Raw genomic sequence first — 144179 nt, forward strand, 5'->3', positions numbered from 1 at the left:
TGGTTGGAAGCGGGGACTTGGCTTCTTGCAGTGGGTTACTTCAGCTTTGGCTGAGAGCTTATTCAAGGTGATACCTCCATGGAATGCAAGGAAACGGGCTGAGGTCTATACCAGGGTGGGGATGTGTGCACATTAGCCAATCTAGAGATTTCCATTGCTTCACTTAGGGTATTATTATACTGGTCAAAATACAGCCAACAGAGCAAGCTTCTAGAAAACTCCCTCTCTGCCCGCGGCCCCTTTTTTGTGTCCAATGAGAATGTAGTGGAGATGAAAGAAGTGGGCTTTCTGTTCAAGGTCACCCTCTAGCCAATGGAGCTTGCCGCCATTTGCTCACTTTTGAAGAATCTTCTCCAGAAGGGACATTCTTGGTGATGTGTTTTGAAAAATAGTCCATATGCTAATGGAATGTCCAAGTCTGCCAAGGAAGCTGGCTGCGATAGCAACAGAGCCAGGGCTGTTTTTAAAGGAAAAACTATTACAGAAATGAGGTATTCACAGAGGTGCACTAAACCAATCCTAACTACACTGACCTGAGGATGACCTAGGCCGCCTCATGTTACCAAAATGAAAAGGGAGTTAGAAAAGCTGAGGCCAATTAACTTTTTTCCCCCTTTTCTTCCTGGAGACATGATGAAATTTCCTGAAACAAAAACTTTGAGCAAATTCTATAAAATGCTTCAACTTTGGTGGAAAAATAAATGATTGCCCTTTTTATCTTCTCATTCCTGAGGTGCAGACCTGGCCCACTTCTGTTTATGCAGATGGGCTGGAGGGAAAACACCCACGGAAGAGCCAAACTGTGAGATTCTTGGCAGGGGCCATGACGAGGGAAGTGATTCTCAGGGCGGCCGCCTCTGGGTAACGGCTGTGGGAGCCCTGGCCATTATAGGGAAAGATGAGGTCTACGGAGGAGGCAGGACTAGGCATCCTGCAAAGTGTTGAGTGCGAAAGCCACTGTTGGTCACCGTCAGAGCGGGAGAGCTCCATGTCATCATGTAGAGGGGGAAAGGCTTTGGAAGAGGGAGGCTGGTAGGACACCAGTGGTGGAGCTTCTCTCCCTACAGAGATTTCCCAGCTGTCCTGTTAGGAACAACATCTTTCTGAGTGGCTCTCCTCATCAAGGCCTTGGTGAAAGTCGAGCACCCCCCGAGCCAGGATTCCGAGGGCTAGAGGGAACCTTAGGAGGTCAAGCTGTGGTTCTCCAGGCTCTCGGCCAAACCAGATGGAAACTCTCCCGAGCCCAGAGGGGTCTTGGTCCCAGTGAATTGTGGTTCTGAACAGAAATCAAAGGAACAGCCTGGCTAGTGTACCTGTAGTACCAAACCACTGTTATTTGAAGGTGGAGACACTTGTCAAGAGGGCAGCTAGGAGGGCTGATAGAGAGCCAGGCCCAGAGATGAGAGGTCCTGGGTTCAAGTCTGGCCTTAGACACTTCCTAGCTGTGTGACCCTGAGTGAGTCACTTAGCCCCCATGGCCTAGCCCTTATCACTCTTCTACTTTGGAATCAACACACAGTATTGATCCTATGACAGAAGGTAAGGGTTAAAAAAAGGGGGAGGGGGGGGCAGCTAGATAACACCATGAATAGAGGGCCAGGCCTGGAGTCAGGAGGTCCTGGGTTAAAATTTGGTCTCAGATACTTTTTAACTGGGTAACACTGGGCAAGTCACATAACTTTGATTGCCTAGCCTTTGCCATTCTGCTGTCTTAGAACTGATACTAAGACAGTAGGCAAGAGTTTGAAAAAGAAAGAAAATAATAACAGCTAGCAAAGCATTTTGCATAAAACCAATCAATTAATAAACATTTATTTAGCATCTCCCATGTGCCAGGCACTGTGCTAAGCTCCACAGAGGCAAAAGGAGGCAAAAAATTATAACTGCCCTCAAAGGTCTTACAGTCTCCTGGAGAAGACAACAAACAAATTCAATAAAAATCAATTCAAAAATTCAAAAGCCAGCTCTACGTAGGATAAATAGGAAATTATTAGCAGAGGGAAGGTGCTAGAAATGGGATATTCAGAAAGACTTCCACTAAAAGATTTTAGTTGGGACTTGGGCCAGGGAGGTCAAGGGCCCAAAGAAAAGCATTATAGCATAAGGGACAGCCAGAGTAATGCCCAAAGCATTTTTATATTAATTCATTTAAACCTCAGACAACCCTGTGAAGTAGACACTACTATTATCCTCATTTTTATGGATGAAGAAACTGAGGCCAACAGAGAAAGTGACTTGACTAGGGTCATATAGCTAGTGTCTGAGGTAGAACTTATACTCAGGTCTTTCTGATTCCAAGCCCAGTGACATCATCAGTCAGACAGTCAACCAATAACTGATATGTGCCAGGCATTGAGGATACAAAGAAAGATAAACAGTCCTTGATCTCAAGGAGCTGACACACACTGAGGCAATAAAAGAATACAGTTATGATCTTACAGACTATAAACAAAAAATATTTATAAATCATCTACTATGTACCAAGCAGAATACTAGGTGAGAAGAATATCCAAAGCCAATAGCCTACCTTGGTTACAGTAAGACGATGAATTTTTCAGTGACATTAGTTCATGAAAATCATTGGCCACACAGAGGCACCTAGATGGCTCAGTGGCTAGAGAGCCAGATCTAGAGACAGAGGGGCCTGGGTTAAAATCTTGCCTTGGATATTTCCTAGTTGTGTGACCATGGACAAGTCATTTAATCCCATTACCTAGCCCTTGCCACTTTTCTGCCTTTGAAATGATACTTGCATCAATTCTAAGACAGAAAGTAAGGGGGAGAAGATGAGACAGACAGACAGACAGACAGACAGACAGACAGACAGACAGACAGAGAGGGAAGGAAGGAAGGAAGGAAGGAAGGAAGGAAGGAAGGAAGGAAGGAAGGAAGGAAGGAAGGAAGGAAGGAAGGAAGGAAGGAAGGAAGGAAGGAAGGAAGGAAGGAAGGAAGGAAGGAAGGAAGGAAGGAAGGAAGGAAGGAAGGAAGGAAGGAAGGAAGGAAGGAAGGAAGGGAAGGAGGGAAGGAAACCACTGATCCAGTTGTGAAGAGGTCATTACAACATTAATAACTAGGATTCATGTCACACTTGGAAGTCTGCAAAGTGCTTTACATATCTTATTTCATTTGATCTTCAGAACAACAACTCTGGGAGGTTGGTGCTGGTATTATCCCCCTTTTATAGATGAGGAAACTGAGTCTGAGTGGTTAGTGACTTGCCCAGGGCCACACAGCTAGTTATGTGGCTAAGGCAGGATTTGGACTCAAATCTTCCCGACTCTGACAGGACTGTATCTGCTGCGCCACCTAGCTGTCATAATGTATCAGTAGAGGGAGAGCCCACAGTGATAAAATCATAGGTGCCTAAAATTTACTGTAGTGTACCTGTGTGAAGGGATTTGGGGCATTTCCCAAAAAACCCATTGGTATTTCAGTGTGACCCTATGCTATAGAGCAGAATTCAGTCTGGATGGATCAATGAGGTAACACAGTAGATTGTGCTGGGACTGGAGTCAGGAAAATCTGAACTCATAATGGTAGTAGTAGTAGTAGTAGTAGTAGTAGTAGTAGTAGTAGTAGTAGTAGTAGTAGTAGTAGTAGTAGTAGTTGACATTTATATAGCACTTACTATGGATCAGGCACTGCGTTAAGTGTTTTATAATTATCTCATTTGATTTTATATCCCATATCTTATTAATACAATATTATTTCAAAAAACCCAGGGAGATTGATACTCCATCTTACAGATGAAGAAACTGAGGCAAGTAGAGGTTAAGCAACTTGCCCAGGGTTACAACACAAAATAGGAAGTATCTGAATCTAGATTTGAACTCAGGTCTTTCTGCCTCTAGTCCAGCATTCTTTTTATTGCACCATTTAGCTGCCTCAGACAGGTAAGAGCCATGTGACCTTGGGCAAGTCACTTATCCTCTACTTTCCACAGTTTCCTCAGTAAAATGGGAATAATAACAGCATCAACCTCCCAAGGTTATTGTGAGGACAAATGTGATAACAAAGTACTTAACATAGGTCTGGCACATAGTACTATGTAGATGCTAGCTATTGTTATTGATGTTAATCCTGGACCAGTCAGCCAGGCAATATGAACATGAATTGATAGAGCACTATTTTATTCACAAGGTATCCCAAAAGTCTTAGTGTTGGTTTAAGTTTTAATAGTTTAAATAGATTTAAAAGCTTTAAACTTTCCAATGACTTTTAGGACCCTGCATGTAACCCCTCTATGAAATGCTACAAGTAGATCCAGAAGAAACTTGAAAAAGCTTATAGTTCAGTAATTAATAGGTCACACTTACCTTCACCTTCATTTTCCTCACCACAACCCTATCTCTGCATTCTTATGATCCCTTTACAGATAAAGAGACTGAGGCAGGGAGGTTAACCTACTTGAACTAATGAGGATCAGGGCTAACACTCAAATCCAGGGCTTTGGACTACAAGCCCTTTAAGAGAGAGAATGTTTACTAAGACACACAATGACTTAGGGACCCTGCGTCCACATACAAAAGGAAATCAGCCAAAGATTCAGACAGCCAGAAAAGAGAGAAGGTATCCATTTGGCAAGCTCCCAGCCTATAGAACAGCATTCATTCACTTTCTTCAGGTAAGCTCTAGCCACTCACTTGTGCCCATCCATGACTGCTACAAATGAATCCAAAATGGTCCCCTGGGTCCAAAACAGTCCCAAAGGACTCCTGATAATAAATGCCATCCTCTCCCAGAGAAATAACTGGAGTCTGAATCCAGGCCAAAGAAAATTTTTTTCACTTTCTTAATTTTTTTTGTTTCCTTCCATAAAAGGGTTACTATAGAACAAGGTTTTACATCGTATGTAAAATCTGTATCAGATTGCTTACCATTTCTTGGGGGCGAGGCAAGAAAATTCAAGACTCAAAATTTCTTTAAATGTTGGATATTATTTGTACATGTAATTGGGGGGGAGGAAATATTCAATGGTGGGAAGAAAAAAAAAGAAATGGTCATCTGTACTTTAGCATTACTAGACCTACACAGGCATTATTTCTGATACTTGGATTTTCAGAAGAAAAAGTGTTAGGATCTAAAGAAGACTTGAACAAGATCAAATCCAGCCACAGAAATTTAGAAACTGTGGCAAGATGCTTATTCTGTTAGCCTGGGTTTACTCATCTGTAAGGTGGGGGTAATAGTAGCACCTACCTCCCAGGGTTGTTGGGACGGTCAAATGAGATGACATATAACACTTGGCAAAACTGCTATGTATTATTATAAGAATTTATTTTTATTCTTTTTACTGGGGCATATGGGGTGTTCAGGGGGGATTAGTACCTCTGGTGTAAAGGTAGCTTTTCAAAGCTACTCATCTATCTTCTACATCTATCATTCTCCTAGTTTTTTACCTGTGGCTCCAAAGAAGCTGTAGCATGCACAGTGGCCATACACTGGTAAAACCATCTCTGCAGATGGGCTAAACCAGGGCCAGGGTAACTGAGGGGTCTCCAACTGACAACTCCAAAGTCATTGAGTTAGTGTGGTATCTAGCCCAGGCATGCGAAGCCTTCCCCCATAAGAATGATGAGAACAATTTGTTCTAGTGTCCATAAAGGCAGTTAAAACAGGTGTTGTGAAGTTCTTAGAGACTGGACATGGAAGATGCCATGAGCATCCACTGCATCTAGGGCCAATGTTTTGTATTGCCATTGATCACTCTGAAAGAGGGAGTGAAGATTAAGCTTTTGTGTAACCAACTGAAATTCATATCAAGCACAAATCAAGTCATCATCCACTCAGTCCTCTTGAAACAAAGGATGAACAATGATGACCAGCTTTGAAATCTTGAGCTAGTTATTTGACTTCTATAGCCATTCTGGCATCCATAAGGTGAGGATTAAAATAGAATCTACCTCACAAGATTGCTGTGAGGATCAAACCACAACCTAGGGGTGCAGCACTTTATAAACCTTAAAGTACCGAGAAACATTAGTTATTGCTGATATCAAGAGCAGCATCACCACCACGGCCATTGTCATCATGATGACAAGTACAATTTACACTTCAAAAAAACTCTTTTCTGTTCTAATACATTTAAAGGCCACAGCTAAAAAAAAGAACCTGCCCTCAGGGATTGTACAAGAACCTCTGAAAATTATGGCCCTCTTACAACATTGCTTCTCACCAGCAAATAATGTAGCTGACAGATAAAAAAGCAGGTAATTCAATCACAGGGACATAAACTGAAAATGAGTGATGGATTTTTCTGGTCTCCCCAGATGCCTTTTCCTTTTCAGATTCCCCTTCAAATAGAACATATCGACTATGTACAAGTTACTGACATGTTACCTTCCCCATTAGAATGGTTTAAAAACAAAAATTTTAAAGAATTCATGAAGGAAAATGTAATTGGATTAAAAAAATCTACAGTCTAAACTGGGATGTTCAAGGTAGATGCCCATTTCATTGAGTGAATGTGGGACAGGTACTACAAAATATATATTAAATTGGGCTCAAAATTAAATACGAGGAAAAGAACTGTTAGCACATTTGAAAATTGTTCAGTGCTTTTTATGATCCCATATTTCCTCCCAAAACAAATATTCTCCAGCAATTTTGTCGGGTGGGTAAATCTTAAACTTTAATCTTTAAAGAATTTAAATTGTAGGAAACCCAAAGAACAATGGAGAAATCCCTTATGCAAAGAGAATAGGTGGGATTCTTGGCTAGGTAATGCAGGATAGGAGACTAGACCTGGAGTCAGAAAGATGAGTTTAAATATGGCCTCAGAGATTGACTAGTTCTGTAATTTTCAACAAGTCATGTAACTTCTATTTGCCTCAGTTTTCCCATCTGTAACATAGAGATGATAGCACTTGACTTCCAGGGTTGTTGTAATGATCAGTCAGTCAATAAATATTTAGTAAGTGTTTACTATGTGCCAGGTAAAGTATTGGAAATACAATTTTTAAAAATATAGTTCCTGCCCTCAAGGAGCTTAAAATATATTGAGGGAGTTGGGGGAAGGTACTAAAGTCCAAAGGAATTCAGCCAAGTGAGAAACAAAGAGGCAGCTGGAGGGGGAGAGGGAGTTCTCTTTAAATGAAAATTTGAGGATGACCTCTCCATTCCACTCCATTAAGAGAGGTCACAGGATATTGATGAAGCATGAGTGCCAAAGACGCATATAATCCTGTTGGATGGTGAGGTTCCTAATGAAGACTGGAGAGGCATAGTTAAGAGATGAAAAAGTGACTAGCTTGGAGGCTCTGCTAAAACTAAGGCTACAGAAGATCAATATTTATCTCTCTCTCTCTCTCTCTCTCTCTCTCTCTCTCTCTCTCTCTCTCTCTCTCTCTCTCTCTCTCTCTCACACACACACACACACACACACACACACACACACACAGTAGGGCTATCTTCACTGATTTGGCACCAAGGGAAAAAAGTGGAAAATTTGGAAGAGTCCAGAAAATTTAAAAACAAAAACAAAACAGTTTACAAACTACCCACCAAGTGAGTATAGGTTACAAAATGGGGAAGTCCACCAGCCCAGCACATGACATCTCCCTTTAAGAGAGTTATTTGTCCTGAGTTCAAAGAGGATCAGTGACAGCACAACACAAAGTGACTTGACTTACATGTGAATTGGAATTGCGAGACTGAGTTGTACAAAGGTGGATGCCTCGCTGTCTCTTCCAGTCATCTAAGACAGGTGTCAAGAAGAGTCAGGCTGACTGGTGATGGCCCAGAATGCAGTAGATGACTTTGGCATCTTCAATGTCTGAACAAGCTAAGTGGTGGACAGCACCTGCTTCAGCCACTTTCATGGTCATTGGAACAAATCATCCACCCATTCCATGGGGAGAATTCACATAATTGAGCTGGACGTCTCCCTCACTGATGAGAGTATGTGGTCCTTTGGATACCAGTCAATCTGATTTAGCCCATCTGCCAAGATGGTTTTACTGGTGTGTGGCAAAAATTACAGCTTCTTAGAGCCATGGGTGAGAGTTGAGTGAGAGGTGGACACCAAAGGTGGATGACCAGCCCTGAAAATGGCGCAGAAAGCCCTCAGTCCTCCTTAAACACCCAAACACTGAGAGTATAGTACTGTATAATAATGTAGTGGACTGTATTTAATATTGAGAATAACTTAGTGTTTAATTTGTAATTTAAACTTTATTATATATATCTTCCTCTCTAACTGATCCTCTACAGGTACCAAAAGTACCTAAAGTACAGTAAACTTCACTGCTTGAGAAATTCTGAAAGCTCTTTTAACCTGATTAAAACTTTTAAAATTCAATTTGACAACTCTTTGAAAATCTGACTTGAGACTCCCTTTACAGTCTATTACTAACCTTTACATGCTTATGGGGGTCAGCTAAACTCTTGCTCGTTGTTTCCATCTCATTGCCTATGCAAAAGTCATCCCCCATACCTGGAATATATTCCCTTCTCACCGCCACATCCTAGGATTCCTGGTCCACTTCAGAGCTCAACTCCTATTACCTCCTACAGGAAGCCAATCTTGAATTCTCTAGTTGCCTATGCTCTGGCCCGAGAAATGATCTGTACACATTTAAATTTTTCTCTATACATCTCGTGTGCCTTCAATAGACTCCAAGCTCCTTAAGGGCAAGGAGTGTTGTCTTTGTATCTTGAGTTCCTGGAACATTGCCTGGCACATAGCATGCAACTTAATAAATGCTCCTAAGGTTGAAGTGGTAGAGAGACCAGCACCAGAACCCAGATCTGATTCCCAGTTCATTGTGCTTTCCTCTAAGTGGAGTCTTTGAGGCATTTTTTAAAGCTCTCACTTCATTTTCAATTCTGTAGAACTCTCATGTTTCTTTATATTTATGGCAGTCTAATTTTGATCTGGGATCTCTTATTAAAGGTCAGTTTATTGCTCTGAATTTAATATGACACTTCACTTATAAAAAATTCAGTTATTTGGCATCCACAGTTATTTAGATGAAAGCAAAGAATCAGAACCTGCCTCTGCCAAAGGAGTACTCTGTGCAATTGACATCTCAAAGTCCTTTGCATTAAAAATCATGCTTTACTCAAAGGAGAACCCTTTAGGTCCTCTCTAAGAGCTGATTTACTCTTATTTTCCACACCATTTTTTCAACTGGTTACAAGATATTAGAAGAGGGAAGAAGGGCTGCAACAGATAGATTCCCTGATAACAAAGGCATCAAAAGGAGAACTGGGCATCTGGGTGGCTCAGTGAATTGAGAGCCAAGTATAGAGATAGGAGGTCCTGGGTTGAAATTTGGCCTCAGACACTTCCCAGCTTTGTGACCCTGGGCAAGTCACTTAAGTCCCATTGCCTAGCCCTTACCACTCTTCTGCCTTAGAACCAATACCCAGTAATTGATTCTAAGAGTGAAGGTATCAGTTAAAAAACAGCAAAAAAGAAAAAGAACAACATTACAGAAAAGCCAGATTGTAGGAGGTAAAATTTGGGGGTTATTGACTGATTATACTAGTGGTCATCAGGAATTAATTCAATCCCAACAAATCACTCAAGTCAGTTTGGGATTTTTATGGTGCTTTTAATTACAATAGAAGGAAGAAATTAAGAAGAAGAGAGGAAGGGAAATTGTAACGCTCTGGCAAGCCAGATAGGAGTTGGAGGTCAAGGAAAGGAGGAATCAGTCACCTCACCAAGGACGCTCAGGGAAGATGCCTCACCTAACCCACGCTTCAGATCTGCTTCCAGTCACCTCACCGGCAAGCCACAAACACCAAATTGCCAAGACGCCAAGCACCCTGCCAGAAGCTCCCAACACGCAAAAACCCAAAGTCTCTGAGACACAGCAAGCCCAAGAGCCAGAGCGAGCCCGAGAGGCTGGAGAGAGGCCTGGTACACAGGTAAATAACCCATATATATACACATACATACACACACACATACTCTGATAGGCCCTGAAGTCATCACTGTATTCCAGTCCAGCAAAAATAAGAAATGTCCATGATGATACCTCAAAGAACCATTCAAAAGATGATATTGTTCAGACTGTACCAGTAAAAAAGGCAAGATATATTTCAGAAAGATTTTTGTTCATAATGATTACATTTTTTAAATTATCCAGCTCTCAGATACTTGAAAAATCTGGCTGCTCTTAACAATGCTTTCCAAATACGTAGGTGTCGATATACTAAACACACAGAAGTGACTAGTCAAGAAATTGAGAACTCCCATGGCTGAGGTCTACCTGTGTTCTTTTTGCCTTAGAGCAGGTATTTTTAACCTGGGATCCAAGTGGATAGTTTAACAGAGATCTGTGAACTTGGTTGGTAAAAAATATATCTTTATTTTCTCAAACCTCAAACTGAAATTTAACTCTTCCTTCCATTACTTAAAAAGCATGATTCTTCGAACACCAGATTGCCAGAGGGGGGCATGACAGAAAAATGGCTAAGAACCCCTGCCCGAGAGGATGATTCAAATAAACTCAGATGATTCATTACCATGAGTCATAAGATCTCATTCTTGATGCACAAAGCCGAATGGGCTCCAGCTGGCTGTTTCTGTACCTGCCTTCATGGAACTCTTTCATGGGGACGAGATCAAAAAGTTTAATTTTCATTGAAATAGAAATGACACAGAGAACACTTAAAGGTGCCTGTTTCATATTTCATCCCATAGCTAAAGCTCAATATTCTGGGGAGGCAATCTTGCATATGGCGGGAGGCAGCCTTGCCGAGGAAAGGTATGGGATAGCCTAACCCCACAACCCACAAGGTTCAAGTGAGCTTTTTAGCTAATACCTTTCAAGGCATGCAATCACATCAGCACAGAGAGTTCTCCTATGCTGAAAGCACTTGACCTTCAACCTCATTTTACAATGCAGATGTTTAAAAAAAATTCTAGAAGCTTCAGTTGCATGTCACTGAATTATTGATAACATATTACAGTCTTTTTTGGGAAACAAATTCCTTAACAGAGTAGTAGGGTATAGGAGGAATATTTTATTAAGACAATTAGCTTCAAATTAGTATCTGAAGTAACAATTGCATGAAGCCAGATTAGCCATAATGCATAATGCCTATACTTCGTTTGATATTAGTTAGCGATTTTCTGGACAAAGGTCAAACTTTTTTTTATTAAGCACATTCCACAGTACAAAGCTTTAGGTCATTAACAATATCTGTACAATTTAACAGTTTCAATAAGCTGTTCAGACACAAACTTATTTCAAACAGATAATTGGCAAACATAATTAATTACAAGTTAGAAGTAGACTATCCCAGTGCTTTGAAACATTAATGTAGCAGTAATGTACAATTGCTCAATTATGGTTAGCAAAACCAAAATCCAGAGTGCAGCCAGGAATTGCTACTATGAATCCCCGAAGTCAAATTCCTTGGGTGCCAAAGACAAAGTCCACTGTTATGGTTTAATAAGCACAATCCAAAAGTTGTGTGCACATTCAAACACCATGATCTCCCAAGGAAAATGAGGAATTTCCATTTTACACATGCATAAAAAAGGACATTGCTCTCTGAGAAACACTTTACCATTTTCTTCTGGGCTGCAAGAGCATCTTTTCTTAGCCAGTTTAATATTAAAGCTATAAGATGAAAAGGGTTAAAAGTAAGCCACTTTCACAAACTACCGTCAAGCTTACAAAACTGTGACCTTTACTTCTGCACTTTGAGGTTCTATCATCTCAAAGAAATCACTTGTAACATATAGGAGGAAGCTTTAACTGAAGGAGGAAAAAAAAAGAAAAACAAACTACACATTGATCCCAACACTTTTCTCAATGCAAAGGATAAAATATAGCAAAGCAATCTGCCCTTTGGTAATATCTGTGTGTGCTTTCACTGGGAAGAGGTTTGATCCACAAGAGGATGCCATTGCTAGCCATGCTTGTTCACTGCATTTTAATAGTAATTTATTGGTCCTTTAAATACCATGGACATTCCTGGATTAAAACAAATGTCAAAGGACAAATAAAACAGAACATTGTACATGGAAGAAAAAAAAAAGGAGCGCCAGCTGGCACTTCAGTGCCAATATGATCTCCACAGAGAAGTCAATGTGACACTGTCATTCACACCTACTTGAATTTTAGTGCATTTGGAAGCTAAGGGTAACAAAACAAAATCCTTTGTTGAAAGCTCTAGTCATATAAAGCAAATCAAGAGAAATCACATGTGAGTAATCCCTTCCCACAGAAGCATGCCACTAAATACATGGAACTCAAAAAAAGAAAGGCGAGGAAGCCTTGCAACCTAAGATGGAGGGAGGCCCCAAAAGAGACCTTCTGAAGGAAAAGATGTCCAAAAAGAAAACTACAAAGGAGCCGCGCATACCAGCACGGGCAGCATCAAGCACCAGCCTGGGGTGAGTGCCTGGAAACTAGAAGGAACCTAGACCCAGACTTAGACGTGGGAGTCAGAAGAGTCTCATCTCTTGACAAAGCTACTGCTTCACTTCAGATAAGAGTAAAATTAAAAATATAAATACATTTAAATTTGGACTTAGGACATTGTTCAATTGTGGAGCCAAGTAAAACACTACCAAAAAAAGCTAACTTGTATTTCAGAATATCATTAAGAAAACAAACCAAAAAAAAAAAGTTTAAAAGGTATGTCTAGTGTACATACTGCATAACAAAAAACAAAACATTTTAATTTTTTAAGCTTAGAAATTACATTTTTAAAACATAGTTCTCATAAAAAAATTCTTATGAATACTGCACGGAGGATTCTAGAAAATCCACGTGAACCCCTGGGTGCCAGTCATTGAGAATATCCCGTGGCTAAGTGCTAATACAGTATGCATTAGTGTCTCGGGATCAGGACACCCTGACTCCACACACCTTGAGGTTAAACTGTTATGTACATTCTATCTACATGCTGATACAGTATTTTAAATTAGGAGGCAAGCACTCATGTAAAGGTATGACTATATCAAATGTCGGCAAAACAGAGGAAAGGGCAGTTAATAAATGAAAAGCCAGTGCCATATTACCAGTTGGCAGATAAGATCATCCGGTTTACAGTTCTTTAAATTAAAAGAAAGAAGTGGAGCAGAAATAAAGTAAAATCCAAAAATATTATTAAACAATCCGGAAATGTTTCCAAACGTCCAACACACTCCTGATAAAACAAGTTCTCAATGCAGAATAACTTGTACAGTCAAAAGGAGAATGCTGACTTCTGAAAGGAACTCTGTACATTCTGGGCATGTGTTTGGCACCCAAATATCATCGGAGAGTGTAATGTTGTTCTTTAAAGTCAGACCAAAGTGCAAAGCAATATAAATTAGGCCAAGTCTTTTCTTGAATTTTCATTTACTTCTGTAAAACAGATTGTAAATTCAGTTTATATGAAAAATTTACAGTTGAAGCGTTAGGTTTTTTCATGGCAGGGAAGGACAGGCTTTTTCTTATCTACTTGAAGTCAACGTCACCGTCATAAATGCCTCCAAGTAAACAGTCAGGAGTCGAGAGATCGCAAGAAAAATGAGAATTTAGAGTTGTGCTGCTTTGCATCTACACAGCAACTAGAACCAATTCCAACTTCATACTCAGCTGTGAATGAACACCTGTGGGCATGTGAGAGCCGTGTAGCCAGTAGTTCAAGACTATGGAACCCTGAAAATAATGAAGAACAGATGTTAGATGTTGTTCACATTTACCTGCCAGTCAACTCCTCCCTTCATGAAAATACAAAAACTTCTCTTTTCCAAATGATCTGACTGATGAGATATTCTGAGAAAGAGGACTACTAGTACAGTAATAAGAGATGCTGGACGTGGAGTCAAGAAAGAAGACCTGAGTTCAAATTCTACCACTGCCACTTCCTAGCTATATGACTCTGGGTGGACCACTTAACCTGTTTCAGTTTCCTCAAAAGAATAAAAATGACACCTATCTTCCCAGTAAGGATCAATTCGGTAATAATTGTAAAGAATCTGATAAACATTCAAGTGCTATTGTTGGCTTTATTCTGCATGCAGACTAATGTGCAAAGACTATTAATATGAATTAAAAAATGTCTACCATTAGACCAATAGTATTTAATCTTTCTGAGATGATTCAGAAAGTATTTCAGGAGTACAAAATGTCTCAGGTCACACAGAACCACAGAGTCTTGAATTTAAAGGGAAACCTCAGAGGTCTTATCTTTCTAGTTCAACCTGAATCCAAACAGAAATCTGATCTACAACCTTCCTGAAAGAAACTGCCTATCCAGTCTCCACATGAAGACTGCCAGTGGTAGGAAAACCTCCATTTCCTAAAGAGGACAATGGCATTCTGGGACAGGTCTAATTGAGAGGAAGTTTTCATTGTAAAAAATGTTTATAAATATAAATTATCATTGACCTGCAGAAGAATAGAAATGACAACTGCTAGGGAATTTCTGCTAACAGAATAATGCAAGGTACCAAAAATTTATCGTATTTTCCAAAAATATTCCTTGGAAAAGGCATATGGTATGTGAGGAAAGCATTAGAACAGGAGAAAGAAAAGAGGTCTAGTTCTGGGCTTGACTCTGGCGTCAGTCCACTTGGTGACCTTGGACAATTTGTTGAGATTCAATTTCCCTGTATGAAAAAGGCGAGGGTTGTTCAAAGTAGATGATCTCTCAAGTTTCTTCCAGCTCTTAAATTCCCCAGTCAATTTTTTAATGTATTAGAATGATTTTTTAAAGCACAAGAGCCTCCTGAAAGACTAAATGTATATCTTCATTTCATAGGAAGTATTAATTCCTGAAATGTATTCAGAATGCCCTTTCCTTTAGGAGAAAAGAGTTTATGATAAATATTAAAAAATTTAAACTGAACTCAATTTAACAAATCTTTATTGATCACCTAGAGGTACAAAGGACTAAGAGGCACTTCGCAGGAAACAAAGAGTTAAGAAACAATGGCCCCTGGTCTCAAGGAGCTTCTAGTCTTGGTAAAGGAGATAATAATTGCAATATAAGTCAGAGTAGAAGAGTCATAAAGAGGGGTTCAGTAGAGGGAGACATTATAGTCATTTGTATGGAATGGGGAAAGGTTCATTTGAATAGTGCCTTGAAGGATTGAGAGGTAGAGATTCTTTCCCTATAGCAACACATTTGAACCAGCAAGGACCTGAGGAAAGAACTTGACTGGAATTGAGGACCTTGGGTCTAGACCTAGCTCTAGCACCAACATTGAGCTTTGGCTCATTTCATATGTGTAATCATCAAGTTCCTATGAAAAAATTTAGAGCATATGCTCTTCTAGGTAGCTCTCAGCTCTGACATTCTATACATGCTAATTCTTCCTAGTCTTGTATGTGCTTCATAGTGCTAGCTATAAATCCTATTCACATCTCCTTTGCAAAATGAACCTCAAAGACTGGCCCACATTGATCTCTCTAAAATGATAAAATACGTCTAGTCTACACTGTGTCATATAAGACCTTGTTCTGATGAGAGAGAGAGAGAGAGAGAGAGCGAGAGAGAGAGAGAGAGCGAGCGCAATGGTGGAACTGGAGAAAGATGCTATAGAGCAGCTTAGCATTGTGATCCAGGAGACCTGGGCTGGGATACTTCCTAGACTGCAAAATCTCAGCTAATTCACTTAAATTATTCTGAGGTTAAGTTTATTCTTTGGTGAAATACTACCTACTTCAGAGTTATGGTGATGGAAATGTTTTATAAACCCTACAGGGCTAGGAAAAGGTGTATGAATGGAATCATTATCTTAATAAAGACAATTTCTAGAACTGCAACATCGGTTTGGTTATTTTTGAGAACCCAAAACTACATTAAACTTAGATTTTTCCAGAATTCAAGCCTATCACAAAACTCAAGTAATCAAGACTCATTTTATTTTTACAATGATGATCAACTTTCATTACACTGACCTTGACATACCCCCTAAGATCTGAGAACCTTTAATTATAGTCTCTTTCTATCAAACTGATAATGCAACCTATGTTACCTGTCTCAGTAAGCCATTAAATAGACAAGTAACAAGGGCACGCAAATCCTCAGGTATCCTGGAAGAAAGGAAATTGTATGTATTCCTTTATTTGGTCAGTTAAATGCAAATGTAAAGTATATAGTACTTCAATATCATACAATTTATTTATTTTTAACCCTTACCTTCCATCTTAGAATCAATACTACATATTGATTCTGAGGCAAAAGAGTGGTAAGGGCTAGGCAATGGGGGTTAAGTGACTTGGCCAGGGTCACACAGCTAAGAAGTATCTATGGAGGCTAGATTTGAACCCAGGACCTCCTGTCTCAAGACCTGCTCTCAATCCACTGAGCTACCCAGCTGCCCCCATATCATACAATTTAAAGTAGGCAACAGAAACCATATCTGGTGATTAAACTTTCCTCCTTTATACGTTAGAGTCTAGTAAGCAGTTTTCAGAATGACCAAAAATAATTAATAAATGAAAGATTATTTAACATTTTAAAATAAAAAGCACAAAAATGGAGAAGTAAAAATAATCTAAGGGCATTTTCTCTTAAGAAATAAATAAGCATTAACAAAGAATCTGTGAATAAACCTAATCCCTACATTTCCTGAGCAAAGGTCCTGCCTTTTAGCTGGGAGGCTTTCACTTCTTTAACAATGAAAGTATCTTTAAGGGTGGTTTTCTTCTTGTAGTGCTTAGATCTTAGCATCTTAGCATATCATATGGTAACAATTTTTGTCATGTTACAATAAATGAAAAGAATTTTAAAAAAAGGCAATAAAATTCTTGTAGCTGACTGCCAGGGTTGTCAAAAGCAATTTGCTTTGAAGAAACAAACACATTTGGAACCTTGTAAAAGGGGTTCACTGCTTGTGTTAGGTCTTTGGGACCTACCACCTGAAAGAACAGATAACATTTTCCACTTATTTGCAGTTTATTGTAATAACAAAACACTGTAGAGAGTGGTTTTTACAGACTTGTTTTTCTCTTTGAATGGGGGGTAGAGGGGATCTCCTTCACTCCCTCTATCACTCACACACACACACTCACACACACACACACACACACACACACACACACACACACAGAGTTCAAAGCTCCTCCTACCTGAAATAATTAAATAAAAGATAGTCATTACCACACTTCAACTAAAGGAATCTTATTTGGGTTTTATCTTATAAACCAGAAAGCTATTCAAAAGTATGTTGAATGTGGCATTTTATTAGAGGAAGCTATTAAGGAGCAGCAAGAAAAATTTTTTCAAGTCTCAAATTTATTTAAACTCTGTTCTTTCCTATGGTGAGATCTTTATGAATATGAGTATATAGCAGAACCTGCAGAAGACATGTACTTTCCCCCTTTCTCAGGAACACTCTTAACATGTGCATATGCCTGTGTGACACACTATGGTTGGTGTCAAGGGTTACATGTTTCTACGGATTAGGTTTTTTATGTTTGTGGGGTTCACCTACCCCATTTGAAGGTAGGCTTCCTAATGTCAATGAAGGATCTTGTCTTCTTCCTGCATTACTGTCTTAAGTACACAGTTCTATTCAGTAAACATGAATACTAATGTGATGAAAACCTTTGGATTTTCAGTTACGTCTGGGATAAAGCATAACCAGTTTATCCAAGGAGAAGAGATTATAAAGAAACAATAATTCCCATTAAAGATGGCCAGCCTCCAAAGAGTTGGGTGTGTCATGAAGCTAGATTGAAAAGAAACCTGTCAGTAGTCATGCTGTCATTTTCCCAATTTCTCTTTGGTCTTGACTAGAGGTAGAGAAATCTAGAGTTATCTTTTAGGATTGGACCTTTTTTTTTTCTTTTTAAATGAGGTGTGAACAATAGCTGAGCTGCTCTTGCACTCTCCAAAGGGAACTGCAGAGATCATACCCAAAAGGATTTTTGGAATTCACAGGTTGTCTTGATTGGTGAACATTTTACTATATGTAGCCACCTGACACTATTTCTCCCCAACCACATTCCATCCCACACATCTTCCCCCCTTCCCACCATTCCTCTTCCCTCTGGGTTATATAATCAAGTTAACATCACCAATGCTTTGGGAAAGTGAGTGGCAATTTGAGTAGAATCATTCAAAATCCTTATGAATTTCCAGATAAAAACATCCTTTTTCACACACACACATATCTGAGAGAGAGAGAGAGAGAGAGAGAGAGAGAGAGAGAGAGTGAGAGAGAGAGAGAGAGAGAATGTGTGTATGTGTGCATTTGTACCAAGACTAGGATCAGGAACTCATCTTCCTGAACTTAAATCTAGCCTCAGTCACTTACTAGCTGTGTAACCTTGGCTAAGTCACTTAACCCTGTTGGCCTGTTTTCTCATGTATAAAATGAGCTAGGGGAGGAAATGGCAAACCACTTCAGTATCTTTGCCAAGAAAACCCTAAATGGGTTTATGAAGAATTAGATACAACTAAAGACTAACAAAATTAGAAAATAAACTCGTTGAGGTTAAGAGTTGACATGCTTTTCTGTTTTTAAACCTAACACTTATTTTCCTACTTTCCCCAAGTCTTTTAATAGTGATTGATTAGAAGCATTAATGAAGATGACCCAATAAAGATAACTCAATTTATAGAATAAAATGTTTGAAGTATCTGAATGACAATAATAGCAAATATAAAACACAAAACTGGGAATGGCAAGCAAAAAAAAAAGTATACCTGATGTGGGTAAAAGTGCAGACTGTTATCTGGAGATGTAAGTGTATGTTCTAGAGGGAGAACGAGTCTCATTCTGGGCACTGGGGGGGACATTTAGGAAATCCCAAATCAGTATAGTGTCATCATGGGAACTACTGATGATTTGAAATTCATCAAACTGCAGCCGAAATACACGTCCAGAATGTTCCTGTAAAATCAGAGAGGTTCATTAAAATCTGCCCTCCCCTTGCCCCTAATGCATGACCTAAGTTTACAAAATTCTTCATATTGTGTCTCTAGGAGACACTGCTATTGTTACTGAGTTCATGGCAAGTTTTCTAAAGCACATTATTCACAAATCAGAAAGGGCTGTCTTGGAGAGCAACGAATTCCTTGTCACTGGAACTCTTCAGCCTGGGGCTAACTAAGGATCCTGCAAGACAGGATTCATTAATTTGGTGATGACTGGGCTAGAAGATGATAAAAGTCTTTCTGGTTATGGGATTCTATAGTTAAGTCACTCCTCCCACCCCCCCTTTTTAGGACTAGGTTTTCTAATCTGTAAAATTAAAGTATCAAATCAGATGAGGGGTTCTTAACCTGGGATCTATGAAGGCCTAGAAAGAATTTACATCTTTATTTCAATATAATTGGTTTCCTTTATAATCTGAAGTGCTTTATTGTATTCATTTTAAAATACAATTCTGAGAAGGTATCCATAGGCACCACTTGACTGCCAAAGGACTGATGACACAAAATTGGGTAAGGACTTTTGTGCTCATTCTCTGAACTTTACTGCAGAAGCTATCAGTTGAGTATTTTGTTTTCCATTCCAAGAACACATTTCTTCAACTCATTCCACATCTTTATTATAATATTTGTGCCCTATATTTTTAGGTGTTTTGGAAATCTTCCTGTTTAGAAGTGGGCATTCCTACTTTTAAATGGCCAGAAGACTGTCCCAAGTTCAAAGATGCATTTACAGTTATTCAGTTCCAACTCCAAAGTCAATATACTTTTGGAAAAAGGCTTGCTAAAACAGAGATTTCAAGTTCCCCCTAATTTGGGTTAGCAAAACAAATTCATTTGAAAGTACTTTTTAAGGCATGAACAATTTAAGAGATTTGTGATGTAAGTTTACCTACAAATTGGCATGTTTCTGCATATGGCCTCAATACATATAAGTGGGAAAAATACATACCACCAATGTACGCAAACATAATGTGCTTGCTGGTGCCCGGGGGTCAAGAGCAGCTTGCAAATCCCAAACTTTAATTTTTCTGCAAAATGAAATAATGTGAATTAAGCTTTCCTGAGTAGAAAAGAAACACAATAAAGTGATAGAAAATATAAAACTGAATTCACTCTTTCTAACTAAAAAATGGAGCCTATCATGTTTACTTCCTAATTTTTAGGGTTGAAAGTGAACATGTATTTTGCATGCCATTCTGCATTATATGAAATTAATACATCTTACTTTAGATGCATGTCTTATTTCTCTATCCCACCCTTCCCCTTCCCCCCAAAATTAAACTTATTGAAGACAGGGATCATCCATATTCATTTTAGCATCAGAATGGTTGCTATATAAAGATTTATCTTCTGAACTTTACTGAAGAAAGTACCAGTCTTTTTCTCTTGGTCATCCTATATTTCCCCTGGAGAAGATGGACTATAGAGATGACATTTAGCAGCAATAGTTGCCTTCTAAGTCAATGGATAGATAGGTCTAATTTGGGCTTCACAGGCTCTAATGATGTTGTTTCGCCACTCACAGGCCTTCTGGACAGAGAAGTGTTATTGGACTATAAGGAAGATAAATTACTACTCAGGAACTTCCAGTTTCTGTATTTCTTATAGTTATAAGGTTGCCACTGATAAAATTGTACCGATACTGTCGTTTGTTTTAGACACTTACCCATCATAAGCTCCACTCACAATTCTCTTGTTATCAAATCTGATGCACCGGACCAATTCTTCATGTCCTTCTAAAACCCTTAAACAGGCACCACACTCAATATCCCATAGCCTTAAAGAGAAATAGAGCATTGTCATGCAAGTGATTCATGCTGTACCAGAATGCTTTGCCTCATCCTCATCAATACATAATTACAACATACAGCAGTCAGTACTAAATGGTTTGTGAAACAGATCTGTTTTAATTATGAGAACTAATTTGTATTATACTTGATTTCTAACCATGTTTATTCTTTCTCTCTTAATTGTTGGTAAAAAAAAAATGATCAAATATATTTATGGTAAATTCTGAGTAGGAAGGGGAAAGGCCTCTCCCAAGGGTAGATCATGGATCCCTAATGCTACCCACCCCATATACCTAAGCCACAAATTGCAAAGTGCTCTTGCTCCCTTTTCCTGCCACTTTGTGGGTTACATAACACTGCAATCTAGCTAGAAGGGGTACCCATTTCCCAAGGCTCCACAGTGGCTCAGTAAAAACTATAAGCAATAGGTTTCCACATTCCCAATAAGACCTATGAGCAAGGCTGAGATTATCATCTTTTTCTTGATCTGGATGAAGAAAGGAGTTTGTTTCCCAATCAATAAGAGATTTAAAAGCAATGGATGAATTCATACCCATATTTTAAATCTGATTTCAATAGCAAATATTGGTTTTAAGAGGAGCTCTATTATTTATTCTTCTAGATTATATTGTTCGCTGGTTTTCTATACCATTTGGAAAGAGAGGAAGAGGAAGAAAGGGGAAGGAGAAGAGAAAGACAGAAATAAACTCCAAATGACAAAACAAGAGCAAAAAGAATATGGAAGTTGGCTACAATGATCAACTCTAGTGTTACCTTGTCACCATGATAACAGAACTACCCTCTTAGTACATCTTTAAACAAAAGTTCTTAGCAATTCTTAATAGATCAAATGTAGCAATTCTCTGATCTATTCTGAACAAGCAGTAGCTCAGCACTGACTAATTATAATTAGAGTTCAATACTATTAACAAACTAAGTAGGGCAACTAGATTACTCAGTGGATTGAGAGCCAGGCCTAGAGGGAGGAAGTCCTGGTTCACATCTGGCCTCAGTCACTGCCTAGCTGTGTGACTCTGGGCAAGTCACTTAACCCCGATTGCCTAGCCCTTACTGCTGTTCTTCTGCCTTGGAACCAACACATAGTATTGATTCTAAGACGTAAGGATTTGAAAAACAAAAAACAAAAAAACGAAGGCAACCAAAATGGTATCTAACATTTATTTGGTGCCAACAAATAGCTATGAAAATAATTGTTCTAAGATTCAAGCTTTAAGTCAACGTCTATAGCATTTTAGAATCTGCTATAAATCCAAAATGTATGAGACTAAAAGCAGTCTTTGTAAAAGCCTTTATTTCCCCTGCAAATCTTTTAAGTGTTTGGGGTGTCTAAATCCCCAAGGGATCATTTATTCACATAAAGCTATGAACACAGTAGAGACATTCCACTTACCTAATGGTATTATCCGAGGATCCACTCACAACTAGTCGATCCCTATACTGAAGGCAGGCAATTCCTCGCTTGTGCCCATTCAGAGTACGAACAAATTCACAGGTACTTGTGCTCCAGACCTGTGGGATGAACACTCAGTTTTTAATAATTGAATATTTTTTAAAAATCCTTCTGCAGTGATTTCTTCTTTTTTTGTAAATTACAGGTTTGAAGAACATTTGGTTATAAAACACAATCCTCAAACCTAAAAAACTGGACAAGTTGGATGAAGAGAAAGCTTTTTTGCTCGACAGTGATAAAACACTGGCATCTAAAACAAAGGGAAGTTGTGGAATCTCCATCCACAGAGATCTTTAAAAGAACAAACAAGGACTCATCCAGGATGGTATAGACATTCACTTGCCTGAGGGCAAGGATCCCTTCCAGCCCCAGGATTCTTATATCTCTCCTTCAAAGGCTAACTGACCACAGCCCTACAAGGTTCTCCTTTTCTGTGTAGGCCCCACCCATTCTTGACTTCCTTACACTATTTCTGCCCTTTCTTCTCAATGACTCATAATCTTATTTATGTAGGATAACTTATAATGTATTAAATCATTTGCATAAGACATTCACACAGTAACATACTTAAGTTGAAGAGAGAGGGCTAGGGACACAAAGTAACCAAGCTGTCCAAAGCCACTTTACTTGTTTACACATTCCAGCTTTTAGTCAGCTAAGTGTTTACAGCCCTATTAGATTCTCCCACTTTCTTGTACAAACAAATCTATTGTTATATATGTCCGTGTGTGTGTGTGTGTGTGTGTGTGTGTGTACACTTACATTTTTTCAGCATGTGTACATGAATATGCATAAAATCTCTTCCATACACCCCTAACGGCCTATGGGCAGGATACAGTCTCAATAGACACTGAAAGGTAATTTATGGCACACTTTTCCACCCTTCTTGCCAGTGACTTTTAAGATCCCAGAGGACAAAATGACCAGAAGGGGGCATACTGAGGATACTGGAAGAGGTTTTATAGGTGTGCTGTCATTTCCACACTGGTGTAAAAGTCATGTTTCCCCCATGTCCTGAGTTCCTGAACAATCATGGTCTAAAGATAAATCAAGATTATGTTTCCCCCCAGGAAACTTACTTTAATGGTCCTGTCACCAGAAGCAGACACAATATACTTGTCATCAAAGTCAACCACGTTAACAGCTGCTCGGTGGCCAACCAACACCCGTCGCAGCGTGATATCTGTGGGTGACGCCATATCCCATACGGCAATGGACCTGTCCTTTGAACAGGTGACCATTAAGCCATTGCTGAAGCGCAGATGAAGGACTGCTTCATTGTGGTGGATCAATGTATTCAGGACTTCCCCTGTATTCACATCCCAGACTCTAAAGGGAGAGGAAAGCACTAAGGTAAGTTCATCTTGTGAAAACTAATTTCTCTCCACACCATAGACCTGTCCCCATGTTGGCAAATGAAGGTGATACAGAAGTAGTTCCTATTTTTCAAAGCTGTATTTGATATCTTTTTTTATATATCACAATCACTGTACCAAATCCTTGCCACCATCATTTCTTAATCTACTCTACCTCCCCATTAAGGGAAGGGCAAAAAGAGCTGAGCAAAATCAGCACTACAGTGACTGAATTAGACAGCATCTTACTAGTGGTTTGAGGATTTGTCTAGTCATCTCAATACTCAAATTTAAAACAAGTGCTGAAATATAACCAATGAAGAATTTGGGCTGTGTCCAAGGACCCCTTTTGGCTTTTCCTTAATTTGGGTTTTCTTTTCCAACATGTATTCATGGATGGGTGTTTCTATGCACATGCTTCTGATTACTTATGATAAAGGAAGAAGGGGGGCTAGTAATAATGAAAGAGAGATATATGGGAAGTAGACACTTGTTTCAGGTGTAAAATTCTTTAAACAATAAAGACTGAGTTTTTATAATTTACTTTTTGAAATACAGAGGTCCTTTGTAATTTTATTTCCAATATCTTATTCCCCCAACACTCAGTCCCTTTGCATTGATTCCCACTCCTCTTTCTTCCTACCTCAGCATTAAAATTAGGGAAGTGTTTGATTTTTTTTTAAGTTTTTTAAATCTGAAAGGGACCTAAAAACCACACAGCCATTTTAAAGATGAGGAAATTAAGCCCTTCAGATAGAAAACGTGTTTCCCAAGGTCACACAAATGTAAATGACAGACCCAAGGATCAAACCCAGGTTTTCTGATTCTAAATGCAATGTGTTCTTTCTAACCCAGTATGCTATCTCCCCAAGCCCTCTTTTCCTATAACTGCCTCCCCATCCTCAGGGGCCCAGGCCACAGGATTGAGAAGGGCACAAAACCCTAGTTTCACTGACTGGTAAGCAGTAAGAAAAGTTATCAGACACAGGCAAATATAGTTGAAGGCATGGGAAAGACAAGGGCAGATTCTTGGTAGAGTCAAGAGAAAGAAAATGCCCTACAAAGCTGCACAGAGAAAGTAGCAGACAACATGAAGACTAAAGGACCTGAGTAAGAGAGCTACCACAAGTCCAGTACCAAAAGGGAGGAGGAGGAATGTAGTCAGATATCTTTTCAGACATGCTGTTTGGCTCAGTTACATATGGAGCTTGTGCTCACCTCACTGTGGAGTCAGAGGAGCCAGTTACAATAACCCTCTCATCATACTGCAGACAAAGCACTGAACCCGTGTGTCCTGTTAGTATTTTCAAACATTCCAAACTGGTTTTATCCCAGATCTGTTGAGACATAAAGCCAATCACACAAAAATGTTAGTAAATCACTTTCTTGATTAATGCAATGGCTTCTTCACTTACTTGATTTTCTAAACCACAGGATAAATACTTGCACTTATACTCATTAAGAAATGGCAGAAGGTGAGGGCAGCGGGGTAGCTCAGTGATTGAGAGCCAGGCCTAGAGACAGGAGATCCTAGGTTCAAATTTGACCTCAGATACTTCCCTGCTGTGTGATCCTGGGCAAGTCACTTAACCCCCATTGCCTAGCCCTTACCACTCTTCTGCCTTCGAACCAATACCCAGTATTGATTCTAAGATGGAAGGTAAGGGTTTTTAAAAAAATGGCAGGAGGGAGAGGCATATATCAATAATTCCAAGAACACTGATTGACATTTTGCCAATTGATTAGCAATAAAGTCTTGCTCTTTAAAGTATCTGATCCTTTGTGCCACTGTGAATCTTGACTTTTTAACTTTTATGCCAAAACCAAAGTCAAGAGAGACAAGAGTGTATCTCTTCTTTTAAGGTGATATAGTCCTAAGTCAGAGATAACATCTTTGTAAGAAACTGACTGATGGATGAAGTCAAATATGTAATACAAAACAAAACAAAATGATTCTTCTGTAATTAGTATTAAAAAAGGATTGCAAAAATACAAGGTTCACATCGTAAACTCTGCATAGTCCTAGGTTGTAGGTTGCATATCCCTAAAGGGGGGGGGGGGGGGGTTATTCATCAAAATAAAGAAACTATTTCTTTAGACCAGGGGTCCCCAAACTATGGCCCATGGGCCACATTCAGCCCCTTGATGCCATATATCTGGCCCCCACCACACTTCCGGAAGGGACAACTCTTTCATTGGTGGTCAGTGAGAGGAGCACTGGATGTGGCGCCACCGCTCATGTACAGTACTACTTCTGGTGACATAATCCTTTCTGTGGGACCTTAGAACAAGGCACAAAGTATGGTGAGCTGTGATCTGGGAAAGAGGATTCCTCACTGTGTATATTGGTGCCGCAGTTAGGGTTAGGGTTAGGATTTTATAGTCCAGCTCTCCAATGGTCTGAGGGACAGTGAACAGGCCCCGTGCTTTAGACAGTCTACAATTCCAACTGGTCTCTCCTTAGATACTTTGAAATAAAAAAAAATTGTTCTACACTTGGCCTAGGTTAAATAACCCACAAGAAAGGGTTCAATATCCTGTTAAGCATGGAGAATGAAGCCTCCAAAAGTCAAAAACAACAACCTCTAGACTACTACTGAATACCAAATGAAATAGGAAGTAAGTCACATCCATACCAGAGAAATACTTGTCTTCAATACTTTGTATTAATCTCGAGGCAGAAGAGAGGTAAGGGTTAGGCATAGCTAGGAAGTGTCTCAGGCCAGATTTAAACCCAGGACCTTCTGTCTCTAGGCCTGGCTCTCAATCAACTGAGCTACCCAGCTGCCCCCCCAGAGAAATACATGTTAATGTCATAGTGGACATGAAAGTGAACCAAAATTCTCTAATAAGTTGACCATTCTTTGTCACATTTCTTGGGTACCTCTCACAAACTGCAAATACTAACAACAGTTAGGCAGAAAAGGCAATCCAGTGAATTATTCCAATACCAATCAATTTATCTTTGATGATGACTTGACTAAAAAGGGTTAAATCTGGTCTTTTCTTTATATCTCAAAATGAAGTTCTTGTGTGTGTGTGTGTGTGTGTGTGTGTGTGTGTGTGTGTGTGTGTGTGTGTTTGCCTGTCTGTGTGTATGTCCCCATCTGTTTTTTTTTTTTTATGTCTCTCTGTCTTTGGAGGTGAGGGAAAGGCAATGTAATACAAATGCTGGGATAAGCACCCGAGAAATGTCATTAAATGGCTCTGGCCTAGACAGATGAAAGGTAGCCACGAATGAGTAGGGTATATACATTAAGTCATCTGGACCAGACAGAAAAATTGTCATCACATATGATGGTAAATCAATAACTGCAATTTTTAAAAGATCAGATACACTCACCTTAATTGAGTTATCCCGTAAGCCACTGATAATCTTTTCGTCATCATACTGTAAACAGTAGACACCTTTACTATTTTCAGAGCGACACTGAATTCTCTGCAAGTTATGTCTCCCACACCTCCAATTAGATTCTATAGTCTAAGGGGGAAAAGAGGCATGTAATTTTTTGTGTATGAAAAATTATTCAGTTCAATCTCACAATATTACCCTACTTTCAGATATGCCATACTATAGGTTTCCAGGTTACATATATGAATAACTATCAGTGAGCAAATTCAAGCAGTTATTCTATATTTTTCACCTAGCTAGAATCTATCAAAGGATTTCTGATGAGTCTTCCATTTTCTAATTGAGGAAAAATGGCCCTAAGAGCGAAAAGAACCTTTGCACACATAATTTTTCCCCAATGAAATACATGTTTCTGATTATCTAATATTTAATAAAGTATGATAAAAGACTCATATATACCCAACATACCTTTTGAGTGTATGGAATTACTTTATGTGGGTGAGGATATGGTTTCAGCCTTGAGGAAACTGCACCTTACTTGAGGAAATAGAATATGTAGAAGATAAATTGGGATACCAAGACAGCTTGCTTGTGATAAGTGGAGTTTATTTTATAGGCATCTGGGAACCACAGGTTTTGGGAAAGAGTGGTGATATCTGCAAAACCATGTTTTAGGAAGATTAATCTATACTAGATGAAAGGGTATATAATATCGTGCTCCAAAGAAAATCTAAGTTTAGCCTAGTATACCTTGAAATTCAAGAACTATAAACAAGAACCAAAGTCAATTTCAGCTACTGTTAAAAGGTTACTTATTTTGTTAGTTATTATTTGTTAGAGTAGGGATGCACTGCACAGGCTGAGGTCTCTTCCAACTGAGGTTCTATGACACTTTCAATAGAGGGAGCTCTCATCATAGAAAGTACTGAATTAGTGGCATTGTTGATTATCTTATGGTCAGTCTGTAGCTACTCAGATTTTGCAAGCCATTGGAAAGTCTTTGTGAACATTTAAACCAATCCCGACACTTGAGAGAGGTCTTACCAGCAAAGGAGCAAATAAAAGGATGGAATGCAGTAAGAGACCAGGATGAGGAAATTAAGCAAATTCTTACACTCTCCAGAGTCAAAGCATCAAAGATCAAGTTCATTATTTAAAATTATATCCCAGAGTGCCCTATATATTCACATGCAAATCTAAGCATAAATATACTGTGAAAGCAGAGTGGAAACGATTTCTAAAGTACCTTCTGTTTGGGACCCTCTCCATCTCTGCTACCCTTCGCATAAATAAGTATAAATAATGCTTTATGTGCCTGGCATTCAGAGCAAAAGGGTTATTGCATTCTAACCCAAATGGCCTCCAAAAGTTTCCTAGTAAGGTCCCTAGAGTTCCCAGCACTATGAGGGCCTTGAGCCACCAACTGTGGATATGTAGGATATCCTCCACAGGTAAGTCAATCGTGGGGAGAGGGTGCAGTTTCTGTCACTAAACTATCTTTAAGACATAAATTTCTACAAGACCTTATGCACAATGAGCTCGAGTTTAAAAGGAAAAAAAAAAGGACCAAGTTTTAATGGGAAAGGAAAGGAATGGAAAGAAAATGAATTTTAAAGCATCTCAAAGTAGAAGGAGAGCCTACCTTGCCTATAAAGATGATATGGGGACTCAGTGCTTACAGTTTTCAAGAAGAGAACAGACAAGCAATTATCTGTCCTAGAGAGTTGACAGTCACTACCAGCACAGGGGATTAGAGAACAAATGAACTCTAAGAGGAGCCATGTCAACTCTGAACATCAGAAGATGGGTCTTTTTGGGGAAAAGTATCCATATTTTGGTTTTGTAAGAAGTACATTTCTGATAAATATTGAAGGATTAGATGATCATTTCAGAAAGTTCAAAAAGATGGCCATTCTTGGTTCTTGGATCCTGAGAGTATAGGTTGTTCCCTATAAGTATTATTATGAATTTTCAACCCATCAAAGAATGTGGCAATATAGAAAGGAGCTTAAAAAAAACGAATTTCCTAGATAGCTAGTGACAGACATCATTGCCAAATTAACTTTCTTTATTTTGTTTTTTAAACTCTTACCTTCTGACTTTGAATCAATACCATTTATTGGTTCCAAGGCAAAAGAGTGGTAAGGGCAAGCCAATGGAGGTTAAGTGACTTATCCAAGGTCACCTAGCTAGCTAGTATCTAAGGCCAAACTTGAATACAGGACCTCCTATTGCCTTGGCCTGGCTCTCAATCCATTGAGCCACTTCACTATCGCCCAAGTAACTTTCAATGATCATTAAGAACCCTGTTCTCACGGTCATTAACATGTTGTCAGTTAATCTTTCATTATAACAGTATATACTTACAATAGTGCTGAAAGAAAAGATATTAAATAGGCATATTCTTTTATTGACTAGCCCCATGACGGAGCATACACCAAAAATCTCACTTTTGGGTCCTCAAAGTCCTGTGCTGGCAAGATACATAGATTAGTTAGTATATAGAGCCTGAAAATCATTACTGACTGCTTCTCACTGGATGAACAAAATCTAAATGCAAAGAAGTAAACAGTTCAAAAAGTTCTTTGGCAACAATACTCTATATGCCTTTTAGTCCAGTGTTGGAACTGAAAAAGTTCCCTAGTGCTAGATGACCCCTTCTTTGTTGATGAGACAACTGGCCAAAAATAAGAAATCAAGGAAAAACTGTCCACACTTAATGAGATGCAATACTGTCAGTGCTAATACCAACCACAGAACATCGGGGCTTTTCCATAATAAGTATGGCCTTTAAATGGAAGTCATTTGCCATCTAAGCAGCAGAAGAATGAAATAACAGGTCATATATAGGGGTACATTGATTGTAATTCTAGGGACACCTGCCATTTTGCTTAGATATAATGTGGTGTGGCTACTGTGGGAGAATATTTCATATTTTTGAGAACTTGTAAAATCCCCTTACCCTGGGCAAATTTTGAAAATACTGGGAAATAAGCCATGATACACAGAATATACAGCAGCATTTAAATTGGCAACAGAGTGAAAACAGATGTGTGAGTATGGAGAAATAACATTATTTTTAGAAGCCTAAATACAGCTGAGTGGGTGGGCAACTCTCAGCATTTTCTAACTGGGACAATGTTAATACCAAATTTGCAAACCACAAAAAAGCTCCCCACTTTCACCATATAAAATGTGGTTTACTGAAAGGTGCAAAGCAATGCACTAATATTTCACCTGTGGTCTATTCTAAGAACAAAATTTTAAATGGTTAACTAATCTGGACAAAAAAGGTAGGGAGCAAAGACTAGAAAGGAGATTTTGAGTCCTGGGCCAAATGGGGGGGGGGGGGGGGCGGAGAGGGGGGATGTAATCAGGTTCAAGAGGTTGTTAACTTGTGATTAAGTTAAGAGTTAAAATCCACCCCACCCCACCAAATACTTTAAAGAATCTGGGCCCCAAGGGACAAAATGATTGCTACCTTCAGGGAAGGTCCTAAAGTTTTTTGAAAAATTCATTAGGATTCAGAGACCCTGAGAGCCATCATGAGTGACAGAAAATCTATCACTGATAAGCAGAAATGTTAAAATGTAGAAAGGCTAAGAATTAGTGCTTGTTATACATATTCTTTAATTCCTCACAACTTTGGTTTGAAGTAACCAATATTCAGTTCTGCCACAGGATCAGGGGTCATCTAATCAAACCCCATTCATTTCCCAAATAAATAACAGTTGGTCATGATGGAAAGCTCCAATCCTTTACTATATCCCTAAAGGTAAACTAGTTTCCCACCAGATCAATTTAGAGGAGGAATTCCAGAGCTGAATTACCCATTTCTGCTTTTCAGAAACCCAAACACAGACCCTTGTCCTTCCCTCCTCCACCCCCAATGAACTAAGGCTGACAAACATGAGAGAATGTTAAGAAAACTACCAACCTGAAATGCCAATATAAAGCAAATATGCAACCAAAATAAATATAAAACAGAATAAAAAAATCCAAAAGGAGACAAAAATGTTTCTACCTTTTTAAAGTATTTTCTTTTCTATTTGAACTAAATCTTGGTCAGTTCATTCAAATCCAAGTATTGAGGAAGGAAAATATTTGTATGGTTTAGAAAGGCAATATGGTCTTACTCTTTCCCTTTTCTTTTATTTTTATCTTTGATTTTAAAGAAAACAAGTAAGAACTCTTGGCAGTTGATTCTCAAACTCTTTTGGTCCATGGTCCTATCTTTCTGTCTCTCTCATGTACTTATCCCAATGCCACTTGTCTGTGCAAAAAAGCCTATCAAAAATAATAAGAACACTGTCTTTGATGTAATACCAATAAAAGGCATTACACGTGAAGGTCCATCTGAGAAACCAAAGCATAGAAATTATCACTAATACTATAAGAGAACCACCACTTGGCCAAAAATTGGAAAACGAGGGGATGCCCATCAATTGGGGAATGGCTAAGCAAATTGTGGTATAATGTTGGTGATGGAATACTACTGTGCTAAAAGGAATAATAAAGTGGAGGCATTCCATGGAGACTGGAACAACCTCCAGGAAGTGATGCAGAGCGAGAGGAGCAGAACCAGGAGAACATTGTACACAGAGACTAATACACTGTGGTATAATCGAATGTAATGGACTTCTCCATTAGGGGCAGTGTAATGTCCCTGAACAATCTGCTGGGATCTAGGAGAAAAAACACTATTCATAAGCAGAGGATAAACTGTGGGAGTAGAAAACACCGAGGAAAAGCAACTGCCTGACTGCAGCAGTTGAGGGGACATGACAGAGGAGAGACTCTAAACGAAACTCTAATGCAAATATTAACAACATGGCAATGGGTTCGAATCAAGAACACATGTGATACCCAGTGGAATCACGCGTCGGCTATGGGGTGTGGGGGGGGTGGGGAGGAAAGAAAATGATCTTTGTCTTTAACGAATAATGCTTGGAAATGGTCAAATAAAATATTATAAAATTTAAAAAAAAAAGAGAGAGAGAGAACCACCACTGAACCACCTGGAGTTGTAGACCACCAGTGGTTGTCCCCAGACTATACTCTTAAGAACCATTGGGCTGGACCACCATGCTGGTCTGGAGTTCTGTGCAAAGAGGAAATAAGTCAAATTGGGCTCTACCCATAGCTCTGTCTCTTCTCACATCTTGATACTGTTTCCTCTGGTAACTTTAAAATGTTATTTCAATCTTTGGAAAACTCTTGCAGCTAGGAGCTTCAGAGCCAATGACGTCTGTCGACCTTACTTACAAGTCAAAGTGGGTTGACCCTATATGTTGTACATTAGAGGGGATTGGGAGGAAGGGGTGGGGATTTAATAGAAGTCAAATATCCAAGCTAGTCTAAAGGTTTTCCAGAACATCTCTCTGAAAATTAGTTATAACAAGAGCAATGATAAAAACTAAGAATATGGTGATTTAAAAAAAAAATCTGGAAAAATCTCCATAACTACTGATTAAAGAAAGAACATTCTAAAAGAGCAAGAAATATTGTTCCTAATGTCTATACACATATGATAATTGTGCATGTTGCCTACAGGAAAAATGGCTATTGATTACAACAAAGGGGACCTACTGATCCAACCAAAGATGAAAAGTTATCCATATCTTGGCTAATAATATTGGTGGTGCATCTTCCTTAGGTTTGGCCCTGGAGCCAGATAAATTAATTCTTAAACTTTATTATTGGCATAATAGAGGTTTGTGAACATTTAACCCCCTTTAAAGATCACTTTATACTTGATTGCTAAAGTGGCAAAATATTCAAGACCAGGATTTGTATCTTAAATAATTTTATTCTAGGCACACTCATATTTACCATAACGGAATGATTCCATTAGTTCACATCTGCCTTAAAAACCTCAAAAACATATGTTACTCCATTAATGAATTTTGGCCCAATAACTTTTATGTCCATCACCTGGGGCAGAGGATTACTTCACATTTGGGAAACTGAGCATAACTTTATGGGTGATATTGCATTGCCTGACTAAGGCTAAGCTTTTCTGCCAGGGAGGAAATGCTGAAAGAACCCTGACCTGCCAAGAACACATGTGAACAAGTTAATGAGAAAAGGCTGTACACTTCTTTCCCAGTTCAAGGAAACGAGCTAAATAATAAAAACCTAGCTAATTAGAACACATGAGCAATATCAAACGTCTTCAATGTTTCATGTCAAGTTTACAGAGTCTTACCACTTTGGGTAAATTATGCTCAAATAACTGAAAGGTCTATGTGTTATAAGTGCTCTTTAAAACCCACTTTGCAATAGCCTGGAATCACATTTGAGTCATTTCCATGAAGAAAAAAAAAGAGAGAAATTTAAAGAAGCTGTGACTTATTCCTCTGGCTCATGAAAAACCACTCCATGACATGAATGGCTTGGAAATTTAAAATTATGTTCTTACCTAGAAAAGGCACACCCAGGAAAATCTGATTTTGTGGAATATTACCAACTAGGAAGAAAGATTCTGTAAGGCTTGTCAAAGCTTATAAAAAGCAAAATCAAAAATCACTTTACATTACAGAAATGCTAAATTATCTTTTACAAAAGGGATGCCACTCTGAGGAATGGTGACATACCACGTTACATGTTAAGATATACTTTATTGACAATCTTTAATAAGCTTGCTGCTATTTCCAGAATTGTAATGTAACATACAATAAAATACAAAGAAACAACTTGAAAATAGAATACAAAAAGCCCAGAAATCAAGAAAAAAATTATAAAATTACCTCTATATCCTGGATAATCTTTGGGTACAAGGACCTATAAAATGAATTGGGAGGGCCATCTGTGGGTCTGTTTTTAAACAGGTACTGATCCCTAGTAAATAAACAAAACAAGAATTACATTTTTTTGCACACAACAGCTATAAATTACCTAGAGTTTTATTCATATCATTATTAGTATTATCATAAAAACAGTATTATGATCCTATTTTAAAAATTCCAAAGTAGAATTTTTAAAATTTGTTGAAATGAATTTTTGTTTTTACCCAAAGAATCCTCTTTAAAAATCCTCTTCCTTTTTTCTGAGCGTACCTATCCTACACACACAAAGATCAAGATTTCTATCCTAATTACCTTTTTGAAAATTGAAGAGCTGTGTAAATTCTGTACCAAACTGATAAATTAGTAGTGATTTTACTTCAGGCTAGAGAAATGTGGAATTACCCCAAATAAATGCTTTGTTTTTGTATTTTAAACAGGCAAAGAATTTTAAATCCACTGATAACTCCAATGTCTCATGCAAACCAATAATTTCTCCTCTCCACTTGTTACCATAACAGGTCCCCCCTTTCTGGTCCAATTCTAAATTCATGGCCCATAAGTTACAGAATGTAGTGAGATTTGGCTTTTGCTTCTTTGCCCTAACTCTCAGGTGTTATTGATTTCTCTGCCCTAAAATAGTAAACAAAATGCAACATGTAGCATCAATAAAGAGCTCTTAGACGACCAAAAGTAGGCTCTTTCAAATTATACTAAATATTAAAGCTAAATTTTAAAAGATGAATTTTAAGAGTTATAAAAAAATTTTTGATGAAAGTATACCCCAAATTAGAAGGCAACCAAATGGCTCAGTGAATAGAATGCTGGGCCTAGAGTTGGAAAGACCTGAATTCAAATCCTGGCCTCTGACATTTGCTAGTTGTGTATACCCCTGGGCAAGTCGTTTAATTTCCAGACTGACAAAAGGATCCAGAAATGAATCCACAAATCCAGAAAACTACTCCAGTATCCATGCCAAGAAACATCATGGATATCTATGATCCAAGAGGTCAGACACAATGACTAAACAAGATACCTCGAAGTCAGCTCTCAACCTTTTCACAATTTTTACCTTTCTTAAACAAGTCATCTAATCTTACAGATTTTTTTCTTAGAGAATGATATGTAAGCAAAGTTTATTTGCTCGGGACCCCAATTAAATGGCCCTCCTTTGTTGCAGAAAAACTTACCATGCCCTTCTTTCTGAAAGTCCCTTCCAGAGTGGATCAGTCCGTACCATCCTTTCAATCAATTTCTTCCAAAGCATTCCTTCAGAGATCACACGTTGCCATTCTTTACACACCAGCTCTGCTGCACACAGAGATCTAGCATCCAGATAAGAAAGGATGTTTTCTGCTATGTGATCTAGGCCTTGCTCTACAAAAAAAGAGATGAAAAAACAAGAGGCATAAATGTGTCAATTTTGTCTGTTTTTTGGTAAAGATGACCAAAAACTTACATGTAAGTAATCTCTCATACTTAAAAGTAAGTAATGCTCTCATACTTAAAAAGGATAAATAAATCGGGTTTAAATTTTAATGGAGTAACAGTACCAGAAGTCTATGTATAGTTGAGGAAGGATGTTGGGGATGGAGAAAAGAGGGGAAACTGATTTCATACTGTATTTGAATATGAAGTGATGGTGACTGTTACATGGATGAGTGTAAGATTGTAGAATCACTGTGATCACTACCAAATTTTTAAAAAAATGTTTATTGATTACTTAAAGTGTGTTGGACACTATCAACCTTTAAGATGTTTACATCCAATTGGAGAGACATGGCATAGCAAAGGAAAAGTTAAAAAAATTATCCAAGAGTGACAAATTTATGCTTGCTGTTGTGTTGTTCAGTCAAGGTTTTCTCTCATTCTTTCATAAGAATTTTCTGGTTAGAATAGCCTTTATTCATGCCAAGACAGTACACTAAGGAAAGTAAGCTTGTTGGTATCAACTTTCAAATCAAGTTATTTCCCAAAGAGGGTAAGTATTTGACTATCCATCATTCACTCACTTCACTGTTGTGAGCATTTTATTATAGGACAATCACTTTCTCTCAAAGGTACTGCCCACTTTTCCACAATGCTGGCTCTAAGCAGAAATTCCCCCATTCTCTACTTCTACACTAACAGTTTTAAAAGTATGGTCTCTTTCCTTGAGGTCCACCAAAGTCTAAATTATTTTTAAAATAAGACTTTCATTTGATAAATATCAATAGTTATAGCCCATACAACCAAATGCTCTTGGGGGGGGGGGGGGAGGAGATAGTCTTAAATCATTTAAGAGTATTGAGGGGGGAGGTGGGGAGCTAGGTGGCTCAGTGCATAGAGCTAGGACTAGAGCCAGGAGGTCTTGGGTTCAAATTTGGCCTCAGAAGCTTCCTAGCTTTGAGACCCTGGGGGCAAGTCATTTAACTAACCCCCAATAAGGAGTATCATCTGGTATAATTATCCGATTTACTAACATAACCTAAGAACTCCCTGGGCCTTATCAGTATCTGCTGAACTTCTAAGTTTTCCCATCTGCCTGCAGCTAAACTTTTTCTTTTTCTGTTATCTCCCCCATTTAGTGTGAGTTTCTTGAGAGCAGGGACTTTCCAGCTTTTACTACTTGTATCCCCAGAACTTAGAACATAATAAGTACTTAACAAATGTTTTTTTCATTCATTCATTTACTCATTCTTTCACCTAAGGAGCAACAACAACAAAAAGCAAGCCAAGATGACCATGTAGTAGAAATCCCTCAAAGCTATTCCACCTTGCCTCAAATAGCAATTCTAATTTTATTAGTAAAAACATCATCCAAAAGCTCCCTCTAATTTGGGAGGTGTACTCTTAAAATATCATTCTTCTCCTCACTCTCCTTCTATCATCATGTTTTTTAACTGTGGCAAACCAGGAATCTGAAGGTGGAAACAAATGATGCCCTCTTAATACTAATAATAATATTTGGCTACTCGCCTGGCTTTGGTGCGTTTTTTCTATCAACTAAAATCCTTCCATTAGATTTGCACTGAGTCCTGTCCCTTCAGAGCTCAGTAATTATTCTAGTTTATATTTATCTTTTGAAAAATAGTATTTATCTTGCATTGAAATTAAGGACACTCTGTACCTACAAACTAAAAATATTCTTTAAATATCATTTCTGACCTTCTTGAGAATGACTAGACTTCTCTTCCACTCTGATGCATCTTCAATGTCACACATACAAACCATCCTTTTGCATTTAAGGCTTTAGTTACAGATTTTTTCCCTCTCCCTCAAATTTCACTTAAAAGACATCTTAAAACGAATGTTTCTTCAAATGTTTTTCTCAGACTGTTTCCTTACCCGGGAAGCCTATTGTGCTGTGACTAAAAGCTAACAATCCAGAAAACTAACACCTATCTTTTCACACTATGCATGCTGTCAGCTGTCTACTCCTCAGCTATTCTCATTTAAGTGCCTACTATTCGCCAGGCACTGTGCTAAGTGCTGGAGATACCAATAAAAAGGGCCAAAGAGAGTCCTTGCTTTCAAGGAGCTCACTCTAACAGGACATGCAATGTGCAAACAATTATGTATAAAAAGGCTAATACAATACAGTAGAAATTAGAAATAATCAACAGAGGAAAGGCACTACAATGAAGAGAGATCCAGAAAAACTTCCTATAGAAAAAGGAATTCAAGCTGGGACTTTAAAGGCAACAAGAAGGTAAAGATGAGGAGGGAGAGTTTTCCAGGCCTGGGGGCCAGCCAAAGAAAACAGCCAGAATCAGGAGACAAGAGTATTCCCTGTGAGGATAAGCAAGGAGACCAGTGTCACTGGATCACAGATCAGGTGGTGGGGAATAAGGTGTAAGAAGACAGGAAAGGTGGGGCAGGTTATAAATGGCTTCAAACACCAAAGGATTTTGTATTTGATCCTGGAGATGATGGGGGCCTATAGGAATTTATTGAGTAGGCAGGCCACATGGTCAGGCCTGTTCTTTTAGGAAAGTCACTTTGACAGTTGAATGGAGGAAAGACTTGTGGCAGGCAGACCCCCATCCCCCAGCAGGCTATTGGAATAATCCAGGTGATGAAGGTGTGCCCCATAAATTAGCAGTATCTTGAGGAGAGAAGGGATTTATGCAGAAATGGGAAGGTAAAGTAAAATCAGCTGTTACTCATTTTTATCTTTGTATTCTAATTACCTAGAATACAGTGCTTGGAACAGATGGGGCACTTAGTGTTTGTTGAATGAGTGAATGAATGGACTAGCCCAAAGAACAAGTATATAAGAAGTAGGATGAGTCCTGTTACTCTTCTTGTCTCTCATATCATGGTGGATATTGACTTCCACCCCTCTCCCTCCTCAACCCTTTGTAATCTGGATTCTAATCTTGCACTCAACTGAAATTGCTCTCTCCAAAGTTATCAAAGATCTCTTAACTGCCAAATCTCATCTTCTTTTCTTGGGTCTTCATTCTTCTTGACCTTTCTGTTTTACATTTGATCCTGTTGACCAACAAGTATGGTTTTCATTATTCATATTTGCATCTCTGGTGTCTAGCATCTGGAACATGGTAGGCATTTGCTGATTTATACTCCTAGCAAATCTAAACTTAGAGATCATTTCTATTCTAAGAGAGAGCGATGAGGGCACTCTTCAAAACAAAATCAGAGGGGCAGCTCAGAGGATTAAGAGTGAGGCCTAGAGATTGGGAGGTCAAATCTCACTTCAGATACTTCCTGGCTATCTAACCTTGGGCAAGTCACAACCCCAATTGCCTAGCCCTTGCTATTCTTCTGCTTTCAAACTTGGTATTGATTCTAAGACAGAAGGTAAGGTTTTTTGTTTGTTTTTTTAAACCAGACCATGTTTTTGAAAATACACAAATTGGTTACTGATTTATCTGGTGGCATTCAAATTAGTAAGCCTAGGTATCTAAGGGAACTTTAGTGATAATTTTTCCTGACAAATGTTTTCCCCTCCCAGCTTTTAAAAGCTAACTTGCAGACACCTAATGCCCAGAGCCTCCTCAAATGGTTTCTTTTTAAAATACATGAGACATAAAGGAACTTTATGAACCTGAACCATGAAATACATTGGAGAAAAGCCTATGTTTTATATGACGAGAAAAGAAAGAAAATAAGTGCTTGTATTTGTCTGTTCAGCTCCAATAAAGAATTTGTTCATGGAACTTTTACCACAGAAATGGCATTAAGTGCTCAGGGTACTGTACCCTGAAGCAACATGGTGGGTGGACAGATGAGAGGAAGCAGTGGATAAATAGATTAAATTCGTCCCATCTGAAAGGTTACATGTAGCAGACCCTCTGGGTTAAAAAGGTGACTTCCCATCCTAAGTGAAGAGATCTTTGTCACAATAATAAGGCATGTCACACAGCTCTGAATCCCCCCCCACTCCCCTTTCCAATTCTGGATTCAACAGAGCCATTATAACTGCTTCATATCTCTACTCAGAGTTCAAGTAGATGGATAGGACAGTGGCTAGGGGATCAGAAACTCTAAGAGCAGACGGGAGTTCCTGGGTGAGAAAGGATTATATTAGCAATAGTAGCAATCTCCTTTAGAGCAAAAGAATCAAATGAATGGTACAGTATCTTTTCACTGGCTTCTTGGTATGGAGCTTATAATGGCCCTCCCTTCATACCAGAAGTCTGAATTTTTCTTTTTCTTTTATGGGATATTTACAGTACCTTATATGCATACTAAACTTTTAAGATATATCTACATTTCTAGTCTTTTCAGTGTCTTCTGCTGGCTTTCACATTCTTTTCACAAACTTTAACTTTTCACTTATTTTAACCTTATAAAAATCATGTACATTTTTGGCATTAAAAGATAAAATGTTGACAGTATAGGCTATTATACATATATTTTATGCCATTTCAGAATTTCTAAACTTTTTCTGTATCTGCTGGCCTTTGTGTTTTGCCTGCAACTCCCCAAAATTTCCCATTTAGTTTCATAGGTCAATCCATGATACAGTGGAATGGCGATTGGAAAAGTCACAATGTGAAAGGGATTGCTACACTTATATTTGGGTATGGGCAGAAATCAAGTAGTCCCAAAATAGAATAGCTGCTCCACAAGACATTTTGGGAAACCTTCAATGCTCTCTCCTCATTGGTATAACCAAAGGGGCCCAAGAGCTACATAGCCATCATGTTCTCTTGGGTTCATTCTGTCATGTGGAGTGGGGTTGTGCCCCAGGTGGGCAGTGCCCAATTTGCCTATAATAAAAACCCTTTGAGGTGCTAAAATTAAGCACTTTCCTAAGTAACAACATCTGGCACTCATTACTGTGTCATTCTTTTTTTCCTTCCCCAAGGCAACAAGATGACAGCATCATGGCCTGGGAAAATGAGGCAGTAATACCATGTAAGATGCTGAAGAAGTGCTGCTGTTGTTGATTACTGGCACCAGATGAAGGTTTGGAAGAATTTCAATAATAAATTAAAACAATTAAAATGCATAGATTTCAAAGCTTAATATGTAAATAACACTGTGTCAAAATGAAACTCAAATGGGTAACGTCAGTTCAATGCCCTTGACTAAAGCTAGGTATAAAGCAACTGCTTAGATCATGCAATTACCAAAAAAAAAAAAATTTATTATTTTAGAAACACATTTCAAAGAACTTTGGTGGAGTGCTGCACTGCAGAAAGCTGCTTCAAAGACACCCTGCCCTCCCTGCCCTGTGCCTCAGTCCCCCCTCCCCCTTCTCCGACTTTTGAAAAGGCATCTTGGTGCAGTCATCTTGCTGTGAAATCCAAAATTGGGAACATAAGAAACTTAAGTGTGTTCAAATAGCAACATTCTATTGTTCAATTCATCTGAACCTGGAATAAATTAACCTGGGAATTAAGGCAAAGGCATAAAGGTACTCATGCCCCAAACCCCAGCATCTCTTTCTATCAAATAACAAGTACAAACGGTTGAGAGTCATCATCATCGAAAACACACCAACATACCTCTCTGAAGCTGCAATAAATCAGCATGGAAAATACTAGGCAAGCAATTACAAACAGACTAGCAATAAATCTCATTACCTTTGGAGAACCAGGTGTTTCTTTCCACCACTAACTGGCCTGGGCCCTAGCCCCTCACACTGCTCCAACTCCTCCATATCTCCCACCACTCCCCCTTGTTGCATCCTATCTTAACACCCCTCACCCCATTGTCTTCAACAGAGCCCTGACATCTGCTTTATATCCCTTCTCTGGATTCAGGCAGATGGATGAGACAATGGCTAGGTGGGTCAAGATTTCTAAGGTCCTTACTTTACTGATATGCCTTTTCCTGATAATCACAAATTGAGTGATTTGTGTGCAAAAGCTTATCATATCTATTTAAAGTATAATCTGCTTCTACTTCAAATGGCATCCATTTTTCTTTTAACAACAGTTCTTGCTAACCACAAACTTAGCCTGCAGAAATTGACATTGCAGACTAAACATTTACCATGATTTTAAGAAAAGCATACCATAATTATCACTTTTCCACCAAACCAAAGGGGAGCCAGCGACCACAAACATTTTCCATTTTCCCTTTACTGACAGGTATGATATTCAGACTGAGCATTTAACAAGCCAAAGCTATGAAGATAATTTATATAAATTAATAGTTTTCACAATAAAAAGTCTAGGTTTCATATCCATTTCAATAAACTTTAAATTCAAGTTTGAGATCGTCGGTAAAATCTAAAAATCACAGTGGGATAAAGATTAGCAAATCCCAACATGATGTTAAACATAAATATGAACATACACATGGACATATTTTTCCCCTAATATTTTTAAGGCATGGTCTTGTACCAAGGCCAAAACTGTACTAAAGAAATAATGCCAGTTTTAATCCAAGTCTACTAGACTCTAACTCGATCGACTTGGCCAGCTTGTCCTCCACAATTAGATACATATGTGCTCTATATATTGGGATATATACATACATATATCTTCAGATCAAATCCTATTAAAACAAATACCATTACAACAAAAACATCTGCATAATGAAAAGATTTCCAAGCCTTATCCAAAGGCCCATTTATTTCCAATATTCAATACCACAAAATTCCTGTACAACAACAATAAAAAAATTTGGATAGTGCCTAGGAGTTCTAATGGAACTTGACCTGTGTACAATGACATTTACTATATTTGTAGGCATGACCACAGGTTCATAGGTCCTGTATCTCTCTTAGAGAGAAACAATCCCTGAGAGAAGGGACCACCTCTACTCTCCACACTAGACTAACCCCAACACTGCCACCTCGTGGTTGCTTCATAAAAGCAACTCAGCTTTAACTTAAAAGTTACTCAGCTGCCATTCTAAAAGGCTGGCTTAGATTTTAACCCAGACCTGGAAAAGTAAAACAATGTAAATCTGACCAACTTGGAAAGAAACAGGATCTTAAACAACAGCAGGTCCTTCTGGCATCAAGAAGAGGCGGCAAATTCAACCAAATTCCACCTTCTACTCATGAGACAAGGCTGGGGCAGGGTTGGGGTGCTATTACAATTTGCTTTTCCAGAGAAGGAAGAAATGTGGCAGGGGCAGGGAGCATTGCATTTTAAACAAAACGAATAGCAAAGAGCATTTTTGTTTTTAAGCCCCTCAGCAGCTTAAATATCTCATATTGAAATCTTTAAGAAGCATCAAGGGTTTGGAAATCCAAGAACCAGCTTATTGTGAGGCAGACCAGAATTAGTTAGGGCCTATGAGCCCAGGAGCCTACTGAAGAAAGTCTAGCTCTGACACCTGTGCTTAAGTTGCCTGGGAGCTAGTGACCACACAAAGATACTCAATGCCTAGAGTTAGACTATCCACAAATTCAGGTGGATTCTACATACAATAGCATTGCAGCTCTGGTGTGAAAGCAAGAGAATCTAGAGGTAATAACACTGTCTTGGCCACAGGAAACTGGTTGCTAGATTACCCCCTCTCTTGGGCTGGATGCTGCAGGCCTACTTCAGCACTGTCCAGAATCTTTCAGTCTAGCATCCACCTCTGAAGGGACAAAAGATGTTCAAAGAAACTGGCCTACAAAGCCATAACCAAATCTGAAGAAGAGGGGTCCTAATCAAAGTAAATAATTCAATAAAGAAAAAAAAACTGCCAGCAGTATATACATTCACTGGTTTATCAAAGTCAAAGAACTTTTTGAACTTTCACATAGATATATGCACTCCAAACTTAAGAACCACTGTGATCAGTCCAAAGAAGTGACTGAAAGAAACTTGACACTAAACCCCCAATTGATCAGCCCAAATTCTGATGTAGTTCATGTGGAGACATCAACATTTGTGTGTGTACGGGTATATGTATGAGCATTTTTTTTCTTTGGTGCTAGGAAGTCATGGTGTGAAAAATACCTCCCAAAACAAATTTACAACTAGCCTGTGCTTTGTCTTACAGAGCTGTCTGGGGCCTTGGGAGATTGAATAATTTGCTCATCATTAAGCTGCCAATGTTTCACAGGCAAGGTGGTACAAGGCATAGAATGCCAGGCCTGGGGTCAGGAGGACTCCTTGGGTTCAACTATGGTCTCAGACAATTACTGAGTGATCCTGGGCAAGTCACTTAACCCAGTTTGCTTAGCCCTCATCCTTCTGTCTTAAGAATCATTTCTGACACTAAGAGTGTTTTTTAAAAAAGAAAAGGAGGCAGCTGGGTACCTCAGTGTATTGAGAGCCAAGCCTAGAAGACCGGAGGTCCTGGGTTCAAATATGGCCTCAGACACTTCCCAGTTGTGTGACCCTGGGCAAGTCACTTAACCCCCATTGCCTAGCCCTTATCACTCTTCTGCCTTGGAACCAGTACATAATATTGATTCCAAGACAGAAGGTGCGAGTTTAAAAAATAAATAAAAAAGAAAAGAATCAGATAAGATGATATTTGTAAAATGCACTTAGCACATTGCCAACACATAATAGAACTACATAGATAGGTGCTAGACTCAAGGTCAGGAAAACCTGAATTCATGACTGCACATGACTGAACTACAAAGAACAACTGAATGTTTCAGAACCAGGAATGCTGGCATTCAGTGACCAATATGGTTCACAGATAAAATTAGCTAAAACATACTATGATGCTTGATTTAACTTTCTCCCATTTTTCACATTAAAAGATAAAGCAAATAGTGTAAAAATTGTGTACAACCAGAAAGTTTTACACTGACTCATATTACAGTATATAGAATTATACTACCTGGTTCAAGAGACAAACATATTTACCTGGTAAAGCAGTGATGAAGTCCCGCTGCAACATGGGCTTCAAGTAAGAGTTAATATGTCCATGCTGATAATGACACATTCGGGAAATCAGATGCTCCACAAATTCAACCTGATCTGATTCAGACCACTGGTCAAAATACTTAATACACAAGTCCTTTTCTTTTTGGTAATTTCCTTCAGATGGTCGCTTCCTGGAGACTATCACAGATGATGTTCCATTACTTATCTAGGTTGAAAAAACAAAAATCAAAGTGCTGGTTATGTTTAAAGCAACTTAGCTAATATGATCTATTTTTTTTCAAAGGACATGCAAACACACATACACTACCCCACCTCAATTTACTAAAATGAATTATCAAAAATTTAGTGAGGAGAATCTATAAATCCAGAACTAAAAAACCATGTCTTCAAGTGACTGAATAAAAAGCATTTTAAGGGGCAGCCAGGTAGCTTACAGAATAGAGAGCCAGGTCTGAGGGGTACCGAGTTCTACTGAGTTCAATTCTGAACTCAGATGCTTCTTAGCTGTGTGATTGAGGGCAAGTCACTTAATCCCAATTGCCTAGCCCTTCCCACTCCTTTGTCTTGGGGGTGGAGGGGGGGGGGGGTTGGAGTGGGAGGCATTTTAAGTGCTTACTAAAGAATCAAGAAGGTCCTAAGACCTGAAGATACAAATATAAAAGTAAAGAAGTCTCTGCTTCAAACATGTTACATTTTAAATGGGGAAACAGACAGGGGAGTGGTGGCCAGGAAAAGGCACTTGTGGTTAGGGACCCAAAGGAGAATAAATTGTCATGCTCCATCCAGAAATAATTAGAAGATGGCCCCTGGTTCCAAAACTGGAGGGAGAGGTAAGGAAAGGGGGGCACTGGATGAAGAGGCAGGGATAAAAGGAGTTGGAAGGTTGGATACAAAGTCACCAATCAGGAAATTGGATGGTCAGAGAAGAAAAAACGAAAAAAGACCTTTTCTTCCTCATTTTTAAGTATAACAATGTAATAAATTCAATTACCAATGACTTAATTTTAAGCTTAAAAGCACATTTTAAAAAGGTAATTATCAAGGTGAAATCATAATTAACCCTCAAAATGCTGACATCACAAGCAGATGTGGTGGTTAAAGTAGATTGTGAGGCTATTTCAAGATGAATTATGGCAGTGGTGCTGAAAAGGAAGTGTATATTATCTCATCAGAATCATCAGAATTGAAGGGGGAGAAAATTCAACTCCAACTTCAACCCAGTTTCTAATTAAGTTTAAATAAGTCTGGTTGTAAACATTATATCAACATGGAATCTAGAAGCCCCAAACTTGTGGCCTAGTGGGCCTGGAAACCCCAGGTTTTGACCTTGTCACAAGGGAGTTCCTCCCTGAGGGAAAGTCCTACTCCATTGCCTCTTAGACTAACAATAGACTTTTAAGATGTTAAGTATCTCTTTTGTCCCAATGGTCTCTTCCCACCAAGTCCAAAATCTTCTACCAAGATGGCCAAGGCCTTGACTGGGTCTTTCCCTTTTTGTGTCCAAAGTAAAACATCAGCCCAGCTAGCTCCTGAGACTCTGGATCTCAGGGTCGTGGGTTCAAGCCCCAAGTTGTGCAGAGCGTGGTAGCACTCCTAGGGATAACATCCCTAGAGTTCGGGGTTTATACCTTGATAAAGTTGGGGCACCAAACTCTGAGTAAAGAATTAAATACTGGACTTGTATGTATCCTGATTAAAGACTTGGTTTTTCTGACTATTTGATAGTTCAGTATTATTACAGGTTATCAACTAGGAACTTAAAAATTTCCTAAAACCCTTTTGGGTAGAACCCATTCCAGGAGAAGGAAAGAGAAGAGGGGAAGAAGAGACACATATCCTCTTGAATCTGAGAAGACACTGTCCTCTTACCCCCAAACCTTGGGGGACACCTAGGCTGAGAGGAAAACTGTATCTCACACTGAATGGTACAGACCCATGATATTGTCAACATGGAAATATAAAGATCCCCAGTTTATTTAGTTTGAGTGTAGAAACCCCAGGTTTTGACCTTGTCACAGGAGAGGTTTCCCCCTGAGGGAAAGGTCCCTCTTCACCAGACAGTGAACTTCCTGGTAGTTTGGGTGGTAAAAGCTAATCCCATCCAATATTAAGCATCCCTTTTGTCCAAATGGTTTCTCCCCCTAGGCTAAGGTCCATGACCAAGGTGGCCCAGCCCTGGGTTTGGTCTTTCCCTTTTGTGTCCTTAGTAGGGCACCAGCCCCTCACTATTATTCCTGTCTAGAACTCCTCATTTTCCTTTCTTACCATGGTAAAGTCAATCAACTGTCCCTCTAAATCCTAAACCACCCAGGCCATCTAGAGTGGTATATAGGTTCCCCAAATTCTTTTGTTCCTTGGGAGTCCATCCTGAGTCTGTGGCACTCCCAGGGGCTAGTGACCAGGGGTGTCTTGACTCTGTGCAGTCATGGGAAGCAGCTCTGTTGTAGTATTAGTGGCGCTAACCCCTTTTCCCTTGATTAAAGAGTGACTTTTGACTATTTAATAGTTCTGCGTTTTTTCTAGTTGACAATATACATAATTTATTTTTTAAACTCAATGTATTCATCAAAGGTACAACTTGGGAAACCCCACCATGAATGATTTATTCACCAATAATAGCAATTTATTCATTACAGCAAAATAATTGTTCCTAAGTCAAAATTTTAAAATTATATAGAGCAGTGGTTCTCAACCTCTCAATTTGTTGCAATGAGAATATATAAGGCATATCAGGCATTTACATTCCGAATCATAACTGTAGCAAAATTACAGTTTTGAAGTAGCCACCAAAATAATTTTTTGGTTTGGGGTCACTGAAACATGAGGAACTGTATTGCGGGGTCACAGCATTAGAAAGGTTGAGAACCACTGATATAATGGTTTGATCATTGTACTGAGAATTATAAATCAGGCATCTGAAAATCAAGTTATGGATACACACACACACACACACAAAATATATACATAATGATATATATATATATATATATCATTAAATAAATACTAATTCTGAGCCAACTGGTTACTAAGATCTAAGTTCAAATCAAGTCTCAGGGAAGTCACCTACCTCTGGTTGCCTGTTTCCTCAACTGTAAAATGGAAATTAAATAATAGCACCTACCCTCAGTGGGGTTGTTGTGAGGATCAAATTAAATGATATTTATAAAAACCACTTAGCACAATGTCTGGCACATAGTAGGAACTACATAAATAGCTCAAGATTGGGGGAAATCTGAATTCAAAACTTTTCCATCAGTTAGGTGACTCTAGATAGGTGAGTTGTAATTAGGATCAAATGGAATAATATGGACAAAACCTTGTCTGCAATCTTAAATTGTTATATAAATGTTAACTACTACATACAGCCCAAGCTCACAAAGGCGGGAAGTAGCAGCTATAGGGATTCAAACTTCTGATTCCAAATCCAGGCCTTTCTTTACTACCCATCACTGCTTTTGAAAACTGACCTTGTGGTCAAAGTCTATGCTAGAAATTTCCCACTGATTAAGCCTAATGCCATAATTACTCAGCCCAAGTCTGCACACCTGGCTTTCCCCTTACATTCTACCCTATGTTCAACTCTACTCTGTAGAGTCGGGTCTGAGACCTTGAACAACTAACTGCATTCAGCACTCTGGGTCTGAGTCTTGGTAAAATAAAGGGGTCAGACCAGTTCTAAATCTTAGGATGCTTTAAAAACTCCAGAGAAGTGCACTAGAACCCATCCCTTCTTGTCTTCTACAGCAGACTGCATCCTTAACCTAAATCATAAGCAGCAACTGCTGGCATAGTAGAAAGAAAAGGGCCCAGAGACAGGAAGACAAGTTAAAAATCCAGCCTCAGACACTTATGAGTTATATCTGAAACAACCCCTTAATCTGTTTACCTCAGTTTCCTAAACTGTAAAATGGATATAGCACCTACCTCAAAGGACGCAATGAGACAATATTTGTCAAAAGTGCTTAACACCTTGAGTAGCTAGGTGGCTTAGAGAATAGAGAGCCAGGTCTAGAAATGGGAAGTCCTTGGGTTGAAATCTGGCTTCAGACACTTCTAGCTGCACGACAGTGGGCAAGTCACAACCCCAATTACCTAGCCCTTCTCTTCTACTTAGTACTGTTTCTAAGACAGAAGATAAAAATAAAAAGTACCTGAAATATAGTATACATACCATATCTTTATTCACTTCCCTTAGCGTTTCTTTCAACCCCATTTATTAGATTTTCCCCTACTGCCTTCAAACATCTCCCCATCCTTAAAAACAAAATAAAACTTTAACTAATTCGTCCAATGTCCTCAGGCTATCATCCTCTAAATCTTTTCTCCTCTCGCCTAGCTCCTGGAAAAAACTGCCCTATATGCATTCCTTTCATTTCTTTTCCTCGTGTTTGCTTGCTCTTCAAACCTTTACAATGTTTTTTCACTTTATCCCTCATTAGAACTGCTCCCTCCAAAGTTACCAGTGATATTCAATGCTTGGCACAGTGCCTGGCACACAGTGGGCATTGCATAAATGCTAGATGACCCTCAATCACCAAATCTGTCAATTTCTCAGGCCTCATCCTTCTTCCACCTGTCTGTTGTATGACTCCACAGACAACTCTCTACCTGGCTATTTTACCGTCTCTAGGTGTTCCTAACCCTGCTCCTTCTTGGTTATTATGTGTGCCTATCTACTCCTTCTCAGTCTCTTTTGATACAATATAATCCATATCACACCCCATTAATTATGGATGTTTCCCAGGGTTCTGTCTTAGACCTTCTTTTCTTCTCTGTATTCACTCCCTTTATGAACTATGGATTTAACTCTCATCGATCTGTAGATGATTTATAGTCTTTCCCTTGAGCCTAATTTCTGAGTTACCAATTGCCTGTTGGACAGTTCAAACTGGATGTTCCAGAGAGATCTCAACAGAGACATACCCAAAATCCTGCAAAGGCTCCCTTCTGGATTTTCCTATTTATGTCAAAGGTACCACAATCCTTTCAAACCTCCAGGAAGCCTCAGCATTATTCTCTTCAATCTTCCCTACCTATATCTAATCAGTTATTCTCCTAGACTCCCACAGCCACCACCCTCTCCTAGCTGAGGAATATCCTCCTATCTGGTCTCCCTGACTCACCCTCTCACACCTCCCACTATTCAACTCCCATTCACTGTAGCTAAAGAAATTATCCCTTAAATGTCTATATCACCATGTAACTTCCCCTCCTATACCAATTTCAGGGGCTCCTTCTTGCCTCAAAGATAAGATATACATTTTTTTTTAAGCTTTTAAAGTCTTCACATTCTGGCCCCAACCTATCTTCCTAGACTTACTGGGCATCACTTCCTCTCTGAGATCCAGCCAAATTGTCCTTTGTGTTCACAATAACTGAGCACTCCAACTTCCATCTCTGTGTGTCTATATTGGCCAAATCTGAGGCCTAGAATGCACTCTCTCTTTACCTCAAAGAGTCTCTCTCTTCCTTTAAGATCCTTTAAGGTGCTATTTTGGCAACATGTTTGGCATGGAGCCTCTCCTGACACCTCTTCCCACCACCCCCAACTCCCACTGCCAAGTGCTGGTGTTTTTTCTACTCTCAAAATGGTTTGGGGGGTATATTTGTATGTATTGTCATCCTGTTTGTGGAGTAAACCCCTTGAGTACGGATTACTTCATTCTTTGTGCAAATGCCCCCTGTGCCTGGTGCTTAATAAATGTTGCCTGACTTACTGGTGAAAGAAGCTACTTAAATAACTTTGGAGGAAATTTTGGTAGCAGCTAAAAATACTTTGGTATTTGAACTGTGTTATCAAAATCCTTGTCTCTCATAAATAATAGCTATTGATTTTTCAAAACATAAATATTACTAATATTGTACTGAACCTTTCCAAACTTTTGTATGGGAAGAAATAAAGATCCAATATTCTATCCAAACATTTTATCTGTAAGCCCTTCTGTCTCAGAATCAATACTGTCTTGAAAAGTATTGATTCTAAGGGAAAAAGAACAGCCAGAGCTAGGCAACTGGTTAAGTAACTCGTCCAGGGTCACAGAGATAGGCACATTTGAACCCAGAACCTCCTGTTTCCAGGCCTAGATCTTTATCCACTGTGCTGCCTAGGTGTCCCTTTCCAAACATTTTGAAAACAATCCTATAAAAGTCAATTGCTTTTCTACAAGTGTAGATAATTTTCCCCTTTCCCCTTTGACTCAATTATTTATATCAGAAAAGGATGAGAACATAACCAAATTTTATAGAGTTTTAGAAGGAGTTTCCTTAGATGTTAATTTTTTTTTTAATTTTCCCTTCCAACCAACACTATGTATTGGTTCCAAGGCAGAAGAATATTAAGGGCTAGGCAATGGAGGCTGTGACTTGCTCAGGGTAACACAACTAGAAGTGTCTGAGGCCAGACTTGATCACAGGATTTCCCATCTCTAAGCCTGGCTCTCAACGCACTGAGACACCTGACTATCTCTTCCCTTAGGTATTGAGTCTTAAATAAAACTAATTTTAATATCATGGCTAAAAATACCCAAAAGGGCTTAGCAAGTCTATATTCCTATTGCCAGTAAAGAGGTATGCACTTAAGCCATCCCAGAGAAGGAGACATCTGTTAAAGATAGTCAAAGTAGCTTCATCAACCTACACTGCTAACTGCATATGCCCAGCCTTATATATCTGGTACCCAATGAAGCAGTCTCCAATAGATCAGAGGATGCACTGTTGTATCAAGTTAAGGGCAATGGATTTGGTGACAGGAAATACTTGAGTTTGAATAACAGTCCTTGACACCAACTAGTTCTAGAAGTTTAGACAAATCACTTAATTCCCTGAGCCTGACTTTCTCCATATATAAAATGGGGATATCACAGGATTGTAGTAATTCTAAAAGTATATATTAATTATTTCTCATCCTCATCATTATTAGGGTTATCTCAAAAAACACCTTTGGCTGTATGAGAGAGGAACATTTCTCTCACTGTGGAATTTATGGTCTTCTCCAGAGACACTTCTATTGGTTTTATTTTTTTCTTCCACTGGATGAGGACTCTGTGGTACCAGGTACCACCAGAGGGTAGCATGGAGCTGACAATTAAAATCTTTTGTGTGGTGAATTTAAAGAATAGATGTGCCTCGATTTTTAAAACTCACTCTAAAATCAAATTGGTGAGATAATCACTTAAATCCTTAGTGTGCTATTTGACTGCTTGGGTTAAAATATATATATATATATTTTTTTTTTATTTTAAAGTTTGTAATTGTATTACAATGCTACAAATCTACTTTCCTGAATAAAATTGTTTACAGTTTTTAAAAATTCCAAACTGTGGATTTTTTTTTAACCTTTGCCTTCCACCTTAGAATTGTGTATTGGGTCCTCAGCAAAAGAGTGTTAAGGGCTAAGCAGTAGGGGTTAAGTGACTTGCCCAGAGTCATACAGCTAGGAAATGTCTGAGGCCAAATTTGAACCCAGGATCTCAGATTTCTAATCCTGGCCCTATATCCACTGAGCCACTTAGCTGCTCCCTGGATTTCTTTCATTACTAATGTTATTAGAGATGAAGGATATAGGAATTCCAATAAGATGGGATTTCATAACCTTTAATCACACTGAATCAGAAATCTCTTTAGCTCAAAGAGTCAAGACCAGAGCCAAGTATCACTTTTTAAAATCACTTTCAGTGGTGCTTACTTGAGTACTTGATTTAAAAAAAAAAAAAGTTTTTTTAAACCCTTATCTTCCATCTTAGAATCAACACTGTGTATTAGTAGCAAAGCAAAAGTGTGGCTTAAAGGCTAGGCAACAAGGAAGTTAAGTGACTTGCCCAGGGTCACACAGCTGGGAAGTGTCTGAAGCCAAATTTGAACCTAGAACCTCCCATCTCTAGGCCTGACTCCAATAAGCCACCCAGCTGCCCATAGAAATAAAATTTTTAAATCTACGAACAAAACATTTGAGGTCATAACCAGTGAGACCATTGAAAAACTCCAAAGTGTTGGCCTTTATCATCATTTTAAATGACCTTTAGATAGGATGAAACATTAAGAAAAGGACAAATATCATCTAATCCAACCCCCTCATTTTCCTAAACAAATCTGAATGTGGATAATTTCTTTAAGTGGTAGAATACAATGCAGAGAAAAAGAAAAGCCCCTCCCCCCCCCCAAAAAGGTAGGAGGACCAACTCAATTCACTATCTCATCTGTAAGCATTGCTCCTACCTGCCATAGTGTATTTTTCTTTGGGGACTCATCTTCATTCTGATCCTCCATAACTGATGTGTTCTAAGGGAGAAAAAGGTTATTTTGATTATACTGAATTTTTCCATTCTAAACAGCTATGCATATCTATCAAGGCAATTTTGGGGGGGTGGGGGTGGGGGGACACAACTAACATCAATAAACATTTCTACACACTTTCCACCCAAATAGAAAAACAGCCAATTTGCCACTGCATATTCAGTTTGCAGCATGCCATCCAGCTGGGTGTTGGAAGGGTGGGCAGAGTTGGGAGGCATGCTCATCTTTTTCATCATTCCTGGATTAGTAGTTGTATCACCCAAACAAGCACATACTTCAATGAAGCTCTTTTCAAGGCCCAGCATGCTCAGTAGGGAAGGAGAGTAAAGGCAGGGAGCTTTTTCTTAATCACAAAGGAATTCTGCTATTTCTGAAAGGAGACCTTAGTGATGCTCACACTTCTACAGGCAGCTAGATGACTCAGTGGATGAAGTATGGAATTTGAGGTCTTCCTGAATTAAGCTCCTGCTTACAGATTGTGTGAGCCTGGGAAAGTCATTTAACTTCGTAGCTTCCTCGTGTGTAAAATGAATATAATGATAGCACCTATCTCACAGAGTTGTTATAAGGATTAAGTAAAATAGCATGTTATAAGTCTTAAAGCGTAAATGACAAACTATTATTACACAATATCTTTGAGACTTCTGATATTCCATAATTCATTTGTTACTTTTAAGAGCCCTCTTTTTGGTCAGCCTTGTTTCCTCAGAATAATTGTACCACAGGATAGGGACTGTGTTCTTCTGTGTTGTCTAGCAAGCATGGGGGAAGGTGGAGGGAAAGGAACCTGACTGATACAGATGGCAGTAACTTGGCTGAATTAACAGGTGTGAACCAATAACAGCCTGGTTTCCCTTGGGAGAATATATCTTCTACTGAATTTACAATATAAATAATATTAGCTCTGTAAAGAAATACTGTACAGTTGTGACACCTTTAAAACCATTAGGGTTGAAAGGACCTGAATAAATGTTAGAAGCTGAGAAAGCTGTCTCTGGATCATAGTTGTGAGATCATGCTACAAGTAACTAGAGGTTATCTAATCAAGAAGCTTATCAAACTTCCACTGGTCCCTTCCACTAGAAATGCTTCCATTTTCTTTCCTCTCTGTGTCATTCCACCAAGACTGCTCTCTCCTAAGTTACTAATTATCTCTTAGCTGGCAAATCTCAACCCTCACGACCTCTCTGCAGCCTTTGACCCTCCCCTTGCTGATATTCTCTTTTTTCTAGGTTTTTGGGATGCCTCTCTCTCCTGGTTCTCCTCCTACCCTTTCTTCTCAATATCCTTTGCTTGAATTTCATAGATCCATGCCCCCTAACCATATGTTGTCCCTCAGGCTTCTGTCCTTGGTCTTCTTTTCTCCACCCTAGGTACTATTTCACTCTATGATCTCATCAGCTCCCATGATATAATTACCATCTCTATGCTGATGATTCTCAAATTTATCTCTACACTCCCAATTGTATGAATGGAGATTTTGACCCTAGACTTCAATCCCCAGAAGCATTTTGACTTTTTAAATTGTCACATAGAGGATGGATGTACTTCATCAAAACTGGTTAAAATTATATAACCTTTGGAAATTTTAATGAGCTAAATATCTCAAATTGATTTGAAGGGGTCTTTAGACGTGATTTTTAGATTTTTTATTCAACTCTGATCATTTTGCCTGCCTCTAACAGGAGGTAAGGACCACTTTCGTAGCTGAAGTGAAATACAATTATAATCCCCACCTCCCATGTTTATAAAAATCTGAATGGATGGGACATCACAGTCTCATACCAAAGGAGCTGGGAAGTTAATCCCAGGGAATGGTACCCCCCCCCCATGGCTCCCAAAAAGGGAGCATCTCTCATTTATAACTCTTCAGTTCACTTTACCCTTTCACCAGAATGATCTCTAGATTTTGGGTAACATTTTTAGACCCAACATCAACAGTACAGAGGCTTGGTTTTTTTTTTCTAGACACCTCTGCCACATTTTTGTAATACTGACAGTAATAGAATTTTTCAAAAATATCTCAGCCAAGGTTCAAATATTGCTACACCTGAAAAACTTGTGACAAGTATTCATTTTCTTTATATGTCATATAGCAGACTCATGTTAAATATGATAGTGGATTTGTTTGTTATTGTCATTAAATGGGCTATTATAACTTTGGGGATTTTGATACTTTTTAAATGTGCATTACATGTTGCACTACTACAACTACATGTTGTTCTTTATAAAGACTGTTACTTTGTGAAAATCGTTTGCTTGTACTCATAGTGGATCATGGCCAGGTATGAAGAGGAAATGGATCTCATTTTTGGTAAGAAACCTCTGTATTCTACATTTCCTTAGCTGACAGTGTGTCAATGATTATAAGCTGTATTTTTTGTTTTAAAACTCTTATTATTCTATTTTTCTTGCATGTGCAATATACTCTTTCAGTTTTTTTAAAATGTTTTTCTCTCCTTTTTATATATGAAGCACATGTTACCAGTTAAGATTTTCTTTTAACTTTTTTTGATTTTGCAGTAATATAAGTTTAAGATATATATTTGCTATAATGTCAATGCATACCCAAAAAGCTTTAGACTATTAAAAATGATGCCATTAATTATTTTAAAAAAAATTATGGGTCTTTGCTTAATGATTCTGTCTGATTACAGAACAAGAAAACACAAAAAAGAGCCATTACACAGTGCCAAAGAAGCACAACTAAACTTCATAGTTTCAATTGAGCACAAGGTCAAAAGAGACCAACCAGTCCCAATGGAGTTGATGAAAATTGAGCCATGACAAGAGGACTTTAATGTGCTTGGGGTTCAAGGTTGCAGCTATTTAATATGTGTTAAAGGCAGGTTTTTCTTGTTCCACATTCTACCAAGTATCTCAAATTTGGCTCCTACCGGACTCCTATAATCTGGTCCCTTTTCTGTCTTTCATGGTGTGGCAAACTTTCTTTAGTTCTGGCTACTGATTGGGTAAATGCATAATTACTTAAATCATTTTAACTGGACCCTGATTCAAGGACCTGTTATAGATTTGCTTTTCCTTTACTTAGAATTTTTGCACATTTTATCTTTTTTTATTTGGATTTTTTTCATGTTTTTGATTTCTCTTGCCAATTGATTCATATACCTCATAACTCAGCCATGCATCCCTAAATGATTCCTGTTTTACAATCACTCTCTTGGGGGAGGAGGGGTAATGTATAAATTATTATTATTTTAAATTACAAAGCTTAAATTCCATTTGAGAGTAATTTTAGGTTAAGAAACTGGAGAAGGCACCATGAAGAAAGAAGCCTCCACAGACCACAAGCTGCACCAGAAGATCCAGAGTGAACTTTGGGATGTGATGATTTGAACTGTATGGAGTTGAATGCATTTGTTTTGAATGTATACTCTTATGCCAAAGGGGACTGCCCTCTAACTGGATTTTTGTCAATGCACCTAGCAATTATTGATTTTGTTCTCTTTTCCTCAAATTATTGTAATTTCATAGCTGGTATGTTTACAAGACCCATCAGAGGAGAGACTAGTATTCCTTGGCTCTCAGGGGGTTATGTATAAATGGAGATTTTGAACCCTAGGCTTCAATCGCCAGAAATCCTTGGTATTTCCCAGAATTCCCTTCAATCTCTCCTGAGTCTCCATGCTGGTGAGATCACAATTGGTATTTAACTGGCAGTAAGGTCTCCCATGCCCTCTTCCTTTGCAAATGATGCAGCAAATATAGTGGTAAGCTAAGTGCAGGGATTTTAAATGGGCTAATCTAAGCCATCCACACGTGGTTTGTATTTTGTATCCTCTTTATTCCTTAATTTCTAATGATCCTTAATAAACCTCATAAAATACAATGTTTTTATTATTAGAGATATAATTTAATTTTTACACATCCAATCTCTCATAGCTCCAGCTGCCTTACAGACATCTTAAATTCAAGATCCCAAACAGAAGTCTTTATCTTTCCACCCATCCTTCGCCACCTACCACTTAGTTCTTCCACTTCCTCAGGCTCACAACCCAGAAGTCAACATCAGCTCTTCATTATCTCATCTCACCCCCACCACCATATTCAATTTATTACAAAGGCCTGTGGATTGGACATAGACAACATCTCCCATTCTGCCACCAATCTATTGCAGGTCCTCTCATCATCTGGGCTATTGAAAGCCTGGTCTGCCTACAGGCCACTCAATCCATTCAGCTCTAAAAGTGATGTCATCTCACTACTAGATAAACTCCATCCTAGCTAGCTCCCCCATAATTAAATACAAAATGCACTGAAAGCCCATATCACCTAACCTTTTCAGTTTTCTCATGCCCAATTCCTCATTATATATACTCTTTGATCCAGTGAGATTTGCCTCTTTGCTGTTCCATCATCTCTACTACATCATTTTATATGGCTGTCCCTCATTCCCAACTACAGCTTTGCCAGGCTTTCTTTTAATTCTCAACTAAAATCCTATCTTCTACAGGAAGCATTCCCTACCTTTTCTTAATTCCAGTGTCTTTCCTCTCCTAATGATTCCTCTCCTAATTAATTATTTATCCTGTATACAGTTTGATTTTTATATATCTGTTTGCAGGTTGTGTTCCCCATTAGATTGTGGATTCCTTAAGGATAGGGAAGGTCTTGCCTCTTTGTGTAGTTCCAGGGTTTAGCACAGTGCCTGGCATCTAGTCAGTGTCTAACAAGTGATTACTGATTGAGCCAAATTAAAATGTAATTGGGAAGTATTTTTTAAAATAAGTAAAATGTTATGCGGTTTTTCTAGGTCAATATGAAGCCTTCAGGCTATGCAAGGTTTAGTGAGTATCCATTCCAGCTTAACACCACTGATTTAATCTAATTTCCTGAACAATGCAAGAATCCCCTCTACAATATTCAAGGGCTTTCTGTTCAACAGCAACTAATTAACTTAAGCTTATATATGATCATATTTTTCTTCCTCAAATTTCTATAATGGCAGCAAAATGGTCCTTCAAAGGAGAAGGGGAAGGGAATGAGAATTCTTATATCCCTTACTGTGTGGCAGGCACTATGCTAAGTACTTTTTTACAAATATCTGATATGGCAACCTTAATAAAGTAGGTGTGTAGAATCAGTCTTTCTGACTCTAAGTCAGAAAGCACCTATCCACTGCACCACTTTAGCCCTTTAGCATTTAAAGTACCTTTCAGCTCTAAAAAGCTTTAATTCTGTGGGCTACATACAAGATCTAAATTCAAATGTGAGTGCTAGATTTGGAAACAAAGAGCTTTTATTTAAGTCTTTACTATGTATTATGTCAATGTGGAATCTAGAAAACCCCAAAACCCTTAGCCATGTGGAATCTAAAAGTCCCACAAGTTCAGTTATTTTGAAAGATGAAGAACCCAAGTTTGACCTTGTCATATGAGCTTCTCCCTGAGGGAAATCCCAACTTTAAGTTTAATGATAGACCTTAAAGTAGTTTAGGTGAAGCTAGCAAATCACCTGTTAAAAAGTACCCTTTTAGATTCCAGTAGTTTCTCCCTTTGTGTCATTAAAGTCCTTTACCAAGGTAGCCCAACCTTAGGCTAAATCTTACCCTTTTGTGTCCATTGTAAAGCATCACCCTCTCCCCAATAATCCTATCTAGGAGTCATCTTTTTTTGTAGCCATTATAAAGCCAATCAACTATACTCCACAGTCCTCAGTGCCCAAAAGGTCCCCCAATTTCTTTTATTCTTCTTAACTACCAATCTCCCATGGTTGGCATTCTCTGGAGTCTGTGTGGGTTTCTAGCACACACCTCTGCATGGAGGCCTTGAGGAATTATGCTGAACCACTCTCCTTACTTAAAGTGGTTTAAAATTTCTGTGCTTTTTCCAGTTCAACAATGCTTTGAGCAACTTCCTCTCTGGACTGTGGTTTCATCGTCTACAAAATAAACTGAAATGACCTCCAAACTCTTTCCAGGTCTAAATCTATGATCCTATTAAAGAACATTATTCAGGGGACCCTAATACTTTACATATGGAGGCAGATAAGTGGGCTCAATCAATACTAGACAGGAGTTTATGAACCCAGACTTGGACTCAGATACTTCCTTAGTCTTGTGACCCTAGAAATGTCTAAGTGACAACCCTGTTGTCAAGCCCTTCCCATTCTTCTGCCTTGAAACTGTATAGATTCTAAAGATTATTTTTCAAAAAAGAAAGGGGAAATTAACATATGGCATTATGCAAACTTGACAGATCTATGGTTTCTATTCCATATTTTCTTTCTTTTATATTCATATCCAACTCCTGTCTATGCTAGAAACATCTTTAGTATTTTACTCAAATGGTATTTTCCATCTGATTCCCTCAAAATGCCCAATATTTACCTTACTTCCTACTTATCAGAATCAAAACGTTCATCTACTCCCTATGGCCTCACTAATCATTTCACTTTCTAGATAAAAGAGTCTTCAAACTTTTTGGTACCAGAATAATGTCTTTAGAGGCATAGAATGAAATACATACAATTACAAAGGAAACCAAAGGTTAGTGATAATGAAGCTATGTTTCCTCAAGAGCCCCCAAGAAATCCATTCAAGAATGCCAGATTAAGAACTCCTGTTATACTCTTCCACAGAATGACTTACATAGGAAAATTATTTATAGGATTACATATGTAAAATCTATATCTGAAGGCTGTCTCAGGGAGTTGAGATGGCAGGGAGGGTCAGAAGGACGGAGAACTTACAACTCAAAGTTCTTTTAAAATATTTTTAAATTTTTTTCGTGTAATAAGGGAAATAAAATATTTTCAAACAGATCTCAGGCTTACATTTCAAATAGAGACATTTAAAAAGGAGATTGTGTTCAGAGACTAAACTTCTTAAAATGAAGTAGTAGGGAAAAGACTCACTTATAAAGAAATCTAAATAATGTACAATTTGAAGAAAAAAAGAACTCCAGTTCTAAACCAAAATGCCCTTCTCTAGTTACCACCACTCCCAGTGTATTGCCTCTCCTCATCAAAATCTAAGCATCTTGTGGACAAGGAGTGTTTGCCTTTGTATTTTCAGCACTTAGCCAAATGCTTTGGATACAGCAAATGCTTACTAATTTTTTTAAAATTCACTCAATCTAGAGGTCACAAAAATCCTGACTGAATATCAACCATAGCATCATTTCTCTCCAAAGGATTTCCAATAAATGATACAAGACTAGAACCATATTTGGAAGTTGCTTTAAGTCAGAAAAATAGTTCTGTAGGCTATGGGACAAGCAATTTGAAGAATTCTTGAGGAATGTTTCTGGAAAAGGCAAGCAGACCAATTCACTCCTCAGCAAAAAAAGGAAAAAGAAAAATTTCTTTCCATATTCTCACTCCCAAGGAGAGACATGCATTATTAATTTCTATAGTGTTCCAACCTATTTATCTCTGAAGGCTTAAAATTTTAACTGTACTTAATTAAATTCCATTTTATCAAGAAAATATTTAGGTGATCCAAACCTAATCTCTCCCACACTGTCTTCCAATTTCCCCAGCAGTTTTTATCAAATAATGGGTTTGGGTCCCAAAATCTGGGATCTTTTGGCTTGTCTGTCTTGCTGAGGTCACTTATTCCTAGTCTGTTCCACTGATCCTCCTTTCTGTCTCTTAGCCAGTACCAAATTGTTTTGATGACCACTGCTTTATAGTATAGTTTGAGATCTGGGACTGCAAGGCCTCCTTCCTTTGCATTTTTTTTCATGATTTCCCTGGATCTTTTGTTCTTCCAAATGAACTTTGTGATGTTTTTTTCTAATTCAGTAAAAAAGTTTTTTGGTAGTTCAATGAGTATGGCACTAAATAAGTAAATTAATTTGGGTAAGATGGTCATTTTTATTATGTTAGCTCATCCTAACCATGAGTAGTTGATGTTTTTCCAATTGTTTAGATCTAGTTTTAATTGTGTGGAGTGTTTTGTAGTTGTGTTCATATAATTCCTGAGTTTGTCTCGGCAGATAGATTCCTAAGTATTTTATATTGTCTATGGTTATTTTAAATGGAATTTCTCCTTCTAATTCTTGATGCTGAAATGTGTTGGAGATATATAGGAATGCTGATGACTTATGTGGGTTTATTTTATATCCTGAAACTTTGCTAAAGTTGTTGATTATTTTGACTAGCTTTTGGGTTGATTCTCTGGCGTTCTTTAAATATACCATCTGCAAAGAGTGATAGCTTGGTATCCTCATTGCCTATTTTAATGCCTTCAATTTCTTTTTCTTCTCTAATTGCTTCAGCTAGTGTTTCTAGTACAATGTTAAATGATAGAGAGGATACTGTGCATCTTTGTTTGATTCCTGATCTTACTGGGAAAGCATCTAGTTTATCCCCAGATAATATCCCAGCAGATAATGTTGCTGATGGTTTTAAATATATACTGTTTATTGGAAGACAGTATGGAAGAGATTAGGTATAGATCAACAACATCTCATACCCTACACTAAGATAAACTCAGAATGGGTGAATGACTTGAATATAAAGAAGGAAACTATAAGCAAATTAGGTGAACACAGAATAGTATACATGTCAGATCTTTGGGAAAGGAAAGACTTTAAAACCAAGCAAGAGCTAAAAATAAAATCAGTGTAAAATAATTTTGATTACATCAAATTAAAAAGTTTTTGTACAAACAAAACTAACGCAACCAAAATTAGAAGGGAAGCAATAAATTGGGAAACAAACTTCACAACAAAAAAAACTCTGACAAAGTTCAAATTACTCAGATTTATAAAGAACTAAACCAATTGTACAAAAAAATCAAGCCATTCTCCAATAGATAAATGGGGAAGAGACATGAATAGGCAATTTTCAGTTAAAAAAAAAACTATTAATAAGCACATGATAAATCTCTAATCAGAGAAATGCATATCAAAACAACTCTGAGGTATCACCTCACACCTAGCAGATTGTTCAACATGACAGCAAAGGAAAGTAATGAATGCTGGAAGGGATGTGGCAAAGTTGGGACATTAATGCATTGCTAGTAGAGTTGTGAATTGATCCAACCATTCTGGAGGGCAATTTGGAACTATGCCCAAAGGGTGCTAAAAAACTGGCTGCCCTTTTGATCCAGCCATAGCACTGCTGGGCTTGTACCCCAAAGAAATAATAAGGAAAAAGACATATTCAAAAATATTCATAGTTGTACTCTTTGTGCTGGCAAAAATTGGAAAATGAGGGGATGCCCTTCAATTGGGGAATGGCTGAACAAATTGTGGTATCTGTTGATGATGGAATGAATACTATCGTGCTCAAAGGAATAATAATGTGGAGGAATTCCATGGGAACTGAAATGACCTCCAGGGATTGATGCAGAGTGAAAGAAGCAGAACCAGGAGAACAGTGTACAGAGACTGTTACACTGTGGCACAATTGAATGCAATGGACTTCTCCATTAGTGTCAATGCAGTCATCCTGAACAATTTGGAGGGATCTACGAGAAAAAACACTATCCACATTCAGAGGAAAAACTGTGGGAGTAGAAACACCAAAGAAAAACAACTGCTTTAATACATGGGTTGAGGGGATATGGCTGGGGATGTAGACTCTAAATGGGAGCAAACACCAACAACATGGAAATAGGTTCTGAGCAAGGACACATGTAATAGCCAATGAAATTGCATGTCGGCTGTGAGAAGGGCAGGGGGAGGGGAAGAATGGAAATAATGTGATTCTTGTAACCAAGGAATAATGTTCTAAATTGACTAAATAAATTAATTTTTTTAATCTAAAAATAAATGAATAAATGGACTGCTAACATAAAAAAATATATATATTTAGGTATTTAGGAGGTACTACCTCCTCTTTGGCTTATTTTATCTAGCCTTCCTCAAAGGTTTGAAAAATAGAAATCTCTATGATCCCAGCAGAATTGCTGTCTGAAACAATATCAAGCCAAAATACACCCCCCCCCCTTCTCTTATTTTAGTTAAGTGCCTGGAGGAAAAGAGGAAATTGTAATCGAAAATATAGTAAATTGTGTTTACACCTTTATACTGGTTAACTTTATCAGCTTGAATTATATTAAGATGAGGGAAGTGAGATGGATACAGTTTCCTTATACTGGTCAACTTGGGGTAATCTTGATTTTTAATCACAGAGAGGGGAAAAGGCCAGCCTCCAAGTTAGATAAGCATACTGAAACTTTCAAGGAATTAGGAAACTCCCTCAATTAAATGTGTCAAGGAGAAGTTCAGCTTGAGTCAAAATCATTTTTGGGAAGGGCAAGTTCTTTGAAATAACAATGTACCCCTGCTTCTCCTATCCTCAATTGCCCTCTTCACATATCTAATAATAGTATAAAAGGAAAAGCTAATTTTTCTACTACTTTTAAATAGGAGGTTTAATATGAAATGTTATTCTAAGAGGCAGCTAAGTGGCTCAGTGGATAGAAACCAGCCTGAATCCAGAAGACATAGGTTCAAATATGACCTTAGATACTTCTTAGGTGTGTGACTCCTGGGCAAGTCACTGAATCCCACTGCCTAGCCCTTACTGCTCTTCTGCCTTGGAATCATGAGTGTAAGCAAATGTATCTTCTTTTAAAACATGATGAACAAGGAAATATGTATTATATTATAATATGTATTCATCCTGTATCATATTATCTGCCTTCTTGGAGAGAGGGGAAGGAACAGGGAGGAGGCAAAGGGGGAGGAAGAGAGGGAGGAAAAGAAGGAAAAGGATGGCAAAAAGTTATTCTATACATGAATTGATAGAACCTTGGCAAGGATTCAGAAGGCTTTGGTTCTAATTCTGCCTCCACCATTCCACCATTTACTAGTGACTGATCACAAGACTTTTCAACATTGACACATTAATTATCTTCTCTTTTCTCAGCCCTGAAAAAGGGATAGTATGACCTGACCTGCCAATTTTACAAGTTTTATGAAGATAAAAAGAAATGATGAATATGAAATTCTTTCGAAACTGTAAAACACTGTACAGATCAGAAACAATCCAAACTAGAGCTACAAAGGCCTCAAGTGTGTTACAACTGGAGTAGGAGAGAAAACCGACACCATCTCTCTTTTCCCACTATTTTCCCAGACCACTGTTTGGTATTCTTCAAAAGCTGACTGAACAGTAGTATATTAGAGGCAAAGATAATATTACTGTTGCTTTGGACTCCAGTGCTTTGAGGTAAAAACTTGGATACCTCCATATTTACATCAAAGTACTCTTTCCATCATAAAAAAAACTAACATAGAAAGTTATTTTGGACTTCTATCATACCTCTATGTGACACATCTAAATAAGCAAAACTATAATATGACATCAGACTAGCCTTTGTTTCACTGAAGATCAATAGCATGCCTGGGTCTGGAATCTTATCCTGTCATTTCATATGCACTGAAAAGAAATTGTTTTAATGTAGATCAAACATTTTTAAAAGAAATAAACTATAGTATATAGTAATAAGAATATAGTTCTACTTATAAATATGCTAAGGGGGCAGCTAGGTGGCACAGTGAATAGAGTGCCAGGTCCTGGAGTCAGGAAGTCTCATCTTCTTGAGTTCAAATCTGGCCTCCAACACTTACTAGCTCTTTGACCTTGGGCAAGGAGTCACTGTTTGCTTTAGCTTCCTCAATTTGTAAAATGAGCCAGAGAAGGAAATGACAAACTACTCAAGAAGAGTTGGTCCCCACTGAAAAACACTGAACAAATAATGTATGCACTTCCATTTTTGGTACTTGTACTAGACTTATTCACAACTTTCTTACTAATTAAAAATAATATTGGTATCAAATGAGCAGTTATTTTCTTTAAAAGGATATAAGATCACTTATTGATATGTGTTAATTGATATAACATCAATTATTATTATTAATGGATCTATTCCAGAAAATTTCAATAATGAAGCCTGTTTTCCCCCTGACTTCAAACTACCAAAAGAGAAATGTTTTCCCATTAAAAAATTAAAAATTTCTCAAGAAATTTTTTTTTATCAAGAAAAGGGAAACAGCCAAGGCAGCCTACATGGCTCAGTGGATTCAGAGCCCGGAGACAGGAGGTCCTGAGTTAAAATGTAGCCTCAGATATTTCCTAGCTATGTATGACCCTGGGAAAGGCACTTAACCCAAATTGCCTAACCCTTACCTCACTTCTGCCCTAAAACTGATACTTGGTATCAATTCTAAAAAAAAAGGGGGGGGGGTTAGGAGGAAAAATAGCCCCATGGCATGTGAGTACCATAATACCATGTCTTCTACAGAATTTTAGTAGCTTATTTTCCTGTGTAGCACTTCTCTAACTGTCCATTGCTAGGACAATTTCCTAATTGTTCCCCAATATCTTTCTATTGCTGTCTTAACCTCCCTCTCTTCAAAACCCCAAGAACCTTTAGAATGATGGGTGATTTCTAATTCCAAGTTTGCCACTCCTAGAATCTTAACTGCTGATTTGTGTTTTCTTCAATGGGCACAGGCCTGTAATACCGTATTTGAACAGCAGGTGCCACCATCTAATAGACTGATGCATTTCAAGCCAAAAATTTCTAAACTTCAAAATCTTTGAATTTAGTAAAGAGAAATCATGACTTAACTCCCAATTTGTAATGAAAGGTACAGATCTGAAGGTTTCTGTTTTAAGAATGGGTTGAAAAAGCATGCCTGTGCTCACTGTTTGAATGCTATGTGGAGGTGGAAATGTCTTCTTCAAAAATCATCAGAGAACCAAAACACTCTACTAGAAGCCATGTGTGAATTCACCTGGGTTTTTCTTTCCCCAACCCTTACCTTCAGACTGAGAAAAAATACTGTGTTGGTTCCAAGGCTGAAGAGTGGGGTAAGGGCTAGGCAATGGGAGTCAAGGGACTTGCCCAAGATCAGCCAGCTAGGAAGTTTCTGAGGAATCATTTGAACCCAGGACCTCCCATCTCCAGGTCTGGTTCTCTCACTGATCTGGGTGGCTCACTGGATTGAGAACCAAGCCTAGAGACGGGAGGTCCTGGGTTCAAATCTGTCTTCAGCCACTTCCTAGCTGTGTGACCCTGGGCAAGTCACTTGACCACCCCATTGCCTACCCCATACCACTCTTCAGCCTTGGAGCCAATACACAGATTTGATTCTAAGTGGGAAGCTAAGGGTTTAAAAAAAAAAAGAGTGTCAAGCAAAACTGAGTCCCCTAGCTGCTCTGACCCCCACTCCTCCTCTGGTTTCTTAAAAGTAAGAGAGCAAATGGATTAAACCACATAAAAAACCTAGTTACATGAGTCAATTTCTATTTAACAAACTCTTAATAAGCTCTCTCCATATAGGAGAAGTATTGGAAATATAAGGGAAAAAAATCAGGTCCTACTCTTCAGAATCTTATTATCCTCTCATAAAAACATGTACATAAATGAATAAAACAGTCAGAAGACAACAAAATGTTTTGTGGAATTGATTAAAAATCAAAGGGATCAGGGAAGATTCCAGAGAAGGTGGAGCTAAATTGAGATCTAAAGGAAGATAGTACAGGAACCCCACCTAGAGTCAGGAAGAGAAGACCTCAATTCCAATGTAGCCTCAGATATTTCCTAGCTATGTGATCCTGGGCAAGTCACTTAACTCCATTTGCCTCATTTCCTCATTTGTCAAATGAACTGGAGAAAAGAGATGGTAACCAATCCAGTATCTTTTTCAAGAAAACCTCAAATGGGGTAATGAAAGGGCAGACAGAATCCAAATGACTGAACAGCCACAAAAAGTAATTTTGAAGGTAGAAATGAATGCAGACTACCTTCCAGAATTGGGGGATGGAGAATCAAAATGCCAGGACCACGTGAATGCCTAACAGCATGACAGATTATATTCCCCCCCCCCAAAAAAAAAAACCCCACCAGTAATTTAGTTTGGCTGTAATGGAAGAGGAGTTATATTAAACAAAGCTGGAAAGGAGGATTGGAGATACATTGTAGAAGGTAAAGGGTTCAGATTTGATTTATCTTCAAGGCACTAGAGAACCCCTGGGAAACTTTTGAGCAGGAAAATCACATCACCAGTAGCATATCATAGCAAGATTTCGCTTGGCAGTTAGTTATGTAGAGCATAAATTAGAGAGTGCAAAGACAGGCAGCAGAGAGAACTAGGAAGCTCTTATAATAATCTGAACAAATGATGATGAGGGCTAGTGTGGTAACTACACTAACTACAGTTAGAGTAGTGGAGGTGTGAAATGAAACAAGCATGAATGGGAGAATGATGATACCCTCAAGAGACAGGAAAACAAAAGAAATAATTTTATTTGAAAACAAAAAATTGGGAATCAAGGGGATGTGTCCTTCAGTTGGGAAATCAAGAAATAAACTGTGCCATAAGAAATGATGAGCAGATTTTTTTTTTTTAACTTGGAAAGAACTATATGGGATAATGAAGAGAAGTGAAAAGAACCAAGGGAACATTGTATAAAGCTACAGATTTAATATTTGAAGAAAAACCTGTCAATATTTGCTTCCAGAGAATGAACTGAGAAATGGACATCTATTTTGCCAGTTGATACCTTCTTTGATTTGGGGGAGGGGGGGTCAGAGCTAAATAAAAATAAAATTCTTAAAAAGAGTTAGGAAAAGAAAAAAAAAGAAAAAAAAAAGATTGGGGGTGGAGGCAAAAGCTGATGAACCACATTGTGGATATGTTGAGTTGGAGGTTCTCACAAGTTTCAGGTGATGCCCAGCAGGACTGGAAATGCAGATTTAAGAGTCCACTAGATAGAGGATATTAAGGTAAGGAAGTGAATCTTGGAATCGCCAAAAAAGAGAGTTCAGAGAGAAAGAGAGATCTGTGGGAGGAACCCAAATAAAACTGGTCTGATGATGATTCTAATAGTGTCCAAAACAGAGGTGGACAAAAGAGATGATTGTGAAAGATACTATTACTATTGAGTGTACACACAGTATCACTTTTTAACATTCTTAGGAGAATAGGAAACAAAGGAGAAGTAACTGTGGAAGGAAAGAGCATTATATTTGGGATCTGACCACCTACAAGCAAATCCCCATTCTGCCACTAACTGCCTGAGGCAATTTTGAGCAAGACATTAACATCCCAGGGCTTCAATTCCATCATTTTCCATATGAAAGAACTGGAGGAAGAACAAGATCAACACTCCAGAGCTGGCTCCTAAAGCTAGGATCCTACAATTAAAAGGCTCAAGCAATAAAATTCTCTCATTTTACAGAGGAGGAAGGAGACCCCAAATGGTTCACTGACTGGGTTAAGATGACCCAATAAGTTCATGACACAAGCAAACCAAGTATTCTGACTTTCAAGATCCAATGTTTTCTCCTCTTTCACAATAAAGACAAGCATTACTTATTGAAGCCCAAAAAAGCAAAAAGAATTTGTCATTTCAATATGTTTTAGAAGTTATGGGAGAAAACTGGGCCAAAGGTGCTGATCATCTCATAAAAATAATCTGAGCACAGCATTTCTGTTAATTCTCACTAATGGGGTAGTATTAGTATTAGTAGTATTCCTACTCCTTATTTTTTTTCAGGTGAGTCACCAGGGGCTATACATAAAATATATCTGGCAGTTAATGTGGACGGCATTCAAAAAGTAATCCTGGGGTCAGCTGGGTAGCTCAGTGTGTTGAGAGCCAGGCCTAAAGATGGGAGGTCCTGGGTTCAAATCTGACCTCAGACACATCCCAGTTGTGTGACCCTGGGCAAGTCACTTGACCCCCATTGCTGTAAACCTCAAATTTCCTTAGACTTATAATTGTTGAAAATTTCACCATTGGGATATTTTATACTTGGAAAATTTCTTACTGATAGTCTATTGGAATGGGAACTCCATTGGCATGGGAGGTTCCTTCTCTTCCCTTCTTAAGATTACTTTAGGACAGAAACCCTTTGCTGAACAATGGAAAGGACTTTGACCTATGCTTAAGCATAGAACAGGAATTTCTTTGAGTCTTGATTGATTTAGAATTGATACAATGGAGATACTTGGAATAAATCTCCACCCTATTCAGTCCTAATAGGATTGAGTAAGGGCTGCAGCCTAGATCAAAATTTAATTATTCCAATCTCTACCATACTCAAGTTAACAGGATTTAGAAAGGGCTGTAGCAAAGGAGTATAGATTTAATCATTTGAAAATATGACCTTCAACAGACATGTGCAAAAGCCAGAAACCTCTGGGCGGTCCTGGGTTAAGCGAGAGCCTCCATTGACAGGGAAATTGATGAAGAGTGATTGGTAGATGTGAGGACTGAGGGGAGGCAACTTGGATGGTGTCCTTAAAGATAGGAGGGTCTGGAGACTCAGGGGGGAGGATTGAGTTTTTGGTCGGTGTGGTTCCTGGGCTCTGAGGAAGCTTGCTCGGAAGGAAGCTGAAGGTGGGGGCCTCTGAGACTGTTTCTCCATTTTGGACACGTGAGTGAAAGGAACTGATCTCTTTTCTTTGCCCCAGCTATCTAAGGGCTTGGGCCTTTTGGCCCAGCCTAAACAGAAGGGGTATTTAAGCCCTATTCCCTTCTCTCCCCTTTCTCTCTCTATATATATCTCTAATTCCTTTCTTGCTCCTATTGTAATTAAACTCCAAAAAAGGCTGACGGCTGACTTGAGTTTTTCATTTAGGAATTACATAGCTGATTCCTTGGCGACCTTAAATTAATATATATCAGTCTTTTAAAGTGATTCCCTTGTAACATTGCCTAGCCCTTACCACTGTTCTGCCTTGGAGCCAATACACAGTATTGACTCCAAGATGGAAGGTAACGGTTTTAAATTAAAAAAATAATAATAATAATCCTAAAATCTCTCTGAGTCCAACTATAGTTGCCACCTATCTGTTTTATCAAATATGAACAGCCTATGGAAAATCACCTGGGGAGTAACAATTTTCTCCTCCTTATCCACCAGGTATCAAAAAGTGGGGGGGTGGGGGGGGGCAGCTGGGTATCTCAGTGGATTGAGAGCCAGGCTTAGAGATGGGAGTTCTTAGGTTCAAATCTGACCTCAGACACTTCCCAGCTATGTGACTCTGGGCAAGTCACTGAAACCCCATTGCCTCGCCCTTACTACTCTTCTGCCTTGGAACCAATACGCATTATTGGAACCAATACACAGTATTGATTCCAAGACAGAAGGTAAGGGTTTTAAAAAAGATTTTGTTCCTCAATTCAAATCACTTGTAAAATGACTTGTAAAAAGTTGCTTTCTAGGACAGGTAGGTGGCTCAGTGAATATAGAGTAACAGAGCTGAAGACAAGAGGGTCCTAGTTTAAAATCTGATCTCAGATTCATCCTAGCTATAAGACCCTGAGCAAGTCACTTAACCCCAATTGCTGAGTCCTTACCACTCTTCTGCCTTGGAACTGTTATTTGGTATGGATTATAAGACAGAAAATTTGGTTATAAGACAGAAAAGTTGTTTTGTTTTGTTTTTAACTTAAAGTTACTTTCTCTTGAGCAGAAAAAAAAAGTTAGTTATTAGTGCCAATTAGGTGCCCTAAATGGGTAGGGGCAATGGAGAGAAGTTTCTGGAATTCTAATTTGATTTTTTTGATATTTACTCCCAACCAACAAATAGGTCTTTAAAATATATTTCTCCATAGAAACAGTATTATAAATGACGGTTAGGAATGCAGTCAACCCTCGGTAAGAATTCTCAGAATGTGTTTTACAGTATCACTGTTAATGCAATAGCCAAACATCATCATTAAGTCCAAAATGCTGCTTTAATTTACTTAGACTAATTGTACATCTATCTCCAATACCATTGTTCCTATGGAATGAATAGATTTAATAATGTTTAGATGGCCTAACATACTGTTTCTGGGAGGAGAAAATATTATTGAGATATATCTATACCTGAAATCATACTGTGGGGACTTATTTCAGTTACAACAGGGAATAAAACAGGCATTTATTGGAATACCTGGAAACAAAACCATTATATATAATATTGAGGGTGAACCTTTTATAGAGTGCCGTGTTCCGCCCCAGAAACCACCTGCTATGCCACCCCCAACCGAGTGCCGGTGGGTGCACCCTACCCCAGTGCTCTACTCCCCTCCAACTCTGCCACCTATGAGCCACTACTGTGCACTCCCAGTGGGCCACTGGGCACAGGGTGGGGAGGGGGAAAGAGAGAGGGGGGGGGAAGAGAGAGAGAGAGAGAGAGAGAGAATGTCAGCAGTCATGGTAGAGAGGGAGGGGGAGCAGCTACAATGAGTCCCTCAGCCTTTCTAGAAAGGAAGGGGGGGGGGGGAGATAAGCCAGCATGAATGCCCACACAGAGCTCTGTTTGCCATCTTTGGCATCCATGCCAAAGGTTCACCATCACTGATATATATAACATTGTTTCCACAAGAAGGATTTCCTGAGTTCCATATAAGTGGCCCATAAACTTTTGGAACAAAGCTTTTAATAAGTTGGGAGATTATATTTGTCGGTTGAAATATTGATGCTTTTAAGTCAGTAAATTTTCTCAGTTAAAAAATAATAATACGATTCCTGTAGTAAATCCCTACTCATAAAAGAACTGCTTGGAAAGAATATACTCTATCTAAAAGAGCACTGTCCCTTCATTCCCTAGCACAATGCTTGGCACATAGTAAATGCTTAATAAATGCTTGTTGGTAGACTAACAGTTACCATATATTACAGATGCAGAATACTGATATTCAAATAATTTAAGCAATAAATCATTCACATTTTGCCAACTCACTTCACTAGGGAAATGTCTATGACCATATATGCATACCTTTAACATATAAAACCACTATCAATTGTTTAAATATTAACCATATATAATAAATAGATACATAAAAACAGAACAAGTCATGATGGAGGCAGAAGCAATTACTAAAAACTAAAGAAGATGAAATAAGACAGAATTTTACATTTATTCTGTATCTACTGATATATGCCTTTCTTGTATTCCCCAAGTAGATAATGGCAAATGGGAACTGTTTTGTTCTTTATGCCTGTATCCCCATAGTCTAACACAGCACTATCACATAATGCTTGTCAATTCTCTGGTTTACAACCAGTTGTCCCTTATCACATATATATCAAGGCTTTCTGGGAAGTTTGTTCTAACTATACAAGGAAGAAATCAGCCAAATGAAAGGGAGGGATAAAAAATGAAAAGAAGGTTGTATTAAACAAGAATTACTCGGATTTTTCGTGTATCTGCCTCCTTCTGATCCCAAAATGCATTTGGAAAAGGGAAGGAAAAGTAAAGAGGAGAGAGGTGCTATGGGGTAAAGAATGCAGTCAAGAGCCATAAGGGCTTTGGAGTCTTCTGGGCTCCAGGATCAGAGTCCTGGGTCTAAAAATAAGGAAACAATTCTCTGAAATGTTCATCGTCATGCAGTAGAGGGCAGTAGGGCAAGTATGTAGATGTCCCTGAGCCCTAAAGAAATGATTTCTTCTCAGACAAGAGATCACACTGGAAATTCTTAGAATTATAGCTACAGCGAAGTTTTTCCTCCTCATACTCCTACCGTCAACCCCAAGGAAAAATCAATACCCTTTTCAATAAAGGGACAATATTGGAGATAAGGCAAAGAATCAATATATGCCACGCAAAGGATAACTGAACTCTCTCTTCTGAACTCATTCCAGACAGTGTGCAGATAATTAAACCGCATTCCAAACCTTTTCACAATGTTAACCCTCATGATAATTGTGTTCCTCATATTACAGGGCTCACATGTATAGGAGGTTGGGGAGAAAAGTTACAAAGCAAACAGTCATGATCCCTGCCTTTCTAGAACTGAAATGTCTAGAGCAGGCAGCATTAGCTAAGATAGGCTATGGTATCGAACAGCAAAATGTGCTTCAGCACCCAAAATATGGGAAGGGAAACCTTGCTAAGTCACAAGGAAAGGAAGCTGAGCAATACTACCAGTACCTACTTGTCCAAGGTTTTGTGCAGAAAGTGAACTCTGGGGAGATCCAGAAAGGATGAGAAGTAGAAAGCTTCCTGAAGGCAAAGAATGACTGAGATCTAGGAAGCACCATAGGCTATAGGAGCAAAAGGGAAGGGGGGGGGGGGGATTAGGCAGGAGACTCATATAAAATTTGAATGAACTTTGACTAAATGGAGAGTTGAGTAGGACAGTAAGAGAAGGATTTGAGAGATGCCTTCTAGGCATCTAGTCTGATGGAAGAACTTAAAGTATTCTTGGGTTTAGGAATGTAAAGTAAGATAGATGGACCACAGAGAAAGAAAAGTTGGAGAAGATTTGATTTATTATAAGACATCCATGCTTCTTCAGATCCAAGGTTTCAATCTATGGATTAAGAAAAGGCTAGGGGGACAGTTAGGTGGGTCTGTGGATTGAAAGCCAGGCCTACAGTCCAGAGATCCTGAGATCCAATCTGTGTGTTCTTGAGCAAGTCCCTTAACCCCCATTGCCTAGTCCTTACTACTCTTCTGCTTTGTAACCAATACACAGTATTGATTCTAAGATTGAAGAGGAGAAGAGAGGAAGGAAGGGGAAGAGAGGAGAGGAGAAAGGCTGGATATGAAATATGAAAATATATTTTCAAAAGTTAAAATTGGTCACAGTATTCATTTTACTGATATTTTTCTGCCCCAGACTCAAAGAGACTAATGTCATTGACCTCATCGCTTTTTTATTTTTCCCTGAATCAGGTCAAGCACTTTCAGTCATTCTTCTATGTAAAATCTTCAAAGGAAAAGCAGGCCATAGTCAACTAGAGAAGCTTGCAGGTTTTTACTTATCTGTTTTTCACTCCTTTGTTATCAAAGAAAAACAGCAAAGGGAAAGAGGGGTGGAATTGTGGGATGCTTATGCAGAAAAGAGAGTAAAAACAAAAAGCTGGGTGTGGAGTGTGTGTAATAACTGCTATCACAGGAGTAAGTATCACTGCTATCACAGTGGGTTTAGCAGGTGACTTAATTGAACACTAACATGGGGGGTGGGTGGGGTGGCACAAGACAAATTGCCCAAAGAGGGATAAACCAGCTCAAGTCAGAAAATGTTCCTAAAGTAGGTCAAAGTTTCTAATCCATAAAGGTGTGAGAACAAGTCTGGGAGACCGTCTTTGAAAAAATGAATAAAAACAAATGAAATGAATTTTTTTAAATTTCAGTGTTCCTTAATGCCTCTTAAATGAAATTTTAAAATCCTCAGCCTAGCATTGAAACAGCCTAGACCCTCCATAGTCTAGCTCCTACCTTGTTATCCACTCTTATTTCATACAAACTTCTTTCACTCACCCTAAATTTAACCCCTAATTTTAACCTTAACAACTCCAAGTTTGATAGAACAGGCCTACTAATTGTCCCCCTCATCTCTTGCCTCAGTTCTTTCTCCCCATGGGTGAAATACCTTCCCTCTCTCATTATCTCTTCATCTCAGAATCCCACCCCCTTACAGTCACATGCTTAGGTACCAACAACTCCCCCACAAGGCTTTTCTTGATTCTTCCAGTTAGTGTTCTTTAACCCCTTGGAGTATCTGTATACATGATCAATTTTAGTCCCTTGAGGACAAGGGCACCTTCCTTTTCGGTCTCTGGCTCTCAAGTGCCTAGGACACCCAGTGCCTAAAATATAACAAGCACTTAATGTTTGTTGAACTGAATGTAATTTTTCAGGATTCCTATCAGTACCCAGGAAAATAGGGTTAAGGAGGAAACTACAGCATGAACTCTGTGGATAAAGGAACTTAAAAGAGTATAGCCTCATGATTTGTTTTCTGATTTCAATCTTTTACTCCTTCAATAATAGGGGGCAAAGTATAAGACAAAACCTTCTCTTTACCTCTTTAATTTAGGAGCAAACTGCTTAGAAAAAATCTGAGAGAGCAAAAATGTCTGGCTAACCATTCAAGCAGTAATTATTGCTCAGTTCTAGCCTAACTATCTCCCAAGTGACAGATATTATCTTTGAGGGAGAAAACCTGGGGCCTGTGACTTTCCTGAACACCCAAATCTTAACTACCACTTCCAGAATCTGAGCTCTCTGGAAGCTAAAAAGCCTAAGAGGAACACCAGGAGAGGGAAAAGCCAACTCCTCCTTCCACTGCAATCCTCTTATCCTGCACATTCCAGAATTGTATCTAGGATATCACCCACTGTGACAAAGGAAACATATTCCAGCAGGTTCCCAGTACCTCTAGGACCAACTAGAAACTCCTCTTTCTTCCACTTAAACCACTCCACTGCCCAGGCCCCTCCTACCTTTCCAAAGTTCTTTCACTGCTACACACACTGTGTTCTATCTTCCCAACTCAATGTCTTTGCTTTAGCTGTGCCCTCTGCCTGGACTGCTCTTCCCTCTCACCTGTCTCTCAGAAGTCTTGCTTTCCTTTAAATTCCAGCTCAGACTCCACCTTTCCTGTCTTCTCTCAAAACTCACCTAATCATTTTTCACATATACACATATGTACAAGCTACATATCGTCTCCCTCTTTAGAATGTAAACTTCTACTTTTTTGTTTTGAATCCATAATGCTTCTAGGTGGCACAATGGATAGAGTGCTAGACCTAGAGCCAAGATAAACAAATCCAGCCTCATATTACTAGCTGTCTGACCCTGGGCAAGTCATTTAACCTCCATTTGCCTCAGTTTCCTCATATGTAAAATGGGGTACAATAGTGCCTACCTCCCAGGGTTGCTGAGGATTAAATGAGATAATAATTGTAAAGCACTCGGCGTAGTGCCTGACACATTGTAAATTCTATATTAATGTTAACTATTATTAAATAACATTAATAAATTCATTCATTCAAGCTAACAAAAAATGAAATCAAGATTTGTTTTTGAGTTTATTTTTGTTTATTTAATCTCCAAGGATATCACCTGAGGTTAGGAGGGACTAAAATGTTTAATTTTTATGTACAGAATCCTCAACCCAGAGAGTCTTGTTATAATTACAATCCCTACTTAGGAAAAAAACTCAAAGCAGATGGAAGCTCTATAGTTATTGTTTTCCCAGAATTCTAGGATTTTAGAGGTGGCTGGACCCTCAGAGGTAATCTAGTTCAATCCATACCTGAACAATTCCCTCTCTCTCATACCTAACTCAACTAGCCTTTGAAGACCTTCAGTGAGGGGGGAGCACTACCTTCCAAAGCAGCTCATTCCTTTTGTGGAGAACTCTCTCTAATCTTCCTTTCATCAAGTCTAAATTTGCTGCATTACAACTTCCACATGTTGCTCACAATCTGCTTTCTGGAGCCCACTAGAATAAGCCTAACCTCTCTTCTACAGGAGCCCCTTTAAATATTTGATGACAGCTGTTACAACTCCCTAAGTTCTCTCTTAACTAGACTAAACATTCCCAGTTCCTTCAACTGATACTAATAGGGAAGAGTTTCCTCACATGCATCCTAGCATGTGATCCTCCTAACAACACTATAAGGCATTATCACCCTCCATTTTTACAAGAGTCAAGACTAAGAAGAATAAAGTAACTTGCCCACAGCTCACACAGCTAGCAAATATATTCTGTGAAGATGAAGGACTGAACAGAGAATCATCTGGGCCTGTTAGGTTCAGTTGTTTGTGGCCCAGCACTTGGGCCAAGAGCAGAGTTCCTTGGCTAAAGATGATACTCCAAACTTAGCCTGCTGATCAAGAGCTTTTGCCATTAGTCATAAAGGAGATGAAAAAAGAATGTGAAATGATCAGCAGAAATCTATTCCCATGACGGATGGATGGATGGAAGGAAGGAAGGAAGTCAAAGGGAGGAAGGAAGTCAAAGGGAGGGATGAAGGGAGGGAGGAAGTAAGGATGGGAGGGAGAAAGGAAAAGAAAGGCATCAACTGACTTGAGACAGTATCTATTCTGTACTCTACAGCTTTTTCACTATGTCCATTGGGTAGGTCAGTACTTTAGAGGCAGCAGAGGAACAGAAAGAATGTTTATACTTAAAGAGTCAGGAAACCTAGATGTAAATCCTGGCCTGGAGGCTTCTTAATCATTGGATCTTGGACCAATCACTTAATCTCTCAGAGAGTGCCAGTTTCCTCATCGGTAAAATGAGGATGATAATACTCAAGCTACCTAAAAGGCTCTTGGGAGGAACAATGTAATCCTTGGAACTATACAAATCCAAGTCAATATTATTATAATCTCCTCCAACCTTGTGCAGATCATTTCTCATCCAAACCTTCTCAATATATGCAAATCTTGTCTATCAAGTCCTCCATAGAAGATCTACCCAATAAGCTAGAGGCTCCTCTTCCCAATCTTTTAATAATGTGCTTTTAAATATAATGTTTATGATGAGGAAAAGCAAAACCAAACTACCAGGAAGATGTTGCAACCTAGCAACAACGATATCCATTACAGAGGATAAAGATGTAGAGAATGTCAAAGGCCTTCAAATTACATTGAATTCTATCTTGGTTTTCTACAAATCAAAGTGAAGTAGACACAGGGGGAGGTAACAAGATCAACAACAAAAATCCATTAGAAAAATATGGTATGGGATCAAGAAATAAAAGGACCCAAGGGATTGTGGACTAGTCAGAATGCATGAAACTGACTATATCATACACATTATGCATACTTAGTTAAGCTTTCCCCAATATTCTGTGAACTCTCATAATAACCGAACAATGCCAGTTTGGGAAGCTAGACCACACAATTCACCTAAAAGTATCATTCAAAAAGGAGCTGGTTGCTAGGATATAGTGAAGATTTTCACTAGAGTTCCTTCTGTGTGCCAGGAAAGAAAAGTTGACCTTAACTGAAGACTTTCAGTCTGGAAGAGATTCTTAAGTATGAGTCCAAAACATGCTACCACATTACTGTAGCAGTTCAGGAAAAACTACACACCAACTCAAGGTACAATACTGATCCTCACTAAAAATAGTCTTTCCTATAAACCAAGTCCTAGCTAACCCATTCAGCAGAGACACAACTAGTCAGCACCTCTAATGTAGAAAACAATACTCAAATATGAAATTATATTGACCTTGTCAATTATTTTCTTACACTCCTGTTGACTAAACAGAACATCCTGTCAGTGACTTCTAATAAGCACAAAGTACTTTATCAACATCCTGGTCCAAGTACCAATTTGGTACATAGACAAAATATTGTGCTTGCCTATGGAAAAAAGATTTCTACAAAATTAGTTCCTTACTTTCCATTCTACAAAAAAATTCCATTTCTGCAGTGGCTCACAAATCCTGGTCTTTCTACTCCATTGAGGGCCAAGAGTATAAGACATATAATTGACCTGCCAGCTTAAGATTTTTGCCTAGGTTATCCCCAACTGCAGTTCTGGTATGGTAGCTAGATGGCTCAGTCAGATTGACAGGCCTGTAGTTTAGAGGATCCAGGCATTTCCTAGTAGTGTGGTTGGGCAAGTCACAACCCCATTTGCTTAGCTTGACTCTGCTGTCTTAAGAGTTGTTACTAAGAAAGAAAGGCTTTTAAATATATATATATATATATATATAAAGAAAAAAGGAAACAGATGTTTTAAGGGATGATATTTGAATGAGTTCTCATATAAAAGGATTATACTTATACTGCCAACAACAGAAGTAAAAGCATGGATTTGAGTCCCAGCTCAATACTTACTAGCTGGGAAACCCCCTGAGGTCAATGCTTCAGTTTTCACTGTAAAAATGAGGATATTGATAATATTTTCTCTACCTACCTCATAAGGTTATGGTTTGTAAGCCTTAAAGGACATTGACAATTCAAACTGTTCAAAAATGAATAGGGTTGGGGCAGCTAGGTAGTAAAGCCAGACCTGGAGATTGGAGATCCTGGATTCAAATCAGACCTCAGACACTTCCTAGCTTTGTGACCTGGACAAGTAATTTAACCCTGGTTGCCTAAGCCCTTGCCACTGTTCTGTCGTAGAAATAATACAAAGATGGAAAGCAAGGGATAACTTGTAAGGTGATAAGTGCTCTATAGTTTAAAATATTCAAAAAGAGGCAGAACAATTAGTTGTCAGAGATATTATTGGAGAGAATGATTCCTGCCCTGAGTGGGATTCTGGACTAGATAACATCCTAAAGTCCCAACTCTTAAGCATTTTTTCCCATTCTAACTCCTCCCTTTCTGTCTCTCTTCTATACTGAGCTGCCTTTATCTTTTCTACAATCAATCCTTGTAAAAACCTAAATAGTGGGATTATAAAATTATAGCCTAGAATAAAACCCCTCAACTAATGAACTCTTCTATAATGAGTTGCTGTGCAAAACTCCCTTCCCCACCTTCCCACCAAACATCAAGTCGTGGCCAATGTTCAATTGATGGGCCTTTCCTTATGTGAATAGGATGGTCCTTAGCCAGATACATGACTTAACATTTTGCCCTTAATTGGAGGTTTTCCGGCTCAGTGGGATCTGCCAAAGTTTGTGCTCTGTTGGCATGGATGTTTGTGAGCCCAGGGTCACCTCTACGCCATGATGAGGCATCAGAAAAAGACTTTAGTCGCAGTTGGGAGACTGCATTCCATAAATATTAAGCACATGAATTTTTTACTTTAAAATATTCCCTGGTTGGAGGTTCACTTTGATCTCAGTATAAACAAAAATTCTCAAGACTTGTTCTAAATACAAAAACCAACTCTTATATTGTTTCAAAAGGTTAGATCACTGAGCCACCCCAGTGCTCAGAGAAAAGACACTATGTAAATACTAGGAAGAAACTCCAAATTTTAGCAACCCCAAAAAGAAAGCCTCTTCAAACAATAGATCAATTCTCTTTGTTCCTCACTTAATGTGGCACGTTTTACTTTCATCCACTAGCCAATCTGTTCCTATCAAGGGTTTTATATTCTTGGATTTTGTAATTCTCTAAATCCAGACATGCACTTACTCTGCAGCTAAAGTGCTCCTTCATCTTGTGGCTGAAACAGAAGCTATTCAACATAGGAACATCTGAGATACAAAGAATCCTCAAATCAATGTCTGAGGATAAAAGAAAGCCCTGACATTTTTTGCATGTAACAGCCATTAAGAGCCATTTAGTGGGAAGACCTTGACTAGCTAGGAGTCTGGCGAGAAAGTATGGATAAGAACAGCCTAAGTGTAAGTGAAAGAAAGCCTCACAGGGGCTAAAGATGATTAGGAAATCAAAGAAAAACCAAGAAGTGAAAAGGAACCTGGCAAGAAGGAAAGCTCACTTGGAAACAGTGGGCAGAAAGCTGTGCCTTGACTGCTGGAGTCAAGGGATGAGACAAAACAACAGTAAGTGTTTAAGTGAACAAAAGGTGTTTTTTAAAACAACACCAGTGATAAAGCCATGTAGAGAACCAATTTTAACAAGAAGTCAAAGCCTATACATTTTCTAAAACTACTAAACCAGAATGTCAAAATAGTTTCTGAATGGGTTTTGGCCCCAAAAAGGGAAGTTATATGGAGTAATAGGAACAGTGTGCCTGGATTTGGAGTGGGAAGAACTAGGTTTAAATTCCATCTCTGCCATTTACCCTTTAAGACTCAAATATAATATACAAGAACTTTTCAAATCTTAAAATATTTTATAATTGTTAGCTAGTCTAATGTTCCAGTTTATGAAGTGAAGAAAAGGCACAGGGTTGAGTCTAGTCCAAACTGAGCATTTTTAACCACTCCAATTTCAGTTGAAAAAATTTTTTTCACTCTTGGGTTCAGTTTGGAGTTCAAGAAATTACTAGGGGAGCAGCTGGGTAGCTCAGTGGATTGAGAGCTAGGCCTAGAGACAGAAGGTCCTAGGTTCAAATGTGACCTCAGACACTTCCCAGCTGTGTGACCCTGGGCAAGTCATTTGACCCCCATTGCCTAGCCCTTACCACTCTTCTGCCATTGGCTTCAAGATGGAAGGTAAAGGTTTAAAAAAAAAAATAAAGAAAAGAAAGAAAGAAATTACTAGGGCTCTACTTTGCTCTCCTAATCTACCTAACTGAAATGAAGGCCATTTATAAGGAGGTGAGAGGATGTGGAGTTCTTAATGACTCTAGCTAAAAAGACTATACTGCACTGTTGGTCTCCAGCTTTTAATGCTATTCAGAAATCCTTACCTATCAATTTTTTAAACTTTTATCTTCTTACTATCAATTTTAAGATAGAAGAGTAGCAAGTCCTAGGCAATCAGTTAAGTAATTTGCCCAGGGTGATGGAAGTAGGAAGTCTCTGAGGTCAAATTTGAAAACAGGTCCTCCTTACTCTAGGCCTGGGGCTCTATTCACTGTACTATTCAGCAGCCCCGCCTATCAAATTTAAGAGTCTATTTTCAAAGTCCTATTTGTTCAAGAATTTGATTGTCCGACATTGTCAGAAATCCTTGGGCTTCCTAAACTGAACAATACCAAGAAAATGGGTCCTTTTAGGAGGGCACCATGGTCCATTTTCTAGTCTGGCCTTCCAAGACTTTGTTCCTCCTATCTTTATTCTTGTCCCACTTCATTTCTCCCCACATTCATTAGATCCAATCTTGTACTGTTTTTTTCCTTTTGTTTTTCCACTTATATTCTACTTCCAATTATTAGAATGCCTTCAAAAAAATAGACTTCTCTCTTTACCCCAACCCAACCAGAAAATGAAAGCTAGATAGTTAGTTGCCTTCCTACTGATTAGCTTCTGTGTGTGTGTGTGTGTGTGTGTGTTGAGGGGGAGGGGGGGTCTTCTTGGTACATAGTTGTTTTCATGTTGTCTCTGCTATTAGACTATGAATTCTTCGGGAGCAAAGATTTGAGGTTTTGTGTTGGGTTTTTTGGGGGGATGGGAGGAATGGACTTTGTATCACCAAACATGTGACATAGTTTCAGCATATAGTAGACACTTAATAAATGCTTGTTGATTAACTGAGATATCACCCCAAATCATTGCATTGGGGGGGGGGTTCAATACTTGGCCCTGCATGGAATAAAACTAACTAGAACCATATGGGAAAGCCTTTTAGTTCATATCCTCATATCCCAGGCAATGTTCCCTTTCCATTCCAATAAGCAGGTGGGGAGTTTAAGTAGATGTCTGGAAGCTTCCAGAATAACTACGATATCAGATTTGCTCATTCTGTCCAGCTAAGTAAATATTTCATTTTACAGTAGAGAACACATCCCCAAGTACAAGTAATGGAAAACAAAACCATATGCAAACAAACTCCTTAACCTTCTCCTAAAGAATGTATTTCCCCATTCCTATGATGATAACTGCTCAGGGCAAAGCCCCATTTTATTCATGTAAAAACTTTTCTGGTGTGGAAAGGAGTCAATTAAGAACTGTGTAACAAATGTGGTTTGCCCCTTTACCCTTCCAACTCACTGCTCTTCAGAGATTTTCTCATCAGTACCCATTATGAAAATAAAGCAACCAAGTTTTCTCTAACTGTTCTAGCTTGGCTGAAGAGTGTTTGCAATGAGGCACTTAGTTTTAATTGGATACAATAAACTTAAGTTGCACTTCTAACAATTCTTTATAAGTGCAACCCCTTCTTACTTAATGGGACAGCCCAATGGAATCAGCAATTGAATAACATTCAAGTTAACAATATTCAGCAATAGAGATAAACACTATTACTATAATACAAATATCTTCATTCATTTATCAAGCAAACCAAAAGCATGCACTAGGTAGCATTTAGAAAAGGACTGATATTCAAAACACATATCAACAGGCTCAGAAACTCCTTTTCAAAGGTAAATAAATATCCAGGGTACACTGGAGCCTCGCTGGAACATCTGTGTTTGCCCTGCATCTTACAAGTGACACCCATCCCACACACTCATAAACTGGGCCTTAATGGTACTTCAGTGCCAACTCCCCATATCTTGACTAGTGTCCAAGGTAGCCTCATACTGAATTCTAGTCTATGACAAATAATGTTACAGCCAGGTTCCAGTGTGGTTTCCAAATACAGTACATTTGAATAAATGACCATATTGACACTAACTAATCCAAAAGCATTCTAACTAGCCGTGCAAAATAAAACAAAATACCCATGATCCCAAATGGAGGAATGCTATTCTCCCTCCTATCTCCCTAGGTCCATTTACAGGTTGTAAAACTATTACTAGAGAGTGAAGACCTTGGAATAATAAAGCCACTCTCACCATCGATAACAATAACTTCCTTATTAGTGTGGCCAGGGTGAAGGAGGGCCAGAGGCACCATTACAGTAACTTTCATAATTCTTTTCAGGACAAATTGGAATATACAAATAGGATCTTAATGTTGGCATTCAAATAAGGCTACAATACCCACTTTCTCTTCATAAGGATTAAATACTTGATTTCCATACAGCCTGACTCCCTTAAGAGCTGGGCAACTGAACTGACTCTTGTTATATTTGCCACATGACTCTTTAGGGAAGGGAGGGTCATGATCTGCCAAGTCTCAGTCTGTGGGCCTTGAGAGTCAGGATCTACTGGTTCAATCGGCTGGGGTGCCAGCCTGAAGCTGAGATCTTTATGTGTTACTAGAGCAAATGGGTCAATTCCTGCACCACTAGCTGAGGTTACATCCTATAATTTTGTTAAATTGGGGGTGGAGGGGTGGAGGGGAGGCCTTGCTTCCTGAAGGGTGGTACAGGATTTTTAAGTTGGAAGATTGGTCATATAAGGCCTCAGCAACTATCACAAAGTATTATCTTAAAAACCCTTCAAAACTTAGCCAGCCTAAAAATATTAAAGACCAAAAGAAGTGATAAGGCAAAATGTGTCTACATGCATACATGCATAACTATTTACTATTAGAACCACAACTTCATGGGAGAAAGAACACAAAAGGGATCCCCAGCCAAAGAACAAGTTACTAAAGAGAGGCCCTGTCAACCCTAAGTCATTGTTTTCCTGGGGCTATTTCAGAGTAGAAGGTTACACAAAACATTTAGCAGACTTAACAATTTGATTTAACAGACCACTCAAGAGTTTTAACAAATGTTCACAGCATACGCATAAACACATTTACAACAAGAAAGAAGAAAGGCACCTGGAGACATCTGACACTGGGCATGCTCTGCAGGCATCTCAGTGCGCACATGCTCTCTACCAGGTTGGAGCAGCCTAGCCACAAAGACCTTGGCACAGAACACTGCAGGGTGACAAAAAGGAAGGAAGAGAAGAAGCAGTTAGAGGCCACAACAAATCACTTCACACAGGCAACTCAAATATTAGTGAGTTAAGTGCATCACTGTTTCCAGTTAAGTGATAGTTTATCAATGGCCAGGGCTAAAAGAATTTCAAGACCTTTTCAAAGTATGTGCCAGCTTGCTGACCTATAGAACGAGATGTCCATTTCCAACTGCTCAATCAAATAAGCTCATTGCTAGGGAGCTGGAATGGACCTCACAGGCCACCAGGTCCAACTCCTCTCACTTAGGTCCAACTCCTCTCACTTTACACTGAGGAAGCTGAGGCCCAGAGAGATTAAGTGGCTTGCCCAAGGTCATTCAGGATTTGAACCCAGGTCCTCTGACTCCAAATCCAGCAGCTTTATCACTGCATAATACTCTACTTCATATGAAAAACTGAATCACCTAACACATTTGGTACTTTGAGTGAAGTTTTGCATTCTGTTTAAAATGCAGGAGAAATCAGAAAGCTATCCCAAGTTGGTAGATGAGGCCAAGTGATTAACAATATAACTGATTCTCACTGTTATAGCAATATCTCTGCCTTCAAACATAATTAAAGTTTAGAAACATTAATTTTTTCAATCCAGGGCTTTGTACTGGTGGCTGGTAATGACTAAAGATAGACATTTATTTCCTAGTCTCTCCCACCAACCCCCCCCCTTAAATGGGGGAAAAAAAAGACTTGTTGACATTAAAATTCAGAAACAGTAGAAAATTAAACTCTAAATGTATAGCATGACTAATATTCAATACCAAATATTAGCCCAAAATGAAAGCTAGTGGTCAGTGAAAACAAAAATAGAATGTCTCTCCCCTCCCCCACTGCTAGGGGGTGTGGCCAATTCGATTTTATAGTGTCAGTCAGAAAAGACATCCTCATCAAAAGTCAAATGTGTTTTCTGTAGTTTGAGTTTACTGGGAATCTCGTACTACTTCTCAGCTCGACCACATTAGCCTAGTTAATATGGTATCTATATGTAATTAAAGCATGGTTAGAGTATGTAGATAGCATATAAGAAATAATATGGGGCAGCATTCTCATAATATCAGAAATCACTCAAATGCCATTCATCTTTATCTTGAAGCTTATCAAAAATGTTATTTGATAAGTCAATAAAATGTCACTATTAATTATATTTACTTATATCAGGCTGTGTAAAGAATGGATAGTCAGAGATCCAAACATAATATATACAAGTTCTATGCATTATGCAAATCTTCAATACTTTAGAAATTCTATTATGTAGTTTCCTACAACTCCAAAAGGATTAAAACAATTTTTTTTCCCAAGTATCTAAACACCAGAACCATGGAAATACAAGTAGAGAATTTCATAAATATACCTGTGCTCACTGGCTAATATTAAACACAAAATCTAACCACCAATGTCATTTCCTTTAATCAAAATTTAGATGTCAAATGTCCTTTATACAAATGCTATATATATATATATATATATATATAAAGTAACTCAAATTCCATTATGTCAACTAAAGATTAATAATAATTTTTATTTTAAAATATAAAAATTGAGAACCAATTACTCAGATTAAAATAAAAATTCTATCTTGGGAAATTTCCTAAGATTGTTTTTACACTCAATGAGCACATATGCATTTGAGGAAGTAAGTAAGCTATATGCATGCTGTCTGTTACTCTCATGTTCAAGCTTGCAATTAAGATAAAAATAAAACCCTGCTTTTTGACCTCCTCATTTAATGCCCTTTACAGCCTGGCCAGCCTTTCTAGATTGCATCTTATTCCCTGTCAGATGTTTTACAGTCCAGCCAAATGTGCCTTCTTGCCTTTCCCTGAATGTGCATTCTATATTTCCCCTCAGGGTTTTTGTATAGATCATCAATGCTCTATGCAAGAAAGTACTGACTCTTAGAAACCCATTGATTCTTTCAAGGTTCAAATCATTCACCACTTCCTACAGAAAGTTTTTCCTGAGCACTCCACATGTCAGTCCTATTTCCTCCTCTCCCCATTTTTCTCTTCCCTTCTCAAATTATCTAGTACGTACTATATTTTAAAACTGTCACCATCATTCCTTTAAGATCATAAACTCCCTGAGAGGGAAGATCTATTTGTTAAATATCAAAGATAAAATAGTGTCTTCCCACCTGGTGGGCCCTTAATAAATGCTTATGGTTGACTTCATCCAAGCCCCAATTCATACCAGAAAGAAATTTTAGTGATCCCTCATTTCATGAATAAGGAAACTGGGGTCCAGAGATATCATGATTTACCCAGGATCAAATAGTAGCAGAAGTTGTCCTATATATTATATAGTACACCAAACAAATCCAGCATGATTTCTGCTGTACACTGATACCTCCTACAAAGTATTAAAATTGAGTCCTATAAAGTCAGGAATTTTAAAAATGTAAATACTACATATTCACATACATATTACAAATCCAAGTATGTATCACATCTGTGTGTGTATAGATATGTAACTTGACTTTAGCTTGCCATCACTATTAAAAGATAGAAGAAGGCATTATATCAGCACCTCTACTCAATACTATGTTCCACCGTATATAATATGTCCTATTTATGTAACATCACTTGAAGGTAGAATTTAGCAGAGGATGATCTATCACAGACCTTATCTAGGGGCAAATAATGAATGAAATAGCAACAAGACCTTTTAGATCACAGTGGGTTCCAAGACTAAGGTGATCCATTTCATGGTCAGGACTTTTAACTGCAGAACTGATCTGACACTGATTTGTTAGCAATAAGCAATCCACAAGCATTTATTGGGTAAGTGCTATGTGTTGCACACCATGCTAGAAGGTGGAACAACAAAGACAAAAATAAAACAGTCCTTTGCCTTCAAGAATCTCACATTCTATTGGGGAGAAAACATGTATAACTGAGTGGATATCAAATACAATGGGAAGGGAAGGCACTAGCAATTAGCAGGGAGAAGTATTATATTAAAAAAAGTATTGGCCAGGCCTGGAGAAGAGAGGTTCTGGATTCAAATCCATACTGAGACACTTCCTACCTAAGCAAGTCACTTAACCTCAAATGCCTTTAGCCCTTACTGCTCTTCTGACTTGGAACCTTAGATACTTATAATCTGTTCTAAGAAGGTAAAGGTTAATTATTTATTTTAAGTATTAGGGTTGCCCCACAGTAATTCTCCATTAAGATTCCAAGAAAAGGGAAAGGTTGAAACTAACAATTAGCCATGCCATAGAAAGATACCCTTTCACAAATACCAAATGCCCCACCAACAAAATGCAGCCTTCAACAAGGATAACTGTGCTACCTGCACCTAAGGGGAGCTTCCCCTTCCTGGATCTGTTGGGCCAGAAAGGACATTAATGCCATTTGCAAATGATGGCTAAAAGCTCAGATATGATTAATGTAAAGGATTATCTCATCTAATTGTCAACACAATAGAAGGTTTTAAGCTTCTGGGACTGATTTTATGGATTCCAAACTTAGCATATATTGTTGGCTATACTGAATCCATTTTTTAATGTTTCTGACCTAGAATATAATACTGCTAAAGTTATAAGGAATATTAAATTTCTTCAATCAGTTACAACCACAGTAAAAAAAATTAATATTTAAAAACATAACTCCTGGCAAGTTGTTTATTTGAGTCAGAATATATATTAATCTTTTAACTTATACTCTAAGACAATTTAAATATTCCTCCCCTCAGGCTCAAATTCTTTTAGCCATGGAGACTTCATGGGACATGCTTAAGGAGCAAATCTGGTGGTAAAAAGATAGCGGCACACTAAACATGTTTTTAATATCTTTTCTATTTAACTTGCAGCAATGCCCATTTTCAGTTAGGAGCATTTCTAAAAGATCAGGAGATCTTTCACTGGATTCTGATCACAAGCAGCAAGAAGTTCAATTAGAATGGCCAGAGAATAAAATCAAAGAAATGAACTCTAAATAGCACAGTAAGCTCATAATAACTATGTTTACATGATTCTCTACATCTACTATATAGTTAACCAAAACTGGCATCATTGAAGCAAAAATTACAAAGAGAGTCTAAAGCAAAATATATCATAAAGTCCAAAGTAAAAAATATCTAGGGCAGTTTGGTATCTACCAGTTCCTAGCCATTTTCAAAATCTTCACGTTATTAATATAAAAGGGCTAAAAATGCTATCCCCATCCCCTCCTTAGCCAGTGGAGACCATAGGCCAACCATGAAGAGATCTTATCCAGGAATCCTTGTTTTCTAGTAGGTTGACTATACACTACTTCAACTCGAGTTATACAACAAGGTTTGCTTCAGCTTTTTGTTCTGATGCTTTCAGGATGAAGGGACTCATTTTTTAAAACTAGCAAGATGCTATTTTTTCTTTAATGTCTTTAAAGAATTTTTTACTTAGTTTCTTAATTTGCTTTAGTTAAAATTTTCAGATACTTTCTTCTGATATTTTACTCAAACTGCTCTATCCTTGTTCTTTTCTATTTGCTATGGACCCTCTTTTAATCTCATTTGCTAGTTCATATCCCAGGGTACCGTCCTGGACCTTTTCTCCTCCGTGATCTCAGTAAACAATTTAACTCCTGTGGATTTGACTATCATCTCTCTATGCAACTGACCAGCCACCCTAGTTTTTCCTGAGCCCCAGGCCTACATAACTAACTCCTATTAGATTCTTCCAACTGGATGGCCTGTAAAGCATCTGAACTTGAAATGTCAAACAAAGCTCATCTCCCCTCTTCCATTTTTTTGTAATTCCCAAAGGACTGTACAGGTCTTTTCCCTCTTCCTTATACTGCCCCGATCTCTCCATGTCCAATTACATGCCAGGTCTACTTGAGTCTACCACCCTAACTTCCCAAACGGTCACCAGTCTAATTTAGGCCCTCTTCACTTTTTTGCCTGGACTACTGAAATAGCTTCTGACTGACTCCCATGTCTCACATCTCCTATCTTTCAGATATTTATATTCTTAGAACACAAGCTCATGAACCTCCAGTGGCTCCTAACTGGCCAGAGAATAGCTCTTGCAAATCGCTTAACCTCCGATTACCTGGCAAAGGGTACATTGGAGAAGGAAATGGCAAACTACTCCAGAAATCTTGTCCAGGGGGTCATGAAGAGTTAGACATGACTGAACAACTGAACAACAATTAGCATTTAAAGGCTTTCACAATCTTGCTCTAGTCTACCTTACCAGGCTTTCTGCCCATTATTCTCCTTAACGATTCACATACTCTCCCTATCTCTCTCAATCTTCTACCTGTTAAAAGTCTTGACTCAGGTGCCATCTCTAACATGAGAGCTATCCTGATGCTAGGGCTGTTCTCTTCTTCCTGTAAATTACTAGATAAATAGATATGCATACATATACACTTAATATTTACTTATTTATATTCATTTTCTTTCTCTACCACTAGAATATAAGCTCCTTGAAGGCAGGAGCTGTTTTGTTTTTATCTTTGTTTCCCCAGGGCCTAGGAAAGAGCTAGCTACAAAGATCAGGTTTGATAAATGTTTGGTGAGGAACAGCTAGGTGATGAAGTGGATAGTGCCAAGATTGGAGTCTGAAAGACCTAAATTCAAATCTAGCTTCAGCCACTTGCTAGCTGTGAGACCCTGGGCAAATCACTTAACTCTGCTTGCCTCCCCAAAATAAATTAATTTTCATTGTCTTTTTCCAAAGAAATCAAAAATTGTTAGAGCTAAAAGAAAACTTGGGTGTCACCTAGTTCAACTCCCTCTTTCTAACTGAGGCTCAAAAAGATGAGTGATGTCCCCAGGGTCTCAATGCCAGCTAGTAAGAAGGGCAGAAATAGAACCAAGGTTTCCTGCCTGCCTCCCTTCACATTTTCTCATGAAGGCAGTGAGTCACCTAAACTGAGCAGCACATAAAATCTGAGAGATAATCATGGCCAAGACTGGGTCATGTTCTCAATTTCTTACCAGGATTTTTTAAATACCCAGATTCCCACATCATTATCTCACTATTGGTCACCACATATCCTTCCTCTTTGTTAACAATCAGCAAACTTTGGAAAGTGCAGTCTCAATCCATCTCAATCACTACATTAGGACAGTTTTGCTTCCAGGGATATGTACTAAGGGGGAGAGGACAGGAGGTCTCTAGAACCACAGAGCTGTTCGTCAGTAGAAGTACCAGTGTGTCAAAAATAAATCTACTATTTAAGACAGCAAAATCTAGAATTAGAATAGCTTTTTGTCAATAACAGACAATTTTAAACCAGATCCCCTGCCACCCCATTAAATTGGTTTTGGAGGGCTTTAAAACTTCTCTTTTACTACTAGTTGCTATAAGACAGACTCCTCTAATGGGTTGGGCCAAAATGTGGATCCAACAAGCATTTCAGAAATGTGAGGAAGTGGGGATGGATAAACAAATAAAAGGTCCATTTCTCCCCTGCCCCACCCCCAAGAAGTTTACATTCTACCAGTGGAATTCACATTCACAGTTAAGCATTACAGTGACAATTAGCAGTGTTAGCAGCTGTTGATACATCCCAGGGGGGGGAAAAAAAAGCATCATCCTGCCATTTCCTCCCTTTCCTTGTAAATCTAACCATCCAGTTCCAAAATTCCCTTAAGGCTCCCAAGGTGATGTCAGGGGTGGGGAGGGGTAAGATTAGAAGATATATCTATTCTGGGAAGTGTGGCAGGAAACTAGATGGAGCAAAATAGTTTATTTCCGGCTCATAAGTCCCAACTGAAATTAGTCCATCCTGGAGTTCTGCTGACATGGAAAGTAGAACTCCACTGGCCAGTGCTGGCTGTATCAGCCCTGACTCATATCCAAATGGCAGGATGGCCAAGATGTTTGGCTCCTTCTGGGCAGCATTTGTGCCTAAAGAGGAATTTTTATTCTCCAAGATTGGGCAGGTTAAAAATACAGGTTAACCTTTGTGTCAAACAAAACTGATATACATATGGAATCTAAATTTATGAAAACAAAATAATAAAACAATTCTTTACTTAGAATCTCTCATCAAGTTTTTTGGAAATGTATTTTATTACAGTCTGGCTGATAGGGCATACTAATTTTCTCCCACATTCTATAACCTTAAGAACTGAAGTAAATATTACTACAAGAGCTGAAAATTACTTATAGCTCAAACAGAGAGGAAATTCAAGTTTTTTCCAGTACTGAATATCCACATACAAATAAACCTTATTTCAAAAAACAAAAATAAAACCACTAATCTCCCATCACATGCCTCCAAGAGCAAGCTACTCAGATGCTTTTAAAATAATATCCGTTTTTACCAAAATATGATTTACATGAAAATATTCAGGAATAAATCCATTGCATAAAGGTGTGCCAATATCAGTGATGGAAGTAGTCTCTCATGAAAATGGCATCTCACAATCCCCTTAAGCTTAACTTCTAGGACAAGTCTGTTATATTAATCTAGAAGGGTGAGAGAGAAAACCTGGATCCCCAGACTTAGCTCCTGAAAATTCAAAGACATGAGCTATGCAAACACATCATCCCTCTGAAATACAATTTGAACTGTGGCCACACACTTTTTTATGATGGATCTTCTTATCTATCCAACTGCCCACAAACATAACCTTTTGGGAAATGCTGAATAAACCTCAAAATTCTTTTCCTCTGAAGTCTGAGCAATTCAAATATCTTTCTCCACTCCAAACTGGTATATTCTCTTGATCTGCATTTCCTTAATACAGCACTGTTTTTAGATTAATTTTCTGTAGTCATTACAATGCTCCAGCCCCAGGGGCAGCTGAAATAACTGAGAGCCAGGCTAGGAGACTGGAGGACATTGGTTCAAATCTGACCTCATACACTTCCAACTGTGGTGAAACTCTGGGCAAGTAAATCACTTAACCCCAATTGCCTAGCCCTTACCACTCTTTTGCCTTGAAAGTGATACTTAGTATTGATTCCAAGTCAGAAGTTACTGGCTTAAAAAAAAATAATGCTCCAACCTGTAGACCTAGGCCTCCTCTCTGCCCTTTCCTTAACTATCACTAAAAATGGGAAAAATGAATTTCAGTTCTATAGCTCTTGCAGGAGAAAAGGCCATGCTTAGGGAAATAAATGGTCTGGGTCACTTTAGCAGTGGTTTTGCCTTTTTACAAAGATGAAAAGTTATCACACAGAGATCTAACCAAAACTGAGGCCCAAAGAGAAGTGATTTAACCAAGATATTACAACCAATATGCAATTTAATCCCATCCCCTCAGCAGAGACAGATGGGCAGGGAAAGTTTCTTCCTTCCCTTCGCTGTAGAAGGCAAATAGGTGGAGCTACAAACTCAGATTTTGCTAGAAAAATGCAACTAAGTCCAACTGAGCCCAAAGACCTATGAGCTACTCAGCAGACAGAGCCCTGCAAGAAAGCAATGCTAATGCTCACCTTCCATCCATGCTTATTTTGTGTCAGTAGCACCATAAAATACATAGCAATCCCTATTCAAATACCATCAGGTCTGAGAAGGTATCAGTAAGGCAGGCCACAAAAGCACCTTGTTCACTGTTCTGGAGAATTCTGGATACATCTGTTCCCAATATTCTATTACCAAGGCCCCAGAACAGAACAACTTCTGCTGCCTTGGGATACAACAGTAATGACCTCCTCATTTCCTAGTCCCTTCATTCCTCACATGCCAAATAACTAATCACAGAACTCCAATCACCTTCTAAAATATGTTCAGCTGCTTTTCAACAAACTCATTCAACCTCTCAAATTAAAGCTTTAAAACAAAACAACAACAAAAAAAAGCAGCGAAACATACAACACAAACATCTGAACACACCAATCCAAAAGTGGATTTTCCCCTCACCCCAATGACCAAAAATTTAAAATATTCCAGGAAGAGATTATTTTCAGAAAGATGATTAAGGTTCAAAAGTATATCTTGGTAGAAGTCCACATACAGAATCCTTTTAAGATAAGTTTGTTTAATCGAAGGAATCAGACTACAGCAAAGCTCTTTTATAATTATTGAATTCATTCCATTTAATTCAACATCATATGCTACAGATGGGAAAAGAGTTTGGCAACAGAACGTCGCCCCAAACCACTCCCTATAACAAAGCAAACTCATTTAGATTAATCATGTGAAAGACCATTTTGAATGTGCCTTGCAAATTACAGGAGATGCGATTTTAATTTTCTCAAGAACATTTGGTGACTTCAATCAATTAATCAAGCAACACTGATTAAGCACCTACTATGTGCCAAGCACTGTGCTAAGCCCTGGAACTGGCTTGAACTTAAAACTAGCAAAGTTCTAGCAAAGGTCCTCTGGTGTAACTCCTTCTGGGGAAAGTAAAAATTATTTTGCACCAAAATGGATATTTTAGAAACTTTTTGGGTATTTTGAAAGGTCATTTTCCTGATCAGTTTTTTAAAATCCTCCTATGAACACTTCTTTAAAAAACAGAGACAGTCAGACCTTTGTTCAAATGATCACAATTTCTGAATCAGAGAATATCAATTTGTGAAGTTCATTTTATTTAAAAGGTAGAAAATATCAAAAGTAATCCCAACTTGTTTAGCAAGATGTTGGGGAAGTGAACTTGGTAGAAGGGTCACAGGAAAAAGGCTCCATCCCAAAAGCCACAAATTAAAAGACACTATATGACCCAAATTAGAGACATGAGACAAGGTCAGGGAAGGACTATGATTATGGATATAATGTCTACCTGGAGTGACATCTTAATTTTGTTCAAATTTTTTTCTCTCTGTAAAAATTCTTTGATTATCCTGGAGTCCAGGGAGACCTGAGTTCAAATCTAATCTCAGATACTTCCTAGCTGTGTGATACTGGGCAAGTCAATTGACCTCAATTGCCTAATTCCCATTGCTCTTCTGTCTTAGAATAGATACTAAGACAGAAGATGATGATTATCTTTTTTTTATTCTTTATTATAAAGGGTGGTGGGTAAGGGACATTTTAGGAAATGTTAATGATGTACCAATTAGCAGAGGCTATAATTTATTAATTTAACTTAATCTCAGGATTAGTCCTTTCCTATTATGTATGCCACATAGAGATGACATTGTTAAGGATATAAATGAATAAAAATGCATTTATGAATTCTTACTATGCAATATACACTTTTGCTAAGAGCTGTGGTCATAAGTGTAGGGGACTAAGTGGGATGTGGAAATTCCTTCCAACAATCCACCTAAGACTCAGCAGAGAAAACCCAGGGAACCCCTTCCCCCAAAGAGAAGTTAATTGACTTGCCCCAAGGGTAACAATAGCTCCTGTTCTGATAACAAGAAATTATTTTCATGAAACATTTAAATTTGAACTCCTAGATATCAAAAAGAAGCAGGATCCCAGGAAAGCTAGGTAACAATGGATTAGGGTGCTAGATCTAAATTCAAATCTGACCTAAGACACAATTAGCTAGATGTCCCTGCGCAAATCACTTAACCCAATTTGGGGGGAGAAGGAAGGAAAAAAGAAAAGCAAGATATAAACCCAGGTTTTCCTGAGTACCACTCATTTCCTCTCTCCACTGGGGCAGGCAGCCTTTGATATAAAACCAAAACATTACTTTTTTTGCTAAAAACAAACTTAATTCACAAAACATTTGTTGATTAGTCTTTTATTAAGCATCTACACTATGTGGCCAGACACTGCTGGGATACAAATATTAAAAAATGAAACCATCCCTACACCCAAAGAGATCAAAGGATCTGGATTCAAATTTTACTCTGTTGCTACTTCCTAGCTGTGTAATCCTAGGAAACTCAATTTACTTATCTAGGCTTCAATTTACAACAACAGTAAAATGAGGAAGTTGAATTAGATGGGTCATTCTCAAACTTTTTGGCCTCTGGACCCCTTTACACTCTTAATCAATGAAGAACCCCATTATGCCCTAAAGATCCTTTGTTTAAGTGTGCTGGAGCTACCTCTCTCCTTTTTTTCAAACCTTTATCTTCTGTCTTAGAATCAATACTATATATCAGTTCCAAAGCAGAAGAGCAGTAAGGGCTAGGCAAGTGGGATTAAGTGACTTGGCCAGGATCACACAGCCAGGAGATATCTGAGGCCAACTTTGAACCCAGGACCTCCTGATTCCAGGAGGCACTCTATCCACTGAGCCACCTAGCTGCTCCTGAAGTAAGAAGTACTCCAGGTGTTAAAATTTTAGGGAGAGCATTTACCTTTAACATGAGAAATCTTCAATATTGTCTTGTTGATTGTCTAGACGTGAGAAAATGATTGGGAGAAATTGTTAATGAAGTAAATTAAATGTAAAATTGTTCCTTGTACTTTTGGAGAGCTAGTTAAAAATGTACCAGTATAACCCTGGTTATATCCATATTTTTGGCTAATTAGAAACTAAAAAGTCTCTATTATCATGAAAATAGTTCTAACCTTTGCAGATTTCCTACGAGGGTCTCACAGGTACTTGACAGTCCCTAAAGAACTTAAAAAATGGCTGAATTAAATGACTCCTAAACTGTCCTCAAGTTCCACATCCTACAATCCCATGAATCTACCTCTGAATAGTGGTTGTGATTAATATTTTCAGGGATTTCTGCCTCTTCACTTTCGAAGCTACAGAAAACTTTTGATTAAAAAATAAGCTGGGTAAAAACAAAATAATGGAAAGAAAACCTATTAAGGAAGAACTGAATACAATATTACATAAATGTAATGAAATACAATTGCACTATAAGAAATGAACCGAAAGAATTCAGAAAAACCTCAGAAACACAGTATGAACTGATTTACAGAATGAAGTCAGCAGAAAAAGAACACACAACAAATACAATAATGTGAATTACTGCCATCAAGTTGCTGCTGGAAGGCAGCTGATTCTGAGGAATTACTACAGATGATCATGATCCTGGAGAACAGATTTGAGAAAACAGATTTTCCCTCCTCTCTGTGGAAGAGGGAAGGACCTCTCACAACATGCCTGGTATACTGCGGTCAGACTGGGGGCCAAATCAACATCATCTGTTCGATTTCCATAAGTCTTTTTCTTTGTTACATAAGGAGGGGTTTCAGTGATGTAGCAGGTGTGGATATTAAGAAATGGTTGAGAGCAAATAAAAAACCATGAATAACACTATATTATAAAGTAAAAAGAGCTGGTGGCTCTGAACCTGGAATCAGGTAAACTTGAGTTAAAATCTAGCTTCAAAAAATTATTAGCTATGTGACTCAGGGCAAGTCAATTGTTGGTTTTCCTCAGTTTCCTTAACTGTAAAATGGGGATAAGAAGAGCATCAACCACATAGGGTTGTTGTGAGGATCAAATGAAATAACTGTAACAAAATATTCAGCATAGTACCTGGCACGCTGAAGGTGTTATATAAATGCTTATTAGCTTCCCCATTCGTATTATTCTTCACATATTTTTATGGAACTTATATGTAGAAATTGTCATAGCAAGGTTGTTTGTTTGTTTTTTCAAAAAGGTTATGATCTAGATTGTGAAACAACTTCAGAGACCATCTAATCCAGCCCCTTCATTTTTTGGAATATAAAACAGGTCCAGATAAATTAAGTGACTTCACAAGGTCATACATATAATATAAACCCCTGTTCTATGATTCTAAATCCATTGTTCTTACTATTGTAACAGACTGCCTCTTTGGATTTTTTTTAAGATTCTAAAATTAAGCATCTTAACATAGTCTAAACCAACATGTCAGATCAAATCTGAAAAATGCTAATTAATTTTCAGAAACATGAACCTTTGAAGTTTTCCTTACTTAGTGAGTAAGGGTGATTCAAAATTGTCTTGGTCCCTCTATGTGCAACAATATTTATAACAGCTCTTTTTGTGGTGGCAAAGAATTGGAAATTGAGGGGATGCACCCCAGTTGAGGAGTGCTGAACAAGTTATGATATATAATTGAAATTAATATCTCTGTGCTTTGATGAGCAGGATGTTTTCAGAAAAACCTGGGAAGACTTATATGAACTGATACAAAGTGAATCAAGCAAAATCAGGAGAATATTGTACAAAATAATAATATTGTATAATGATCAACATTGAATGACTTTCTAAGACAATTCTAAAGGACATGAAGATAAAAGCATGCTTATTTTAACTTTGGGGGTTTTTTGGTCTGTTTTCTTTTGTAATATGGCTAATGTGGAAATGTTTTACATGACTGCATGTGAATAATTTATATTAAATTTAGTTCTGACTCAGGGAGGGGAAAGAAGGGAGGGTAACTATTTGGGAATCACAAATTTTAAAAATGAGTGTTAAAAATTGCTTACATGTAATTGGAATAAAACAAAATATTTAAGAAAAAGTAATTGCCATGGTCCAAACTGGAAAAATTGTGAAGTCAGATCAAGCTTGGGAATTGCATTTAAATGTCAATGATCAGTCATGGGGGGGGGGGGCCTACAAAGCATAAATGTTATCTGTTTCCTATGACTCAAGCCATAAATAGCTCCTGAAAAATGCATTAGCACATACTATAATGAAAGGGAGGGAGAAGTAGATAATGAAGTAAGATTTTTTAAAATATAGTGTCTATAACACTATTTAAAGAGAGAAAAAGTGGTAATCTGTATTCAATTCAAATAGGAAAAGCTATAGCCAACAAAGGAGCATAATAAAAATGTTCACAAAGACTATTTCAGGTAGGGTAGAACAACAGTGAGAACATTAGGTCTAATTCTGAAAAGACTAATTCTAAAGGAATGCATTGTACACAAATGGGAATATTTAAAATACTCCCTGTTATGACACATGGTAGGCAGTGAAGAGATATTTTATTTTGTTAAGAACCATGCACAATCAAACCATACTAACCTCGCAATAACTATGTAGGGCAAACAATGTGAATAGGTGAAAAAGCATAATTTGTAAAATATTCCACAAAAAAATCATGTTTTGGTACTTTGTCGCACATACGGTGCAAACGTAACCTAGCATCTTGCAGCATACAGGTTTTTCAATAAAAATTTCTTGTTTCATTTCATTCTCACAATAACCCTATGAGGCGTAAGTGCTATCTTTATCCTCATTTTTATAGATAGGCTGAGGTTGTTTTAGTGACTTGCATAGGGTCACACAGCAAGTAAGTGACTGGGACAGGATTTGAACTCAGGTCTGCACCATCTCAATAAACACCTACTGATTTACAATGGTATAGAATCAAATCTTGTAGTCCTACTGTACAGTGTGAATTCTACCAAAAGGATAGAGAAATCCAGGATAGTTATTATTACTACATAAACCCCTTGAAGAGCTAGCCTAATCACCTCATTTTATAAATGAAAAAACTGAATTGCTCAAACACAGAGCCACTCTCATCACAGAGATAATATGTCCCCCCAGTTTAATGAACACATATTCAATTGCTGAAATAATCAAATATTTATTTTATACTTATGAAGGATATCCTTTATAGCTTTAGTATTATATGTAAGAGGCAGCTAGGTGGCTCAGTGGATTAAGAGTCAGGCCTAGAGAGGTTCAGAGTTCAAGTCTGGCCTTATATATGAGAGAGAGACAGAGAAAGAGATAGAATTCAAAAATGCCCTGTTACATGGCACCCTGCAAATGAAGCCCCAGACTTTCCTTCTTGAGTCCCTTAAAAAAAATACACCAATCAAGCAAACCAAGAAAAATAAAATGCTTTCATCCAAAATGAAAATGTGACCCACAGTACTACTTTCAGTCTTGAAGCCACTGATGTTCTGTGTCATCAAATGTCCTATGATCCTATGTTCATCACTGTCGTTGGGAAAAATGAAAGGGGCAAAATGAATACTTATGCAGGCTTTCAGTGCTCAGAAGTACCACTGACTGTTCAAAAAATTCTGAAGGAATAGTTGTCAGGGATCCCCAAGAATGAAGAGTGTGATGAAGGCTCCCTCAAAAGGAACTCCAAGCAGCCTAAGCGAAGGGATCACTGGGGATGGGTCAGGCTGGGGAGGGGTAAAAGAGCATTCCTATTTAGTTGAGGAAGTGAAGGGCCCCAGCCTCAAGAGAGGAGGAAATTCTGCAGGCAGAACAGCTGCAACCTTTTTTTTGTTTGGTTTTTAAAGCAATAGGCATTGAAAAGGAGATTGGAATTCAGGGAAGGAGAGCGAAATGGAGCTGGCATGTGGGAGGGACAGAGGAGGGGCAAAACTGAAGTCTTATGGTAGGGCTGTTTTAAGCAGGGGCCAGCTGGGTGGAAACTGATTAGGCTTCTCCTTTGCCCTCACATACTCTCCCCCACATACTCCTGGCTACAGTCCTGCCCATCGTCTGGGTGAGATGCCTGCTTCTGAAGTTTCCTGGCTTTGCTCCAAAAGTCTTATTGGTAATCCCTCATTCCAAGGGAGAAAATGCAGCTCATTCTGTGCAACAGAGAGGGGGAAGATGTCCCAAGTAGATAGATGATTAAAGTGCTTCTCTCCTCCCCACTTCCCAATTGCCTTTCTTCCTTCCTTTAAAAAAAAAAAAGTACCCTTCTGTCTCAGTTCCAAGGCAAGAGAGCAGAAAGGGCTAGGTAATAGGGATTAAGTGACTTGCCCAGGGTTACATAGCTAGAAGTGTCTGAAGGCAAATTTGAACTCACAGTCTCCTCCCCCTCTCCAGGTCTGGCTCTCTAGGCACTGAGCCACCTAGATTTCTTCAACTGCCTTTCTATAAGGCTTAGCACAGAGTAGGCGCCTGATAAGTGTTTATTGCTTGGGGGTTTTCGACCAGATACACAAGGTATAGTTGGTGTCCCATGCAGGAAAAAAGCCTGTCTTGGGAGGATACAGCAATAACAAAGAAAGGGGCAGCAAAAAACTTACCAAGCTGTAGGTATGTTCCTTTAAAAAGTACAGGATGATAGCTTCTCAAGAAAACTAGGCAGAGATCTATGCAACCATTTGAATTCAAAAGTCAAAGGGACAGGGGGGTGGGAGGCAGTGAAGGGGGAAGCTACTGGGTTGGGCTTCCATCAGTATGGGGAACCTTCACTTTGGCCCTATTTACCTATTGCTTTCTTTATCTGATAGTGCCCCTTTAAGCACACTGCAGGCAAACTGTGGAAGTAAGCAGTTGGAAACATGATCTCCATATGGCTCTTGGCACTCTGCTAAGTATCTGGAGTAATGACATTGGCAGCATGGCTAAATACACATTCAAGTACCAAGGAGTCAAGTGAAAACTCCCAATGAAATAGGACTTAACTGTGAGGAATGTCTTAATACAGGCACACTTGACTACTGAGTCCCCAAGATCCCCTGAATGTACTTTGTCCTTAGGATTTGGAAGCTGAATCACACTTCCTCCAGGTGATCTAATCCAAACTCCACATTTTCCAGAGGGGTAACCGAGGGAAGGAGAAGAGAAGGGAACAAGAATTTATTCAAGCACTATGTGCCTGGCGTTGTGCTAAGTGCTTTGTAAATATTCTCTCATTTGTGCCTCCCAACAACTGGGAGAATGTTTCCATTACAGATGAAGAAGCTGGGGCAGATGGACATAAGGGACTCGCCCAGAGTTACATGGCTAGTCATTATCTGAAGCCAGATTTGAACTTGGACCTTCCTAACTTGAAGCCCAAAGCTCTACCTACTTGCTCCATCTAGCTGCTCCAAGTGGCTTGCCCAAAGTCATAGACGTAATAAGGAGCCAAAATTTTGCCAGGGCTCAAGAAGCAAATTAAATACATGAAGATTACATATATAAAGGCAGATTGCTCCTTGAAATGAATGCTAATATTCAAACAGTGGTAAATGAGGGAAAGCATCAAATTTGGAATCAGAGAGCTTGGGTTTAAACTCAGTACCTGTTACTTTATTATTTAGTACAACTATGACCAAAATATTCCCCACTCTCTGGGCCTCAATTTACTCCTCTGTAATTTAAGACATGAAATAAATCATCAAAATCTTTTGCAAATCTAAATCCCACAATCCCATATGCCATGTTTATCTCATGTCATATTGATTATCCAATGATACTCTTTTCCTAGGAGACAGCTAGGTGGTTTACTGGATAGAATGCTGATCCTGGAATCATCAAAGAAGTTCAAAGAAGATCTGAGTTCAAATCAGACCTCAGATACTTACTCTAGGTGTAAGATCCTCAAGAAGTCACTTAACCTCTGTTTGCCTTACTCCACCAGTGAAAGAAATGGTAAACCATTCTAGTATCCTTGCCAAGAAAACCTCATGAACAGTATGACTGCAGGGTGATGAAGAGTCAGACAAACTGAACAACTAAATAATTATTTTCCTATAGGAATGTATCTCTGGAATTCTGATGAAAAGTCAGTGAGAAAATAGAACTCAATATATACATTTTGACTTTAATTTTCCAGAAATGCAGACTGTTTCAAGGCGTCTATATCACATTCTTTCATACCAAAGGATTTTGAATCTTGTTCTAAGGCTGCTTGATTATACTCAAACTAAGTTTGACAAACAGAAACAAATGAAAAGTATTTGTTCTCTTCAAAAGTGGTACTATAGATACAAGAAAGAAACGATTATGCACCAGAAATACATTTATGATAGATTGTAAAGGATTCACAAAAATTCACAAGATATAGAAGGTTTGTTAGAAGTAAAAGTGTACATGTTAAGACTACAAGAAACTCATTCATAAGGTAAGCGATAGATGTTCATTTTAAACAACCAGAAGGGAGAAGGATTAAATTTCTGTTTGCAGAAAAGATTTTTTTTTAAAAGCCAAGAACTGAGTATTCAGCTCCATAGCTCTTTTATAGTTATTAACCTAGTAAACAGCAAATTTTAAAGTTATTTTTATTCTCGCCTTATGGTTTATTTACTTCAGCAGGGGCTACTTATACTGAATAGGGGATTCATTGGGGGGGAAATGGAAAGGTCCTAGAATCAAAGGACCTAGGTTCAAATCTCACCTCTGAAGTTTACTATTTATGAGACCTTGAGAAAGTCATCTGACCTCTAAGGTCATTCAATTCTTCCTCTGTATAGTAAGGAGCATGAATTAGATGACTTCCAATGTCCCTGTCAACTCTAGATCTGTGTATGGTCCTATGATTTGATTCAGCATCTCAACATGGTAATTGAAATCTATAGTAACAAGGGGTGTGTTCTTGATCGTGCCCTGCCCAAAGTACTTACTAGGAGGAGAAGGGCCTAAAACATATTTTAGGGGTGACTAGGGTAGCACAGTAGATATTACTCCAGACCTGGAGCCAAAAGGACTTTGATTCAAATCTGGCCTCAGATACTTCTTATGCTGTGTGACCCTGGGCAAGCCACTTCACCTCAAGTGCCAGGCCCTTGTCATTTTTCTGTCTTAGAACTGATACTAAGACAGAAGGTAAAGTTTAAAAAAATATATTTTTCTCATGAACTAAATTTATTTACCACAAGAATAATCTATTCATTTTCTGACGGTGGATTAAAAACTACCTAGGATGTAGAAGTGCTTTAGTAATTATATCAAAAAGGGAGAAATACAATTTCTCTTGCCCTTGGTTTTACCCATTACAGAAATGATCAAGTTCTGGGTCGAGCTGGGATCTATCTAAAACCTATCTAGCAGTGAGGAAAGAAGGGATGGAGGAGGGGGGACCTATTAACTGCTTTCCTTAACTTTTTTCATTAAAGAATCAGGCTCTGACCTGAGTTATTCTCTAAGTAATATCAAAGATTAGGACCAGTAGAGTATACAGATTGATTTGCAAAATTTGGAGGGGAGAGGAGGGGAAGGGAAGGCTGGTCACAAAAGTCAGAAAGGGCAATGTCCATGGTGCTGGGTTAATAAATTCAAAATCTCCTTCATACTTTTTTCCAAATTTTTCTTTTCATGTATATGTTAAGTTCCATCCTTCAGAAAACCCACCCATAATTCCCCAGGACTGGCACTGTCAAAAAGTAGAAAGAAAAAAAACAATCCAAGAAAAATAATTTCAAAATTAAAAGAATGTAATTACATTAAAGCAAGCATTATATGAATTCTGAGTTTGCAACCAAAATCAATCCTTGGTTGGGGGGAAGGGATGAAGAGAATTCTGAAAGAAATGCTTAATGTTACAAAGAAACTGCCTGTTCTCCCAGGGGTAGGGAGGAAAGGGAGTGGAAAGTGGTCACTAGTTCACAGTACAACAGCCATTAAAATTAGCTACTTGGACATGTTTTAAATAGACAACTAAGTTTTACATAGTTACTTAAGTTACCAAGAAAGCATTAAAAAAAAAAGAAAGAACTCAGAGAAGCATGAAGCTGGCTTTGAGTTCACCAGAGCCTGAAGTACTTCACCATTCAGCACTTGCTTTAATATTTAAAAAGATCTCGTATTCTACCTTAGTTACCTTTACATTATTTGTTTGTTTTCTGCTCTGGTCAGACCCCAACTGGAGGATTGTGCTTAATTCCATTTCAGGAAGGGCATTTTGGTAAGATGAAAAGTGTCCAGAGGACCATAATGGTGTCAGAACTTAAGACCATTACATGAAAAATCAGATGAAGGAATTGTCTGTTTAGACAGGAAGAAAGATGACTTAGCTGGTACATAAAAAAGATTTCTTCAAGTATCCGTAGGGCTAACTCTAGGAAAAAGAATTGGATTGGTTCTATTTAGTCCCAAAGGACAGAATCAAGGATAATAGGTGGGGCTTAAATTCATGACATCCAAAACTGAGTCCATTATCTTTTCCCCAAAATCCTTCTCTATTCTTTTTTTTTTTTTAACTCATCTTCTGTCTTAGACTTTATACTAAATATTGGTTCCAAGACAGAAGGGGAGTAAGGTCTAACAACTGGAGTTAGGAGACTTGCCCAGTATCACAACAGCTAAGAAGTGTTTGAGGTCATATTTGAACCCATCTCTAGGCCTGGCTCTAGATCCATTGAGTCATTCAGCTGTCCATCCCTCCCCCTTTTCCAAAGATCCCTGTTATTACTGAGGGCCCTACCATCCTCCAAGTAACTCACAGCCTGGCAACCTAGGTGTCATCCTCAATTACTAATTACCTCTCATTTCCCCAGATTGCATCTGTTGCTAAGGCCTATCATCTGAACCTTTGTAATATTTTTCACATATGCCCCATTCTTACCTCTGCCACTGCTACCAGCATAGCATAGACAGGCCTTCATCATCTCAAGCCTGGATTATTGCAATAGTCTGCTAGTTGGTTCTTTTGCCCCAAGCTTCTCCCTACTCTAATCCATCCTCCAATGATTTGTGAAAAGTAATCTTCAAATGCATGTCTAAACCATGTTATCTGCTCAAAAACTCCAATGGCTCCCTATGACCTGCAGGATCAAATATAAATTCCTCTGTTGGCATTTGAGGCCCTTCCCAAACCTGGCTTTTCCCTTCTATTCTCTTTATAAACTCCTTATTCCCCTCCCCCCCTTGAAATCAGAAGAGACTCAATAGACAATCTAACTCTTACACTAAGAACTTTCACGGCAATGGAAAAAACATTTGTTTTTTTTTTTTAACTAAAGTTTTCTTACCTCTAATACCTTCAGTATTATTTCCCAGAGTTGCTGTGAGGAAAGGCTTGTCAATCTTAAAGAGCTACATTAATGAACTGGCATCATAATTACTAGTAACATGACAGTCAATGATACAGAATTTTGATAATTTCAATGAACAGGTAATAAGAGCATATGGATCATTATGAGCAGAAAACATAGCGGACAATTCCAGTTTAGGATTAAAAAACTTGAATATAAAGGATTTCATCTCCTTCCACAAATGCCACTTGATTAAGATGAATAGCAAGGATTTGATGTGATAGCCAATGTGAAATTAGAAAGAAAGTGATGAGGTGGGTAGGAGTGTTGTAGAGATAGGAAGTCTTAAATTCAAATTCTGCCTCAGCCATTTACTAACCCTTGTTTCCTTATTGATGAAATATGGATAATGGCATCTCTCTTATTGGATTGTTATGAGGATCAAATCAAATGATTATTAAATCAAATTCAATTATTATCCTCACTGCCACTGCCAGCATTTACGCTGGCCTCCTACTTCTTCAAAACAAGAGATTTATCTCTTAACTCTAGGCATTTGCACTGGCTGCTCCTCTTCTGGAATGCACTTCCTCCTCATTTCTGCAAACTAACATTCCACCTGTTCTAGGAAACCTGTCCTAATCCCTCTTAATTCCAGTGCCTTCCCATTTTTAAATATTTCCTAGTTATCTCAAATACAGCTTGTTTGTACATAATTGTTTGCATGTTGACTGCCCCATTAGACTGTGAGTTCTCCTTGAGTACAGGGACACTCTTTTTTAATTTTCTTTGTATTCCTACAGTGCAAGGAACATAGTAGGTACTTAATGAATATTTACCAAATGACAACTTAGTAGAAGGATAAATTTCCTAACAATCTGCACTATTCCAAGGTGGAATGGGTTGCCTCTGGAAGCTAGGAAACACAATGAGTAAAGCACTGGGCAAGGAGTCATAAGACCTGAGTTCAAATCAGACACCTTCCAGTTATGTGAACTGCTCAAGACATTTAAAACACTTTACTTCAGTTTCCTCAACTGAATAATGGGAATAACAACACCACCTTTACAAGTTTGGTGGAGGACCCAGACAAGACTAGTCTGAAAAGTTCTTGTCATATAGTAAGGGCTATAGGTAAATCCTGTCAATGTGGAAATCTAAAAATCCCCAGGTTATTTAGTTTGGAGGCAGAAACCCCAGGTTTTGACCTTGTCACAGGAGAGTTTTCTCCCTGAGGGAAGGTCCTACTTCACTGGTCTCAGGCTAACAATAGACAATCCACTCCAGGTGGGAGCTAAACCCAATCAGAAATCCAGTGACTCTCTGTCTCCAGAAGCCTTTCCCAGTATATCATACCCTCTTTCAGAGGATCGAACTGGGGACCTTCAGCTTGCAAGACCGACATGCTGCCTATAGTGCCAAAGAGTCACCCAAATTCGGATTGGGCTTAGCTCCCACCTGAAGTGGATTGTCTATTGTTACCCTGAGACTGGTGAAGTAGGACCTTCCCTCAGTGAAGTAGGACTCCCCTATGACAAGGTCAAAACCTGAGGTTTCTACCTCCCAACTAAATAAACTGAGGACTTCTAGATTCCACGCTGACAATCCTTATTCCCTTCCCTTTACTTCTCTTCCTTCCCCCCTTGGAAATGAGGCATTCCACCTTGTTGGAAGTTGGAATAAAAGCTGAATTGTCCAGTATGCTGTATGTACTTATTCATTTACCAATGGGACTGGCTAGATAGCCTAAAGTCCCTTCCTACTTTTTGAGGCTCTGCCATACATCAGTGAAAGCCTGTTAGATAGCTTTTCATTCCTTCAGACAGTTTATCTGATGGCACAGAAAGGATGAGAATCTTAGGCCAACAAATCACTCAAAGCCTGCTGGTTCTTTTTCTATCACAAGTGAGAACTTGAATCTCAAAATCTGTACACTAAATTACCAAATGAAAAATGGCATTTCTAAGCATGCTTATGTAGAAACTCCAAATATCCAAAGAAATGAAGATCAGAGCATATGATAGCAATAAATTGTTTTATGACCATTAACTCCATTAATCCTATAAGATATCTCAACAGTTTTCACTCCATCTTTCAGAAGCCATTTCCCAATGTAACAACTACAATGTGTGTGTGTGTGTGTGTGTGTGTGTGTGCGCGCGCGCGCACATACTTTGGTTATTGTAGTGGTTCTATTCATAAGCCAACAAAGGTGTCATTCCATTTGGACCTAGGATATGTTTCAGAACAACCTTAATCTCATTCATAGCACATAATGAAACTTCTGCTAGAAAATGCTGCCTCAGATCCATTGACTAACACCATGCCAAAGACACAAAACACTAATAACTAACAATCTATATTCCATTTCTTTATGGAAGCTGGAGTAAAGGATATTTCTTAAAGGGTTAAAGCTTTTTTTCAAAGGAAATGAGTTCCACAAAACAAAACAATACAGGGTAATTGCTTACCTGGAAAATAGTTTGTACTTCAGATCCACCAATCCAGAATGAATGGGTGGGGGGTATTCCCTTTCAGACTAGTCTGAGAAAAGACAGCAGTCAATCATCTTCCAAGATTCCTTCAGCTTTACTGTATCCAGCTTTCTTCAACAAAATCCCAAACATGCACTCCGGTAACTGTTGGAGAGACAGAAAGCAATCCATACACCTACCATGGCACCAGTGGCAAATGGTGGCCAGTATGTAATAGAAGGGTCAGTGGAGTGGTGGATCTGAGTCCAAGAAAAAAGGGTTACAGGAAAAAAAAAAAGCCCTATGGCCAACCAACTTGGTAGAGAATGAATATAACAAAAGTTGGCAAGATAAGAAAATCTACATAACACAGAATGAAACACCCTTAACTATTCAATCCTGATAAATCAGATTCACCAATTTCTAAATAAGCACAAATTATCTGATAAGACTCATCCTATTATCAGCTATAATGTATCTTCATTATTCCATTTCTTCTAATCACTTCTACACCAATTATGAAAGAGCTTGTCAGGTTAAAGCTGAGTTCAGAGGTCCCTTGGAAACACGGGCACCTAAATATGTCCAATATCTACTCCTTACAAGAAATCTTTCCTTTTGCAGCATTTATCTTAAGTATCAAAAACTCACTATTGCCAACAATCTCTAGAAACACCAATATGGTAACCTAACAGAAAATATGTGACAGCCAAACAAAGGAGCCAAGGCAAACAATAAAAGAATTCAGCCCAAGATTAAAAAGAAGATAGGGTTTAAGTGTAGGCGTGAGAACTTCTACCAGAGGCAGATTTCTATGAATAACTTAGTAGGTAAGTCTCAAAGTCTTACCAACAGATTTAGAAAAACCAAATGACTTGCCTAAGGTAACATAGTTAAATGCCAGAGGTTAGAGAAGAAGCAAGGTCTCACATCCTTTCCTCTAAGACAGGCTGATATAGCAGTGTTAAGTTTTTTAAAACTGGAACCAGCCTCACCTACAGGCCTGGTATTTTATTTCTTAAATAATAAAAACCTCTCTGCTAACAGTTTAACAGATTACTGCTTTAAAGAATAATCCAAGGGACAACATGAAGGAGGAAATATGTACTATGTGATAATATATATACAATCTATATCATATTGTCTTGCATTCTGGGGGGGAGCATGAATTGAAAAATCAGAAAGATTATATTGACATGTAAGCTATGAAAAAAAAATAATTTATCATAAAGAATCCAGGGGCAGGGAGATCAGACAATTCCTAACTGTTTGACCCTGGGCAAATCACTTAACCCCAGCTGCCTAGTCCTGACTGATACAAAGTTATCAGTTTTAGGACAGAAAGGGGAGGGGAAGGAAGGAAGGAGTGAAGGATTCTATATGCAATAGGCCAAAACTCCATCTTTCTCACAACCTCTTTCAGGAGCCAGTATGTGAATGCTATGTAAACTATGGCAAAAAGAAACACATAAATGCATGTGAGATAAAAGCAATTCTGACAAAAACTGAAACTCCATAATAGTCCTCCATATTGAATCCTAGATTCTACCCCTGATCTCCTCAATTTCCACAACAATGAACTTGAGTCAGGATCCTCAATTCTCAGACTAGTCCTCAATCCTTTGGACAAGACAGGTCAAACCTCCTAACGAAGTAGTTAAGAAACAAAAGTAGGAAACTCTCAGGCCCTTGATTACCTAAAATAGCCCAATGACAATTTGTTTTGCTTTGACCTACTACCAATAAGACCTCAAGGAAGCCTCCAATAGAAGAACAAATCAGATAGAAAGGTAGGAAAGCCTTAGGCTTTGATCATCTGATCATCAAACATCCAGAGAATTTCTTTTGCTTTGGTTAGGTTTGGCTCAACTAGATCTCAAGCAAGCCTTAAAATGGGTCAGTTGAGAGTTGGAAGTAAAAGGTCAGTACCTCAACATTTTTATTACTTTTTAAAACTATTACTTTCTGTCTTAGAATAAATACTGTGTATTCCAAGCTAAAGCATTGGGGGTTATGTGACTTGCCCAAAGTCACAGTTAGAAAGTGTCTGTGGTCACATTTGACCTCAGGACCTCCCATCTGTTCTCCCCATTATTACTACTTTAGAAAACAATTTGAGGCATTACTTTAAAAGTACTGATTCCCCAAATAGTAATACTAAAATGGACTATACTAACAGAACAATGCCCCATAAATTTTTCATGACTAAAAGGAATATACCTCTCTCAGGCCCAACGTAATTCAAAGGTTCAAGATTTAGTATTGGGAGAAAGGGAGGCAAGCCATCTTTATCCATCCAGAAATATGCTAAAGAAGTCCTAGAGACTCAATTAAATTTTTTTCAGTTGGAATTTGATGAACACTACAAATCAGGACTTGATTTTATCATGTTGTTGACTGTCTGGACTGAAAACTCATTGAGAAAATATTAATAATGCAGATTAGACTTAAAAGTGAGCCATAGGAGCATTTTTTTCCCTAGAGAAGGGTAAATAAACAATTACTAGCTATATTCTGTCCATACCCTTTAAGATTTTACAAATTTGGGCCATAACTTTGTCACCTCTTCTATGAAGCGTATTCTGTGCTCCACACTCCTGTTGTGTGAGAGTATATTCTCTCCCACTCCTATATATTTTACTCTTCCCTATCTGTGTTAATCCTGTTAATGATTGTAGCTAAGACTTATAATGCTTTAAAGGTTTGCAAAACATGTACATGTGTTCTCATTTGACCCTCACAATAATTCTGTATGATAGACAATTATAATCTCCATTTTTACAGATAAGGAAAAGGAGGTAGAATGAAGTTAAATGATTTCTCTAGAATCGGAGGGATAGCTGATAGTCTCATTAATAGAATGTAATCTGCTTGAACCTGGTCTGTGGGATTTTTTTTTGTCTTTGAAGCCTCAATGACCATTCTAACTACTGGATACTTATTTGGAAATTATTTAGCCCTAAGGGTTTGAAAACAGGTTGCCCCTTTTGTAGACTTTCCCTCTTGGTTGTTATGGAGATATTTAAAATATCTCTTGTAAAAGTAGGACCAGAAGTGCTCCAGGTTTATACCACCAGAATTTAAGAGCCATGCCCAAGACCACAAGAGGGGGAAGAAGCAGAGCTGAGCAAAAATTCAAACTGAGGCCCTGACCCCAAATCCATGCCACTTTTTCCATTCTTCCCCCAGTTTCCAACTTTTCCATTATAGTCAAATATTCCATGTTCTCAATACCACAAAGCTAATACTACTAAATCCTACTAATTCTCCCACAATAATTTTGTACACTGCACTTTATCACTTCCTCTCCAGTACCTGGTAGAAGCCTTCATCATATCATGTTTAGTCTTTTGATAACTCTCCACCATGAACCATTCAAATCACTGTAAATGAGATCCAATTCCTGACAGTGGGATTTAAATCTAGAACTATTACTCCTGGAGGCCTTCTGTACTTAGGCATCCTTATCTTTTTTCATTTCACATTGTCTTTAAAGATCTCTGAAATAAAAGGACAAAATACCCACTTCTAAAGTCCTCCACTCAACTTCTTCAGAATCTTTTCATGACATCTATGTAAGTCACATCAAGGAAATCTTTCCAGGAACATTCTATGAACCATCATTTTTCTTTTCTTTCCTTTCCCAAATGACCCGAAAATTATGGGAAATGACTGCATTCATGCTTTGGGTTTTTTTTAAGGATATACATCATCTACCTGAGTTCAAATCTGACCTCAGACACTTCCAAGCTATGTGACCCTGGGGAAGTCACTTAATCCCAATTGTCTAGCCCTGGCCTTTCTGTCCTAAGAGTTGGTTACAAAAGACAAAAGGTCAGGGTTTAAAGAAGAAAAAAAGAGAAGCAGTAGAAATCCAGGGAAGAAGTTCTTTGGGAGTTTACTTGTTTTTATTTCTGATTGTTTTGTAAAAGTAAGACATGATTAGAATTGTGATCTTAAAATACCAATTTGGCAGCTCTGTGAAGGATAGTATGGAAAGGTGAGAGAGCTAAAACCAAGAAAAACAAACAAGAGGGTCTTAAAAAGGTTCAGGTGAAAGATGTTGAGGGAATGAACAGGTTTTTTGCCAAGAATTAAGAGAAAGGAACATCTTACAAGAGATGTGGAGGTAGGATTGATAGGCATTGGTGGAAGGAAGGAAGATTCCAAGAAGTTATGAATGTAGATGACTAGAAAACTGGTGGTTTCCTCAATGGAAACAGGTTAGTCTGGAAAAGAAATGGGGTTTTGGGGAAAACTAAATGAGTTCTGGTTTTGACATGTTGAGTTTGAGGTGCCTCGGGGACAGCCAGTTGGCAACTTTGGAGGCATCTGAAGGCTATATACATAGGTCTGAGAGTCAACTGAATGGAAAATACAGATATCCCTCCACATCTCAGGGGCTGGAGCAAAGTACCCCAAGATATGGAAAATCCACATACAATTTTTAGGCCCTCCCTTTGTACTAGAGAAGTCTGAATTTTTTCTTTTTCTTTTATGGGATGTTTACAGTACCTTATATGCATTTATGAGTTACTAAACATTTTAAGATATCTACACATTTCTAGCCTTTCCTTATCTTCTGGATTTCATAGTCTTTTCACAAACTTTTCACTTTTCACTTAACTTTAAAAAAGAAATTATGTGCATTTATAGTATTAAAAAATAAAACATGTTGCTATTATACATATTTTATGCATTTCTGAGTTTCTAAACATTTTATGTAACATCTGCAGCTTCCAGAAAACTTCACCAAAATTCTTATTTAACTTCTTATTCCAACCAGCTATATATCAAAACAGTGATAAGGAAAGTTGAGGTGTGGAAAGGATACTTGTATAGTTGAACCTATGGGATCTGGTGAGATCATGAAAGAGTGTATAGAGTGAAACAAAGTGGACCCTGAAGAAAACCTTTGGGCCTGCCTATGATAAGGAAGAGGATGATGATCTAGCAAAAACAAAGTCAGAAATGTAATTTTTGTTTACATAACACACAAGGTTGGAGAACTAGATAACATACTCAGCTGTTTCCCCCCCCCCAATATCCTAAAAAGTCATTGTTCTGGCCACAGAAGGAAACCTCAAGAACATTATCCCTACCAAGGGCTTGTGGTGGCATCATAATAGTGGCATTCTAATCATTTCAGGGCTGTTGAAGAGTTATGTGTAAAAGGAACTCCCTCCTCCAGGAATCACACACTGGGGTCGTCCTACCTGTGTCCCTGTGTTGTGTGAACTACATCACATGAGAGCTTGGGACAGGGGACAAAGGCACAAGACCCAGAAGGGAAAGGTCAGGATCCAGGGTAAAGGAGAAGAAATAAAAGAGGAAGTGGGCTCTCTCCATTCCCTTGGATGTGGTGGTACAGGACTGTGACTGAGATAGCCATGTGAAGAGCACCATGTGACTAGATTAGAATGAGATTAGAATAGACTTAAATAGCTCTATATCTATCTGGCCTCTTTTATTCAAGTAAATATTAATAAACTCTATGGAAACTAAGAACGAGAGTATTAATTTAATTTAATTTTTACAGTTAGAAATATTACTTATTATCATAGGAACACATTTTAAAATGGAAGGGACTAGTGAGGTCATAGTCCAACCCGCTCATTTTACAGATGAGAAAACTGAGGCTCCGAGACATACGACTACACAGTAATATGTCCGAGGTAGGATTTGAGATCATGTCCTCTGAAACCAAATCCATTGCTCTTTCAGCTGTATCATACTAGATGCTAAAATACTGATCAGTTTGTAAAAGGTCAGTGGAAATTTAACTTACTCTACCATCAGCTGGACTGTAGGCCAACATCAATGTGTAACAAATGCTGTTTAATTTTTGACTAACACACTCCTGTTAACAACCTCCTAAGATGGTCACCCTGCGAGCTCTTACATGACTAAGCTTCTTTATTATTTTTCCCTGTTTTTCTCTTAAATCAGCATAGAAGTGAAAAATATTTTTGTAATCATCAATTCAAATTATATCTATCCCTCAATTTTAAAAGCAAGTAAACTTTGTTTCTCCTTCAAAAAAAAATTTTTTTTTCATTTATCTGTGTATGTATGTATAGCCCCTGCTTGACATTTTCCCCCAAGGTTCAATGAACTTGTTTAAATTTTTTTTCTTATCTCTAACATACTATTATTTCTGTATTTCCCACTCTATGAAGATCTCCTCAAAGGAAGGGGCCTTATTTTCTGTTTTTCTTATGAATTCCTCAATGTTCCTAGAATAGAATTTTAAATATAGTGGTCATTCAGTCAATGTTGACTAAGTCTGAGAAGATATTTCCCTTTATAAAGAACTTTAGCAATTCAGGAAACTGAAACCTTCAGGTTTCACTAAAACAATAACAAGGTTTAAGTGAAGGACACCCAACTGGATTGTCAGGTCTTCCTGGTACATCTCTCATTTGCCTATACAGACAAACTTCCTGTTAAGCAATTACAGTGATCAGAAACTCAACATAAGGAAACATGATATTCCCACCTTGAGCAACAGGTTTCTTGCCTTTGGGTATTTATCACTCATAAACTCGAAACTGACTTGCAAAAATAAGATTTTCAAAAATTAGAATTTAGGGGACAGCTGAGTAGCTCAGTGGATTGAGAGCCAGGCCTAGAGACGGGAGGTCCTAGGTTCAAATCTGGACTCAGACACTTCCCAGCTGTGTGACCCTGGGCAAGTCACTTGACCCCCCATTGCCTAGCCCTTACCACTCTTCTGCCTTGGAACCAACACACAGTATTGATTCCAAGATTCCAAGGTAAAGGTTTAGAAAAAAAAAAACAATTAGAATGTAATGGTCTGAAACACATTAAGTAAATGTAATAAAGCAGACACTATGTGAAGACATTCACAAGGTATACAAGGGAAGTGTGGCCAGTTTCTCTCAGCATCTAGATCATTTAGGCCACATGGTTGAGAATATCATCTTATGTACTCCATCCCTCTGCTCTAACTTGCGGGTTCCCTCTACCTCAGAGAGGTATCCTGCAAAAATATTAAAAGGTTCCATTGAAGAGAAATAAGATTCATTCATCCACCAAATAGTTAATGAGCACTCACTAAGTATAAGGAAAGGCATTGCTGGAGATGCTACTGTAGGGAATACAAAATAATCAGAATATGTATAGTTCAATCTAATAAGGGGACACAACTATAATACATGGCAGAATATATACAAAGTAAAGCATGACATCTGAAGAGGAGTTGCAGCAAGGGTAGCCACAAAAGTTAAGTCTTCTACCTTGACCAAGGAAAGCAAAATTAAAGAAATTGTAATGGATGGATAAGAAAAAAGCTGATAGTGGAACCATAGGTTCAAATGAGGTAATATCTGCAAAGACTTTAGCAGTGCCTGGCACATAGTAGGCTCTATATAAATACTTATTTCCTTCTCTCTTCCCATACATTCACCTCAACACACATTTTCTCTCCTAGATTTAGACAACACAAGTGTGGATACTGGAATTTCTACAGATATAGGGCCCTCATAGAGGGCCCAAGTCTTTTAACCTAGGTCAAAGGAGCTTTCTTTCTCCATTCACCAGTGGGCAGATGCTCTGTTGAATAGGAAAAAAACTTTGCAAATGGCTGGAATGTATCCTGTGCTATGTCTCAGGAAGCAAGGGACAAAACAATACAGGGAAAGAAGACCCAACATTACATCATCACTATGTGTATACCTATGCATCCCAGAGGCCTCATCTTGACTTCATGTTTCTCGGTCAAAGGAGTATATCATACCCCTCTCATCTTTCAGTATTCTAGAGGCGAATAAGATGGTCTCCCAAAGTTCCCCATGAAATATAAGATGTACATGGCAGACATTCACAGCTTCATATACAAGTGGCTTTTTGTTCTTTGTATACGGAAAATATTCATCCTTGTTAAGTTCAGAATAAACTAGAAGAGTAGCAAGATAGCTTCATTTTTGAGTCTAAGTCAATGTTCACAGATCATAGATTTAGAGGCAGGAAGGGTCTTTAAAGAATCTACTGTAACCCCATCATTTTACAGAAAATTAAGGTTCAGAAAGAATAGGACTTGCCTATGCTCAAACAGCTATACTAAATCCTGGATTCCATATACCCATGTTCTTAAGTCTCCAGTCTCTTTACATTGTACAACATGGCTTGTGTACATCAAATAGAACCTCTGTGTCAATTTAATTTGCCATGTGGATTCATCTCTGTGTAATTTGTGCTGCATGTTACTTGTCATATAGGATGAAGACAAGAACTTGATGATGAAATCTAAGAACCCGGATTACACTTACTTTTTTGAGGGGGGGAGGGGGGGAATGTGTGTGTATATATATATATATATATATATATATATATGGATACTGACCCCTATAGTTCCTCTACTAAGAAAAGCTAATGAGAATAAAACTGAGAATAGCTGACAGTAAATGTACATTTGTAAAGTGATTAACATGTATTGCACCTAAAAAAAAAGAAAATATCAAAAGGGAAAAATGCCAGTAATTTAACACTGGAAATGTTCTTCGTCTTCTTAGCATATTCCATTTTGAAACGATTACCAAATGATTTGGAATACATGGGCTCTGACTCTGACCACGACCTTTTTAAAGAGGTTCCAGGTATTTTGCATATATTACCTCATTCATCCTTAAAACAAACTCCAGGAAGTAGCAGGCTTATTTGAAGATAGGAAAGGTAAAACAGAGAGACACGAAAAGATCTACCCAGGGGTCACTTTGTCCAGAGCACAATCAGTCAACAAATGATACATTATGTACTATATGGGGAGGAAAACTCTTAAATCCCCTATTCTCTAGCCTCCTTTCACCTCTCTCTGCTACCCTTTCAATACAGTGTCTTTCTCTTCAACCTGCACAGTACCCATTGTGGCTTATTAGTCATGGTTGGTTGAAATGCAATCCATAACTAGAAGTCAAAAGAAAACAAATATTGTGTGACAATATGCTGCCTTCCCCCACCCCCACCCCCTTAGATCTGACCCAGTGATATCTAATACGTAAGTATTTAATTCAAATAAATTTCCAAAAATGTAACTTTTATAGATGTTCCTATGTTGTCCCATTGATTCAGCAATTGGGCATACCTGCTTTTTCTCCAATCAATAGGCAAATAACACTAGAGTCAATACAGGTAAAAAAATTTTAACTCTAAAATACCATACCAATTAATTACTATGTGGTGTCTAGGGAGTTACCTGATTATCTCTAGATTGCCTTTAGAGCAAAGAGAGCTAGTTACTCTGGCATTAGCAAAACACTGGCATTAGCAAAACACAACCATCCCCAATAAAGAGTTTTAGTAAACTCGGAATTTTAGTCAGTTAACAATAGTGACTATCCCAAGGGTAAACCTAAACTGAGAGTTAGGAGAAATTACAAAGGAAACAGCTCTAGCCCAAAGGGATGTTATAATCTACTGACTGGATTATTAATTCATTTGAATTTGTGGAAGGAAGGAAGGAAGGAAGGAAGGAAGGAAGGAAGGAAGGAAGGAAGGAAGGAAGGAAGGAAGGAAGGAAGGAAGGAAGGAAGGAAGGAAGGAAGGAAGGAAGGAAGGAAGGAAGGAAGGAAGGAAGGAAGGAAGGAAGGAAGGAAGGAAGGAAGGAAGGAAGGGAGGGAGGGAGGGAGGGAGGGAGGGAGGGAGGGAGGGAGGGAGGGAGGGAAGGAGGGAGGGAGGGAAGAAAAAAAAATAAAGGAACATAGATTTGAACACATCAAGTAAGCAGTGATGTTTCCCAATAGTATACACTTTAGGCTTATTTATCTGGTTAACAAGTACTGGAACAAACCTTATAATCACAAAACATTTGACTACTTAAGTAGACTCACAAAAGCTAAATGTTTCCTGCTTTGGGCTTTAAAACTATTATAAGAGATGGTCTCTTCCTCTTTCCTTCCTTAACAATTAATGAATTTTAAAACCAATGTAAAAGATCTGTTAATCTATAGAAGGAGGATATGGTCCCAATATACACCAAAAGGCTCAAAGGAAGTGCCACAGAATTACCATTCTAACCTATTTATTAGTCAATTCTGTCACTCAGCTTTAAACATTCTATTTCAATCAACTATACCAATAGAAGTATAAACATGCTATGAGGGAAGGTTTTAATAATTTTAGCTGGTTTATCCTATAAAGAGCAGTAAAAACCTTAAATAAAGCTTTTACTCCCACCCCCATGAAGCTCTTTGGTCATTAAACATATTCTATGAATATCCAGGTGTGTTGTACATCTGGCAAAGAAGTTTGTTTTTATTCTTTTTCCATCAGCTTTAAGAAAGCCTTGTTAGACCAAAGACAGTATAGTTACTTTAATCAAAAACTTTGTAGTGTGAAGTTTGAACCTTAGGAGATTAAGATTTTAGGTTTTGAAATTTCAAAGTTCATTTGATCATAAAGAAATCAGACTTCATTTATATTTGACCAAGTAATTTGGGAAATAGATTATCTTTCATTTTTTAAATATAAGTGCTCTGCTTCCAATGGATGCAACTCATCATCAGCTCAATCAAACCACAATTTTTTGTTTCACAATGTTTCAACATGAAAAATTCTGCTTAAAAGTTTAGACTTCAATTGTTTATACTGTGTAAGTATATCTGAGTGGTAGTCCTTGTTACAATCTCTCTCACAGAATAACACATTGAAAGTGTGTATCCAATGCCTAAATATAATACTGCTGTCTGAAAAATACTGCTAAAAGGGAAGAAACATTACTCAGTAAATGATCGATGTTTTTTAAAAGCCACAAATAAACAGCAGGATCTCTCAAAACTTTTTGAGAAAAATCCTCTAGCTCTATTGTTCAAGACACTGAGGAAGTTTAGTTATCTAAATAAGGCAAAAAAGCCAATAGATATTAAAACTACCTCCATGTTTTAGCTACTGTACTTCCATTTTTAAAACATGTGGCTCTGCCCTTAAGATCTCATCATCTACAGAAACTGGGTAGCTATCCAAAAGGACATGCAGAGTAGTCACCATTTATTATTTATAGCATTAAATGTGGAAGTGGCTCTGATGTCACTGACCCTACCTAGTGGAATCTTTGACTCAGTAGGCATTCATGAGTTAGAGAAAAATCTGACCATGAAAGCCTTCTAATATTTTGAGAACTGATCCCCGCCCCCCCCCCCCCCAACTCAGGGGAAAACTTGTTACTGTTAGGTCAGATACAAAGAAACCATCAAGGTTTCAGTAGCAAAGTGCTCCGTTGAGAAGCCAACACAGGCTAGAGTCTAACTTTAAAATACTCCTAAAATGTGCACTAAGCCTTCTATCCAGCCTATTCCGTATGGCTGATTTCCTCAGCCACTAAAATTGGCAGTACCACCTGCCATGTTAAGTTCTTTCAGTCAGTCATCTTGGGAGAAGTCAGGAATCTTTAATGCCTCAGTTCTACTACTGTTTCTTTTCCTAAAAGCATCCAGTTACCGATTCCTACAAAGTCTTGTTTGGGCTCCAAACCCACCTTCCCCAGGCCTGGAGTTCGTTCCTTAACCCCCAGTGGTTTCTAATACAAGGTTGATTTACCCTATTAATTAGTCATAGCCTCTTGCTTTTGCAGAATTGTTGGAAGGCACCAAGGGCCCACCAGTGCTTCACTGTCCTTGCAAACACTGAGAAAAATTGTGTGAACAAGCTACTCTTCTTTTTGGCCAAAATACTGTATCCTCAGGGAATCCTCTGAGCCTTCCAGCGTGAAAGAGCTGCCGGATTTCCGCAGAATGTCAGAAGCCCTTTGTGCAGATCAACCCCAATAATCCAGTCACCAGAGAAGCCCGGGAGATCCGGGTCTATAAATCAGTCACTCCCAGAAGACCGAGGACCCTGAACACACCCATCCGATTATCCGGAGCACACAGACTCTGGTCTCTTACTTCGGTCGGGGGAGAGGGGTTAGTTACTTAAAGATTGAGGGAGAGGGGGGAGAAATGGGGTGCACTGAGGCCTCAGAGGTTGGAGGAAGAGGAGGATGAGAAGCAATGGCGACTGGGGCCTTCCTGACCCTCCTTTTTCCATTCTCTCCTACCTCTCTCCCAGTCTGGAGGAAAAAGGGAGTGGGGCAGGAGAAATGCAGCGGAGGAAGAGAGGGGAGGGAGACAGTGGGGGAGAATGGAGGTTCGGCCCGGGCAGTGCGGCCCAAGACTCTAAAGGCGGTGGATGAAAGGATATGAATTTAGGGAGAAAGGGGCGGGAAGGAGACCCTTTGGGGTGCTGGGAACCTGTGTTTAGCTGGGGGGGGGGGCACGCTGGGGGAGCAGGACGGTGGAGGGGAGAATCACCGGGTCATCGTGTTGGGGTCACGGACTGGGAGGGAGGGGCGAGGACAGGGAGAAATATATCCACGAGCCAAGTATCCGTTCCTCCGAAGCTGGAGTGGGAAATGTAGGGGAAGTGGAGTGTCCCTAGATTGGGTCGGCGAGGCAAGGATTGGAAGGCGGGGGAAGAGAAAAGGACAAGACCCGGGGAGGAATCAGAAGGAGGGAGGACGGCCCCAAAAGGCCTCAGTCGGGGGCGCCGGGGGGAGGGGAGGATGAATCGGGGCTAAGGGAGGGTTCGGGCCCTCTGATCGCGCTAGGCAGGCCCGAGGCCGAGGGTCCGGCGGGGCCGTACTCACCATGAGCTCGATGGTCTTGTCCTCGATCACCGAGTCGGGCTCCATCGCGACACCGGCCCCGCCTCCACCTCTCGCTCCCCGCAGCGGCGAACGACCCCGGAGGTGGCGGCGGCGGCGGCGGCGGCGGCGGTGGTGGAAGTAGTGGCGGCAGCGGTGGCGGCGGCAGCGGCGATCGCACCCTCTCTAGCTGCCCGCCCGCCCGGGCCGCCGGCAGCTCCGCCCTCCACTCCGCCAACGCCGTAACGCAACCCAGGGACTACAGCTCCCAGGAAGCCCCGCGCCCAACTGCAGGGCATGCCGAGCTGGACTGCCAGTCCGCCGCAGAGCTTCCTGGGACCGAAATGCTGGCTGTAGATTTATCCCTTCGCTGTGAAAGCAACCTAAGCCTGAGATTCCAGATGATGCTCTAAACTAGACTCTATCTGCCGGAAGTTAAAATTGCTACAGCTTTGGGAAAATGGGGATTCATGAATAGAAGGAGTGACTGAGGTATTCAAGGACTACATATCCCATCGGCCACAGCTGTCGAGCCTTGGTTTTCCATGCTTCCGGCGCGCTTCCCCGCAACAACTTCGGAACCTTGATGACTGTCGGAAACCGTAGTCCTGAGACTGGAACGGAAACTCCAAAGCGACTTAACAGTTATTGAGGCCCTGCGCGTGGTACTAATTTCCGCACATGCGCGATCTGTCGCCACTGCCAGTCCGCGGCACCCTGAGGCCGGGCCACTGAACTTATGGGGGAGGGATCAACCCAGAATGGTGTCGGGGAACCTGAGGGCTGAGTCAGATCCTGGACGAGGAAGGGTTGGGTTGCAAGGTTTGTTATGCTGGCGGGCTCTGGGGTCTTATGGGCCTGATGAGGGAGGGCGCAGGGTACCAAACACCTTGGATCGGTGAGTTAGATATCGGACCAGGCCTTGGTGCCGGGGAAAGTGTCGGGGCTTTTGGTAGGAGGAAGCAGGAAGGAGAAAACCCGAAGGTATTGGCCCCAGGCTCAACGATACATGAATAAATACGTGGAGGGGGTCCGAGTGCATGCAGTTCTCCAGTCCAAGTGGCGCCAGGATGTGAACACATTTTTTTTTTTGGCATAAATGCAAAATGTAAAAGGCACTCTTTCCTACCTCTTAGCTTTCGAACTGGAAGGAACCTTAGACATCAGCTCCGCCAGGAATTCTTAACTCTTTTTTGTGTCATGGACCCTTTGACACAAAAATGAAACCTACTCACCCCACTATCAATAATATTCTTAAATCAAAATTAAAAAAAAAAAACTAACACTCATAAAAATAAGCTCATTTTAAATTTTTCTTCAGGCAGTGTTATGGGTTCTGCAGTCTGCTGCAGAACCTTTGGTCTGCCTTTCACCTTTAGAAAGTTTAACAACTTCAGAAAAGTTTTATGTTCAGTAACTACTTAGAGCCCTATTTAAGAAAATTCCTAATACAAAGACAAGAGATTGGACTTTTTTGCAGAACCTTATCAGTTTCTAACTCTTGGCCTCTAATGGTTGAAGCTAAGTTCAACTTAGTGGAGGAAATAGTAGGTGTCTATTGTGTCTGTGGGTATTCTGATATCAAGAAGGGAATTTAAGGTAAGAGCTGACCTTTTATTGGGACTTGATTTACCCAGCTCCCCTGACTACTTCCTTTCTCTTGCATGTCCTCCCTTTGCTCCTCCACCCTCTTGAATCCCTTCTCTTTTCCTTTTCCCCCTTACTCTGAAGTAGTTCTGAAACTACTCCCTTTTATGCAAATTATGCTCAGAGTGGGATATTGGCTTTCATCCGATATCTTGGGTTCATTCAAGGAGCCATTTTGATTCAATCAAAATACATTCTCTTCTTTTATAGGGACTGGAGCCAAATGAGATGGTTTCACTACCACCTTTACACAAAGTAAGCCAATTATTGTATAACTAACCTTGGGTGTGGTCATGAGCCCTTTTCTTCCCTCTCTTCTGTTTCACTTAGTGATCTCATCAGCTCCCAGAGTTTCAGTAATCCTTTCAGCAAATGATTTTCAATTCTAGTCCCAACCTCCAGTCTCACTTCCCCAGCTGCCTATTGAACATCTTGAATTGGATATTCCGTAGGTATATTAATCTCACATATCTAACACTGAATTCATTATCTTCTATATTACCTTCTTTCCTCCTAACCACCCTCCTAATCCCCAGAACATTAGCTTAGGTGTTATCCTTGACTTCTCATTCTTTAACGCGCTCTCTCTCTCTCTCTCTCTCTCTCTCTTTCTCTCTCTCTCTCTCTCTCTCTCTCTCTCTCTCTCTCTCTCTCTCTCTCTCTCTCTTTCTTTCTTTGTCTCTCTCTCTCTCTCTTCTCTCCAAGGCTTATTCATTATTCATTTTACTTGTATAGAATCTCTCTATATCCCCTCACACACACTTCCACCACTCTGATGAATATTCTCAATAAGCTCCATTGGCTCCCTATCACATCCAGGATCAGGTTATAAAATCCTTTGACATTCAGAACCTTTCATAACCTGCCTCACCTCACCTCCTACCTTCCTAATTTTATTTTTAAACCCTTACCTTCTGTCTAGGAATCAATACTGTGTATAGGTTCCAAGGCAGAAGAGTGGTAAGAGCTAGGTAATGGGGGTCAAGTGACTTGTCCAGGGTCACACAGCTAGGACATGTCTGAGACCAGATTTGAACCTAGGACCTCCCACCTCTGGTCCTGGCTCTCAATCCACTGAGCCACCCAGCTGCCCCCTACCTTCCTAATTTTTTAGGTCCTCCTCCTCCCCAACCCCCACATTTTCTTCAATCCAGTGGCACAGACTTCCTTGCTGTTGTTCCCTGTACAGGGCACTCAATATCCAAGCTCCAGGCTTTTTCACTGGCTGGCTACCATATCTGCAATACTCTACCTTCTCACTTCTGACTCCTGGCTTCCCTGAGTTCCTTCAAGTTTCAGCTAATATCCCACTTCCCATAAGAAGCCTATCCTAATCATCCCTAATGCTAAGGCTTTCCTTCTGTTGATTATCTCCAATTTATCTGGTACATAGTTTGTTTGTACATAGTTGTTTGCATGTTGTCTCCCCATTAGACTTGAGTTCCGCTAGATCATTTTGGTTTTTGGTCTTTCTTTGCAGTCTCAGAATTTAGCACAGTGCCTGGCACATAGTAGGGGCTTAAAAATTTATCTTGACTTGATTAAAAATATAGTTATCAAAATGTTTTTTAAAGTTCTTGAATTCCATGTTAAGAATACTTTCCCCTGGTTAAGAACTAGTTCCCTTATTTTACAGAGGAAGAAACCAAAATCCATAGATTGAATTATATTCAGATAGAACTTGATAGAAGCAGCATTAGAATCCTATTCCTTTGAACTCCAGGGTCAAAACATATTTAATCTTAAGAAAAAGAGAAAAATGAGGGAGCTTTTCAGTAATTATAATGTCCCAGCTCTAAAACAGACAATAATATCTGTTTTGATTTGATGAGATCAATTCTATAATAATGACAATATGAACTATGTAATGACAATTACCTTAGTCCCCACAGTTTTTTTCCTTGTAATTTTCAATCTACTCCTCTTTGGTTTGCTCAACCCCTCTTTAATTCTAGAGATTTCCTTCTGTTAAATAGTTCCCATTTATCCTGAATATTGTTTGCTTTGTATATATTTGTTGACATGTTATCTTCCTCAATTACATTGTAGGATCCTTGAGGGCAGGAAGGGGTTTTTGACTCTTTTCTATGCCAGGGCTTAGCACATAATATAGGTACTCAATAGATGTTGATTTCCTCTCCCCCATTCCCCCACTAAGGGACTGCTATGCAACAAAGAGGGACCAGTTGATAATAGATAACATAAACATGTTTTTGCCCACTTCTGACAAGATTTAGCACACCCTACCATGGCACATATTATGGCAGAATTTAATTCCTTTTTTAATCCATTGCCATTGACCTCTGACAGACTTCCTAAAGCATTGATGGCAAACTGAGGGCCCATGGCCACCCTCTATCTTCCCCCAGAGTTCATTACTAGAAAGGCAGAGTGACTAGGGCAGAACTGTACCCCTCTAGTGCACAAGAGGTGGTAAGGTCATAGGCGGCAGAGCTGGAAGGGAGGGGAGTACTCAGGCCACTTGTCTCCCCCTCTTCACCTGCACTAAAAACATTCCTTATTTCACCCACCATTCTGCCCAGCAGCCCAATGGATGAACTTTATCCCTTCCTTGGGTGGGGTAAGGCACTTGGTCTGGGGGTAGAGTGGAGTTGGGGCCCAGCACTCCATCTCTAAAAAGTTTGCCATCACAGGCCTAAAGTAAGGTAACAAAAAGATTATCTCCTTTCCCAAATAATTTATGAAAATGAACTCAAGATCCATTGTGAGCTTGAGATACTTGGGGGTATCCAGGATGTCACAGGGCACTCTTGAGTTAAATTTTTTTTTTCACCAGTAGTGAGTGCCTGTGCAGAATGCCTGTTCTTCAGAAAGGGCTAGAAGAAAGGTTAGGATAAGGGCAAGAGGTTTGGGAAAGATGGACTGCTTTTTAAAAAATGTGCATAGCTTTTAATTACTGTAAGCTTCTCCCTGAGGGAAAAAAAAGTCCATCTTTTTTAACACCAATATCCTTCCAGTGATGTTATAGGGCTATGATTCATAGAATATTACATATAATCTCCAAGAATACATTTCTAAGCTAAAGGTGCCCCAAAGAGCAATAGAGGGCCATAGTGAGAATAAATAATACATTATGTGTAAGATCGATGACTTAGAGGATATCATGACACATGTGCCAAAAAAGAGATGGCCCAATCACAGCAAGAACAATGGATAGACAACCAGTAGGTTCCAGTGGTGAGATCTAAAGGAAAGTCCAGTGAATTTGAGTGGATCCCAATGGCTGATTTATGGAAATACATGGACAAACATATGTGACATGGCAGGCCTGTATGAATCTAAATCCATATCATTGGTGGGATTACCTATATCAATGAGATCACAGATCCCTTAAGGCATGAAGAACATTGTTGCTATGAAACATAGGAGGAAATTAAAAGTGCTTTGAGGGGCCTACTGTGCAAATTCAATCTCAAAATGTTACGGCAAAATATAAATCATTTTAAGATGTAATAGATAATCTCTATGATTTTTTGTTATTACCCATCCTTCACTCTACATTTGCATCATTTGCTCCTCTGCTAACTATTCCTCTTCAGAAGAATGAAATCAAATCTCCTAGTCAATAGCTACCTTCTGCACTGACAAATAGCCCCTCCTGCCCATTCTCTATCATGGGGCATGGCTTATTATGTTAGTTTTCTAACTCTAACTTCTATCACTACTCCATTTGGTATCTTCACTGAAAAGATTAAACTAGTCAGAGAAAGCCATGACCAGTTTTAATTTTGGTAAGCAGTCTAGTGACACCACCACCCCAACAAAATCTACATGATTTTTTAAAAATCCTTGCTTTCTCTTTTACTAACAACTAAGAAAGGCAAGAGCTATGCAAATGAGATTAAGTGACCTGCCCAGGATCACACAGCTAGAAAGTGTTTGATTCCAGATCTGAATCCAGATCTTCCTGATTCCAGTCCTGGCACTGTATCCACTGTGATCTCTAGCTACTGCCACATAATTTTAATACTCAACTTCCATTTTACCCCCCACCCCATCTCCACCCCAGACTTTCTACCTAGAAATCAGAAGACCTGAATTATTCTATTCACTACTTTTTTAGGCAACCTACTTTAGTGCCCTGGGTCTCTATATCTTGATTTGTAAAATCTCAACCTACCTCCGAGAATTTTTGTAAGGAACAAATGAAATAGTGGTTGTGAAAAAGCTGTGTAAGCCAAAGCCTTCTCTAAGTATTAGATAGTTCAAAAAGAGGAACAATTAAAAACTGATCATTGAGAGTTCTAGGCTTGGAAGTGAGGACTTGGGTATCTAGGCTCAGATACTTCCTAGCTATATTGGGCAAGTCACTCAACCCAATTGCCTAGACCTTACTGATCTTCCATTTTAGAGTCAATACTAAATATTGATTAAAAAATGGAAGGCAAAGTTTAAAAAAACAAGGATCATTGCTCATCCAATATTTAGAAATGAAACTGTTTTGTTTAACTGGAAACTCATGGAAAATTCCTCCTTCCACCTTCATTACCACTCTGTTTCTCCCTACACAATGTTGAAAAGAGCACGGAGAGAGAGAGAGGAGGGAATAAAGGAAAGACATTATTTTTCCTTTTTCTAAAGAGGAGGGAGTGGGTGGGTAAATGATTATATTCTTCCTGATAATTCTGGTGATTTTTCCCAGCTTATGGGAGTTTATCTTACCCTTCTTTAGTGCCTAGACCCAGCAAGATGGAATTTATAGTTGGAAATTATCTCAGAGACCTGCTAGCCCAACTTATCTACATCTAAATAGATTGTGCTGCCTTTACCTCTAAATTTCTACTAAGGAGGCACATGTCTTTATAGGCATTCCATTCCAGTTTTAGATAGCTCTGGGATTTTTGTTATGAATTTAGAAAATATGAACATTTCAATATACAAAGAACCAAAAATATTGAATAATAAATTTTGAATTTGTTGCATATGGTTGGTTTTTTAAATATCTATTGAATTGAACACAGTAGTGTAATATTTATTGGTAGTAACCAAGCTTCCCTTCTTGTCAGTATCCCTTCCAAGCTTTGTTCTGCTCTCTTCTGTGTATTTTTTAAAACCCTTATGTGCTGTCTTAGTATTATTCTAAGAAGAGTGGCAAGGGCTAGACAATTATTGTTAACTGTCATGCCCAGGGTCACACAGCTAGAAAGTGTCAAAACTCAGATTTGAACCCAGGTCCTCCTGATTCCAGCCCTGGCTTTTTATCCACTGAGCCACCTAGATGCCCCCTTTCATCTATTTTTTTTTAAGAAAATATTTCATTGAGGCTTTTCTTTTCTTTTCTTTTCTTTTTGTATCTTTGTCACTACTCACCAACTCACACTACACCCCAGAAGTCCTTCACAACCTTGTCCCTTCCTGCCTTTTTCTGCCTTCTCATTTTCCTCCCATACTCTAATAATCCAGATACACTGGCACACTTTATATTCTCTGCATACTACTCTGCTCCCAGCTCCTGAATTTTCACTGCCATCCCCCAATCTGAAATGAGCCCTATTCTCACCTCCTGGTTTTTCCCCGGCTTCCTCTAAGACTCAGCTTAAACACTGACTTCTGCAGGAGCTTTTCCCAATGTCCTCTTCCCTTCTGAGATTACTTACCATTTATATTGTGTATGTGTGTGTATAAAAATTATACATGGTTATTTGCATGTTGTCTCTCCCATCAGAATGTCAACTCCTTGAGGGTCTGGACTTGTTTTTACCTTCCGTTGAATCTCCAATGCTTTAGTACAGTGCCTGGCATTTAGCAAGCCCTTATAATAATGTTTGATTCCAAAATGATTACTCTCTGTAACCAATATGAGTAGTTAAGCAAAACAAATTCTATAGTAGTCCATTATCTCTTCAAAAACATAGGAAATCTGTCTTCTGGAGGAAAGAAATAAAATCACCCTTGAGTTTCTACCTTATATACACATCAGAATAGCAAAGAAAATAAAGGAAAACTAGCAATCGTTAGAAGACACACCTTTGGTCATTGCAGGGATCAGAGCTAAAAGTTGTTTTTATTTACATTATTTTGGTCATTGTGTAAATTGTTCTGTTTATTTACTCTGCATCAATTTATATACGTGTTTTTAGGTTTCTCTGAGTCCAACATGTTCATTAATATTCTTTGCCATTCACATAATGCAGTTTGTTCATCCATTCCATCCCTGGTTTGTTTTCGCTTTTTTTCTACAATAAAAAGTGCTGCTATAAATCATTCATGTTGTAATGCATTCATTCCTGCTGTATTTGACCTTGTTGGGGTAAACATACCCTATACACAGCACTGTTATGGAACAAGGAGCAACCCATAGACCAGGATAGGTTGATCATTAAGTATGTAGAAGGCAGTAAAGGGAGAAAAAGCTTTTCCGACAATTGCTACTTTTTCTGTTATCTTTACAATTCTGATGGGAGGTCAGGTGGAACCTTAGAGTTGTTTTAATTTTCATTTTTATATAATAGTTGGCATTTCTTCAAATCAAAACAACTCTGAGGTATCACCTCACACCTAGCAGATTGGCTAACATGACAGCAAAAGGAAAGTAATAAATGTTGGAGGGGATGTGGCAAAATTGGGACATGAATACATTGCTGGTGGAGTTGTGAATTGATCCAGCCATTCTGGAAGGCAATTTGGAACTATGACCAAAGGGCACTAAAAGACTGCCTGCCCTTTGATCCAGCCATAGCACTGCTGGGCTTGTACTCCAAAGAGATAATAAGGAAAAAGAGTTGTACAAGAATATTCATAGCTACACTCTTTGTGGTGGCCAAAAATTGGAAAATGAGGGGGTATCCATGGATTGGGGAATGGCTGAACAAATTGTGGTATATGATGGTGATGAAATACTATTGTGGAAAAAGGAATAATGATCTGGAGGAATTCCATGTGAACTGGAATGACCTCCAGGAACTGATGCAGAGCAAAAGAACAGAACCAGGAGAATGTTGTACACAGAGACTGATACACTGTGGCACAATCAAATGTAATGGACTTCTCTACTAGCAGCAATGCAATGATCCAGGACAATTCTGAGGGACTTATGAGAGAGAACTCTATCTGCATTCAGAGGAAGAACTGTGGGAATAAAAACAGAAGGAAAAACAACTCCTTGATCACATGGTTTGATGGGGATATGATTGGAGTCTATAGACTCTAAATGATCACCCTGCTTCAAATATCAGCAATATGGAAATAGTTCTTGATCAATGACGCATGTAGCATCAGCTATGGGAGGGTGTTAGGGGGAAAGGAGTGAAAAACCATGAATCTTGTAACCATGGGAAAATATGCTAAATTAACTAATTGAATAAAATTTTCAAAAAAACAATAGTTGACATTTCTTGATAGCCTTTCAGTTACTTGGCAAATGATCACGTCCCTTCTAAATATTCTCATTTTGACTCAAGTTCCTACTGTATTTCCTGTTCAGAAATCTGTGGATTCAAAGACAAAAGTAGAATGGTCTCTACCCTCAAAGAGCTTATATTCTTCAGGCTTACTAATCCCATTTCTTTCATCTTATTGTGATTTGTTCCCAAGTTCATCATTCCAGGTAGCCTACTTCTGGATGGTCTCTAGCTTGTCAGTCACCATTCAAAAATAGGGTGCTTTAATCTACTGTTTGATAAACCCAAAGATCCCAGCATTGGGGATAAGACCTCACTATGCTGGGAAAACTGGAAAACAGTATGGGAAAAATTCGATTTAGATCAATAATTCATTCCCAATACCAAGATAAGTTCAAAATGGGTAAATGACGTAAATATAAAGAGTGTTATTATGAATAAATTAGGTAAACATAGAAGTCTCCCTGTCAGATCTATGGGGAAAGGAAGAATTTAAGACCAAACAAGAGATAGAGAACATTACAAGATGTAAAATGAATAATTTTCATTATATTAAATTGAAAATGTTTCATACAAAAAACAACAACAACAACAATGCAACCAAGATTAGAAAGGAAGCAAGAAGGGGACAGCTGGGTGAATCAGTGGATTGAGAACCAGGCCCAATGATGGGAGATCCTGGGTTCAAATCTGCCCTCAGACACTCCCTAGCTATGTGACCCTGGGCAAGTCATTTAATTCCCATTACCTAGCCCTTACCATTCTTCTGCCTTGGGACCAATACCCAGTATTGATTCCAACTCTGAAGGTAAGGGTTACCCAAAAAAAAAAGATAGGAAGCAACAAACTGGAAAAAAATTTTGTAACAAATTTCTCTGATAAAGGTCTCATTTCTCAAATATATAAAGAACTAAGTTGAATTTATAAGAAACCAAGCTACTATCCAATTGACAAATGGTCAAGGGATATGAATCTCAGAGGAAGAAATTAAAGCTATCAATAATCAAATGAAAAAATGTTCTATATCCCTCTTGATCAGAGAAATGAAAATCAAAACAACTCTGAGATAACACCTTCACCTAGCAGATTTGCCAAATATAAAAATAAAGGAAAATAATAAATGTTGGAAGGGATGTGGCAAAATTGGTACACTAATGCATTGCTAGTGGAGTTGTAATGATCCAACCATTTCTGGAATGCAATTTGGGATTCTGCCCAAAGAGTTTCAAAAAAATGCATACCTTTTGATCCAGTAATACTACTACTAGGTTTGTATCCACACACACACACAAAAAAAAAAATAGGGCTAGACCTGTTTCTACAAAAATATTTATAGCTGCACTTTTTGTGGTCACAAAAAATTGGAGAGTGAAGGGATGTCCCTCAGTTGGAGAATGGCTGAACAAATTGTGGTATATGATGGTGATAGATTACTATTGTGCTTTAAGGAATACTGAAACAGTTGATTTCTATAAGAACTGGAAGGACCTATGTGAACTGATGCAGAGTAAGATAAGGAGAACCAGGAGAACTGAAGTAACTGAAACAGTAACTGAAACACTGGGAAGATCAAAAGTAATAGACTTTGCTACTGTGAATCTTAAAACTACTCAGACTCTACTTTAGAAGATTTGATTAAGCTATTCCCCATTTTTAACGATGAAGATACTTAATCAGGAATGTATTGGGAACTTTTAAAATTACTCCACCCTACTCAGACAGTGCCTTAAGGGAAGATAGTTGCAAACTCCTGATTGAACAATGAAAAGTCCCTAACATGCTTATAGTAAAGCTAGAACCTTAAGCTAGGTGGTCTTAGATCTAATACAGAAAGGTGCTAAGTATCTATAAAGGTTAAATTAATAACTAAAAGGTCAAGAAACTTACAAAAGGCAAGCTTAACAGAAAAGGTGTAAAGTACTCAGTAGATTTTATCTAACCAGAGAAAGTGAGAACAAAAGAAAATGAGAACTAAGAATGGGCAGTCCTGGGGAAAAGCTTCTACTGTGATTGGTAGACGTGAAAATTTATGGGAGGTGGCATAAGAGAAAATTTTTTTTAAATGAAGGGGTAAAAGGTAATTTGGGAGTTGGAGTTCAGAGTTGAAATGAGGACATTTTGAATGGAGCTAGAAATTGAATTCAGTGTGGAGTTAGACTCTGAACTCAGTTCAAGAGATTTAGTGGAGGACTGGAGCTTGCTTGAAGATCTTGTGGTGAGTGATAAAGACTGACTCCCCTTCCCTTAGGCTCAGGCCTAGGCCATTTTGGTCTAGGACCTTTTCTACTGCTTGGCTCTTCTCTCTCTCTCTCTCTCTCTCTCTCTCTCTCTCTCTCTCTCTCTCTCTCTCTCTCCTTCCCTTAATTCCTTCATTTATATTAATTAAAATCTCCATAAATCCCCAGCTGATGTGGGGATTTTTCATATTTGGGAATTTCCCATGGCAACCACTTATTTAGATTTTAAGTCAAAACACTAAAAATTATCTTTACCAGTTTGACCTAAACCTGTACAGTTTTGAACATTCACACTACTAATAGCAATGCAATGATCCAGGACAATTCTGAGAGACTTATGAGAAAGAACACTATCCACACCAAGAGAAAAAAAAACTGTTAGACTTGAAATGCAGAAGAAAACATATGATCTATCATTTGTTTGTTTGGGTATATGATTTGGGGTTTTTGGTTCTAAAAAATTACTCTTACAAAAATGAAGAATATGGAAATAAGTATTGAGTGATTATACATGTATAACCCAGTAGAATTGCTGGTCAGCTCTGGGAGGGGGAGGAGGGAAAAGGGGAGTATGAATCACACAACCTTGGAAAACTTATGTGTAGATTTGTTACTGGAATAAAGAAAAAAATTTAAATAGGATTCTTAGAATTGAATTTAAGACTCTCCCACAGTCTGCATGGTATTTTGTTGTTTGTGCATAGTATATCTTTCTTAAAGCAGGCTAATATTATATTAGTGTTTAGGGCTACAGTATTTTCCTATTGAACTAATCCATGACAGACTCCAGATCTTTTTCTTGTGAACTCTGCTCTAGAAATACTCCCTTCTCTTGTATTTGTAAAATTGATATTTCAACCTAAATGTATGACTAAATTCATCTCTATTAAACTTTATTTTACTAGACTCAGTCCAGTATCCTAACCTACTGAGATAATTTGGGACCCTAATTCTGATATCTAGTATTCTGGCTATCTTTCCTAGCTTTGTTGTCACCTGTCAAGTTTGATAAATATGACATCTTTACTTTGATCCAAGTCATTTATAAAAATAAGAAATAGCACAGGGCCAGCCCTGAATTCTGACATACTCTTTTAGAAACCTAACCATCAATAACTACTCTTTAGATCATTCAACTTGTTCCAAATGCACTTAACTGTACAATCATTTAACTCATTCCTTCGATTTTGTACCTAGGAGTAACCCAAGAGACCAAGTCACATGCTTTTGTAAAGTCTTTGTAAACTCTACAATATTCCCAACCTACCATTCCAGAAACTATATATATTTTTTAAAAGGATGTTTATCTGGTATGATCTGTCCTTAAAGCAATACAGGTTCTTATCAACACTTCCTTTTCTAAGTGTTTGCTAATTCTTAATGACATATTTCCAAAAATTTGCCAGAAATGGAAGTCAGAATCATTGGCCTATAAAGATTCCATTCATTTCTTTTTGAAAAATTCTTCCCTAAGAGGGGAGAGGGAGACAACAGGAATCGTGTGACCTTGGGAAAGTTTTAAATAGAAATTTCTTCCCTAGACTTGTGATACATCTTTTTCGGGGACAAGGAGAGACATCTGTTTTTCCCAAGAAACTAAAAATCACTAATGGGGATCCAGAAGTCCCATTTACCAGTTTTTTCAGCACCCTGGGATGTGGTCCATCTAAGCCTAGTAACTTGAATTCATCAAGGGCAGACAGGCATCATTAGAGGGAGCCTAACCATTGAGGGGTTGCCTCGGATGCATTTATGATTTCACAAAACCCTTGTCCGCACATTAACCCTTGGAGTTCTTCACTTTCCAAGGCAGCATGACATCCAGGCTCTGCCGAGCTGCCTGGCTTTGCCATCCTGGGGAAAATAACCTCTGCTCTCTCTGCCATCTGATTTCAATTTCTATCTCACCAGCAAAGCTGAGCTCCTTTCTAGCCCGCGTCTTGCCAAGGCCAGGCTGGCACCAAGGTCACTAACTAGTAGAGGAAAGAGGAGATATGTGCTCACCGCCACCTAGTGGCCTCGGGCCTCCAGCATATCCTCACTATGGTTCCCCATTGCCACCTGGTGGCCAAGTTTCAAAAACACAAACGGAATTGGAAGACCTTATTAAGGGTCTTCTTTGGCAAGTAGAGGGAAGCCAAGGTCACAGACTGTCTTCTCCCTGTTTCTCCCATTGGAAAGGAAGGGCTTTGGGTTCTCGTTTCAGTTTTGGTTTGATGGAATAGATGAGCAAAATCAGACATGGCCATAGTCCATCCAAAGTGTACCTGAACCAACATTTCCCCCATGACACAATTAGATACCCTTCAGGAAAGACCCATCGCTTCCCGAGTTAGGCTAGTTCACTTCTGGTCGGCTGATTGTTGAGTTTTTCATTGCAGGAAGCCTAAACAGGCCTCTCTTCAACTTTTACCTATTGGTCTTAGTTCTGTCATTTGACAACAAGCTTGACTTAGAATTCCTTCACCATGTATGGAAGTCAGACCCTAGATCGTTCCTTTCAGAGCGGGAGACAACAGTCCAGGAAAAGGTGAAGAGGGAAGTTGGAAAATGTCTGCTAAGAAGCAACTAGGTGGCTTGATGGATAGAACTAGTCCTGGGTTCAACTGTGGCCTCAAACACTTTCTAGCTGTATGACCCTGGACAAGTCACTTGGGCCAATTGCCTAGCCTTTACCATTCTTTTTTGCCTTCGAATAGATATTAAATATTGGTTCTAAGACAGAAGGTAAGGTTTTTTTTTTAAATCTGTTCAAATAGATCTTGTAGGTAAAGGTGAATTCCGCATTTCTTATATTCCTATTCTATAAAGAACATCAAAAAAGAGTTTTTTTATCTGGTTACTTTATTAGAAGCTTATTTACATAACCATGATTTTTCCATGGAAAACACTTTACAAAACAGCCTTGAATAAAGTATTGGAAATGCATAAAAATAACTTCTCTTTCTTAAAAAGAGAAAATATAAGTTAGTTTCATTTACTTGAATAAAGATGACCTTAAAAAAAAGGAAATTGTTCAGTTGGGGTTTTTGTGTATATAAAAAAAACTTTTCAGTACTGTCCTCGTCTGTCTTCTCGGACATCAAAACTGTGTATTGGTACAACCATAATTCTGTGAGAGCTAATCAGCGCACACAGGACAGGTACAAAAATTTGGGGATATGGGCAATCCTGGAGCTAAGTAACCCCGTTTAGAAAAAGAAAAAAAAAAGAAAAACCAAATGAAGGACTTCTCACTCAAGTAAGTCAACAATTTACTTTTTGCTTCACCACACGTATTCATAATCACAAAATGAAAAATTATAAACAAAGGACCAAGTCAGATCGACCTGAAATTCCATTGAAGTTGGCATCATTTGGCCAGAGTGGGTTTGTGTTCTTATTTTTCATACTGCCACCTTAAAATTTTTCTAACAACTATGCAATTACTATAGACACTAATGAAATAGGGTCAAGTGATGTTGGCTGTTAGAGCATGATAGAAGGTCTTCCCCCAAAGCAGTGACTGAACTCTAAACACATTTATCACTGATGCCCAATAATCATATTTGGGTCCATTGTGAAAGAAATGAATGTTTACCTTAGAGCATGAATATTGTAATTAAACTAATGTCTTCCTGCAAAGCATCCACTGGATATTTGCTTTACAAATTAAGAAAAATGTGAATAGCCCAAAAGGCTCTATAAAAATGGGGTGGTTTGACATCTCCTCCCCCTACCCCCATTGCCAGTGTTGGTTTTAAAATGCAAAGTGTTAGGCATACTTTTTGGTGTTGATCTGAGCCAAAACAGAGCTGTCCTCTGGATATCGTGTGGACTTCTCTATTACCAGATATTCAGGAGAATGTGAATGACAGACTACAGTATGCCCAAATAGTTCCTATGAATTTAACTCCCAAATTATTTTGTTTCAGTATTGACTGAAAATTTAAAGGATGGTAAGAAAAAGGAGGGAAATCATTCAAACACAGTTATAGCTACTCTCTCTCTCCTTTTTTTCCTGGTACTTGCACTAAATTCTCTGATGACCAGAATCTTAGGATCAATTTAAAAGATATATTGACATCTTGGTATTCCATATGTGATTCAAAGCTACATCTTTAAAAGTGTCTTGTGGCTCAAAAAGCAATGTGATAGGCAAAAAGCAAGTAGAGGAAGGGGGCTCCAATAACTGGAAGCAGAACTGGGTGCCATAAAATTATTCTAGCTGAAGCTTTAGCTATGCTTCACATCTACCTCAGTTTCTCCTGCTACTTTCTTCTCATAAAGAAGATAAGAAGGACAAGAGTTTGCCAGCTTCTGTTGGGCATTGTTGGCCATTTGAGCTGGCAAGTGTGGGGGTATCAAAGCATTAGCACAGTAAGAAAGTCTGGCATCTTGCCCATGCCCACATTCAGGTGGGACACTAGCAGGAGGACATCACAGTATGAAACATTTACTGGCTTAACATGTACCTGAAAAGAAAACTGCACTGTGACACAGCACATCCTTTTTTCTTCCCCTGCTCCCTATAATGCCAACAGGTAGCTTTTTTCTTCTTAGTTCCTTACCAATCTAAAATCTAGTCTTGACAGCAAATAATTTGTGCTGACCTGAAGTCAGACACACTCGGGCATATCCAACACCTTCCTGCCTAAGTTGCTCAGAACAGCCCAATCACAGCAGCAATCCCAGCTTATGTTATGAATGGCACAAGCCAATATATACAAAGAATTAAAATGGCACAAAACAGTTGTGAAAAATTCAAGTAGACTCTTCTCCCTTCTGAATATGAGCAATGGCATCCTTTCCCCTCCCTCCCTCCCTCCCTCTACCCACTTGAAAAGTGAAAAGTAATCTGGGATAATCAATTATGGAGCATTATAAAGACACCAAGCTAGAGAAATTCCACTCTTGCTTCATCCTAGGTTTTGTTCAGTTCCAAAAAGGCTGGTACAGATGGAGTTTCTTTTTGGTGCCTCTTCTTCCAACACAGGACATGTGGAATAAAGAGGATGGAACGAGTGAAAAAAAGAGATCACCTAGAATTACAACAGCAAAGAACCAATTTCTGGGCTCAAAGAGGTCCAACGGGGCCCATTATATCTACTACTCCAGCCAAAAGCAGAATTAGACTCCCATCCATGAACAAAAGTATTACCTCTTGGACGACAGGAAGGGAATTCTAATCCACACATTATTGGGCCCTGCTCTTGGCCTTCAATCCCACCAATACACAAAATGAAGATGATTGAGGTCTTCAGGGAGAAGCAAATAAATGCTTTGGGTGTCAGATGGCAACGAGTGGTACAGAATAAGGGGAAAACACAAAACAAAAAAATTTATCCACGCTATGACAGAGAAAAAGCAGGAACCATGGCAACTCTTAGCACAGCTGAAGCAGCATAGTACAGAGTTCTAAAGTTAGGTTGACATTCTAGAAGCACTAGATGTATTAGGCCCTGAGTTACTTGTCCAAAGAGAACAAGAGGGGTGAAGAGGCCTTTTGCCCTTTGGAAGCCTGTTGCCTCAGACCGGTTGTACTTTAGGAAGCTTCTGAGGAGCCATATGGGAAAAACTTGGCTGGTTTGTTTGGTGAGTTGGGATTCGGACTCTCAGCCTCTTCGCTTATTTTGAAGAACCTCTCCTGCTCCCGTTTCTTCTGGTTCAGGTCATCCTCCAGAGCCTTAGAGAAAGTAGAGATATTAAATGTTTGATGAATGAATGATTGAAAAAACAACTACATCTGAACATGCAAGAAGGAACTTCACTTCCCCAATAATATCTTAACACAGTGCCAAAGCCAGAGTTTACACAGCCTTTGCAGAGGTGAATGTTTCAAAACCCTGGGGCCCCTGCCAGAACCCAGAAAGCTTTTATCAGGGTATTCCCCTTCTTGGCCTCATTCATAAGTCACATAACTATGTCCTCTCCATTTCCTTTTCCATTGCTGATTACCCTGACATAGTATAAACAGCACTTCCTTTCCTATGCCAGATCTAGACAGCAATTTAAAGGGAACCACAGGCTAAGGCTTGGGTAGGGATTGCCAGGAAGCCCAATGCAAATGCAAAACTGTTGCTATTAAAACAGCCAAGCGAGTCAAGAAAAACATGAGAAGGAAAATCAGAAGAGATGTCCATTAAGGGAGGGGAGAAGTCAGTCGGATTTAAGTAGCACTCAAGAACTAGTCAGCCTCTGGCAGAAGCAGTTTTAACTGTCCAGGTCAAATCCCATCCCCATGACCTTCTAGGAGATGTTCAAGCCTAGCCCTCAAAGGACCTTTCATTGTATGGCCACTCCTGGAATCCAGGGGGCCACTGGATGGAGCTTAGATTCATGCAGGATTTGTTAGGATTTGGCCCATGTTACTTTTGCTTCTTTTTCTTGGCTCATTCTGGGCTGCTGCTCTAAAGCTTTCACAACTTTGGAAAGCAATTCTGTTAACAGAAAAAACACTCCGGTTTGATCTAGTTCCTTCAGTTCAGTTTGGATTCTAATTAATTTTCTCCATCTCAAGCAAGATTAAGATAATATGGAAATACACATTCAGTTGAGAACCAATCCTTTCCCAGCCTATAACAAAACACCTGAATACATCTTGGCAAAGCATGTGGAGTAGGGCATAGATTCCTAACCTAAGATTCCACCAATTTGAAACTAATGTTATTCAGACAAAGGCTGGCTGAGCTTGTGCTGACCTTTGCCATACTGATCCTATATGAGCATCTGCTGAGCAAATAGCTCATGCAAACAAGTTTAGAGCAACAGTGCTTAACCTACTTAAAAGGGAAAAAAATCTGCTCAGTTGACTTTATAAAATGGGTGTCCTTGAATGGGGAAATGACTCAATGAATCAAACTGAATCAAGCCCTGGACTTTCTGCCACTGAGGTAGAACCGACAGCAGTTGAAATGTTGGAGTAAAGATACTGACAATGATGACAGTTGGTGGGGGGAGGGGCGACTTGAAGAGTGGCAGTTGCTCTCCAGGTCTCTCTTTCCTAGCCCTCTCCCTGTCTCTGGATAGAAGTACCTCTATTCCTGGATATTTCCCAACTGTGTACTCTACCTAGATTACTATGATCATGTCATTAAACAAAAGGATTTAAGGGAAGCAATTTGAACTTAAGGCCAGTCATTAGGGCGCTAATCCAAAGAGATAGGCCCAACCAGCTCTGAAGGTCAGAACATTTTCTTCATCTTGCTGCCTACTACTAAGACTTTGAACTTAAGAAAGTTAGCATAGATTAGCATATACAGGAATAAAAAAAACCCTCCACCAGCCTTCGAGGCTTGGCCTCAGCTCAAAAGCTGAGAGAGACTCAAACCCATTGTAAACCTTAAAATTTCTTAGACTTATGAATGTTGGAAATTTCCCCATTGGGAAATTTCATACTGGAAAAAATTTCCTACTGATAGTAAGAACTCTATTGGAATGTGAAACTCCTTGGCATGGGAGGATCCTTCTCCTCCCTACTTAAGACTACTTTAGGACAGAAACCTTTTGCTAAACAATGGAAAGGGTTTTGACCTATGCTTAAGCATAGAACAGGAAGTTCTTTGAGTCATGATTGATTTTAGAATTGATACAATAGAGATACTTGGAATGACAGAACCAGGTCTTGGAAAATACAATCTCCACCCTACTTAGAGTAACAGGATTTAGGAAGGGCTGCAGCAAAGATCAAGATTTAATTATTTGAGAATATGACCTTCAACAGACATGTGCAAAGCCACAGACCTCTGGGCAGTCCTGGGTCAAACTAGAGCCACCATTGGCACAGGGGAGACATCGACAGTGATTGGTAGATGTGAGAACTGAGGGGAGGGAACTTAGATGGTTTTCTTAAAGATAGCGGAGTCTAAGGACAGAGAGAGGAGAGTTTTTTGCTCTGAGGAGGTTTTGCTCTGAGGAGGTTTTGCTCTGAGAGGTTTTGCTCTGAAGGAGTCTGGAGGTGGAGGCCCCTGAGACTGTTTCTCCATTTTGGTCACGTGAGTGATAGGGACTGATCTCTTTTCTTTGCCTCAGCTATCTAAGGGCTTGGGCCTTTGGCCCAGCCTAAGGAGAGGGGGTATTTAAGTCCAATTCCCTTCTCTCCCCTCTCTCTCTCTCTCTCTCTAATACCTTTCTTCCTCCTGTTTGTAACTAAAAACTCCAAAAGGTTGACTGCTGACTTGAGTTTTCATTTTGGAATTACATAGCTGAATTCCTTGGCGACCTTAAATTAATATATATCAGTCTTTTAAAGTGATTTCGATATCACAGTGTAGCTGACCACATGGGAGTCTAAAGAATTCTCGCAATAAGCTTCTGAAATTCCTTGCCTTTTTACTCTACCTTCTCACCACTTAGTCCCTTTTAACAGAAAACTTGGCTTAAAGACACAGCTGCTAGAACACGTGAGTATAAAAAACTTTTTCTCTCTTCTCTTTTCTCCTTAAGTTAAATTGGAATCAGCAGTTTTTCTTTTTCTTCCCTTTAATCTTAAGGGACAGCTGGGTTGCTCAGTGGATTGAGAGCCAGGCCTAGAGACAGAAGGTCCTAGGTTCAAATCAGACCTCAGATACTTCCCAGCTGTGTGACTCTGATAGTTAGATAGAAAACAGCTGTTTTAAATCTCAGCAACAGGACCCGAAAGTCCTGGCTGGAAGAGCTGTTTCTAAATATCCTTACCCTTAAGGAACAACTTCCTAGATTAGAAAAAAACCAACCCTGTGGAAAGTTTGTTGCTTTGCCCTGCTCCCCACATGTTTTGTGAAGACTGTTACAGAAATAATTACTATATATATATATATATATATATGTCATATATATATGTCAATATATATATATATATATATATATACATATATATATATATATATAAATGAGTACTACATTCTTTGACATTTATATGGCAGCTGAAGAATTAGGGGCATTGAGGACTGCAGGATACCTCCAAATTTTTATATTAATAGGTACTGTCATTTTTGTACTCCTCAATACTATATTTAGAGATGCTAAAATAAAAAATATTGAGGATAAAATAGAAAAAATTGAGGATAAAATGCAAGCCCAATTAGAAGATCTAAAATGTTTCTTACAGGATCAATTGGCAAACACCCACTCTACCAGAAACAGACCTGTTTCTGAACCTTTGAATGAGGAAATTTCCTTCCCTGAAATAGAGATGGAAAACACCTTCCCTATAGCCTAGTTAACAGACTGCTTCTCTTGTGTAGTGCAAATCTTGACTGAATTTAATCCCCAAAACCCTTCCCCTGCAATCCTAGTTTCTCATGTTCCCTCTCCTACAGAAAACCAAATTCCAATGCAAGGGAGATCTTGTCCTCCTAGAGAAACCTGTCCTTGTCAAACTGACCCACAGGTACAAAATTCAACTAGAGGCCTGTTTCCTCTAAGAGAAGTACCTGAAATAGGATGGAATGGGTATGTGGTGACTTTAAGACATAGGATACCGTTTACTCCCCAAGAAATAAATAAATTTACACGAAATATCCCCACATATGAACAAGATCCTTTTCTAGCAGCAAAAAAGATGGGAGACATATTTTTTTCAGTATAATCCATCTTACAAGGATGTTGAGAACTTGCTACAGGCTTTTTTAACTGAACCTTAAAAAAATAAAATAATTGCTCATGTCAACAAAATCCGGGGGCGTAATGCAGCACATTGGCCATCTCAGGATCCCGAATGGGACTATAACAATCCTGAGGATTATCTACAACTATACCGTTGTAGAGAGGCCATCCTCACGGCAATGAAGGAATGTTCAGACAGTACAAATAAGTGGATGGAACTTGAAAAAATTAAGCAAAAGGAGGAAGAAACACCCTCCAGATTCATGGATAGAATAATTGAGTTTGGGGACAGATACTTAGATTGGGACCTAACTAAAGAGAGTAGCTTAAGACAAGTTAGAAGGATCTTTGTATATAACTCTTGCAAAGCAATTAAGAATTATTTTAGAACACAATGCCCAAGATGGTCAGATATGGACCTTGAAGAATTGCAAAAAACAGCTATATATGTTTTAAAGGGAAACAAAGAAAAGGAGGAAGAAAATAATGATGACATGGAGGAAATGAAGAAAAAAAATGAGATATTTAATAGATAGGATAACTAAATTAGAAAGTGGGCATGATAATGAACCAACAACAATTGCCCCTCTCCAGAAATCCAATTATCAATCCATTACTTTCCACTTCTGTGAGAAGAAGGGCCACAAAATGACGGAATGTAGAACCTTTCTTAAGATGATTGGAAGGAATACACAGTTTAATAATAGCTTTAGAAATAATAACTATAGAAATGATGATAATGGTTATAGAAACCAGAATTCTAGAAATTATAATAATGACTATGGAAATAACTATAATGAATATAGAAATAAGAACTTTAGAAACCAGAATTATAGAAATAGGAATTGGGAAAATAATGACAATGCTCCAAATGAAGAAAATTATAATGATAATGAACAACAACAATATATGAGAAATGGCACTTGTCCAAAAAATACTCGAGGTACTAATGACCCTCAGAGAGGTGCCCTTCAGGGGGGTGCCCAAGGAATATCCCAAATACAATGATGGTGTCTGGGGGGGGGCTGGGGCACAGGAATCAGAGGATACAACCTTTGATTTCCCAGACCCTCATGTCCTACTACCCGTTGTCCCTATCCACTGCCCTCCCCATACTAATGAACCCCATGTTACCTTAAAGGTGGGTAACACCTATTATGATTGTCTATTAGACACCGGAGCTTCCTGGTCTATATTAAAGAGAACACCTGATTTACAATGTTATTCTGTTGGCTCAGAGAATGTAATGGGAGTATCAGGAATAACCCAAAGAGTTAAAAGACTTCCTCCTAGAATGGTGTCTGTAGGACCCCTAGAGGTACAACACTCCTTCCTTTTGATGCCTGACTTCCCTTTAAATTTGCTGGGGAGGGACCTTCTATGCAAACTCAGAGCCACAATAACCTGCTCCCTAGAAGTTCCTATAACCAAATTTGCCAATCTATTCATAAAAATGGTCATTTTGGCACCCAGGGCATCGTGGACTCTGTCAAGAGAGTATGGATAGCCCCTGGTATAACTACTATAGCCTCTAAAGTATGTTCAGCCTGCTCCATTTGCCAGGCATATAACCAACATGCATATCGTGGAAAAGCCTTTGGGGGACGTCCTCTGGCTTACACACCTTTTGAACATCTACAGATAGATTTCATAATGATGCCAAAGGCTGGACATTATAAATTTTGTCTAGTAATTGTAGATCAACTAACCAGATGGCCGGAAGCATTTCCTACGACCCAAGCCACAGCAGATTTTGTTGCAAAGATACTTTTAAAGGAAATTATTCCTCGTTTTGGCCTGCCAGCACATATTGACTCCGATAGAGGGAGTCATTTTACCGATTCTGTCTTAAACCAAATATATTCTTGCTTGGGGATAACTCCAAAATTCCATGTTCCATCTCACCCCCAGAGCTCAGGCCAAGTGGAGAGGATGAATAAAGAACTTAAGACTATGATTGGCAAATTATGCACTGAGACCCATTTAAAATGGCCTGAAATTCTCCCTCTGGCCCTATTTTATCTTAGAAGCAGGCCTAGAGGAGACTTACATATTTCACCATTTGAGATGCTTCTTGGACATCCACCTATACAGGCTAAGCCTTTCTCCCCGGCTTATACATCGCTATTGGGGGAGATACTACTATTGCTTCCTATATACAGGAGTTACAGCACAAACTACGTGAACTTCATGAATCTGGAGCTGCAGTACAAGCCGGACCATTAGACTTTTTTCTGCATGACCTGAACCCAGGATATAAAGTTTATATCAAGAATTTCAAGCGAACTGGAGCAACTCAACCTTCATGGGAAGGACCATTCCAAATATTATTAACTACTCCAACATCTATAAAGATTGGAGAAAGAGACTCTTGGATTCACTGCTCACATGTGAAGAAAGCATCTTCTGCTGAGACTGATTGACTCTATCCTATCATTTGAATTGTGACCATATCTTATCATATGAATTGGAGATAATAATCCATAGACAAATGGATGCTGTTTTTTCAAGAACACATTGAATTACTGATTTTTTTCTTATTCCTTTTCTTTTATTTTTTGATCAGAATATTTGATTTTTTTCTCATTTTTGTACTGAAGGTACATATAATTAATATTAATATTTTTTTCCTGCAGTAATAGAAGTTTAATATATATATATATTTGTTATAATATCAATATATGCCTAAAAGCTTTAAACTATGGGAACCTGCCATTTATTGATAAAATATTATAGGACTGTGATTAATGTTTGTGTCTGATTCCAGGAAAAGGGATAAAAACAAGGAGCACAGACTAAACCTGAATAGTGCCAATAGAGCACACAAGAAATATTAAAGTGAGACTCAAGGTTGTGACGCTTAACTTGTGTTTAAGTCATAGGACTTCCTTGTATCTACACTCTTTACAAAGTACTCAAACAAGAACAAAGCTTGACTAAATCAGACGAGGAATGACATTTCCCCATCAAAATAGAATTCTAATTCTTTTCTTCTTATACTATGGCAACTTCCTGTAGTCTTGGCTACAAATGGCTAAGTGAAATATTACTGCATTCTGTCCTACATACTTGTGGGATAGAAATTACTTTAAACTGGACCTATACAAGGCCTATTTTGAAGTTTTCTTATGTTTTTGATTATATTTCTATTCTTTTGATAATTGACACATACACCCCCATAACTGAACATTGCATTCTGAACTAAAATTGATATTTTTGTAATACTTACTTCAGGGGGGATTGTATTTTAATTTAAAATCTAAGAATTTTTTTTATTTTTGAATTTTTTTTGTTTGAGATTGTATTTTTATAAAAATTCAAGAATTTTGAATTTTGTTTAAGATTTTACTGTTATAAAAAATCAAAGATTTTGATTCTGTTTGAGAAAAGATCTTCAAGGAAGAAGCTTGAAACTTTTATATCCAGAGAATGAACTGTTGCAGAAAGATGCCAAAAACCTACACTTCATCAAGAAGATCAAGAATAAACTTTGAATATGATTGATTGGACTGAACTTTTGATTGAACATTTATTGTAATTGTACACATTTATGCCAAAAGGGACTGCCCCTAATTTGGTTTTCTGTCAATGCACCTAGCAAAACATTGGTTTTGCTTTCTTTTCTTTTCTATTTCCTCTCTCACTATTCTAATTTCTCTTAGAAAATTGAATATTGTGTATATCTATAGTTATAAGTGCATTTAGAACTACAAAATGATTATGTTAAATGATCAATGGGGAGACTAGTCTCCCAATGATCATCAGGGGTGATTGTAAACCTTAAAATTTCTTAGACTTATGAATGTTGGAAATTTCCCCATTGGGAAATTTCATACTGGAAAAAATTTCCTACTGATAGTAAGAACTCTATTGGAATGTGAAACCCCTTGGCATGGGAGGATCCTTCTCCTCCCTACTTAAGACTACTTTAGGACAGAAACCTTTTGCTAAACAATGGAAAGGGTTTTGACCTATGCTTAAGCATAGAACAGGAAGTTCTTTGAGTCATGATTGATTTTAGAATTGATACAATAGAGATACTTGGAATGACAGAACCAGGTCTTGGAAAATACAATCTCCACCCTACTTGGAGTAACAGGATTTAGGAAGGGCTGCAGCAAAGATCAAGATTTAATTATTTGAGAATATGACCTTCAACAGACATGTGCAAAGCCACAGACCTCTGGGCGGTCCTGGGTTAAACTAGAGCCACCATTGGCACAGGGGAGACATCGACAGTGATTGGTAGATGTGAGAACTGAGGGGAGGGAACTTAGATGGTTTTCTTAAAGATAGCGGAGTCTAAGGACAGAGAGAGGAGAGTTTTTTGCTCTGAGGAGGTTTTGCTCTGAGGAGGTTTTGCTCTGAGAGGTTTTGCTCTGAAGGAGTCTGGAGGTGGAGGCCCCTGAGACTGTTTCTCCATTTTGGTCACGTGAGTGATAGGGACTGATCTCTTTTCTTTGCCTCAGCTATCTAAGGGCTTGGGCCTTTTGGCCCAGCCTAAACAGAAGGGGTATTTAAGTCCTATTCCCTTCTCTCCCCTTTCTCTCTCTCTCTCTCTCTCTCTCTCTCTCTTTCTCTCTCTCTCTCTCTCTCTCTCTCTCTCTCATACCTTTCTTCCTCCTGTTTGTAACTAAAAACTCCAAAAGTTGACTGCTAACTTGAGTTTTCATTTAGGAATTACATAGCTGAATTCCTTGGCGACCTTAAA

At 38.7% G+C, this 144179-nt stretch overlaps 1 protein-coding gene across 5 annotated transcripts; it reads right to left on the reverse strand.

The window, feature by feature from the left end:
- Positions 1-10957: 10957 nt before the first annotated feature.
- On the reverse strand, positions 10958-119932 carry FBXW11 (F-box and WD repeat domain containing 11). 5 transcript variants are annotated; one of them, XM_007474006.3, is made up of 14 exons: positions 118663-119932; positions 82998-83099; positions 52058-52120; positions 43823-44048; positions 34790-34976; positions 33564-33654; positions 26806-26943; positions 24681-24799; positions 23187-23436; positions 22048-22166; positions 20513-20623; positions 19796-19874; positions 18616-18802; positions 10958-13613 (listed from the first exon to the last, which is right to left on the reverse strand). In XM_007474006.3, exons 1-13 carry the CDS (start codon positions 118705-118707, stop codon positions 18641-18643), a joined length of 1692 nt encoding a protein of 563 aa, XP_007474068.1. In that variant the 5' UTR covers positions 118708-119932; the 3' UTR covers positions 10958-13613; positions 18616-18640. The 5 variants fall into 5 exon arrangements, with proteins under 5 accessions (XP_007474068.1, XP_007474072.1, XP_007474070.1 ...); XM_007474010.3 differs by lacking the exon at positions 82998-83099 and adding an exon at positions 106020-106187; XM_007474008.3 differs by lacking the exon at positions 82998-83099.
- Positions 119933-144179: the final 24247 nt, after the last annotated feature.

Source organism: Monodelphis domestica, chromosome 1 (genome assembly GCF_027887165.1).
Source record: "Monodelphis domestica isolate mMonDom1 chromosome 1, mMonDom1.pri, whole genome shotgun sequence".
Taxonomy (NCBI): Eukaryota; Metazoa; Chordata; class Mammalia; order Didelphimorphia; family Didelphidae; genus Monodelphis; species Monodelphis domestica.

Coding starts and splice junctions, on each gene's coding strand:
- FBXW11 (XM_007474006.3), bottom strand. CDS start 118,707: ATGGAGCCCGACTCGGTGATCGAGGACAAGACCATCGAGCTCATG. Junction 23,437..24,680: donor TCCTCTGACTCCACAGTGAG/GTGAGCACAAGC, acceptor CTCTCCCTTTAG/AGTCTGGGATGTGAATACAG. Junction 19,875..20,512: donor GTGAGTGGAGCTTATGATGG/GTAAGTGTCTAA, acceptor TTCATTTTGCAG/AAAAATTAAAGTTTGGGATT.